Below are 144,179 nucleotides of genomic sequence, written 5' to 3'. Positions count from 1 at the left end.
CATTTAATGTAACTTCTGTATTCCCTTTTAAAGGATTTTAATATTGAAGGCCTATTTTCTTTTTTATGTAGCCAAGTTTTCTTTCCATTCCTTCCAACTTTATTGTCTTCAGAAAAATCTTTTAAATTCTATGACATAGCACCAAGAGGGAAGGGAAAGAGGCAAGAAATTGAGAATATAACATCAGAAGTCAGTTGAAAATTAATGCCTACACCATTGGTTTGGAAATGGGCCCATGTGATCAAATGAGTGGTGACTGATTAGAAAGGAGTTAGGAATCATAGCTCTCCCCTTTCATAAGAAGATGAGAAGGGATTCTCTGTTGAAATTTGCATGTCATGGGGGCAAGAGATGCATTTCCTGGATGCTCAACTGCCCTTATATTCTAGTTGCTTCTGTACAGTTGGCTGTGGATGAGACTAGAAGTGTGGAGCAGGGAAAAGACCATGGGATACCAAATCTGATAGACAGTTCTTAGATTTTATTATGATCGTAGAGGATATAAAATGGAGTGCATAATTTCTTTACTTTATAGTAAATCATGATATGTTTTAGTTAACAACGGTCAAATGTCTACTTTTTAGTGAAGAGTCTATTTCCCTTGTTGCAGTGAAGTGAAATTTTGTTGTTTTATATTTGAGGGATTGGGCCTCATGGTGTTGTAGTGCTTGAGCAACACTTCCACTTTAGGGTTTTTGCTGGTCAATTGGAGATGAGGTTCTAATTGATTTGTCTATACAGGATGGCTTGGATCTGAGCCTCTTGAATAGCTAGGATTACAGGTGTGAATCACCAGTGTTTAGGAATAGTTTCTTTAAGTCTGGTGATGACTATCCTGTTCATAATCTTTTTGAAAGAATGACTTTTTTTTTTTGCAATAACCACTGTGATCAGGAAATCCAGAACAGCTGACTTACACCTCTCAAGCCCACAGTGTAGTTTATGCCTCTCCACTCTCATACTGTTTTCAGAAAAGGCAGAATAGATTTCCAGTTTGCGAGGAGGGAATTAACATACCATTTATTGGTTAGCCAAACATATACTAAGACTATAATTCTGTCATTTTGTTTAAGCTGGAGTTTTCTACCCTAAACGATTTTGTGAAGCGTTCAGTTTCAGATTGAGTTTCAGGCATTACTTTTGTTATTTTTGTGTCGATACTCAATCTTGAACTCAGGACCTCACAGTCTATTTGGCTTTTTTTTCTAAATGATGGCATTTTAATACATGAACCACACTGCCCGGAGTCAGCTGGAAGATGAGGTAGCTATTATATTTACTTACTAAAAAGTGTCCCATTATCATTCTGCACATTGTGTGTCAAATTTACCCTCAATTCCCAACTAACACTGAAACAACTGGAATTTATGACAGGAAAGTGTTACTCGAATAGTTTATTTTCTGCAGGCTACCATTTTCAATGAAACAATGTTACCTAATAGTGGGAGATTATTTAGTTCTTCACCGGTGTGCGACTTCATCCCAGCGTAGAGTAGTCATCATAACACATATGAAATCATAGCTTTGAACACCAGTCAAAGGTATTAATTTCATTCTTTCAACTCTCCACATGGGTTCTATTTTCATATGAGAATGATAGATTTAGAGATGGGAAGATCCAGAAAAGGGGAGACTCCTTAGATGCTTCCCCTCTCCTTCTCTCCTAACTGCTTTCCTTAAGAGATGAAACAAGCAAGTACAATGGGTGAAAGAAAGCAATTATCCCCAAGACTGAAACAACTTTAACCCAGGTCATGCTTGAGAAATTCAGCCACGAGAGGTTGGCAGTAAGAATCTTTCCTGAACTGCTCCCTGGGTGGGAAACTTCAAGTCAGTTCAGAACAAGTTTGAAGGGAATAAAAGAGTCATGTTTTTCTAACATTCTCAAAGAATGAAGTTGGTGAAAGGTGCTGGATTTAAAGCTATTAGAAGTAATTTTCTTTCTTTTGGAGATACATATAGATCCAAGGATGGCAAAAAAGAGGAGCTCTTCCAGGTTTAAATTGTTAGCCATTAGAGAAAAGACTTCTCAGGCTGCGATGGCATGTTGCCAATCACTGTCTGGTTTCTGTTGAAACCACAAATTATAACAGTCAGCTCCGCAGATGAATTTTAAAAGTCATTTTAACAAATGATGTTATCCTTATTTGATTTCATGTCTTCTTTCTATTAGACCATAATGACTTTTTTATGTGATGACTCCTTTTTGAATATTTTTATTGTTTTCTAATAGTTGTACAAAGGAGTTGCCACTCAAAGCAGATTATGAATAGGGAGTCTTAATTAATGTCACCTCTTTCAACATTCTCTTATAATTACTAAAAATGATACATAAAAAATATTCCTAGGTATGGCACCATATTCTTAATTTGTTTTCATGTCTGTGATATTCTACAAAGTGAAGTCAAAACACAATAGAAACAAGTTTGTGTAGTAAGTTGTTCCTAGTCCTTTGGGGTTCTCAATTATTTTGACTGTTGTCATTAGCTATTGGCTATGGAAAAACTTTCTTTGAACTCTTTAGTATGCAGGATAGGAGTTTGATCACTCAAATTCAATGATTAGTGAACAGTATTGTAGGCCATTATCTGTGTTGACAACATGATTTCTTTAAAAAATGTTTATATATATACATATATATATATACATGGCAACTTTGAAATACTATATAAGAATATTAATAGATCCTGAGTACAATTTTGATACATTTATAATATTATGGGAAAGGGTAGATTATTTACTGATTTTATATATACGTATAGACATGTACACTTGCGTGCACTCACACACACACACAAACACACATGCACAAAGAGTACAGGGCATTCTGCTGGAATAGGGACCACATGTGGAAACTGGAAATGAGAGAGTTAGGACTCTGGCTTAGGCTCTCATTAGAACTTATTACCACACTGATATCAAGTTTCTAGCATATGATACACTTCTGACCCAAATCATCTTCACATATAATACACATACTGTATAAGAAGGAGAGTTTATGTTTGATCACATTTTCAGAAATCTGACTTAATTTCAGTAGTGATACTTCAAAACCATTAAAATTTCCATCCTCAAACTTATTCCATCCTCCAAACTTATTCCATTTTACATATTTCATTCCTATAGTGACCATAATATCGTAAAAATGTTTCTCTGTAGCAAGTGAAACCTTATATATGGCAGTTCTAAAGAATTTCTTGAAATTTCTGTCCTTGGAATTTATTCAAGGGTACAGTTAATTCAGATGTAATTCAGATAAAGTGTAGTTGTATTTTTAAAAGTGTTTACAACAGTGAAATCTATTGTTTCTCTCTGCATGTTGAAGGAAATACACCAAAATTTATATATAGAAGTGTAGAGTCATGTCCAAGAAAAAAAAAAGCTTTCAGTTTTCTATTACTATAACAAACATGTGAGATCTTAGCATATAAAAAGAAAATGTGATACCCTTTCACATGTCTTAGTCCCCATTTCCCTCCCCCCCCTTCATCTTGTTTTCCTCAATTCCCTATCCAATTTCAAATAAACAAATACAAATATATCTGATATATCAGGTAACAAAGTGAGATACTGTAACAATATGAGATAACCAAAGGACAGCAAAAGAGATGAGGGATAACATAGTACCTTAAGAACAACAATCATTCATTATATGGCTTATGTTTCTATATCCTAGAGATCCTTTCATTTAGCGTCCTACTATGTGGCCTTTTGTATCAAGCATTTCTTCATGTATCTATAGGCCATTTTTGTTTCTTCTTCAGAGAAGACTCTCTTTAAGTCTTTGGCCCATCTTTTAATGGGATGGTTGTTACTTTGGAGATTAGTTTTGGATTGATTCAATTTTTTGAGCTGTTGATATATTTTATATATGAGGCCCTTGTCTGTTGTATGGTTGGTGAAGATCTTCTCCTACTCTGTAGGCTTCCTACTTAGTTTACTAGCTATGTCCTTTGCCATACAAAAGCTCTGCAGTTTAATGCAGTCCCACTTATCCAGCCTTTCTGATTTGTATGGGAATTAATGCACCATCTACTGGCAAATATCATGTAACCCTTCTATTAATTACAATAAAAATATATGAAAAAAAGAAAATGTTATTTGCGCTCATACCTTTGGAAGTGTCAGTCAATGCTTGATTTGTCTTAATGTTTTGAGCCTCTGTGTATGTGTGTGGGGGCAATACATTTTGGTTGAATCTACGACAGAACTATTTTCCTTCAGACCATGATGAGAAAGTGATAGGAAGAGGCCCCTCAGGGTTCTTTCCTATTTGTTAGAGACCTCTTTGTAGACCTCTCTCTAGACCTATCTTAGCTGCTTCTAATCATACTAAGCTGAGAAACAATGATTTAATATGTGCAACTATGGAGGCAATTTAAGATCCAAACTATTTAGTCATAGGGAGATTATATGACTCCTGCTTTGTAACCAAATTTATGGGGCTATCTCTTTATTGAAATGTAATAACTGATTTAAATAAAAGCTATGCACAGCATTGGTTATGATCCAAATGCTTTTGAGGAGATATATCTAAACTGTAAGAAAGCTGTGACTTCAATGGATTCGTCCATTGAAGAATTCTTAATTCAACATCACCCTTAGCAGGTGGTAAGAAATAGGAAGTGAGTCTTGGCTGGAGGGAGTAGGTCACTGGTGACATACTTTTGAAGGATGCACCTTGTCCCCTAGTTCTTTCCTGTTGACCTTCACTGCTTCCTAGTTCTGATGAGGTAAGCAGCCTCTGCCAAGATATGCTGCCTTATCTCAGCACCAACAGCAATAGATCTAGGCAACCAAGCACTGAAATCCCTTAAGCCATGAGATGAAATAAATTCATCTCCTTTGGGTTGTTTTGGCATAACAAAGTAAGGTATGATTAGTTCTGATTTTGCCATTATGTCTATTAGGAAACAAGTTTGAAGTCAGGGATTGGGCACTGCCCCTAACCATCAGTTTTGCTGAAGGCTAGTGCTCTATAACTTGAACCTCCAATCCACTTCTGTTTTGGGGGATTGGGGAGGAGGCTTGTGAAGATGAGTCTTACAGACTTTTCTCCTTGGGCTGGCTTTGAACTGTGATTTCAGATTTCTGCCACCTAAGTACCTATGATTACAGGCATGAGCCACTAGTTCCTGAATATATTTTCTATATTTTAAAATATATTAGAATGACAGATAAATGATGATGGAAATACAAACATATTTACAAGGAAGCACAACTAGCTGATTGAATACACTTGTTCTTTAGACTATGGGACACTGGCATCTAGACAGAGGCCTTTTATCTTTCTAACATTCCTCCTCTAAATAAATAGCTTTCTTACTTTGTCAGTAAGGAAGAGAGATATGATGGGAACCCAGCTTACTCATTTCAGGGAAAAAAAAAAAACCTACCCAGATTCCTGGAGCTTCCTTTAAAGAATTCTTCATGCATACAAATACTTCAGTCCACCGCCTGAATACACACACAGTACATTCACACAAATTTTACATATGGAGGAAAAAATGGTAATAAATCACCTTTACAACATACTTCTTACAAGTGAAAATAGGAAAACTTCAACTTCATTGAGTTTCTTCACCTACATATAGAAAGTACAAATACTTACTCATTTTTTATTTCTTTTTTAAAGGAAGTTTAGTAGAAAGAGATTAAAAAACTTCTAGAGGGGATAAGGAACATTTTGCCATGGATACTTTTTGAGAGATATTGGTGTGATCTTTTGATACTATCCACCAGAAATGGATTGAAATTGATTAGAAAGAATCAAATTTATGAAGATACTTGTTCTAAAAATACATAGAGGTTAGTAAATACCCATGGATATACAATTACTTTTTGATGAGCAAGATGCATCTTTGAGCACAGGTAACACCTTGTCACTTTATCCTAATTTAGCAAAATCACAGTTACTATACCAAATCATGTTGCCATAACACTTTTGAAGCAAAAATAAATGTGTAAAAAATAACGTAAAATAAAATCTGCTACCATCTTCCTGTGAAAATGTGCTCATAGTATAGAAACCTGACATTTTGTGCTCTGAAAAGTAGGTAAAACTCATTCCCATACACAGTAAGTTCAAAAGTTATTTCAGCTCCACTAGGGTGCATTGAATAACCAAAGAGATTATCTTGAGTTGGAAAGGAATGGAGCTACCTAGACTTAATTCTGGCCATAGAATGTCCCTGGAGGTAGAGGTTTATGTGCTTTGGTTGTAAGTCTTTTGAAGTCTGAAAAAACATAACTTGGTTATGGCCCTAGGAAGGAAAAATCCCAAAGTCTTCCAGAGTGGAGACTGAAGAATCCTTTGCACGTTAATCTTTTTTTTTTCCTTCTGGTAAGATTAATGTTTTAGTGCTCTTGTATAAGGTAAGTGCTGATGTTATGAAAATATTCTTGGCCAGGAGTTTGGCCTAGTGGTAGAGTGCTTGCCTAGCATGCATGAAGACTCAGGTTCAATTCCTCCATACCACATACATAGAAAAAGCCGGTAGTGCTATGGTTCAAGTAATAGAACTTTAACCTTGAGAAAGCCCAAGGATGGTGCCCAGACCCTGAGTTCAAGCCCCTGAACTGGCAAAAAAAACTTTCTCATCCAGCATGGGAAGTCCACTGGGAACCATGCTGGTGAAAGCCTGTGAGATGGCAATGTCAGATGGCGCCTTGTGCAGAAAGATGGTTTTAAAGACCAAGTCCAGCTAATGTCAGTGGGACCAGAAAAAAAGAGGTTAACTGTGGAAACAGATATTCAGAAACCATAGTGCAACAACCACTGACGTGAAGCCATTGTGGAAGAGAATCTACATTTTATACTTGGTAGACAGGGAAAGTAAAAAGCATATAAAATTAGGAAGAAGCCAGTTGTGTGGCCTTTGAGGTCGTTTCCAGTTCTGTTTTGTGATTTCTAAGCAAAATTTATGGGGGATGTAACAAAATCATGTTTCCACTATCCAAAATGAGAGATTTTTATGCTTGAACTCTTTTGTTTTTTCATTACACATTCCTCCCCCCTCTCCCCGCTTCTGCGTTTTGTTTTAATTGGTCAAGAAGCATGAAGTGGAAGGAAGCCTGGCTCTCCAACCTTCTATCATTTCCTGCAGCTCTTCCTCTGGGAAAGGCATATCAGATGGGCAAACCCAAGAACAGAGTCTTATTACCATATTTCTGCCAGTTCAGAGACTAGTCTGCCTTGTAGCAACAAATTTCAGTAAAACAGTAGAGCACATGAACTGCAGAGATTTTTTTCCTGGCTTACGGAAGCATGACAATGGGTTAGAAACAGAGACTGGAAACTTGCATGTTTAAATTTTAATTAAGGCCTTTTTCTAGGGATACATTGCTAGATATCTTTAAAAAAAATTCTATTACATGTAGGAGCCTAACTTCAGGATAAAAGTCAGATAAGAATTTTCTGATACTATCAGTGATGGTTTTCACATGGGGGTTCTGAACTAAATACAACCATGTCAACCCCAGTGAAATCAGGGGAAAAACGCAGAAGGAAAAATCCTCCTAAACAAATAATTTTCATTATGTTTCTTTTTATATTAATTGCTTCTTCCGATTCTTTAACAATAATGCTGTCTTATGAGCCCAAATTCTCAGGAGATTAAATATAAGAAAAATCACAATTTGTAATTTGACTGAAGCCTACAGATAAAGCAAGGTCTGTGCTATTCAAGAGTAGCTTCAAAACAAGGATTTAATATCTCTTTTCAACTCAAGGGCTGCTTCAAATTCTCTCGTAAATAGAAAGTAGGGGTTGGTTGTAAACACTCTCATCATATCTACTGGTGCTTTCATAATTGATAATTTTGTAGTTGCAGTCATGAAAAATAAGTGTAACAGTTGATCCCTGGATTGAGGTCCAGAATACTGTTACTCCCCAAGACGGATGGCCAGTTCTTTCAGAACACCCACTCATGCACCTGGCATGCTGGTGATACTCAAAAGTTTAGGCTGGGATTGGCAGGTTAGCAATGAAACTTCCGTGTTTTCTCTCAACTGTCTGTGACTTAGCTCACATTACTTCGACTGAGGCAATAGTTCAGAACTAGAGTCATGTTTTAAACCCTAATAGATAATAACGAAGTCTAGCCAAATAATTAGAAATCACAGTGATGAAAAAAATTCTTTTGACTTTATGTAATGCATCTATTTTCAAATTGAAATGTCTGAGAGCAAGTGGCAATGTTTGGTTCATGTTGTTTGAATACTTAAAAACTTAGAGAAACATATAAAGGTCTAATATTTGAAAATTCCTTGTAGCCTCTCAAAGGGAAAGTGATTTACTTTTCTTCTTCCTTAAGGATTTTTTTTTGCAGGTTCTAAGGGTTGCACCAGTTAATAAAAGAGTCATTGCAGAGGAAAACTGAGAGAGGCAGAATAAATCTTTAGTCATGCGTGCCTCTAAAGTTTGTTCAAGTTCTTAAAAAAATTGTCTTCTAGATTTCTGTTTGTGCTTCCAGGGACCGCCCCCCTCAGCCTCAATTTTCTTTCTTTCCTACATACTACCCTCTTCCACTTCTGCAATACCCTACTGGTTGGCTTCAGAAATTTTTAAAAATATTTTTATTGTAATTAATAAAAGGGTTACATGATATTTACTAGAGAGAAGGTACATTAATTCACGTACATTGATTCCCTTTCACATGTCTTGGTCCCCATTACCCTCCCCCACCCCCCATCTTGGTTTTCCCCCCTTCCCTCTCCAATTTCAAATAACCAAATATTCAGAAATTTTTAGAATTCATTTCTTCAACTATTATTCTTGAGAAAAGTTTTAAAAAAGGAATTTCTGCTAGACACAAGATGGCAGTAGCATGCCATCTAAATGTTATGACTTGCTCAGCGGGATCATAGTTATATAAACCAAACTAGACATGTTTTCTGGTAATTTTTATTTTCTTTTTGAAGAGTTAGGCAATGGAGGTCTTGTCTCTCTGTCTCTGTCTCTGTCTCTGTGTCTCTCTCTCTGTGTCTCTCTGTCTCTCTCTCTCTCTTTCTCTCTCTCTCTCTCTCTCTCTCTCTCTCTCTCTCTCTCTCTCTCTCTCTCTCTCTCTCTCTCTCGTTCTCTCCCCCCCTCTTCTTTCTCTCCTTCTTCTTCCTCTATCTAATCTACCATATATGGGAATTTCTGATGCAGTCTTTCAATGAATGTTCAAGGTTACAATAAGTTTGGACCTGTGAAGACTAACTTGTAATATTCATTTGAAAATCAGTACACAAAGAAAACAGTGATACAAAAATGTTCAGCGATTCACTGTAACAGAAGAAAAGACTAGGAAATGGAGTCCAAGCTCAGTAGAATCCCATCCTTAGTTTCTCTTTCTAGGGAAATATGCTACCTTAAAAATCTTGAAACAATGAATTATACCTTCTTACCTCCTTAAAGAGAAGGTTTATTAATGCTTATTAATGTATAACCAGGTCAATTATTGTTTCTTTGTTTTTACTGGATTTTTACCTTTTGGATTTCATGAATGATAATGTTACAGAAGTTTGAAACTTCGTGCCTGTTGTCTGAGTTCAAAAGATATTCACAATTTCTTTAGCATCTAAAAGTTACAATGGAAAAAATACACATAAGCTTATATACTTTCACTGTTCTTATATTTAAAGATATAGTCTAATGTATTAAGTATAGACTATGGTAATAATTTGCTTCTGAATAATAAACATGTCTGAAATTTAAAAATTAAATAAGATAAAGTTTCTAACAGAGTAACAGATGGTTTCAATTGAAGTTTTGTTATTTAGCTTTACAAATCTTAGCAAAAATGAGTCTAACTCTGGCATAGGTACAGATTAAGTTACAAACTTTCAGTATTGGTTCATGCACACTTGGAGAATAAATCCAAGAGGAGGAGCCTAGGCACAGCAGAGTATTCTAGAATTCTGATTCAAAGTTATAACTTCCAAGTTGGCAAGAATTTAGTGGCCATTTCCAAGAAGCAAGCAGCTCCAGGGGTTTTACAGAACACAAGGTGGCAGGACGACTCTTTTTCAGTCATTGACTTTTAATGTGACTAGAAATGCAGATAATTTTCAAAGGAGCAATCAGAGTTATGGCAACTTTTGAAATATTCTCTAAGGTGATATTGCACTCTTAAAGCTGCTATTACAGGGACTGGGAGTTTAGCCTAGTGGTAGAATGCTTGATTATTATTCACGAAGACCAGGGTTTGATTCCTTGGTACCACATACATAGAAAAAAGCCAGAAATGGGGCTGTGGCTCAAGTGGTAAAGCCCAAGAACAGTGCCTGGGCCCTGAGTTCAAGGCCCAGGATTGGCAAAAAAGAAGAGGCAGTATTGCAAAATATACATTATAAAAATTCCTTTTTGGGATTCTTTTGGAGTTTACAGGGCAAAAGAAATACAAAAGTAATGATTTCTTGATATTAAAAATGTCTTTTTTTGAGTTAAACTACTAGATGATCGATCATTTAGTAAATCTTTCTTAGCAATTCATACATTTTGCTTTTTAACAGTTTTCAATAGTAGCTTAAACATGCAGACTTAGAATGATACACTCAACAGGTAGCATTGTAGTATAATATTTTAGTTGAAATTTTAGCTAGAGTCTGAAATGTCTGCTGATATCAAATTTTCTCACTTGATTTATAATGCAAATCTGTCAAGATACCTTATGATCATGGAAAAGATGACAATAAATATAATGTGGAGTCCATGTAGTTTCAAAAAATCAGCATTTAAAAATTAAGTAATCTGTGACCCATGTGCTTTGTTTGAGTAAATACATAGCAGAAAAGTGCTACTAAAGTGAAACTATGAAGTCTGACCATGCCCAAACAAAAGTTTTATATTGTTTCAGTGATGGCTAGAAGCCTTCTATGAACATGGCATTGGTTAAATGATTCTCATTACTGAAGCAGGGTTGTATTTCCGAGAACTAAGAAATGTCCTTAATTCTGACGTATGGAGAACTGGCATCCTATAGGCATAGAAACCCCATTAGGTGGAAAATTCATGAGTCCCAGGATTCTGAGGTAGAAATCAGTTTTGGTGGAAGTGATCAACAGCTACATATGTAAGAGCTACTCCTTTTACTTCTGATCCCTTCAGGGTCAAAGATAGCAGTGAACAACTCCCAATCTCTTAGCTTTAGGCATCATAGGAGAAACCTGTTACACAGAACAGCGTTAACAAAAAAGCATCACATATGTCTTTCTCCATTCTGCAGCATGGCCAGTGAGTCGAGAGTGGTGAATGACACCACTCTCTCTCTCTATTTAGCATTCTATTTATTCTATACCATTTCTGTTCTGATAGCTTTAATATGATGCAGAAGTCTCCCCATGGAATCCAAAAGTTTGCCTTATAAAAATAAGAATTCAGGGGCTGGGAGTTTGGCCTAGTGGTAGAGTGCTTGCCCAGTATGCACGAAGACTGGGGTTCGATTCCTGGGTACCACATACATAGAAAAAGCTGGAAGTGGTACTGTGGCTCAAGTGATAGAACTCTGGCCTTGAGAAAACCCAAGGACAGTGCTCAGGCCCCTGAGTTCAAGCCCCAGGACTGGCAAAAAATAAATGAATAAGGATTCAGCCAGGCTCAAAACCTGTAATGTTAGCCATTTGCAGGCTGTGATCTGAGTAGCACAGTTAGAAGCCAGCCTAAGCAGAAAGGTCCATGAAAGTCTTATATTCAATTAACCACCAAAAAGCCAGAAGTGGAGATATGTCTCAAGTGGTAGAACACTAGCTTTGAAGGGAAAATAAACTCAGGGACAGCATTCATTCCCTGATTTCAGTCCTAGGATCAAAAAAAAAAAGTAAGATTTCAGTTTCAACCATTGATTTTCTTTTTTCTTCTCCTAAGAACTGCTGCCTAAAATATTGTTCTTGAGAGTGTTCACTATTACCATTAGATTATAGAAACTAGGATCTCTTCCAAGTATGATGAGTTGTACACAAAATAAAATGTCTTTCTTGGCAGAATTGTTTACATGTTTTTTTAACAAAATGATTATTATCTTGAAGTAGTGGTACAGAGGAGTTGCCATTTCATCAACCAGTTTGTGAATACAATTTATCTTACCAACATTATTTTCTTTTTTCTTTATTTTTATTTTGTTTTAATTTGTATTGTATTTTATTGTCAGGATAATGTTTAGAAGGGTTACAGGTTACAGTTACATTTGTCAGGTAATGGGTGTATTACTTTTTGAACCTTGATACTCCTTTCATATTTTTGTCTCTCTTTCCATCCCCCAACCCTTGTTTTCCCCCTTGCCTTCCTTATTTCAAATAAACAAATAAGCAGATTCAGTAACCATGAGAGATTAACCATGAGGGGCGGAGGAAGAAAAGAAATAACTTACATAGTATCTTAAGAACAACAATCATAAAGCTAAACCTCTTGTTTCTATAAATTAGAGTTCATTTTGTTGAGTCTTGAGACTAAACATGCCATTCTTATACTGGCAGGTTTCACACATTTTTCTCTCATATGTAGAATTCAGGTTGGAAAAATGACATATAAGTATTGAGAGATGAGTATGGACACAGAAATAGAGGAGGAGAAGTAGGGGCTGAGAAATGTTAGTAGACCAGGTGAACATGATTGACAGCACATTAGGTGTCTATGGAACGGCATAGTAAAATTCATTATGTCATAGCAAAATTCCTTTGTGCTAATGAAGGTGACAAATGGAGCAGAGAGGCCTATTGTCACATTTAAGGATGTAGTTTAGTCTCAGCAATCCAGTCACTGGGTGTCTGAAAGGAATTATTTCAAGGATTAAGGCATGGGATACATTGGACAGCTATATCCGATAAGTAGCATTGAACAGCTGTATCTGATAAGTAGCATTGAACAAATAATTATAGCTACAATCTGGTGGAATTGTATTTCCCGTGCTGTTCTGTAAGAGGAAGGTAAGACACAGGACCCTAAGGAAGGTTAGATTAGCAGGCTGATGTTCTGATGGCCAAAACTTTGAAACCTCTTCCATTCCAATTGGATATAATAGCAGTAGATAATAAAGAGCCACTGTTCCAATTCACGCCCTAGCTGTCTTTCAGCCCACAAAGCCTAAGTGATTCCCCAGGATCCATTAATTGAAGACCTCAAGTGCCAACTCCTTGTGTTGTGTAAGCAGTGGCATATCAATTACCCTCTCATATTAATATTGTCCCACTAGAGGAACTCAAGGTCCAATGACATTATATTTTTGCTCTCTTTCTTTAAGAAGAGAGGTGTGGCTCTTTACACAATCAAGGGAAGGGCTGGATAAAGATGTCTATGTGAAATCAAGAGGAGAGGAGGTAGATATTTGGGTTGGGAAGACTAGCCATGTCTAGGGAATAAATGGTAAATGAACATAGACCAGTATACATGTTGGTGGGTGGAAAAATGACAAATATCCTAGTGAGGGTATTTAGTTTGTTTTTTTTTTATGAATTAGGAGACACAGGCAACACTATGTAGAATGGCCCTGGGTTAGGAAGGTTGGAAGAAATCGATATTTTCTGTACATAATATGAGCTAGATGCTCCAGGGATATCCTGCAATTGAATAGATTTGGGATGAGTGATAAAATTCTGGTTTATGTTACATCCTTTCATTTAAAAATATGTATCTCATGAAAGAACTATAATGCTTATGTTGTTTTTGCCAACATTATTTTCAACTATAGGTATAGAGTAGGACAACCATGCCCCCATGTTAAGGGTTGAATTCATTCTCTAATATCTAAATCATTCCCTAATATCTAAAATCATTAGTATGATTTTGTTTATTCTAGTATATATTTGAAAGCAAAAGATCTTATTTTTTTCCTTTTGTGGCAATATTTACTCATCAATCCCTGAACTATGACTAAGTCATTGAGGAATTCCCTTACATGCTAATTATGCACCTCAAAACTTCTCAACTTCTCACTGTATTTGTGAGAGAACATAACAATGGCTGCTGTACAAAATACCAACTAAGCTTTAACAGAGCACAGAAACTTAGTAGATAAAAGAGGCAGGCTACTTGTTTTATGAGTGCTTTGTTTTGATTTATAATACTGAAAGCTCTAAAGAGGTAGAAAGGTACTTAACAAATTTAATGTTGTTTAAAGTGATAATATCTCCTTTGAAGACGTAACATCTCCATAAATTATGTTTGCCAGATTTTAATAGTTCTAGAAGAAAAAAAACAAGTTACCAACATTTCTTGGTAAACACTATTTAAATCACTTGGATATAACTTACTTCTTGACATAGTGCCAGAAGTTTTCTCCAAAACAAGCATGTATTTCAGAACCAAAGAGGTACACTTAAATGATGAATAAAAGTAAAAACATTTGAAGGAAATGTCCTGGGGCTTGAACTCAAATGTACTAATTAGTCTTTTATCAGTTCAATATGTTATGCCAAAACAGTCTTCTTCTTGATTTTAGTCTTGTTTTTCAGTGTTAATCAGTTTTTGGAGATCTTTCATGAAGATGTAGAAAGCAAAACAAGAAAAACAAAATAGAATGAGGAATGGCTTGTACATAAGATGAGGCTTTTCTATTAAATCTCAGAACTTGCAATGCACAGAGCTTTCTGAACAGCCTTTGATGGAGAAAAATTCTATACATCCATTTCTGCTTAGATTTCCTCAAATCCATTTTTATAATGCCACTACAGCACCTGAATTCCTTGGATTTAATGTGGCTTATCACATTTATAATATTACCAAGTATTTACAGACAAGACCAGAATTAACCACACACAATCTAGGAAAAAATCACGAAAAATAAGTCTAAAGAAAAAGCATAGGACAGTCATGCTCAGTAAAATATCATTCTAGTCTATAGAGACATTTTTTTCTTTCTGAAATATATAGTATTAAAGCAAATGGTATATTTATATGTCTGTGTTTGTGTGTATACAGGTATATATGTGTGTGTTTGTGTACACTGAACTAAAGCTTGAACTCAGGGCGTTAGTGCTGTCCCTGAACTTTTTCTTGGTTCAAGGCTAGCACTCTACCACTTGAACCACAGCCAAATTTCCAGCTTCTTGATAGTTTCTTGCAGATAAGTGTCACAGATTCCTGCCTGGGCTGGCTTTGAACCATGATCATCAGATCTTGGCCTCCTGAGTACCTAGGATTAAAGTAAAATATACCTCGGCTGTCCAGAGGTACATTTATCCTTTTTTTTTTTTTTTTGGTCGTGGCCCTTGAACTGTGGGCCTGGGCACTGTCCGTGAACTCCTCACCTCAAGGAGGCTATCGCCCTACCACGTGAACCATTATTCCACTTCTGGTTTTCTTAATTTCCTTAATGTTAGTTCTGATTGATTCTTGCCCTTTGTCAGTACTACAGCTTTTTTTTTTCCTTTTCCCTTTTTTTTTTTTTTTTGCCAGTCCTGAGCCTTGAACTCAGGACCTGGGTACTGTCTTTGGACACTTTTTGCTCATGGCCAATGCTCTACCACTTGAGCCACATCACCACTTCTGGCTTTTTCTGAGTATGTGGTATTGACGAATCAAACCCAAAACTTCGTGCATGGTAAGTGAGTACTCAACCTAGCACTAGGCTACACTCCCAGCTCCAATTTAGGCTTTTAATTATAAAAGTTAGCATTTCTGACTGATGGCCTCTTCCCTTCATTTCAGGGTTGATCATATCCTTGATCAGACTCTTCTCCAGAATCCTGTTTCAGAGATGCTTTTTCTGATGTAAGCATCTTTCTGATGTAGCCTGTGGATTGCTTCTTGGTTCCATACCCATCACTCTGGGCTAACATTTTTCGAGTCCTAGGTTGTTAATCCTAGCACTTGTTTCCTTTACTTTCTACTTTTTAAAGTTAGCATCAGTTTGTTGTTAATGGAAATTTCATCTTGACCTGCCCATACACCATGCCTTGGTCCTTTCTTGCTCCCTCACTCTCCCTCCTTCCCTTCTTCTGAAATCCATCTCCATCAGCCTCCTTGTTCCATCTTTACAGATGGACATAAAGTGTACATAGTCACGTTTTCCTCCTCACTAGTATCCATACTGGGGTACAGACCTGGTTTGCATTTTCTTAGATAGTTCTTTTAGCATATGCTAATTGCTTAAAGGGTTTCAGTGATACAGTTTGCATGTTCACACACAGTATTTTAATTAAATTGACCCACCCTCTGCTTACTCTTCCCTTTCCTGTGTGCACAACCCCTATTATCCAATAGCTTTATGCCACTTACAGTCAAATGTATTTATAGTCAAAGCATTTATACCTTCCAAATTCCTGGTAGCCACTTTCTTAATACTATTTTATTATTCAGAAACACGCCACAATTAGGTGGTTTGCTTCAACTGTTTCTAGTAATTTGGTACCTGAGCCTCTTACTCTGCTTCTGGATGTTCAAGTAGGGAAATAATAATAACTATTATTATTATTTCTGTAATTATGGAACTCCTGGAATATATGAAGCCATCAATGTAGAAACTCTCTCCTCTAAAGAGGATTGAAATCTAAAGCCAGCACAGGCAGAAAAATTCATAAAATTCTGTCTCCAAGATAACTAACAAAATATCAGACTGAAGGTGTGGCTTCAGTGGTAAAGGGCCACTGTGAACAAGCAAGCTGAGTGAATGAAAGTCTTAAATTATTTTCTTCTAAGCATTATTTCCAAATATGATAACTTTCTTTGTTAGGGTTTGAATATATGAGTCTTAGGATGCAATATTCATTCAATAACTATTCTATAAACAGAATTTTAAAAAAAAGAGCTAAGAAGGAAGCTGCAGACAAATCCAAGAAATTCTTATCTCTAATTCACCATAACAACCTCCCAGAAGTAGAAGTCTGGGAGTAGAAAAGCTGAGCAAAGAAGGAAAAGGAGAAGAGAAAGACATGCCATAATAAGTCAAAGGCTTAGACACAACAAAAAAGGCAATGGAATGGAACACACTTTTTCTAATGAAGAAGTACAAATGACCAAACAAATACATGGAAAAATGTTCAACATCTTTACCCATCAGGGAAATGCAAATAAAAACTAAATTGGGTCCCTCTTGACTCATTCAGAGTGGTGGCTATCAGAAAAACAACAACAAATACTAGTTAGAAAATGCAAGAAAAAAAGGAATGCTGGGGGGAATGTAAATTAAGCCAGCCACTGTGATTATTAGTCATGATTTCTCAAAAAAATAAAAATGGAAGTTACACTTAATCCAGCTATATGTCTTCTGAGTATGTACTCAAATGAATCAAAGTTGCCTTTTAGTAAGGAATTGCCTGCATGTCCACACTTAGTGTGGCACAACTCATAATAAGCAGTTAGAAAATTGGCCTAACCTCTCACCAATAAACAAATGGGTAAAGAAAATATGCTATCTATAGACAATGGAGTTAAACTCAGCCTAAATAAAATAGAATGCTAAATGAAAGAAGAATGCCTCAGCTGGGTGCCAGTGGCTCATTCCTTTAATCCTAGCATCTCTCCAGAGATCTGAGGATTGTGGTACAAAGCCAAACTGGGCAGGAAAATTAGTGAGACTCATGTCCAACTAAGGACCAAAAGCTGAAAGTGGAGCTGTGGCTGAAGAGATAGAATGCTGGACTTGAGCAAAAAGCTCAGGGAAAACACCGAAGCCTTCAATTGAAGCCCCAGGACTAGCACATCCATGCACACACACAATGCACACACACACACACACACACACACACACACACACACACACACACACACCACATTTTCTCCTACTTTGTAACAAAAGTTGAAATGAAAGGAAATGAAAAGAATAGGGACTTAAGTGGATGTTGTCGAGAAAGGAAAAGGGAAAGTGTCAGTGGAGGAAGGGATTAGGAAGAGAACAAGATATAAAATTAACAGGGATAGCATGATCAAAGTATTGTATATCTATGTATGGAAATGTTATAATAAATAACTTACTGTATATAGTTAATAGACTAACAAAACCATATAATCAGGTATGCAAATAAGCAGATAACATAGTTTAAAAAAGCAAAAAAAATGCAAAGTTAAGACTGTAAGATTGGAATGAGGAGAAAAAAAACAAGGTTGAGTTAATGTACATTTTATCATTATAACAAATATTCAAGATAATAAACTTAGGAAGAGAAAAGGTGTATTGTGTTGCCAGTTTTGGAGGGTCCAGCCTGTGAGCTGCTGGAACCACTGGTTGTAGGCTTTCGGTATAGTTTGGAGTCATGCAGGGCAGAATCACAATCGGGAGGCAAAAGTAGAGGGTCGCCAAGGGACATCAGTCCTCCAATCCGCCTTCAAGGATTTGCTTCTGTGACCTGAGTTTTCCCAGTAGTTTGCACTCTCTGAAAGAGCAAACCTTTAACTCATGGGATCTTGGCTGTCCCATGTGCTAAACTAAGCTGTAGCATAGACTAACATAAAAAAACAACAAAAAAAAACTAAGGAAGCGGCAAGAGTAAATCTTCCCCTATCAGAAACTGCTTTAAATTTAAATGGATTGAAACCCACAGTCAAAAGATGTGAGTGAGTGGCTAATGGGATATAGTGGAGGAAAGAAGAGCAAAAAGAACAAGAGGAAAAGGAAATAGAGGAAGAAAATGAGGAGAAGGAAATAGGACCAGAACCACAGTATGCTTTCTGACAAAAAGAGAACAGCTTTAGATTTAATGGTGTGCAGGAGCTGAAGGAAACAGAATGGAAAAGTGATTTCAGGCAAATCACAGCCAAAAGAGAGGGCCACTATACTTACATTTGAGAAAAATACATTTAAAAAAACAAAACTGTTACAAAAGACAAACATGGATATTTTAATGGCTGATATTTTAATGGCTGATATTTTAATGGCTAAGCTTGTCATATATATATATGTAACAATTACAAGTGTACATATAAATCTAGCATCAGAGCACCTAAAATATAAAATAAAATATCAAGACTAAAGAAGAAATACAGAGCTGGACAATAAGAGGAGGGGACTTTCAATAAGGAATAGAACAAAATATCAGTAAGGAAATAGAATGCTTGAGAAATACTATTTGTCAATGGAATGTCTAACCCAACAGTAGAACACACATTTTCTCAAGTACACACAGATGTCTTCAGAGCAAATCACATGCTAGGTCATAAAACAAATCTTAAGAAATTTGAAATGATTTAAATCATATAAACTCTCAATTTTATTTTGGCCACAATGGAATAACTGGAGGAAAAACTGGGGGTTTCCTTTTAGAATGTGGAAATTAAACCACCCACTTTACAAAAGCATTAAAGAAGGTACAAAAAAGAAAATTAGAAAATACTTTGAGAGACACAAATATGAAAACAAAACACTAAATGATTTGGAATACATGGAAAAACAATACCGAGTGAAGTTTGTAACAATAAACATTTACAATAAAAAATAAGAGATTCAAATAAGTGATATAACTATACCTTAATGAACAATAAAAGTAAACAATGCCTATAGCAAATAAAATATTGAATAGAAATGGGTAAAACAGACAGTAAAAGAGTAAGATAAAATCAATACATGTGAGTTAATTGCTTTGAAAAAGTGATGAAACTTGAGAAAATTTAAGTAGTATAACAAATAGATAAGTACATATAGATAAGTAGATAGAATCAGAAATGAATGAGATGTTTCAACTGAGACCACAAAAATACAAAGATGAAAGTATCTTGATTATGAACTATCTCATGCCATCAATCTGCATAGACTAGATGGATAAAAATGAATTGACTGCCAGAAACACGGTATTTCTAGAATTTTTCATGAGAAAAGTCTGAAATGATCTATAAATAGCATACATCTGAAATGGTAACAGAAATAGTAAAAACTTCCAACAGCTAAAAAAAAAGAGCAGATGTTTTCACTGATGTATCTACAAAACATTCAAATAGTTACAATTAATCTTTTTAAAGCTCTTCCAAAAATTACAGAGAAGGGATACTTCCTAACTCATTTCAGGAAGCTAGCATAGCCGTACAGCAGTCAAACAAATACACCCAAGCCAAGGAAGTTACTAGCCACATTCCCTAGGAATATAGGTTCAAGCATCCTTAATAAAAATATCAACAAATAAAATCCCACTTCCAACTACATGAATCACATCTCATGACTAAATGATGAGCATTTCTATGATGAAAGGATATGTCAACATGTGAAAATCAATTACTATGGTTCATATTATCATTAAACAATCTAATAAACATCTAAATGGATACAAAATTATTTTTACCTTTTTAGGATAAAAACTCAACCAACTTAGAAGCAAAAAGAAAATGTTGTAATACAAGAAAAGCCCAAATTTAAAAGGCTATAGCTATCAGTAGTCAAAAAATTTTTTAAAAGATGATTTTTTTTCTATCATCAAAAGCAAGGCAAAGGTCCAATGTTGCCACCTCTATTTAACATAATATTCAAAGTTGTAGCCCAAGCAGTTAGGTAAGAAAAATACAAGAAACATAACTTTTCAAACTATATATTAGAATAAATATATAAAGAACACACACGTACATATCCACAGGTTGATAGTAAAATCAACAACACAACAGACAAACCAATAAAAATATACCATCCTGAATTATTAATTGAATAAGAGGAAAAGCCTCCAACAACAGTACCCAAAAGGCCAAAAGGAATATTAAAAACATTCTTATCCTCAGGAATTAAGAATAAAATTCAAAATCAAAATGAGATATCATCTCTCCTTTGACAGGACAGAATAGATACTATAAAAACTAAAGACCAGCTGGGGCAAGGATGAGGAAATAAACTAGAAAACACTCATATTGTTGTTGGGGATGAGAAATGGCTTACCTACCAAGCATGGAAACCTGCATGGAGGTGAAAATACTATTGTTAAAAATCGAAGTGCAGGGCTGGGAGTTTGGCCTAGTGGTAGAGTACTTGCCTAGCATACATGAAGACCTGGGTTCGATTTCTCAGTACCACAAGAAACAAGCCAGATGTGGTGCTGTGGCTCAAGTGGTAGAACATTAGCCTTGAGGAAAAGTTCAAGGACAGTGTTCAAGGCCCTGAGTTCAAGGCCCAGGACTGGCAAGCAATACACAAATAAATGAATAAATAAATATAATTTTTTAAAAATATATGTTCAATATAAGTTTACCATCCTACCACTGAACTTTTATATGAAGCGCTGAAAGATTCTTGAAGCGATGCTAGCACTCCCATATTTTCTGCTTCAATATTCCACAATAGAATGTCAAGACTACCTAAATATATATCAACATGTATATGTTTCTGAAGTTATATTCTTTTCGCATATGGAAGCAAAGGACAGTTCAGCTAGCTGACCTAAGATCCATATAGATACCATAGCCAAGATACAGAATCAACCCACATGCCCCTCAATGCATTAATAGATCAAGAATATGTGGTAGATGTACACAGTGGAATTTTATTCATTCAATTAGAAAACAATGATATTGTTTCATTCATACACAAATGCAAAGACTTGAAAACAATTATATGAAGGAAGCCCAGAAAAATAAGTATGTAATTTGTGGTAGATAGGATGTGCCTATAAATCTATAAGTAAATTCACTGGGAGGTATGCAAAAAGTTACGAATAAGTTTATTGATGAATCAATCTATAGACTCAATGGAGAGCTCAAATAGAATAAATCTTTAGAAACACTAAATCAAAGTCCAGTAAATTGGGTACTTGACAGAGGTGGGGTAGGGCCAAAGGATAAGGATAGAAAAATGAAAAGGAAAGAGGAAGTACACAGTCACATGCATTGTATAGACTACAAAGTTAAGAAAAATAAGGGAAGGATGGAGAGAAGGAGAAGTGAGGATGTTGATGGGGGTGATGCAGATCAAGATGCAGTGAATACATAAATGGCTTTTGTTGAATAGCAACAACAATACAATGCGTATCCTACAAAATTAAGAAAAGTGAGGGAAGAGATGGGTTGGTAGGGTTGAGTAAGGATATTAAAATGAGTGACACTGAATAGGATGTACTGTATTCGTAAACTGCTTTGTTGAATACCACATCCATTTTATAACTACTGAAAGATAATGAAAGTATTAATAAATAAATTTATTTTTCATCTTGTGTGCTGGTGGCTCACACCTGTAGTTCTTGCTATTCAGGAAGCTGAGATCCGAGGATTGCAGTTCAAAGCTAGCCTGGGCAGAAAAGTCCATGAAACTCTTAACTCCAATAAACTTAATTAGAAAAGGTTGTAAGTGGCACTGTGGCTCAAGTTGTAGAGTGCTAGTCTTGAGCACAAAGTCTTGGGGACAGCACCCATGTCCTGAGTTCAAGTTTCATGACTGGAAAAAAAAACAAACCAAACCAATGAAAGCACATTTATGTCTTATGCAATAAAGATGTACATATAGTAGATCATTCTTGGTTTCTACCAGAAATAGTAAATCTTCCTGTAAATTCAGATTCAATGTCCCTCTTTTTAAATACAGATAAAATTCTGGGTTGTTTACTTTCAGAAGTTGTATTGGTTACTGGTATGAGTTTTGCTTGCTTGGCTTTCACATCCTATTTACTCTTCCTTCTATCTAATGTTTAGCATGAAAATAAAATATGGACTATTTTAAACATCCAGGGAGGAACAGAAAACCTTCCAACAAGGAACAAAATACATTTTTTCAGAACATATTTTCAGAACATATGTTAAAAATCCATTTTGTTCTTTGCTTTTAAGTCTTCTGTCTTTGGGCTTGCCAACTGTGAAGCCATGAGTCATGGCCTTGCAAACTCTGATATTCTAGGAGGTACTTGTGTTGTCTGCTTTATTTCTTTACTCATTTTGTTCTGCTTTCAGACATCCAGATCTTTTCCAGACATTTCTTATTTACTTGTACACCTCTCCCATTGTTTTAACTTTTCTAGCATGACTCTTTAAATTTTATTTTAAAACTAACTTTTCCTTTTATTCGTGTTTCAAAAGGACATATGCATTTCCTTTCAATAAATAAAATTATCCACTCACAAGTTGACAAGTTGAACTAAGATCCCTTTGCACAACTACTTCAAGATTATACTAATAATACTACAATGTGCAAGTGGACACAGTACCTATAAAATCAATTCTCAACAGAGCTAAAAGGAAACAATCAAGGTGGGCATGGTGGGTCATGCCTGTAATCCTAGCTACTCAGCAGGCTGAGATCTGAGAATCAAACTTCAAAGCCAGCCTGGGCACTAAAGTCTATGAGATTCTTAGCTCCAATTAACCACTAGAAAACCAGAAGTGGCACTGTGGCTCCAGGGATAGGGCCATAGCCTTGAGCTGAAGAGCTCAGGAACAACACCCTAGCCCATAGTTGAAGTTCCACAACTGACAAAAAAAAAAAAAAGGAAAGGAAAGAAAAATTGATACCTTGAAGTGAATTGCTGCTATTGCGAAAAACCGAATATGCAGTGTAGATGTAGCACTAAGGCACATCTAAAAACTATAAAATAAAATGAAAAAAATGACAAATGTATATGACTGCAATAAATTTTTGAAATATCCTTTTTTTTTGCCAGTCCTGGTGCTTTGAACTCAGGGCCTGAGCATTGTTCTTGGGCTTTCTCAAGGCTAGAGCTCTGCCACTTGAGCCACAGCACCACTTCTAGCTTGTTCTATGCATGTGGTACCAAGGAATTGAACCCAGGTCATTGTGCATGCTAGGCAAGCACTCTGCCACTAGGTCAAACTCCTAGCCCTAAAATATCCTTTTTGAAGAGTGATTTGGTCAGCCATGGGGCTTGAACTCTGGACCTGGGTGCTATCTTTGAGCTTTTCAGCTCAAGTCTACCCTAGCTGGCTTTGAACCCTGATCTTCAGATCTCAGCTTCCCGAGTAGCTAGGATTACAGGCGTGAGCCACTGGGCCTGGCTTCAGTTTTTATTTTCTTAGTATGATTAGGCTGAGCTGTCATAGTATACACATATATTTGTGATATATATGTATATGCATTTTTGTATGTGTAACAACTCAACACAAAGAATATTTTTTATCTTCATCAAAGGTCATGACACAAATCTCAGATACTCACTATGGTACCATTCCTTAGCCATTTGTGAATTAAATTCTATTAGTCAAAATAATGCGGTGACACATCTTTTTCCTTACTTTAAAATTGACCAAAAATCTTTTTCAGTTACAACTCTTGCTGTCTTGTATACATATCTATCTATCTATCTATCTATCTATCTATCTATCTATCTATCTATCTATCTATCTATCTGTCTATCTATCTATCTATCTATCTGAAGTGCCAGTCCTGGGACTTGAACTCAAGGCCAAGGCATTGTCCCTGAGCTTTGTTCTCAATACTAGTTCTTTACCATTTGGGTCCCAGATCCATTCTGGATCTTGGGTGGTTCATTAGAGTTAAGCATCTCACAGACTGCAGATTGAGCTGGCTTTGAACAGCAGTCTCCAGAACTGAGTCTCCTGAGTGTGAGTCTTCAGATCCTTATATGAAATACTTGTTATTTTTAGTGGAGGGGAATTTACAGTACATTCCAGCAATCGGTATATTCAATTTTTCTAATATGCATCACATAAATGGAAATAGAGACTCTATTTGTTACTTATCCCTCTCTGAATTTTCAAAGGGAAATGAGAAATGCTGCTTGGAATGAGATTTTATACCAACTGTTCTAGTGCTAAAAGGCATTAAATAAAACCAAAATGAGGACAAATTTTCCTTGTATATGCTTTTTGGGAATACAAGCAAATATAGTCAATATTGTGGAGAAAATGTTAACTTTTTTTTCCTTTTTCTGCTTGGCTATTGCTTCAAATCAAGTAGACTCTTATAAAACTTAAGTTTAAAAGGATCTTTGAGATAATTTCACTCAATCTCTTATTGAATGCTGGTTTGCATCGAGCTTTGAATAGTGTAAATAAAACAAAGGTTTTTCTTTCTATCAGAGATTATACTACATGAATTTATTTCCTTGGCAAATTGTTGGAATAATGTTTTTTCTTTGCAAAGCCAGAAAAATCCCAACAGCCCCTCCTCACTATTGAAGAATATTATTCGAACTGACTATTCTGGGGAGTTACATCCTAGTAATTCTGTGAAACTTCTTAGTTTCTAATTTTACAAATAATATGGATATATCTATTAATGGTACAGAAATGTAGTTTCTAATTTATTACAAATAAGATGCATAATTCTTGGAAATACTGAGATTTGAACTCAAGGCTCTGCACGAGCACTCTTATCAATTAAGCCAGTTCCCTATGCCTTTCTCTTTTGGTTAGTTTTTTGGATGAATTCTTGTGCTGTGCCACTATGCCTGGCAGAAAAAATGTATTTAACAATTTAAATCAGGTAATTGTTATTATTATGTCTCAGTGATTAAACGTTGCCTGAAAAAATATAGATGAAAAATTTAGCAATTCCTTGCAAGCCTTTTTTTTAAACATTTACAATTCCCATAGCAAATGGTTCATTTTATACTACGATTTGCTACCTTTTTGTAAAGATTAGAATTCTTTAAGAAATAAATACAACTGTTCTTACCATATAATTTAAAGCATGTCTAATTGAACATTCTAGACTTGAGAGATAGTTCAGGGAATGCTTTGTAATAATGCCTTCATTATCTGGATTGTTTTTTATGCGTAGTAGCTTTCTTTGATTTTTTTAAAAAGTTTTTTATTAAAGGATTTATTAACATTGATTTTTATATCATATTTCAAATGACAAGTTTAACAAACACATGTTCAAGAAGGGAATCTATGTACAATCACTGGGACTTAGTTTTTAGAACTTAAAGTTAGGCTAAGGGTTTGTATGTCATAGAAACATATTAATTTATGAAATAAAACATTATGTCTATAGAGGCATAGGTTTTTCTGTCTATATAGTTATGTTTACATTTCCATTACCATGTCCATAGCATTGTCTTTGATTTTTAATATTAAGCCTGCTTGCTGCTGGTCATCTCTTACAATATATGATCATGTTACGTTTGATATGATGAGTTCTGACTTTACTAGAGATTTATTGTTCTAGTATTTTTCTTGAATGATTTTAAGGAAAGAAATGGATTCAAGCTACGCAACCACATAAAAGTCTCTAAATTGGAATTTGTGGCTCACTGTCTGAAGTATGGTCTAGACAATAGCAAATTCCTCAATTCTGAACAGGCTGCATGTAATAAATTGCCAACTTGAACATGGCTTTAGCTGAAACATTGCATTTCATATTTCAATGTTGCATTCCATTTGATTATACTAAACGTTGGACACAGAAGTAGAATTTTGGTGTTTTGATTTCATGATCTAGGTATGTGGTTGTGCTGCTTGGATACAACCCAGAGAACTCAGCATCCTATCCAGAAAACGAAATATCAGCTCCTTGATGTCAAGCACTATGGGTAGGCTTCTTTCTTGTTCATTCGGTGTTAAATTCTAAGAATAGAATGAACTCAGATTTCTAGTGTATTGATTTACATTGTGAAGGCTAGCGTGGCCATGTTGAAAATCAAATTAATGGTTACAAGTCACAAAGAATAATACAGGGGTCATTCACTGGAAGATGTAGTTTCCAAAGTTATATACTTTCTTTGAAAATTGTATCAAAGTGTGCCAGTGCAACTGCTGTCTTTTGAATTTGAATTTGTTATTCATTGCCTCATTGAACGATGTCTGTGACACCCATGGCATTATTTTGAACATTATTAAGACTGTACAGAAAAGTAAGGTGTGATGGCTCATATCTTGTCATTATAATCCGATAAATCTAACAAGACTGGCATCTATTTAGGTGACATTGTATCAGAGTAGTTTTGTCAGAGAAAGGAAAGAATATTATCAAGTAGCAAATCTGGAATCCATAGGAATTAAGTAAAATGGAAAAGTTGGTGGAGCTTGAGTACTGAATATAGGTTTTTGGAACAGATGGGGTTTAATGACATTCAAAAAGAATAAAAAGTAAATTGGGGGAGAAAAGAGAATTAATTATTGTTGGGGTAACATATAGAGGGGGTTACATTCGTCAGGTAGTGGATACTTCTTGAACATTGATACCCCTTTTGACATCGCTTTTCTAAGGAATTATACTATTTGACCTCTCCCTTGACTCTACTATATTTCAGTAAATACCATTTGTACCCTTGCAATTTTAAATTCACAACAATTAAGTAACTTGTTTGAATGAAAACTTTTGTCTTTCATGATGCACAATTTAAGAAAAATAAATTTTAACAGGTACATCTTTATTTAATAATAGTTTTAGATAGGAAAATATCACTATTGTCCAGTAAATTAGAGCAAAGAGTGTGACATACTTAAGAAAAAGAATAAAGTTGCTTCTTGGCTTGCGTGATTTCATTATATTTAATCATGAACCTTCATCATGTTTATTTTCTGCATAAAATGGCTGTTATGAAATTGATACCAAAACTTGAAAACAGTATCACAAAGCAATACATTTTCTCTTGTCAGCCATGAAGTCTAGACAGGGTTTGTATGCATTGTCCTTTGGAATGGGTCTGTCATGACATCTCTATGGTTTAATGGTGAGGCGCGTGGGTGTTGGCAAGACGCGCTTTCTCTTGGGCTGCCGAACTGAAAAACAACTCTCTTTGCTATATAATTCTCTCCTTTTATTTCTTCATCTCCTTTTATTTCTTCATCTTTTCTTTCCATGTGGGCCCTCTTCTACAAATTGCCTCTCTGGTTCTCCATACTCTTTGTATCCAGTCAAGACTCTTAATATCCAGGTTTTTTGAGTCTGTTCCCCAGTACTGAGAACTTGTCCTTTTGTGTGTTTCCAAGCAAGAGTTGTTTCTGCAAAGACTGCAGGGTTGCCTTTCTGTAGCAAGTGCTTTTTGATCTTCCTTGCTGGGCATCATGATTCTATCTCTGAACAGAGGCAGCCATCTTTACCTCTGTTGCCTATCTTCAATCCACATAGCTGCCCCGCCCTTCTGTCTCAAGGGCAGACATTACTTTAAATTCTCAATAGAGAGTCTGAGGACGCTGAAAGGCTGTCACAGCTTTGTCTAATTAATGTAATCTTAGACACTGAGCAGAAGAAACATTCTCCATATTCCTATCTTCTCTCTGCTTTGTGATTCATCAACTTTTACCTTCATTTTTATTCTTGAGCCTATATTTTGACTATGAATGGACTTGCTTAATATCTTTAGTTTTTCTGACAATGGTCTTTTTTTTAGGTTACTTGTAAGACAAGTAACTGCATATATATTAGAGACTGTGATATTTCAATATATTTACATATATGTAACGATCAGGTCAGGGAAGTTATCACATCTTGCTTCAATAATTCATATTTTTGTCAATAAGAAGATGATCAATCAGATTGTTTTATGGTTTAATAAATCATTATTTTCCCCTGTTTGACCTGTTGTGCAAAGAACTTAACAGGTAATATGTATATGCGTATGCATATAGATGTACATGTTACAGTTGAAAAAATATTTCTTGGGAAGTTCTGCTTTAATGAAGAATGAACAGCTAAAAAAAGCCAAAACAAGAAGAGACACTGGCTCAAATAATGACAGTAAATAGCACAGCCAGAAGAAAGACAAATTTTAACATAGGTGATATTCTATTGTCTACTGAATTCAAGACAATTTGCTTTCTAAGGGGCTTTGTCTTCTATGAAAAATATAGAAGAAAATATTATTTGCTAGAAAAAGGGAAGACCCCATGATCTTCACTTCCAAGATTGCTTTTTATGAATTTATATAGAGCTGGTAGTGTTGTCAGCATGCATAAAGTCCTAGGTTCAACCAATATCTCCAAAAAGTTAAAAAATATATATAGCATCAAGCTGAATTTCTATGGCTAAGCTGAGTAACAAAGAGCAGTGATTTGATTTGATCAAAGACCCATAGCTACCTGTCTTAGTTCTACCAATTATTGACTACACAATATTTCTTGAAAGTATTTCAGACATTCTCAGTTTCTCCATTTGTCACGTAGTGCATCTTTATGTGAGAGCTTAACATCATTATAAGCAAGGTAAGTTTTTGAATTGAGCTTTCTCAAGGCTAGCACTCTACCACTTGATCCACAGCATCACTTTCGGAGTTTTCTGTGTTTGTGGTATTGAGGAATTGAACCTATGGCTTTTTGCACGCTAGGCAAGCATTCTACTATTAAGCCAACCTCCTGGTCCTAGAAAACATTTTATAAACATGCTATAAAGGTATGAATTCTATTAGTACTCACACATGGCTTCCTAAAGGATGCGATCTACATATGGCCAGAAATTTAAATTTATGGTTCATTCTAGTCATTTAGAAAAAAAATCTTGTTTTATAACTGTACAAACTTAAAGCAAAATTACTCATCAATTCCATACCTCCCTTCCTTCCTTCCTTCCTTCCTTCCTTCCTTCCTTCCTTCCTTCCTTCCTTCCTTCCTTCCTTCCTCCCTTCTTTTCCCTCCCTTCCTCTCCTCTCCATCCCTCTCTCCTTTTCTTCTTTCCTTCCCTCTTTCCTTCCTTTCTCTCTCCCTCTCTTTTGGTCTGAGACAAGGAACTTGAACTTGATACTTTCTACTCATTGGCCAGCACTCTACCAACAGAGCCATGCCTGCAACATACCCCCCTATTTTTCTAATAAGCATAATCTGCTTATGGCTAAATAAAATAGTTGTTTTTATTGCAGTATATTAGTACGTACTTGTAAATGACAGAGCATATTATTATAAATTGATATCAATTAAGAATAGAAAAGTTCATCTTCAATAAGAATATTCTGAAATACCTTTTAATAAAAATGATTTGGGTATCATTTTAATTTCTCCTTACATCATCCTATGAGAAATTCAAATTCTTTTGGAAAAGGAAAGTGAGTAAACATATTTCTCATATCTAATGTTTCCTGGCCCAAACTGACAAATGTTTTTTAATATCAGTTCAAAAGCATATGACTGCCAGTTATTGGCAATCACATTATGAAATGAGTTTAGTGGTCAGAAAGAAGAGTCCAAGTTTCACAGTTGTTGAACTAAAAGTCAGACTATATCTGTGAAGCAAAACAAACACTGCCTTGGAATAACAAGCTGTCTGGTATTTCTCACCATCTAAAATACACTTTGGAATATGTCAAAATATTTAATCTGGTATCAATCGTGTTGATTGAACTGGCCTCCAATTCAATATTAAATGGAAATGCTCATTGGGTGATTCTGTGGTCATTGCTGGAAAAGTACATATCCATGCATATCAAACCTGCTGACTTTTCTAGTGTGGTCACAATGAATGCTGTGATTGCATAAAGCAAGTGTCTTCAAGGAATGTACTGCCCTCCTATCATCTCCAAACAGGATACAGAAAAGGAGAAATGGGAAATAATCACACAGTTCTGCATGGCATTACACATCCCAGATTTCTTCATTATTTTACTTAAATATTGTTTTTGTAAAGGTGAGCTACAGAGGGGTTGCAGTTGCCATCAGTCAGATAAAGAGTACATTTCTTCTTGAACAATATCAATCCTGCCCTCACTCTCTCCCAGTTTTTCCACTGTTACTCACTAGACAATATGCTGAAAATGAACTATGCTTCACAAATTTCTTAATTCTGTGCTATACCAGAGAAGGCTGTCAGACTCAGTTCAGATTACATTGAGAACGAATACTATCTACAATTCAATTAATTAGTAAGTGGATTTATAGAGCTATCATAGAATTCTATAGTAAACAGTATCATGTAATTTTTTGATGTCTGAGTTATATGTTTGTAGAAAAATCACACATGAGGTTCAAATGATAAGACTGTAACACAGTTTCTGGTTTATGTAATCACTGCACTAGAAACATGTGGGTTCCCATAATCTGGAAGCATAAAACCGAATGACTCACCAAGAGGGAAGATAAATATTTTCTATGCATCCTGCCAGAATTCATGATTTTTCTCCATTTTCCTTGCTTAGTGTCTATTTAAAATTAACCCCCTTATCTCTAGGATCTCTTTTTATCTTTCTACCTGAAATCCAGCTTCAGCTTCCACAGCCAACCTTTGTACTATGCCTAATATTTATCATTTTGGCATGGTTCTGAACACGTCTACCACATGGTGCACATATCTCTAACTTAGGTAAATGTTATGTCTGTTTTGCCTTCTACAATTTTTACATTTTTCTCACTAAAGATTATGTTGTTATGATCCAAATCTTGAGTATGCAACTTCAAGGAAAAAAGGGTAAAAATAGGCTGGAAAAACAGCACAGCAGTGGAACTCCTAGATGCTAATGAGTGCACTTGTGAGTGGAGGCAAAAGAGAGGGACCAGGACAGAGTAAGGGGACAGAGGAAATGTGCCCATCACCTGATTCATGTCAGCTAGAAAATTATTCACCCAGGGTGTTTTGAGGAATCTGTTGATTATAATCACTGGATGATACCATGTGCAAGCTATTTGTTGTGTTTTTTTCTTCTGATCATTCTCCAGGTGGAAAACTCCCTAATTATTCCTTTCTATCCTTCATACTAGGAAAGAGCTAGATCTCATCTGAATGGCTTCTTCTCCATTAGTACCACAGCCTCTGTATCAGTACATTCTCATTAACACATGGCATCTCCCAACTTGCTAGTTTGCTTTAAGCCATGCCAAGTGACATCTTTTTTAAAGTTACTTTTAGCATTATAAATGACTCATTTATTTTCATGGAGGTATGTCTGGGTAGGCATTACCTAGTTTTTTTGTATTCTTTTTAATGGTTTGTACTTCACCCTACACTTCAAGAACATTGTGGTTCAGTCACTGATTCATGAAATATGGGAAATATTTATTGGTAGAAAAGGCCAACCTGCCTTTTTCTTCCAGTTTATACACCATGATCTATTGTCTAAAATTCTGTGTTTGCATGGCATAAAGGTAATAATACTTTTATCCTTATACTTTTAAGTTTTGTAATTTAGATTTAAGATAGGTTTAGATGATACTATTGCAAAGGGATTCCATTAAATTCTCTCTATAAGTTTCAATGCTTACTTTATCCATGTAAGCTTGAATTTTAGTAACCCTATCCAGCCCCCCCACATACACACCATGTTAATGTGAAATTATGTAGGGATCCAGGCTTACTCAGAATACTGGACAAACTGGAACTATGGGTGATTTTGTTTCATTCCTGAAATCTTAGTCACTTAAGAAGCTCAGAGTAATGTGGTTTCCATTCAGGGCCAATATGAGCAGAAAAAAACTCTACCAGCTCTCTTGTCAGTGGCGTTGGTGACACATGACTGTTATCTCAGCTGTTGGGAAGCTTAGATAAGTGAATCATACCCAGACACCCTTGCTTCTAGCAAGAAGCAAGAACCTATCTGAAAAATTACTAGCAAAAATCAGGACTGGAAGCATGGCACAATGGTAAGATTAATCAAGAATTAAAATCAAGAAGAGTGAGGGAAGGGGTAGGTAGCAGAGGGGCGTATGAGAATGTTGAAAGGGTTGATGGGTCAATATACATTATATTCATGAACTGCTTTGTTAAATGGAAACTCCTGTGCATAACTAATTTAGGATAATTTTTAAATGTCAAAAAAAACAGAAAAGGAAAGAAAAAGAGTACACAGTGCAGTAATATGGATGAAGAGATTTGGATATGGTATGATTTTTCAAACAGCTTTTCAACTTATCCCCTTTTAATGTAGGCTTCTTGTACCATTCCTAATGCTGAGGATTCCCTAGTAAATTTCATATTATATGAGAAAATGTCATTGGTTCTAAGTTGTTCCTTTGTGTATTTCTGTTGTAGTTAGTTCTACTCATCTAAATGTTTCAAATCTTTACCGTTGGAAAAAAAATTTAAAAAAGAGTAGCTATTCAGAAGTATGAAGTCTTGACTTTAAACCTTAGTATACTACTGGGGGTGGGAGGAGGGTGATGAGAGAAAGACAATAACAAAGCTAACATGTGGCATTCTCAATTTAAAAAAAAAAATCCTGTAAATCTAAATAGGTACAGACCAAAGGAAAAAAAGTTATTGGAAGATCCAAGCAAACTTAAGCCTTTGTCAAAATACCATGATCTCACATCATTGTTTTCTATCTGATAGTGCCTGAAAAATAGTTTATCAGAAAAAAAACTCAGACCTAGCAAACAAGATACCAGTGGCAGGAATGAGATTTTTCTTAAATCATAGTTTTCGTGTGAAAATTGACTGATAGAAGAAGGAAAGCCTTTTCTTGATAAGGTACATGCGATTGTTTTGAACACTCTGACTTTACATTGACCCAGTTCCCAGTGATTTATTCTGTCACATAAATAGCTGACAGGGTCTTCATTTTGACAACCTTTCACTCCTGGCCTCCTGGCCTTAATTTTCTTTCCTATTTATATCTTTAGAGGCTGGCACCACATTTTCACATCACGATTCAACAATGACTTCTAAATCTAGATCCTTTTCATCTTCTGCCCAACCTTAGAAAAATGCTGAGTCTCAGAATGTTGTACAGTAGACAGACAATCCATCAAGTCAAATGTGCTGGCAGACAGGCTGACTTCTACTTTTATGGAATTCTTAGCTTTGCCAAGTAAATAAATAGAGCAAAAGAAAAAAATCATAGACATATCCTTAAATAAGTTATTATGAGGAATTTGCCAAGTCCTTTTATTATCCCCTCCATCCCTGTCTCCCAGAGGGCCAGTGTTGAAGGTCAAAAGGTCACAAGACATTATGCCTAGGGGAGTCTGGCATCAGGTTGTTCTGTATTGAATAAGCTTTCATGCTTATCAAAGCCAGCTTGGGGAGTCAGTCTGAATTTGCTGAAGGATTGCCCAGCAACCCAACCAGAGCTCCCAGCCTGTGGTTCACAACCACTCCTCTTATCTCATTTCTGAGTCCAGAGTTTAGCTTATCCTTCTTCAGAAAAACATAACAAAGCACTTAAGGGACTGTCCCTCCTTCCCCTCCCGGTCTCTCTCCCTCCAGCCAAAGGTGAAAACATCAAAACCTAGAGCCAAGTCAGAGGAAGAGCTATCCTGCAACATTACCTTTAAGTCAATCTGATATCTAAATAGTTCCTGCTTTTGTTAAAGAAATATCCTTCTGTGAAATAAACAGTAAAGGTAAAAGAATAGGGAAACTCTATGGATGGGGAAGAAACTGGGTTGGAAATAACTGACCATAAAATTCCTTCCTTTAAAAATTGTATAAAATGACAACGTTTGCTTTTGTAATACTGAGCCAGTTCCCATTACAGTTGCTATGTTTGCTTTTGGAGTGATGGTATTGTTTCATTCAAAGATAAATAAATGTACCCCCCCACACACACCATCTACACACTTAAAAATGAAATATTTCAGCTGAGATTCTAATAAAGTCTAGAGGCCTCTGCTTAAGAAGGGATTTTGAATGTGTTTGCCTGACAAGAGAGTAATGTACTAACATTCCATTTTTCTAGTTTTTTTCCTTTCTCCCTGAGCATTGACTGCCAGAACTTTGAGCTGAGGCATAGAAGGAACTGAATTAATTTTAATTTTACAAAAAGTTAATATTACAAAGCTAATGTAAACCTTATTAGTGCATCTCTTACATAGTTGATTATCTCAGCTGTAAAAAGTCTTTACACCATTTCCATGGAGGAAGACAAGTGTAGAGAGCAGGCCTGCTGTTGCAATTGCCTTATAGACATGGAAGCCTGGTCTTCCATGTCCATATGTGGCTAAGCATATTGCTCATATTCAGACATCAAGTACTATGGTTTTTCAGAAAATATGCATGTAGCTGAGTAATAAAGGTGAGTTCTGATAATACCAGTGATCAGAAGCTTCCTTCTCAGAGTGCAAGGTGGATGCACAGAAATCTCTTTTGTAGGCTAAGATCAGTACACAGGAGGGTTGACTTTGTGTCCTTTCTCTGTCATCTTTGTCTGTTAGCCTTAGTGAACCTCAATGTTTCACCAGCTTGTGATAAGCTATGGAACTATATCTGACAAAGGCCACCAAAATAGGGACATTATAGCAGGGGCGGGGAAGAGAGCCGGACTGGAGAAATGATTAGGAAACAATATTTGAGATTGACCAAAGGCAAGATCTATTCTTTCTGGGACTCAATTCCATTCCTCTTTGGGAAATATACTGTAAGAAAACAACAACAACAAAAACCCACTAAACATATTGACTAAGAGTTACACATAAATTTGAGCCAATAGACAATTTGGAGGATAATAAGGATTAACTATGAACCGATGACTTTCTAAGCACAAGAGGCTCAGTTGTGCAAGCATGTATTTGTTCACATGGTAAAATCAGACGCCCTCCTGCAAAGCCTCATCTTTCTGGCAGTCATCCTTCTTCCTTGTTTGAGAGCTAACCATGCTTCCTCAACAGTTTATATCCTTTCCAGAACAGAAAAACACAGCTAATACCTGTCACAACTTGGTTATTATTATGCATTGTTTGCATTGTCTTTAGAAGAATGATTTGAAGAGCAGTCTGTACTCTGTGGGTTGGGATTTGTTAGATTCAGTGATACACATCTCAGTTATTTCATAAATCCATTCTGATGTCCTATACTAACTCTCGGAAGAGCGATAAAGATCAGATTATTCCAATGAGTCCTTAAAAAATCAGGGTCACACTTTATACATGTTTAAACATGCATTTGTAGGATATTTAGTATCTAGTAAAATACTATATATTTTGGTATTAGTATATTAGAAAGTCAAGTCCCAGGCAATATAGTACACACCTGTAATCACAGTTAAGAGGAGATAGGTAATTCAATATCAAGTCTGGGAAGAAGTTAGTTAGGCCTTACCTTTGAAAACAAGCTGGATATGGCAGTATTGTTTTGGCATTCTAGGTTAGAGCAGAAGGAAAGGTAGGAAGAGCATGATCAGAGACCTACAAAATGAGAGACACCACCTAAAAAGCAAACTAAATCATGAAGGTCTGGGGTTCTGTACAGGTGGTAGAGCAAGTTCACAGCCTTGTGTTCAAACTCCAGAAAGAATATAGAAGTCAAATAATAGTGAATATGATATCTTCATTAATAAAAATATGCTTATAAATATGTCTTATTAAAATTTTATCCTTGCAAATATAGAATTTATAGAAATAAATGATGAATTTAATATGTATCTATAACTAGAATTTAATAAAAATAAACAATGATTACTCAATAAAAGTAGAAAAAGTTCCTTTAAAAAGGCAATACAATATTTGGGCCAGGAATGTAGCCTATTGGTGGAGTGCTCACCAAGCATGCATGAAACCCTAGGTTCAATTACCCTATACCATGTACTCAGAAAAAGCCAGAAGTGGTGTTGTGGCTCAAGTGGCACTAGGGAAAATAAAGAAAATATTCTTTCAAGAAAATGTCAAAGAATCCTATGAGGTACCTAGGGGAGTCTATTATACCAATGAACTCATTTTTAATTTACTTTTTATTGGCATATATTAATTGTACAAGAATTTCATTGTCATATTTCCATATATATGTACAATATATTTTAGTCACATTTACTACATTACTTCCATTCTTTAAAACAATTTCAAATAACCAAATACAAATATATCCAAGATATCAGATAACAAAGTGAGATATGTAACAATATGAGATAACCAAGGGACAGCAAAAGAGATGAGAGATAACATAGTACCTTAAGGACAACATTCATTCATTATATGGCTTTTGTTTCAATATCCTAGAGATCCTTTCAATTAGCTTCATACTATATGGCCTTATGTATCAAGGGTTTGCTCTATTGCAAATCTCTGCTAGGAGAGCCCAAGGTTTTTACTGATTATGACAAATGAGGGAAACCATTGAGCCTAATGGGGACCAAGACATGTGAAAGGGTATCAATGTATGTGAATTAATGCACATTGTATCTGGCAAATATCATGTAACCCTTTTATTAATTACAATAAAAAATATCAAAAAAATAAAACAATTTCAATGTGTTTCATTATGACATTGATAAACAAGTAATTATTCACTACAATCTTTTTCAGACCATCATAAATTAATTCTTACCTTCGTGTAAGCCTGAAACTCTAACAAGAGTGAGTAATCTTTCAGCTTTTGTGTGTGTGTGTAAATACAAAAAGATACGTTTTGTATCGTCATGCAGAGTTGAAAAGCAAATTTTTTCATCTGCTTTGGGAAGAATCCAGTTCTGAGAGAAGATAGTGAAAAACTTGGACAGTAATCAAATCTGAGTCCAAAACATAAGGCCTGTACATCTGGCCCAAATTTAAGCACAATAAAATTGATGAACAGTTTTCCTATCTGCACTTAGGAACAGGTAGCAGTTTATCATCGCTGTTTATTTGGCTATGTTTTTTAACCTTATCTTGCATGTTGTAAATGCATAATTCTAGTTGACTATATTGAGGCATTTCCTTTTTAGAAATGAATTGTTCTCCCTTAATGTAACTTTCTCACTTGTAAAGTGAGAGGTGTGGTGAAACTTGATGTCATAGACAGCTATGTTCCAACTGTCACCTCACTGGAAAGTGAGGTCACTGATTTCATAATTTTATATTACTTTTCTACTGTTGCTGCACCAAATTTCATCAAGTTTAGTTAACAATTCAGCTTTGTCCCCAAGTTAAGTTTTTGGTTCCAAGGGAGAAATTACTCTTTGCTTTGTCCATGTTAAGCCACCATCATTCTTGTTTTGTAGTCTCAATCTCCATGTTTAAGACCAGCAGTGTAAATCTCAAACTTCATTCTCTTTCTTTGTCTCTGTGCTCTCTGTGTGTCTCTCTCTTCCCCCTTATTCTCATTCTCTTTTTCTCTTTCCTCTGCTTCTGTGATTACACATTCTTCCTTCATTTCTTTGTGTATACAGGGATGATTGTGATTACTTTGATGCTAGAAAATTATTATATTTAATATTAACCCTTCTAGGTTTCAGTTTTATCAGGTCTAAGCTGGGGACCATTAACAGTGTTTTACCCTAGTGATGAAGTAAACTAACCAGGCAAGAGCTTAAAGAGAGCATTCCATTCCAGGTAATTACTGTGTAAGAGTATGATCAGTGATGCTTTTATTGTGTATTATCTCAGAATAAAATATTCCTCAGATTTTTTTCTTTGTACCATATATATATTTTTTTTTGGTGGGTCATGGGGCTTGAACTCTGGGACTGGGCACTGTCCCTGAGCTCTTCAGCTCAAGGCTATAACCCTACCCTTGAGCCACAACCCCACTTCCCATTTTCTTGAGATTAATTGGAGATAAGAGTCTCATGGCACTGTAGTGCCAGGGCTGGCTTTGAATCTTGATTCTCAGATCTCAGCCTCCTGAGTAGCCAGGATTACAGGTGTGAACCACCTCTCCCGGCTATAGCCAATATTTTATACTTCAACCTCGTAATGTTACTTATTTCTTACAAAGTTTGAAAAAGGAAAATGTTCTCGCCTGTATTATAAAAACCATCATATATAATGCATGACATTATAAGAGAAAACAGAGCTCCAATAAGCATGGGTGAGCATTATCTCAGGGCTGAAACTTCAGCGGAAGAATCCTTTGTGTTTAGTTTCTCTGAATCTGTTTCTATAGTTATGAGATAGTGAAAGTAGCCCTTATTTCTTCAGATGATGACCAACAATTAGCAAAAGGTAAAATAATGTATATATACACACCAAAATGCTGTTCATTCATCAGAAAGGAAGCTTTTATACCATTCGTAAGGAAACAGAAAAAAATTAAGTGAAGTTAGCCAGAACCCGAGAAACATAGACTGCATTGTTTCTCTCATTGGTAGTACTAGAATGTGCCTATAAATCAGCAAGTAAACACACTGGATAGTAAAAATATGTATATACTAGGACACAATCACTGTACATGTCTCTAGGCATTCACACAGTGAGAGTAAAGGTGGATATTCTTAGAAGAAGAACACGAAGTTGCAATACTTCTATGCATCCGATCATATAAAATAAAATTTTTGGAATGAACGCCAGTAAAAGGAAAACAAGAGGTTGTTTTCTTTATACTGGTTGTATTTTTTGTCTAGCTTGTTCATTTACCTGTCTCTGGGAGGGTGAAGGGATCACAGAAACAGTGGGACAAAAGGTGAACAAATGCAGCAGTACTCAGTAGACATTATGCTGAAAATGACCTATACAACTTGTGGGTGAGATGAAAGAGAGAAACTGGGAGAGAATAAGGCAAGGGGTAACATGGTTCAAAAAGAAATACACTTCCTATCTGACTTATGTAATTGTAGCTCCTCTCTACATCATCTTTATAATAACAACAAAAATGCATGGAAAGGGGGACAAAAGAGAAAGCAAAAGGTAAAATAAAATACCCGATTTCATTTTTTATGCTTCATGAAACAGATTACCACATTTTAGAGAGGAAAGTCACATTTATTTATTATCTATTTATCATCTATCTAAATAGATACCTGCCTAAATAGCCATTAAAGTAAATGGTGTATCTTCTTGGTTTGTAATAAAATGATCATTTTCTAACTTCTCATCCACCCAACCTTCTCTACGTATCCCTGCCTTTGCGTTTAGGCCCTATTCTAAAATTAGAATGACTTTATTCTGAAACCCTCAATGATTACATTGAGAAAACTTTACTTTCAACTAAATTCTAAATTACAGATGAAGTTTAACTGGAAATTTAAAGCAATTCCTTGTTGAGAAATTTCCAATTTATGTCTGCTTGGAAGCCAGGTGCAGAAATTAGTCAGCACCCTTGAGGACCACTGCTGGAAGACAGAGAGACATTTTTCTGCTCATCCCACAAAGTAGGTCAAGGTGTACCTTGAATCCACTGCAGTACACAAACATGAGGTTTCTAAATTCCAGGTAAATACGAATTTTACAGGAACATTTTTCAACCTTCTATAATACCCACATTCTGCATAAGACAGATCAATATCACTTTGTTTCCTGATTATCACTGAAAGGTGATTATCTTTAAAAATGGCACTTCAGAATTTCATTCACTTCAGTAATGTAAGCCAAATGCATTGTAAAGAATTTGTCTCCCTGACGTGTATTTGAAGCCCTGATCCCAATGTGATAGTAATAAGAAGTAGTATGTCTGGGTTATGCAATTGGAACCCTCATAAATGGTACTTGTGCCCTTAAGAAAATAGGCTAGAGTTCTAGTTCACTGCCTTTATGCCATGTAAGAACATAAGATGACATCTTGCATTATAGAAGAGACCCTAGTCAGAACCCAACCACACTGACACCTTGGTCTTATATTTGATCTGTGAAATTTTCTGTTGTTTATAAGCAGATTTGGTTGATGGTAACCCAATTTAAAGCAGTCTATGTGCCAATACTTGAGTAAGCATTACAAGTCCAGTGCTCAGTGTCTCTTATTTTTTCCAAAGCTAAATCATGGTATCACATTTGTCATGAGCTTCCAATGTTCACAATCTTCAGTTTCAAAGAGTTTCACTCCTTTGTGTAGGCTCTGGCAGCTTTAGGTGTAAGCTTTAATAATAGCATTTGGGAATTTGCCTTTTGTCCTCATCCGGCATTCATCAGTAGGTCTGGGGATGGAAATCTGTTCTGTTGCCTGTGAGGAGCTGGGAAAGAGAGTCTGGTGACGTAGAATCCATGGAGAGGATGGATTTATTCAGCAACAAACAAATTCGTTATCTAACAGAGAGAATAGAGTTATCTGCTGAGACCAGTGCTGCTTTTGCTGTCATAACATCAGGTGGGTGAAAACAGGAAGCTTGCTCATGGCATTCCCTAGGGAGCCTCATGTTTGTGAACAGCAGTGGACTTCCGCTGCACCTTCACCTGCTTTGTGGGACCTGCTTTGTGGTTCCCTCTCAGCAGCAGTCCTCAAGGGTGTTGACTAATTTCTGCACCTGGATTCCAAGCTGATGTAAACTGGACATTTCCCAACAAGAAATTGCTCCAAAAGAAAGATGACCAGATTTCTCTTGCTGTAAAAGGATATTCATTCATTCCTACTGGTTAGGGATGAAATGAAAAAGATTAAATAAAGTCAATGGAATAGCCCAGAGGAATAGATCTCTCCGGCTCTTTCTCTCATTCTCTCTCTCTACCTATCTATCCATCCATTCATCCACCTTTCTTTCATCTATTTACCTAATTTCCTAATTATATTGGTCTGCAGCAGGAAAAAGTGTTAATCAATAGTTACTTACATATCAACTCAATTATTTTTTAAATGCTTACTTTTTTTTTTAGGATTACATGGGCCACTGTTGGTCTGCTCTTCATTAGTTGTCCATGATTTCTGAACTTAAGTATCAAAATTCCAGAATGTAGGACAGCAATCTTCCAGAAATAAATTTGAGCCCACTCTTAAGACAAACTAGCCTATTGACACTAATAAATACTAGCATGAGGAAAAAATACAGCTTTCAATTATTCTCACCTGAGAAGTATTTTCAATTATTTGGCTTCTAAGAGACAATGAACATGTTTTAGAAATATTTTGTTAAATGTCTTTGTTCTTTGGGATATTATGTAAAACTAGATAAAACTAAAGAGATCAGTATTAAAAACTCTAAGAAATATAAACACAAATGCAATAACTAGAAATATTTTAATTGAATATTGTATCTCAAGATCAGTAGATTCAGATTCAGTCAAGTGATGAGAATGATGATAGTTGTCCTGATTATGCCTCCCATGGAAATAAGTATGGAAGAGAAGAAAAGTCTAAAAGAGAAAATTTTGCTTCTGTGGGAAGAGATCTCCTGAATTTAATGCTTGTTACCATGATATTAAAGGTAAAGCTTCAAAGATAATCAAGAGATCACCAAGTGAAGGAGAGGTGATTGCAGGTAGAGAAAATATTCCATGTAGAGACTGTAAGAAAGCAGGTCTGTGCTCATGATTGAGAATGGCCCATTTAATCTGGAGATGAGGTGGGCAAGATAGGATAGCCAGTGGCCTTTCTCCAGGTTAATGGATTTTGTACTTCATAACATGAGATGGTTGAGAATCCCTGGAAAGCTTAGGCACTGTTTGGATAGGAATTGTTTCTGTTTATGTACTCTCTGTATTTACAATGTGAAGAAAACTTAGAAAAGAATGATGTTCCAGGCTGGGAGTTTGGCTTAGTGGTAGAGTGCTTGCCTAGCATGCATGAAGACCGGGTTCAATTCCTCGGTACCACATACATAGAAAAAAGCCAGGAGTGGTGCTGTGGCTCACATGGCCTGGACTGAGCCCAAGCCCAAGACTGGCAAAAAAAAAGAATGATTTTCCATTCTGGGAGAGATCAAGAAAACCTTGAGGTGAAATATGATTTAGAATTCAAGTTTAAAAACCATCATGTGACACTTCTAGCAAACTGAGACTGTATCTCAAGATCTAATCCAAGATATTGGTAAATCAAAAATGTATTTTACACTACTAATTTGAATTGCTTGTCATAAGTTTATATCAGGTCATAGGATTATAGCCAAAAGAATCTGAAGGAAGTCATGATTTTCAAGCCATTTGGGATTTTGTAATCATAGAGAAAGTTTTGAGATTTTATATCTGCCTCTTCCCCCATCTCTTTATCTTTAGCAACCTGCATATGACTGAGTAACCAGGCCTGCTTGAGCCAGTTTTAAACATAGGATGAACTGGTTTCATTGTAAATTAGTCATCACGGTGCTCCAATGGGGCTCTTGAATTTGCCTGGCAAATTCTTGCATCAATTTCCAAACAAATTGGTTTTTTTTATTCTTTTTTCTTTTTTTTTTTGCCAGTCCTGGGCCTTAAGCTCAGGGCCTGAGCACTGTCCTTGGGCTTTCTCAAGGCTAGAGCTCTACCACTTGAGCCACAGCACCACTTCTAGCTTTTTTTTTCTATGTATGTGCTATTGAGAAATTGAACCTGGGTCTTCATGCATGCTAGGTAAGCACTCTATCACTAGGCCAAACTCCCAGCCTTCTTTATTCCTTCAGTATCGTGATTTACAATGCAATAAAACCATCATGACTTCTCTGCTAGAATAAATTTCTGATTGAGGACAATTGTAATATACATTTGAGGTCCAATCCCCTTCTTTCTCTGGCACCTTCCACTTTCTATTCTTTCATATATTAATCAGAATAACTCTTATTTTTTCTGTTTTTTTTTTTGTTCCTTTATGGAACTATCAGTCTAGGTAGCATTAGCACATTGGGAAGTAATAAAAAATAATAGTGAGCTATCTATCTGACATTTTCAACAGATGTCTGAGTAGATAGAATTCAGAAGTTATTTGTGAATGGTATTAGTGCAACATCAGCCATGAGAACAACAGATCACAAATAGAGCAACTATGAGGTGAAAAGGGAAGAGGGGCTTGTGTTAATCAGTTTATGTCACGACGTCAAACATGTGTGGTAGCCAGCTTACGAAAGTTAAATGATTTCAGTTATCGTCAGTTGGTGCTATTGCATCTGGGAGATGGTAAAGGAATGTATCATGGGGAAAGCATATGACAAAATTGCTTAATAGCAAGGAAGTGACAATCCATAATTCACCTCTAGAACATTTCCCTGCCATCACAGGCCACCACACTGCCTTACCTTTTAAAGCTTTAACCACAATTCAATATAGTATGTTGGGAAAAAATCATTTAACACATGAACCAGTGAGGTCCATTTAAGATACAAGGAATAGAAGACTTAGAGCATGCCATTATTTTTAACAAGGAAGAGAGAATAGTTTCAAAGGAGACAGGAAAATGTAATTGTCATAGAAAAGGAAAGCCAAGAGACCATACACTATATAATTGCTACAGAGAAATCTTTTCAAAAGTCTTTCTGGGTGAGGAAATTAAACTATAGAATTACAACTGGAGAGAAAGGAGGGAAATATGTAGGGACTTTTTTCTTAGAAGTATACTGTGTCACTGGAAAATGAGATAAGAATGTATCTTTAATTATGGTTTCTTATTATGTCTATAAACTCTTTGAGACCTCAGTTCTCTGTTAGGCTTGGAAACTTACAGGTTAAGTGGAGTATATTGGGTCTTGGAAGAGACATTGGAAGAATTAGCCAGACAGAGATCTTGTCACAGAGGTCTAGCATGACAGAAAATGTGTAGGGAGTGATATACAATAAAGCTACTGTGTCCACATTGGTTGTTTCATCTGCAAATAGACTGCAAGAGTCCCTCTCTGCTTCTAAATCCTGCTCTTCTAGGGTATGTTCTTAACATATTATGTTTTGACAAACAGTGGGCCCAACCCTAAAGGTTTTTTTTTTGCCATTTCCATCATTAAAATCACATTTTGAGATAAAGTAGCATGTTACTATCATAGGAACTTACTCTAAAAGTACTTCTTGTAAGCCATGTGTTCTGACTCAGTGCATGTGGGAGATGGTTCAAATATCTTGTAAAAATTACATTATTTACATTCTCTAACCTCATGCTTGTTGAATTCAATTCTTAGTTGAACGGACATTATTTACCTTTAGAATTTTAAACCTTGTGGAGTGTGCACAACAAGAAGTAGATTTTTCTGTTATCTATAAAGAAGGATAATTAACATGTAATATATGACGTGTTTATGGTGTCTGTGGATGTTATCTACGTAAGAAGTGAGTGAGCACCATGAAGGGAAGCAGATGTTCAAGTGTCTGGTTTATATCACAGGGCTACACAGTTTCAGAGTATGGGCCACTGATTAGTTGCATGAACACTCCACAGAAAGAGTTTTAAGCCTGAAATAATTATCAGACATTGAAAGAGAACAGAATAAAAGTGTTACATTTCTTGCATATTTCCTTGAATTATTTTCCGTCATATAAACACATGTAAAGAGTTAACAAAACTGCAGAAATTTTACAATGATGTGATTACATCAGCTTCAAAATATAGGATATTAAAAAAATAAAATGAAATATAGCATATTTTAACTTTACTTGCTCACAATTGAACGTTTTAGAGAAACGAAGTTTTGCTTTTCCTTTTGATATGAGTTATACATTGTGGTTGCATTTTTAAGTTCATTGAGACTATCTATATTATTGACCCATTTTCAAAACTGCAGTCTATGTTTGTGTGTCTATCTTCTCAGTGAATCTTGAGCATTTAATTTCTTCCATATTGTATTTTGTGTGCTTCACTACACACTAAATTTGTAAAGAAAGTTTTCAATACAAGATAGTTATTTTTCTTTTTGCCAATCCTGGGAATTGAACTCAGGGCCTGAGCACTGTCCTTGGGCTTTCCTCAAGGCTAGAGCTCTACCACTTGAGCCACACGCCACTACTGCATTTTCTAAATATGTGGAACTGAGGAATTGAGCCTGGTCTCTGTGCATGCTAGGCAAGCACTCTTAACCATTAGGCAAAACTCCTGGCCCACAAGATAGTTATTTTGATAATTCTTGTAAATAAAACATAAGACTGAATAAGGGCTTACATTCTCCTGTACATTAAGTATTTAATCTTTCATAGTACTTGGAATAAAAACATATTTTATTCATCTCCTGTATTTTAGTCATCATTTTTAATCCATTTTATATCAAATTCTAAAATTAAGTTATTCATTTTTTCAAATTAAATTAACTACAAGTACAGGTCTGCATGTGTCTGCAAGTCAATGGATGTTTATGTAACTCAACTCATTAATAAGTGTACTTACATTTTCATTTTCAGTTACAATGAATTATTAAGAACTTTTGTTAGAACATTTCTAAATCAAATGATCATAAGATGAGCCTCAGAATTTCATATTTAAAATGATTTATCTTAATTATTGCTGCAAAAGGAGTGTAGAAAAGGAGGTATCTTCATTGTTTATGTCGTCAACTAGAGATATTAGTGAATTCAAAATGTGGAGTTTGCTAATCAACATCTAACCAAAATAATTGTGTTCTTTCTCAGACTGCTTTACCAGACTGTAGGATCTGAAATATATCCCAAGGTATTTTATGAATTGAGACATAGATGTATTTTAAATGCATAAGTAATTACATATATTTTAGTGTGAAAGTAATTAATGAACTGCCTGATTATTTTTTTATATATGGATAGACCCATGTGTTTGCCACTGAGATCTAGACCAGGATACATTAATATGGACTAGCAGGCAACTTCACATGGATGAGTTTGTCTGAATTTGGATTTCCTGTGTATGCAGTTATACAGCTACTGTCTTAGTTATACTTAATATTGCGCCTATAGGAATCCATACTATTGTATTCGGTTTTTGGTCATTGTTTATTGGTCATGTCTTGTCTCAAATGGTGAAGATTCTTTTAATAATGGATATTTTCTTTTTATCACATTCATTTAGGAATTCTCCATGTATAAGATGCAATTCTTTGTTGAATTCCTATGTTAGATATAACTTCTCTCAGTCTAATGCTTTTCTGTTAAGTACTCTTTCAGTAGTGACTTAATGAACATTAATTAAGACCATTTACTGTAAATTTTAATGAAATCTAAATTTCTAATATTTTCTATAAATGTTATGTGTGTTATGCTTAGATAAAAATTTCCATATAGTTCAATTCCTCAGTACCACATACATAGAAAAAAACCAACATGGTGCCCAGGCTCAAGTGGTAGAGCTCTAGCCTTGAGAAAGTCCAAGGACGGTGCTCAGGCCCTGAGCTCAAGCCCAGGACTGGCAAAAATAAAAATTAAAAAAAAATCCATATAAATATAAATCTAAGACTACAGTGATACTCAACTGGCCTAGTACAGTTTTTGCATATTTATTAAAAATAAAATAGTGCATGCAACAACATATATGAGTATTAAAAGAATTAGTCTATGTAATGAATGATCCTCCTTGTACAATATTCTGGAAAATGGAAAGTTAGAACTTTAGAAATCAGAGACCAGTGTATTTCTGCAAATATAATCTACAGGGAGTACTGATGAAAGGTTTGTATGAGAACTTTCAAGCTGAGTGAAGCTATTCTGGATCCTTGTACGGGAGCATTTTCAATATGATTGTACACATTAGACAGAGCTAAACTAGTCATGCAAAGTATTTTTAATCATAAATCAGTTTTAAAATATTAGATCACAAAAATATATGCTCAAGATTAGTCCGGAATAACATTCTTTCATGAGTACTGGTTTCAGCATTTTTTGCATATTATTAAAAGCAGAGAAATAATTTCATGTAGAACAAACATCACTGTTACACAAAAAAACCCTAAGCAATAAGAAAGATTGTTCATAATGTTATGAGTAATATGTGACAAGATATGAATTTGAAGCCCAATCTGACAGAAATAATTCATATCACTATATCACATGGATTGCTGGATGATTTTTACAAGCAGGATGCTTTATACTTTGATGGATAGACTTTTCTGTCATTCTGTTACAAAAAAATCAATTGGTAAGTGAAATGAATTTCAGGATATGGAAACAAGAGGTTTATCTTTGTGATTGTTGTTCTTAAGGTACTACGTGAACTTATTTCTTTTGTCTCTTTTTCCTCCTTGTGGTTAATCTCATGTTGTTACTATATCTGACTTTGGGAGCCAGTATAAGGAAAATGGACGAGAATGGAAAAGGAATAGGTCCACTCCATTGGCAACAGGCCGGGACTATTTATTGGGTATCAGGGAGGGGCACAGACCTTCCCGTGGGATTGGAGGTTGTGTTAGGGACTGGATTTGGGAGCAGGATTATATAGGGCTTAACAGAGAAGCGAATTTTTTTTTAAAAAAATGGGTTATGGTCTCTTGGTCACTCAGGGCAGATGTCTTTGGCCAGGCCCACAGGGGAATTCTCCATGTAGGGTGTGGGAGCTAATATCCCCTGGGGATCAAGGTCAGAATGACCTGCCTGCAGACAAGCATCTGAGCATGCAGCTGGTGTTTTGCTTGAGCCCCAGGAATAAGACAGCAATCGACCCTTCATATTTCATCTTTAGACACATAAAAGGATTGAGCCTAGATGGAAGAGGCAGATCCTTCACCTAGTATATTGTACATACGTTTATTTGTTTATTTGAAATAGGCAAGGGAAGGAGAAAAACAAGATAATTGGGAGGGGGTCCGGGAAGGGAAAGTGGGAGAAAAACATGGGAAGGGGTAATAATGTTCGAGAGGTATTGTACCCACTACCTGAGGAATGTAACTGTAATCCTTCTATACATCAATCCAACAATAAAATACAATTTTAAAAATCAATTGGTAAGCATTATAGCATAAAAAACTCAGGGTCCTTTGTATGGCAATACGGTTAGATTTAGCTCAACTACTAAAGCCTGATAATATTAGTAAAACATGATAGGTTACATAGTTTTGTTTAAAAAAATAATTGACTGAACCGGGCGCGATGGCTCACACCTGTAATCCTAGCTATTCAGGAGGCTGAGATCTGAGGATCACAGTTCAAAGCCAGTCTGGGCACTAAAGTCCATGAGAATCTTACCTTCAATTAACCACTAGAAAATCGGAAGTGGTGCTATGGCTCAAAGTGTAGAGCAGTAGCGTTAAGCTGAAGAGCTGAGAGACAACTCCCAAGCCCAGAGTTCAAGTCACATGACTGACAAAAAACAAACACAACAAAACAAAAAAACACAAAGAAAAACCATAAGTAATTGATGGAAAGGTGTGGAGGATGAGAAAAGGGGTATCAAGTAATGCACCCACTACCTGATAAATGTATCTGTAACCCCTCTATACATTATCCCGACAATAAAATACAATTAAAAATAATTCAGAGAGATAATTCATGAAATAGTTATCAACACTGGCCTACCTCCCTATGAAGATGAGTGAGGAATGAACACTGAAGGTAGAGAAAGATGTGATTGGAAAGAGCATGTACAACATAAGAGCTGATTTCCTCAGAATTTTATGATAATAGAAAAGCATTTTCAATCAATGGATCCACTGATAAATCATATTGTGATAGCCACTGGAACAATGGTGGCTTTAATTCTTCCCCAAACAGACGGACCAGGTGTGAGTGTGTGGCATCTCACAGGTGTTATCTGAGAAGAATCATGAGACAGATTGGTGGCAGAATGCAATAGAGAACACAGGAATCTAATCTGAAAGTTCATGCTCTTAACGATCACAAAAATGTTTATATGTAACTGGCCTAGTAGAGTTTTTACATAGTAGAAAAGATAAACACTGTTTCATTGATCTGATACGAATCTAGTGTGAAGTGTGCAGGTAAGAAAAATCCTGACTTAAATGCGGAACTATATATTTTGTTTCCTTATCTCTGGTGAAAATGTATGACCTTAGATTTCTAGATGAAATCAGATTAGTGGGAGTAGTAAAAATCAGTTGTGTGCCAAGAATTTACATGGATGTTCTCATTTGTTATTTTAATGAAAATTTTTATAAAAATGATTTAAAGTTACTAGAAGTCTAATGAGGTGATAATTAAATGAGAAAATAGTAGAGGTTTTGGCATCTAATCTACAGTCTCTAAGTTCTTTAAAAGATGCCTATAAATTACTAGTTCCATTCTCCTATTCCTTCAATTCATTAAAGCTATCTTGAAAATATTTTCACAGCTATCCAAATCATCTATCATTTTATCAAGCACTGTTCCCTGGGATAACAGCAGGACTGATTTACCTATAGCTTCCTGCAAGTGATAATGAATAAGCAATAGTTCTAGACATGTATGATCCTGATTCGGAATTCTATTATTTTTAGCTTCCTTTTTAGAGAGCTCTGAAAATGTATCATAACTAGAACAAAATCTCTTCATAAAGTCTTAATAAAAATAAGGAAAAAACAAAGCCAATGAATATTTTTTTCCAGCTATCAGTACCTCCCTGTAAGAACTTAGACTGTTGAGAGAATTAGATGGAAGAAATGGTATTCAGTTAGCCATTGACGTCTATGAAATGAGGTGTTACCACTTGTGTGATGCTGAATGAAAATGAAGAAGGCTTAGTGATTCAAAAAGCTATATTTCTAGTTCTCTTGGGCTGCATCTGAACGACCCATGGATTGTGTGGTATCCCCCTAGAGACTCCCACATTCAAAGGGGATGCTGTTAAAGGGGAACATTCACCCACGTCTATCTCTTTCCTAAAGAAAGGGATCAGGAGGTTCAACTTTTCCACCACTATTCATCCTCATTCATCTGATCTTCAAGTAATGCTCTGTGATGTGCTTGATTGACGGCTACAGAGGTGATGGTTTAGAGAAAGTAGAGACTGAGCTTCCTGCTGCGAAAAAAAAAGCTGTCATAAGTGGTTATGAAATCTCTTTTAGGATTTTGTTAGATGGAAAGATGATGGAACATTTTAAACCATTCTTTTTTAAGCTAATTTATTATTATTATTTTTAAAAATGGGAAAATAAATCTTACATTTCAATGAAATCCTTAAGGCAGAGAACTTGCCTCACCTTGGCCCCCCATTCTTAATGGGGGAATAGGACGGGACAAATTAGAAGAGGTTACTAGTGATAGTTTGGACTAACTGTGCTTGCTAAAATGAAAACGTATTTTTTTTTCTTTGTGTCTCTTTAGGTGATTTTTTTTTTAATAAGGAAAAAATACAAAGATTATTCTTAATGACCTGGCTTATGCAAAGTCTTAAAGGGTCATATGATACCCAGCTCAATAATACTCTGGAGTCTCAAGACCATCCCATATTGGCCCAGGCCACATAAATTCACCTGAATGTCCTTCATTCTCTTTAGAACCTACAGCGGAGATGAGTGGAGAGTCATAGCAACATCTAAAATATATGCTCATTATCAGAAATAAGCAATTAATTAACCCTCTTACACTATTCTTAATGTTAAATTTGATATCACAAATGTCATATTTTGTCCCTATAAGCCTGCAATTTTGAGAGTTCTCACAGAAATGCATTACTTATCTATTTTCCAAATTCACACACACACACACACACACGAAGTCTTCACTACAAATCTAAGTTCTCTGGTAAGTATTCTGTTAAAAAAATCAAACAAACCCAACTCAAGTCTGTCCCTGGATTTCTTATAATCGACATTATTAGCTCTCTCTCTCTCTCTCTTTTTTTAATAGTGGGCTGCTGTCATTCCTTTTCACTTTGAGATGGTTAGCCTTACTTTTATTCTTTTGCAGATGCCAATATTGCCTGTCATCTCTGGATCACAATTGTGACAATATATAATGTCATTACATATGTCCACAGGTCCCCTGTGGAACAGTATTGACTATTCATCTCAATGATCTCTGTCTCTGTCTTTCTGTCTGTCTGTCTGTCTGTCATAGACAGTGATAAACAAGAATCAGCATATGGAGCCAGTTTTTACCCCCTTAGAAAGAAATCTGAACCTCTTTAAAAATTGTTTAGCATATAGCTCCCACAGAATCATCTGCTTAATTTTATTTATTTTGGCCAAACACTGTCTCAGTTGTTCACTGTTACAGAATAGGAAGTACAGTGGAGGGTTCAAAGTGGACAGAACAATGTGTGAAGCAAACATGTACTAGTGAACTCCATAAGCCAATTTGTCTGTGAACTGTTCATGGGTTAGTAAATGCATATTAGCCCCTATTAAGAGTCTGGTGTCCTGTAAGAACACTGAGGCAAGGTCACTTAACCCTAAGAAACTGGTGAGACAATTGAGCACTTCTTAATGGAAAGAGGATGGAATTGTACCGAGGCAAGAAAGCCTTCAAAAAATATTTTTGGGAGGAGGATCTAGGGAAGATAGAATGGCACAGCTGCTCTTTATCATTTTCTCATGCCACGGTACCTTCAATGTAACCTGGAGAATTTGAACTTTGAGGTTATAATCTGTCTTCACACCAGAATCATGCACGACCTTGTCAACTGTGAGAGCAGTATGATAAACAGCACAGAGCTCTTAGGAATGGCTGTGTTTAAAAAGTCCTATAAATAGACCCTTTGGTTAATTATTAAAGCCCTCAGGTCTGTCTAGTAAGAAACAAAGAACCTACCAGTCTCAAAGCAAATTTCAACATAGTGGCAAAGCATGTAAAGTTTTAGATTGATGTCTTGCCTCACATTTAAGTGAGCCTCTTGGTTCTTATCCTGTCGTACTGAGAATACATGCTTTCTTTCATACTACTTACGTTGATAATGAATCTCTTTCATATGATTTAATCCCTTATACATAAAGATAATTTTCATTGAATACCCTAAATCAAGCATTTTTGTATAGGCTCTCAGTATTTTTAAAAATTGCTTAATTCTAAAGTCCATTTTCTAGATTACAGTTTCAGTGTGACATATATATTTAGCTCTTATTCCTAAGAGGAAATTGTTTGTACAGTCTGGGATTCTTAGACCTTCATTTTCTTCAATCCTCAGCTCCCTCAGTGTGAATTCAATAGCTTGAGAAGTCTATAATATTAAAAATGTAAGAATAGCTTAGATCATATGTAAATACAAAATAGCCAAAAATACAGAAATAGTTAAATTGAAATAACAGTGACTTTGTTTTAGACACCCCATTTTCCTCCAATGCAAGACTAAAAGTATTTTGTTAGACAGAACTTTCTTTTTGACTTTGCCACTCCTGGGGCTTGAACTTAGGGCCTGGGCACTATCCTTTGGCTTTCTCAAGGCCAGCACTCTACCACTTGAGCCATAGCACATCTTCCAGTTTTTGTTTTTGTTTTTTTTCTGTATATGTGGTACTGAGGAATTGAACCAGGACTTTATGCATTCTAGGCAGCCACTCTACCACTAGTACATACTCCTGGCCCCTAAAGAGAATGCTTTATTTCATGAAGTACGTAGTAACTGGATTAGGCTGCCTGCCAGGGCATGCTGCATTTGTTATATGGAACTGGCCATTACAATGGTTTTTATTTAAATGAGGTCTTCTTTAGGGTCCAACAAGACATTTAGGATAAGAGCAGTCCCTGTTATTTCTGTATGAATAAATTCTTTTCTCAATTCTCACTCTCTTTTTATCATTTCTATTGTCATTTCTTTACATTTATCCTCAGTCCAAAATTGTGTCGTACTCTCACATATATAATTATGAACTGCTAACTTATTTTCATAGAATTATCTTACTAGGCGGGTTGATTGCTACTGAGGGAATTGTACTGTTATCACATTATATAAAACAATATATTCATATTTTAGGCCGTGGGTTTAACTGCTAGAATCATAATTAATTAAAAATTAGTAAAAATATTGATATGCTCCCCTTGTTTGTTTCACTCTTGCACACAGAATTTATTGTCTAATATTCTCAAAGGAAAAATACCTACATGTATGTCTGAATCTGTGGATATATGTGTGTATCTATCTGTCTACCTATCTACATATCTATGTATCTGTTTATCTAGATAGATAGATATGTAGACATATATAATATATTGCATTATATATGTAATTTAAAAATGAAGGAGCTCCTCATGAATGTGAATAGCAGATATTTTTAAACTCTTGGCCAAACTGCTCATGAATGAACAATTTTTTAGTTAACCACTCTGTGACTTCTTTTTCAGATTAATAAGACTTACGATATTAAATTGTCTTTTAGTATCAATTTTCTGTATTTAAGTAATTAAACAAGAAGAAAATATAGAAAGTAGATAAAATGTGGATGTTTGCATGTGTACTATTGACTTATAAAATATTTCTTAATTTTTTAAGGTTAATCTATTCTCATAGAGCCTTCCTTTGTTTTCATTTGCCTTTCTGGTGATGGAGGAAAAGATCCAGTTTTCAGTGGTCCAGTGCCAGAATTTGGCTACCATTTTGGGAATGTACACACATAGGTAGTAGCGAGAACTTAAGTTTTTTTTTAATCAGAAATTCCTATCTTCTTTGTTCAATAACAATGAACAAAACATTTTTCATATTGAGAAAGGAAGCATGAACCTGTGTAATTAAGCACTGAATATATGAGTACTAAGCAAATGCTTGTTGAATGATAGAATCTATACCTATACTTACAATCAAATCACACGTAAATTTAATTTACAGAATATATACATATTAGCCAGGCATAGTGGCTCACACCTTTTATCTTAGCTACTCAGGAGGCTGAGATCTGAGGATTGCGGTTCAAAATCCAGCCCTGCACTAAAGTCCACGAGACTCTTATCTCCAATTAATCACTATAAAATGGGAAATGGGGCTGTTGCTCAAGGGGTAGGGTGGTAACCTTGAGCTGAAGAGCTCAAGGGCAACACCCAGACACAGGGGTAGGTGGTAGCCTTGAGCTGAAGGACTCAGTAATAGCACCTAGGCCCAGAGTTCAAGCCCCATGACCTACAAAAAATATATATACATATATCCTAGGGGGTCTATATGCTATAATATTTTATTTATTGCACCTGTTATTGTGTTTATCCTGAGGGCAATGTGGGTGGCATCTATTTAGGAAGAGTGCCTTGATGAAGGAATGTGGTTTATTTGGCTTACTTGGACTTTTAAAATGCTTCCATGTTTTTAAATGCTTTCAATGCTTTTTGGTTCCATGACTTGAACATTGCACATCTAAATACTTAGGTGGGATTTAGGCTTCTTGTTATTTTAGCATCAAAACCAGTGTAACTATGCCCCTGATTTTCCAAGTTCAAGACCAAAAGTAGACTTGAGAATAAAGCATACAATGCCACCAGCTGGGCCTCTGAATGGGAGGGGGCAGCAGAGCCTACACATATGTAGCACACTGGTGTCTACAGCATAAAACAACGTTCAGCAAAAACATGGCAGAAGACAATTATTCTCTCCCATGCCTATCATCAGGATGGAGCAAGCATGAAAGGGAAAGGGAAATGTAGGGTACATGGCCCCTTTCCTCTCTCTTCTTTGCTTGGAAAATGGAAACCTAAACTGACTGGGGGAAAAAGTCACAGTCATATTAGTGAGTCACTGTGTAATTTAAAAAAAAAAAGTTTGTATGCATACTAATTATAGAACACTGATTCTAGCATTTGCATCACCTTTAAGGAGTAGAAGCCAAGGGCAGGATGAATTAGAGAAGCTGAAAAATAAAACTCAAAGTTAGAAAAATACTCATCATGATCACTTTTCTAAGAATAGAAACTTAAATCTCCCGAGGTATTTGGGAAATTCCTGCAGCTCAAAAACTGTAAGTGTCGACCACTAAAACTCTTAAATAGTATCTGAATGAGAATTTTTTTGGCTGTATGCTTTGTTTCACAAATATTCTGTGCTGTTGGAGGGATGGCTCAAATGGTAGAGAATTTGCCTAGCAACAGGGGCCTGGAGTTCAACTCCCAAGTACAGCAAAGCTACAACATGCTGTTGGCCAAGTTGCTCGTGAATGACCACGTTTTCAGTTAACCACTCTCCAGAATCTTCTGAAGGTTTGAAAAGTACCATTAATTCTGTAACTACTGAATTAATCCTTTGTCGAAAGTATTTGAGGTCTACTCCCATCTGTCCTTTCCCACATAGGTAGTTTTTTTCCAGCTGATCTCAACATCAAAATATATTGTTTATTCCAACCTAATAAAAATTTCATACATTTGTCATTTCTAACCCACACTAAGGTGACTTGACAGCAAAATAGAGACATTACGAAATCCATTATGATTATTTGACAGCAAAATTTAGACCACATTATATAATCTACTTGTTTAGTTTTACATTAATATTGTTTAAGAAAATGAAGTATACAAGCATGTTTCTAGTAAGTGAGAAGCTGGAACAAGTCATACCACTCCACCAACCAGACTTGTTTCATTTGAACACCAAGTTTATAAATGTTTCATATTTCTGTCAATCTTAGGGAATTTATATGCCTGGCTGGAATAATGACCTAAATAGCATTAGCAAAACCTGCCAATCAATCAGCAAATAAAAATAGAGGATGCCCAGTTAAATTTAAACTCCCGACTGATGGCAAGCTTTTACTAAGAGCAACTCTTATGTATTGCATGGTATCCTGAGTATTGCTGGAAAGGTGATGTATTGTTTAGCTGATACTCAAAGTTAGCTTAGTAAAAGTTGTTTTCAACAATATGGATACAATGAACTCTGCAACGGGAGATGGAGAGAGTACCACACATGAGATAGTTGATATAGGTCATTGAGATGAATCTGTGCTCCCCGGGGCTTACATAGTATGTATAGTTTGCTTCTAGAATGGAAGTCTGCATATAGTATATATAGTGCAGCATAGCATCATACGCTGATAAAAATTTGTTTCATTCAACAAATGTATGGCATGCCTACCTTTGTCAAACACCTTAAAAACAGCCAGTAGTTTCGCATATGAAACAAACAAAATGGATTTAGAACTGAAATGCACATATAGCTTCTGTCAGTACAAAATGATGCTGTTAGGAAACAAACACTGTTCTCTTTCCCCTCTACTCATTACTCATTTTGATTTGCAGAATTCACTTCTCATCTTCAGGATAATGGGTATGCAGTCAACATCTATAGTTTTCCTCTCTCTCTCTCTCTCTCTCTCTCTCTCTCTCTCTCTCTCTCTCTCTCTCTCTCTCTCTCTCTCTCTCTCTCTCTCTCTCCCTCTCGACAGTTCTAGGGTTTGAACTAAGGACCTAGGCACTATTCCTGAGATTCTTTTGCTTAAGGTTAGCACTCTACCACTTGAGCCACAGCACCACTTCTGGCCTTTTCTATTTATGTGTACTGAGGAATTGAACCCAGGGTTTCATGCATGCTAGGCAAGTATTCTTCCACTAAGCCACCTTCCTAACCCTTCATTCTCTGACTTTCTAGAGCTCTGAAAGCTCGCCTTTCATTGAGAATTTCTTAATTATCATCTATCTCTGATAATTTTGAACTGATCTTTTTACACATTCTGGCATTTTCATTGTATTTAGAAAGTAAGAACAATACTCAAATTTCAACTTTTATAATTACTTTTCCTTTTTAAAAACAATCTGTATTTTCTAATAAGTGAGTAACATTCCCTAGAAAACTACTCAGAACTTTTTGAATTGATAACTCACTTCATATCCACATAATGTATTACTAGAAGAATGAAACTCATCATTGATAACCATGGTGAAATTTTATCATGTTAACTTGGGTAGCACAAAACATATTCCTATAACTGACTTTCTAGACTAGCCTAGAACCAGCAAACAGATACAAATTATATCCATTAAATAATGTTGATTAATTTTAATTTTAATTGCCTAAAAATGGTTTACCTTCTCAATAGGAACTCAGTTTTACCTACATGTAGAATTATCCAGAAATCACTATATTCAGAATAAGCTATATAAAAAGTCTTCACTCAAAACATGTTATATTAATGATTTTCCCAAAAGATTTGACAAGTGCCCATGGATTATTTTCTCCTTTGACCCTTCATTTCTTTATTTTGCCACACTTCTAATAAAGTATAAAATGCTCTTTAAAAGGTAGCTTTCTTTTTATACTTTCTCAAAGCCAAATCTCATTTTATGCATTGTCTTTTTGGCCATTGCCTTTAATGATAGTCATCAACAGATTTCAGTAATTTTATATTTCATAAATCATTAATTTATTTTTCCTGATACTGAAGAGTCCCATATGTTGATTAAGATCAAATAAAACAGAAAGGAGCTTAAAATGGAGCAAAGCATTTTGGGAAAGATTTGGCTCTAAAACAATTTGCAAAGTCATACATCTCTGCTGTGTGGTGCCTAAACAACATGATACGTGTGGTGACATTTACAGAGGCCCCAATTAGAGCCAAGATATCTTAATGCACTCGTTGGCTTCTCAGCACACAAACACACTATGCAAAGACTCTGGGATTTATGCTGCAATACTGCCTGCCATATGGATCACAGCTCCTTCCTTCAGCATCTGCACAGATGTGCTCTACTGTTTATATCATTCAATCCTCTCTTTATTATTGAAGATTGTTTATTCTTTTCCCAGAAGTCTTTCTTCTCACTCAAGTCATCCAATATCCACTTGAAATAGAACAGAAAATGTAATTTTTCCCAATCACCAGTCACAATAGGATTCTTGTAGGAAACAAACAGATTCTACTATTTCTCTTGGGTATAGTCACCCCGACTAATTTATTTTCACAGAGGAGTTGGTCATGTACTAGAAAAGGTATATTCATTTTTCTGAATTTTGATCACATTTAGAGTATTTTTCACTTATAGAAGTATTACTTCCAGAAGAATGATTTTTGAGTTATATCTAGTCAATAACTTTTGGAAATCATTAAGTTATATCTCAAAAGATATTTATAAAGAATGATTGAAAAAGTTGGAGATTGCTTATGAATTAGATCTCTTTAGATTGTTTTTGTCTTAGTTATGGAATATGTCAATCACTATTGAACAACTTTCCATGTTACAAATGTTATTAATTAGGAAAGCCAATTATAGTAGATGTGTTTTAAGCATTTTTGAAAACTTTTGTAAAATGAGTAATCTCATCAAATGCTAGTTACTTTTTCTTATAACTATACATTATACATTCATATACTTTGAAATCCAATTGTTCAGGGTTAATTAAAACTTAACTCAAGGGGCCAGGAGTTTGGCCTAATGGTAAGAGTGCTTACCTAGCATGATGAAGACTGGGGTTTGATTCCTTGGTACCATATACAAAGGAAAAAGCCAGAAGTGGTGCTTAGGCCCAAGTGGGAGAGAAAGTGCAAGGACAGTGCACAGGCCCTGAGCTCAAGCCCAGGACTGACCAAAAAACTGAAGTTAGTTTGAAAAAGCACTTAGGTTCACAAGTATTCCTGTCATGACATTTTCTGACTTCCCAAAGTTAAATTTATGATTTCTGCATTAGAGTTTATTTTTCAGTGTGTATTAAGTTGCTAAATGCCATCTTTGGAAGCAAGTGAAATACGAACCCAAATTCATGATACAGATGTAGTAATAGTAGAGGGGTGAGGTCAAGGGGAGTGAGTAGAGGAATGAGAATGAGACAGTGGTAGAATGCAGTTAAGAATCCAATGTGTATTCTACTAAATTAAGAAGCACAGGGAAGGTTTGGGTAGAGAAGGGATGGGTAAAAATTTGAAAGAGTAATATTGACTAAGAAATATTCATAAACTGCTTTGTTAAATGACAGATTCTTTGTACAAGTACTTAAAGAAAATTATAAAATGAGAAAAGCAAGATGTAGTCATATTCCCAAATAATGAAATCTTATTTTGGTAGCCTCAAATTCTGTTCATTTCTACTGCATTCATACATATAATAGTGGTTCAATATTCAGTTTTACTATCATTACTTGTTTCATGACAATAATATTTACTTTATGAAATAATTGGAGCAGTGTTTAATATTTTATTTCTGAAATGATAGATGTAAATGAATTTTTGAAATAGTTTTATATAGATTACCAAGTTTTCCTGATATGAAACATTATTTAATTTTGCTTGATATTTATTGCATTTATTCAGTGAGCAGTAGGATAAATACTTTATATTATTTAAATCTTCTTCTTCAGGAATGCCTTTAGTAATTCCTTCCATAGAATATGCACAAAACTTGGATTTTTATAGTCTAGGGAGTGATTTCCAGGTCAGAGTATTTCTCAAAACTCTCATGTCTCTTTAAAAAAGGTAAAAGGTGATTAGATTCGTTAGAACAAAGACAAAATCTGTTTGTTTACACTTGAAATCATACATTGACAGCATTGTAAGGGTACATCCAAAGTTTATTACTGTTACTAAAATTGTAAGGAAAGACTGATAATGTTTCCCACCTGACATAATTTTTTTGTTTCTTTTTCTATTTTTTTTTGTTGTTGTTGTTGGTTGTGGGTCTTAAACTCTGGGCCTGGGCACTATCCCTGAGCTCTCAGTTCAAGGCTATCACCCTACTCCTTGAGCCACAGCCCTACTTCTGATTTTCTGGTGGTTAATTGGAGATAAGACTCTCATGAACTTTAGTGCCTGGGCTGGCTTTGAATCACCACCTTCAGATCTCAGCCTCCTGAGTAACTAGGATTATAGGTATGAGCCACCGTGTCTGGCAAACCTGCCATAGTTTTAAGATACTAAACATTTTTCATAAAGTAGAAAATGCACAGAAAAGTATAAGTAAATAACAGAAAATAATTTCACTATTCAGATTTAATAGTTATTATTTACATTTTACCCTTATTCCTTTGTGGGATCACATGCAAGTCTGTGTATGCATATGTTAGTATATTTTTAATATAAAATGAGACCATTTTATCTACACAGTTTCTTCTATTTTTTTTTGCTGGTCGTGGGGCTTGAACTCAGGGCCTGAGCACTGTACTTGGGCTTTTCTCAAGGCTAGCACTCTGCCACTTGAACCACTTTACCACTTCCAGCTTTTTCTGTGTCACTGAGGATTCAAACCCGGGTCTTTGTGCATGTGAGGCAAGCACTCTACCACTAGGCTAACCTCCGGCCTGAGAGCTTCTTAATAGTGTAGACTTTTTGGTGTGGTATGAGATTATATCTCAACATTGCTTGGTATTCAAAAGCTCAAGTTTTGGATTCTAATAGCTCAGAATTGCGTGAGATTTGTTATATTTACTGTGTATACAAAGATATATTCTGCTTTTGTTACACATGAGATTGTATCATAGTTGTAATTTGAATTTCCAGAATGCAATCAAGTTTTTCAACTAGTTACTAAACAAGTGCTGACAGAAAATTTAACAGATTTATGAGGCATGAAACATTGTTTAAAATTGTCAATTCTCCTTTAACACAGTGGTTAATATTTTACCAACTTACATGTTTTTCCTGTTCATACATAGTGAATCCCTTAAATGTTATGATTCAAAGAAATTAATTAACTCAGTTACTATTTGTTAGCATGTCACTTCTGGGAATTAATGTGACTCCAGTAAATTCTATGCCACTTGTTGCATTGACTAATATTACTGTGACAAGGTTGAGTTGTATCATTTAGTTAATTTTTAAACATCTCAGCCATGTATTTATTATAGAATCAGGAACTTCAAGTCTTCTCAAAGGTCCGTTGGTAGACGGTAGATTATAGATTGTATTGACCGGTCTGAAAAGTGTCTTTTAATTTTTCTATTGTAAAATCACAGTTGCAACTGTACTTTCTCTTTCCATCTCCATATTCATTTGAATTTCTTTAATCTTGTGGGCACATGACCTCTCTCAGACTTATTTTACCACCAATGTTATATAGAATAAGAAAGAGGTGGAAGCACCATGATAAAGTATTGAACGCTTTGATTATCTCAATCACATTGACTTGTGTAAAAAGATTCAAATGTGCAATGTTATTTTGTTTCTTAAAAAGTAGTTTTGATTATTAGTATTCTTATGGAAGCTTCAAGATGAATAATGTGGAATTAATATAATCAAAAGATTAATAAAGAATATCTAGGCACTGGTATAGCTCAGTGGCAAAGTATTTGCCTAGCAAATACAATGTCCTGGATTTGATCACCAGTGCCAATATATATCTGAAGCAGAGAACTCAGTAAGAGAACTAATTCTCAGCATGCCTCTGAAAATCACTAAGTTTTATGCTTCTTGATTGCTGAGATATTTTGTTTTTTTTGAATTCTGAATATTTTGCCTAACATATAACATGCAAAATATTCATTGACTAAACAATTGAGAAAATACTTTAATTTTCTCATTTAACATTTCCCTTCAATAAAAACATTTTGACACACTGATAAATATATGTGTATATATGTATACATGCATATATACATATATGTATCCATGTATATGCATCTATGTATAGGCATATGTATATGTGTATATATAAATTTGGTGCTAGGAATCTCACCATTACATAATCTCCCCATTGTTTTTAGGGACGCTAGGTTCTGCTTTATAATTTTCTGGAAGTTTTGAGGAAGGACATTAATTTTCTTTGCTAGTCAACTCCGTTATCTGTATTATTATCATTATATAATTGTTAAACATACTGTCATGAAAGTTAAAAGATGTAATATGTAGGGAACATTCTACTGTAGCTTTGGTCTTAAAGTTTGTGTGCCCATTTTATTGTAATGCAGTAACATGAATTATTTTTCATTTACTCAATCAGTTGTTCATAAATAAAGTTCTTTATATTTGAGACATCATTCTTGAACACTTTATTATTTTCCTGGTCTTTTATTGGACTTTATTTTTACAAGAAGAGATAGATATTTTAAACTATTCATTAAAATTAGCAGCTGACTTAGTCACCTGTGGCAATTTTAAATAGTGAGAGCCATTTTCTTTCTGAAGGATTATTTTTTAGTGCCATATTATTTCCTGTTAAACAGTCCTGGGAAAAAGTTTCCACATCTCTCCTAATTTGATACATCCTCTTAGATGCATGACTCCTTTCTTGCTTCATTTCCTGTCTGTGTGGGTGATAGATTTCTCTCCTCCTTTTTCCAAGTAATGTTAGGCACTGAGTTTCATCCCAACTCCTCCTGCATTTCCACCAATGTCATTTTTGCATTAGAGAGAGAAATGAGAAGCCACCACCACACTCAATCTGCTCATCTTCTTCCACATGTGCTAACAAAACACAAACCTAGATCAGAGCTTCATGGTTGAATGAAAGCCTCACACAGGCACATTAGCCAGAAGCCACTAATCCCCAAATTTCTACTGATGTGAGGTCTGGAAGCCTGTTTTATGAAACAGGAATGTGAGATTTCCACAAAGTAGACTGGTGATCCCAAAATGATATGCAATTTTGATGTGAGAAGGTCCACTGCCGAAATCCTGCTACAGTTTGTCACTACTGAGGCTAAGTCATTGGAAGTCATTCTGCCAGACATATATGGGGAAATATGTGGCCTTACTGGCTGTTGGCAGCCAGGTTGCAAATGTATCATGCAATATTAACAGAAAAATCTCATGGTACATTCCTGAAAGTCCTACTGAGATGATACTATATACCAACTGTTCATACTACACTCCCCCCTCCAATTATGTGTTCTGAAGTTTGGGTGCCCAGTCTAGTGGATTTTTGAGGTAGGAATTTTGGTCATGAAACGAATACTATGAGAGCAGGATCAGTGTTCCTGTGAGAAAGCAGAGGAGGGATATTATCTGTTTCCATCAGGAGAGGAGGGATGTAACTGTAGGTAGTTTTCTTTGTAACCTAGGAAGATGTTCCTCTTCACAAATGATCTAAACCAACACCTGATCTTAAAGCTTCTTCATTTTCAGAACTGAGGGATGTAAATGTCAGTCTCTGATATTTTCATCATAGCAGCTCAAATGGACTGATACAAGTAGTTCATGTTTGACTTTAGTTTTTTTTTTAATTTTGAGTGTATGCTTTCTTTTGAAAAGAGAACTTACATGATTTCATGTTGAAATCTTGGAGGGAGAGCTAAATGAACGTATGAATGCAAATCCTAACAGGTACATAAACATCTTAAAGAAGACTGAGATTATCAAACTGAAACTTCAAATCCCATACCAGATGAAAAACACTGGCCACACAAACTCATGATGAGGACAGAGGTAGACTAAGGACAATTTATTTGTGCAAGGCCAGTTGCGTGTAGTTGATTGCAAACTGTGTATGAATCAATATTATGAAATGGTTGCCAAAACGGAGAAGTTGTTTTCGCTTTAATTGTAATGTTTCAGCAACAACAATAAGTATAAAAATGACCATGTCATCAACATTACATAATTCTAATTGTTGCATGCTCCCTTCTAGGCCTTGACTATATACATGGATAATTTAAACATCTTAATCAGAGTGTCTATAATATTGCTTGAGAGTCATCTTTCTATGTGTTTTCTTGTAAACTGAATGTGACATTAAGAGCAAAGCAGACAGAGGGGGAAAACCGTGGCATGGCACTGGCACACAGGAACACATCTGGAGATGAGCTACAAACAACATGGAGTTGGAAACATGAGGACAAATGTTCTGCCAGAAAAGGGAGATCTTAGGAAACCATGCAAGCTGTTTTCATGTTCACGAGGATTCATTTTGTTGAAGTGGAATTCCCAAGTACCTTTCTTCATTTTCCACTATTTATTTCTAGAGAGCACAATGAGTTCAGCTCACTCAGCAGCTTTTCTCAGTCCTTCATATTGTTCCAAAATGAGGCCAAAGTTTAGAACTAATGGATAAGAAGTATGGACAAAGAGAACGTATGGACTGGCAAAGAGACAGATATCAAACTCTTACTAAATCTTCCTTTTTTTAAAACTAAATCTTTCTAAAGCTCCCAAGATGAATTTCAAACAATTCAGTTTCTTTCTTGCTATACTAATATTCTATTTAATACATTGTATCTGAAGTATATATGAGTATACAATTAATTTTATTGGTAGATGATAATCCTTTCAAAATTTTCACATTCCTTCAGAGTACAAAAATGTTTCAGAGACAAAGGGAATAAAGGACGAAATAATTAACAATAAAATTAACATTAGTATGAATTATAAGATTTGCTAAAGGATGTCTATCAGTTGATGAGTGGATCAACAAGTTGTGGTATTTGTACACAATGGAATTCTATGCTGCTGTCAGAAAAAAAGACATCGACCCATTTGTTAGGAATTGGAAAGACTTAGAAAAAAATCGTATTAAGTGAAGTAAGCCAGACTCAAAGGAACTTAGGCTCAATGGTTTCCCTCATTTATCATAATCAGTAGAAACCTTGGGCTCTACTAGCAAAGATCTGCAATAGAGCAAAACCTTGATACATAAGGCCATATAGTATGAAACTAATTGAAAGGACCTCCAGGATATTGAAACAAAAGCCATATAACAAATGGCTGTTGTCCTTAATGTACTATGTTATCTCTCATCTCCTTTGCTGTCCTTGGTTATCTCATATTGTTACAGTATCTCACTTTGTTATCTGATATATTGAATTTATTTGTATTTGGTTATTTGAAATTTGATAGGGAAGGGGGGAAAACCAAGACAGGGGGTGGGGGAGGGTAATGGGTACCAAGACATGTGAAAGGGTATCAATGTATGTGAATTAATGCACCTTCTATCTGGCAAATATCATATAACCCTTTTATTAATTACAATAAAAATATTAAAAAAAAGATTTGCTAAAGGACTAATTGGTAAACAGGAAAATGAAATTGGGCAATGTGGCTCTTAGTAAAAAATATATTTCTACCAAGAATAATAACTCAGTTTAGAATCCATTCCTGTTTAGAAATAGTTACATTTCATTTTGTAAGAGATATTACTTTGTAATAATTTTAAGACTCAGAGTTGCATGTTAGCTCTAATCCTTAGCTTTCAATGAAGTGTGATTTAATAACAAAACTTGCATTCTACATTGCCCAGTCTTTACCTGGCTTGAAATTCAGTCCTCTATTATTACCAGTTAGAAGCTCAAAATACAAATGTTCTATATCCATTAAATACAGATATTTATAAAAATAAATTATATTGTTTTAAGTCATCCTCAAAAATATAATCCTATCACTTGGGTGTTTATCTCTCATTTATGAAGCTTATGTTCTCAATGATGGATCTTAATTTCATGTCTATCTCATATTTTTTAAGAAAAACTGTAAAAGTTTTATGTAAGAATTATTTAGTTACATCCTTGTCATACTTCTGCAAGCACAAGTAGCCTAGAATTGCAATGTCTCATACAATTTTAATCTCTCATTAAATTGATAGGCATGTTTTAGAAATTAGATAGTACCAACCTATTTGTTTTTGTGGTACAAGCTCAGTTAGTAAGCTAAAATAATAGAGTACTGTTTATTGTTAACAACACAAAATCTCTAGAAAGATGAACTTTGGTTTCTCTATTTTCTTAAGGGAAACTACCTAAATCTATTTCTATAAGCTGGTTGCACAGGGCCTCGTATTGACCAGGCAGATGTTCTATCACGTTAGCCACTTTGCCAGTCTAGTTTTAAGTTAGTATCAATATAGTTTTTCACATTATGTTAGTCTAGCCTACTTTATGATCCTCTAATTTGTGCTCTTTTGTGTTGCTGACAGGTAGGCATTATGTTTTCTTCCAATTCCCACACTAAAATGTACCATATGACTTAAACTGGTTACTGGGTCTTAGGGTCTTCATTGTAAAATGAAAATCATATTATCAGTACTGATTTTTACAGAGTTCATGTAGGAATTATGAGAATAATGTATAGGAAATAAAAAGGTTTCAGATACATCTAAAAAACTAAGACTGATATCTCTAAAACTACTACTTAGGCTATTTTGTAAGAATTGGGATGATAAGTTATTCAAATCCTCTCAATATCTAAAAATGATTTTTCGATGGAGCGGAAGAAAACAGTAGAGAATCTTTCTTGTTGGAGTAATAGCTAGAGGGGTTATAGTTATGTTCTTCAGGTAGTAGGTGTATTACTTTTCACACATTGATACTCCTTCTCATGTTTTTTGTCCCCATTTCCCTCCCCAACCCCCTTCAAATAATCTTCTAATCATATTGATATCCCCCCTTCTCTTCCCTATTTCTAATAAACAAATAAACATATAAACATATATACACTATACCAAGTAACAAAGTTAGACATAATAACCACATGAAATTAACCATTAGGGGAAAATGAGAAAAGATATAACATAGTACATTAAGGACAATAATCACAAAGGTAAATCTCTTGTTTCCATATCCTAGAGTTTATTTCATTTCTTCTCATCCTATACAGTAGAGAATTTTTTGAACATCTTCTACAAAATAACATTTTAGTGAATTAAGAATAAACAAAATGACAATGCTATAAAAATGTGTAAAACAATACACAACAGCTTTGAAGTTAACTTCTTCCTTTTTCTTTTTGGTTAAAGTTCTCAGTAAGGAATGATGAAGAGAGTGCATGTTTTCTACTCAGATTAAGCCTTGTTCTACTGTTTCACAGTTCCTGCTCATTGGAGTGAACCAATGTCTATTCAGGTAGAAAACTTTTTTCTATTAAGGAGTAGTAAATATTATAGAATCATTTCCACTGGTTCAAATTGGCTTTTAATAATAAAGTGTTTAACAATTAGATTTCAAAGAGACAATCTACTTTGCTCACACTTGATCTCATTCCTAAGCATTCTCAGAAAATATAGGCTTCTTGCCTTTCTTTGGTTGTCCTACAGCTCTATATTTTTAATTGACAGAAGGATCTGTAATTCTCCAAGTCTCATTGGACACAAGCTTTTGTGTCAGCTGGTCATGGGAAAAATAGTCTTACCATAGACCAAGTTAAATACTTGATGGAAGGAAAGTTAAACTCGTCTCATTTCCCTGTCTTTGACCTTCATGATATTTATTGAGTAATGAAATGATGTAACAGGTTGAAAACATTGATTCCTCTTATTAATTGCCTAGGATATTAAGGGTAAATTCATGGGCAAAACCAAACAAAGTACAATAAAATTTCTGATTTATGTTCTATTTCTTCAGAACAGGCAGTAAGAGCATCCAAATAACTATTACTGCTGAATTGCTAGCATTTTTTCAAGCTGTCTTTTTGGCTCAGAACATCGCATTTTAAGTACTTGAGTCACAGTGCTCAGCTCATATGAAGAGAGAATGAGATAATTAAAAAGATGCCCTTTAGAGCTCTGTGGTGCTTCTTTGAATTTTTTCGCTCCTCACTCAACTTCTTCATAATATTTGAGTCATTACTCCACAATCACTGTATAAATGAGTCAGTTTAATACTACATCCTGGTTTCCTATCTATTCTACTTTTCATAAGAAAATTTCATTAGGTATTCATGCCAATGTTGAATTTTAGAAAAGAAGTTTTTTGTTACAGTGGACAGTCACCATTACATATTAAATAGCATGAAAATTTTTGTAAATTGTATGTTTGATATATGGTGATTTATTTCAGCTTGAACTAATTCTGTTGAGGCTATTATAATACAATAGAAGAAAAAACTCACGTTGTGAGATAGAATTACAGAAAGTAACATTAGGACTTGCTCTCCAAATTCATGTAAGTGCTAGTTATAATTCAGAATATTTGAAAGAAGCAAGTGTACATCTTCTGCCTAGATGCAAGGGAAATTTGATAAGCAAGGGCTGAAATGGAAAAAGATGCATATTTCACACATGCCAAAAGCTTGGACGTGGAACATTTAAGATGAGTTTGACAACCTATCAGTACTGGAAGATAACACATTTTCAGCTTCCATTTAGCCATCTTTCATATATTAACTTTTCTCTTTAGCTTCTGTGTGTTAGTAGGTATTGAATTATTCTAAGAAAAGAGAGTGAAGCCAAGTGTAAGAGCTGGCATGGAAATGTTAGATGAGCTTATATTTCTCAGGGTATTTACAGAAAACCACACAGAATGAGAGCCTCTTAGATATCATTGGCTAGATGTATGACATGAGGTCATACTGCACCTCACCTCTAAGCAAATGTTTCCATTGATCAGGCAGAGTGTGACCTCTTGGACAAATATGTCTACTTATTTATTTTTCTTGCTTATCATATGATTTTCCATCTTCTAGCAAGTGCAAAGCAAGTGCATTTTAAATTATCTTTGAGGAGTTGAGAGTATGGCCCAGTGGTAGCGTGCTTGCCTACCATACAGGGGCCCTGGGTGTGATTCCTTGGTACTATATATACAGAAAAAAAGCTAGAAATGGTGTTTTGGCTCAAATGGTAGAGCACTGGCCTCAAAAAAGCTCAATGACAGTGAGAAGGCCCTGAGTTCAAGTGCCAGGACTGGCGAAAAGAAAAAAGAAAAAGAAAATTATCTTTTATATTCTTTTCATGTTCTGCACTGAAACTATGAATGGTGGTTGTGTGCCTGTGACTTATCTCTAATTATCCTAGCTTATGCTCTGGAAGTAGAGATTGAGAGGATCACTGAACTGCAAAAATAGCTAGTCTGCTCCTGTCATCCTAGCTACACAGGAGGCTGCCATCTGAGGATCACAGTTCAAAGCCAGCCCAGGCACTGCCAAGCTGCCATGAGACTCTTATCTCCAATTAATCACTAGAAAATGGGAAGTGGGGCTGTGGCTGAAGAGCTCAGGGCCTAGGTCCAGAGTTCAAGCCCCATGACCCGCTCCCCCTCAAAAAATCCAGTCTAATGTTAGAATCATTTATTTGAAAATCAAATGCATCTTTATGTAGTACAGCTCATATAAAATTCTTCAAGTTTTGTATCTGTATTCCTGATAAAAAATTTTAAACCCCAAAGTACAATGCAGAATAATCATAAATTATGACAGCATTGAGTCCATCCTATTCGGAGAAAGGTACTTTAGCTTCTTTCCCCTATTTACCATCTACTTATAGCAGTAGATTTTCCCCACAACCCTCTCATTATTCTCATGCATGGCCAATGGAAAACATGCATTTGATTATGCAAATGAAGATACTTCTGCCACAAAATTACTCCTAGGCCTTATCCTTGTTCACAGTGACTGGCTGTAATTCAATTTGAGGAGCTCAGATCCAGATCCAGATCTTTTCTCAATGGCACCCCGTGTTTTATGGTACATTATGGAATTGATAAGTAAAGTTAGAGATTCCTCTTAAATTTCAGTGACTTTCCTCTTTCTTGTGTTGTAATAAAAGGACCCCAAGAGTGCATTTTTTCTCTTGTGCAGATGTACCTGAGTTTCTGGGTCTTAGACTTTGAAATATGAAGTTCTTCATGTGAGGAGGAATGCTTAAGAGATCCCTTTCAGACTCAAGGCTTAAGCTGGAAGCTTTAATTTACGTGTCATCTAGAGTGGTAGCTGGAGGACACGATTGCTTTGTGCTTTGTTTCTTCCTGTACATTCTCTGTAGGGGCCACATATGAGGGATTCTTGCTATTCACAGGGGACTTAAGCTTTCTTGACTTCTTAACTGCGAAGTGATCATAACATCTCTAAAATACCTTAGCATATTTGAGAAGATATTGTAGTACGCGGATTGAACTTGGGGTCTCATCCATGCCATTGTATTGAGGAATTGCAACATCATGAATAAGAGTAAGGTTTGACATGTACAATCTTCTCTTTTCCTCATGTACAAGAAAATTGGGAAGTATTTTGCTCATGCTGATATTTAAAGTTATATTCATATATTTTAGCATTTCTCAGTTATAATTTAACTTATCTGTAACCTAACAAAAACAGTCGTTACCTAAGTAACATTTAAGTATCAGAACAATCACGCATATATCAAAAAGAAGAATTTTGAGTAAATCATATTAATGGAAGGAAAGAGAACACATCAAATGCTAATTATAATTAATATAAGGAAATTATTCCTCTTTTGGGAAGATTGTTTAATTTATATGCATATTTTTATAGACTGATTAATTTCAACTAATATAAATCTGATTATTTTCAGGTATGGTAAGGAATCTTTTGATAGGACTCTAATTGTACAGACACCCTAGAAATTCTATCTCATTAGACATGTACATTCTAGCACTACTGTTTATGAGCTCATTTATCCTATACCCTTGTGAGGTTATAACTCTCTCCCATGATTCTGTACCCACAGTATACATCTCAACAGAAAGGGTAGTACACAGAAATGGGCTTACAGCCTGAGGCTATGTGAAATGAGGCCTTCTCCAGATTAAATTGTTATGCTCAGAAAAATAAGAATGAGTCAGACCGTGCCTAATTCCACAGGAAAGAGATTCGTTGCAGCAGAAAGCATGTGGAGCTAATTTGGTTAGAAAGGAAATGTGAACATCTTGAATTCCACACAGAGACTCCTGCTTCTTGGAGTTTGTTGGAAAGATTTCAGATCCTTGTTACAGTTCTGCATAAATGAAGAAGTTCCATTACAAAAGGGTAAGTCCAGGATAGCTCTGACTGCAATGTATGTTTTATATGGAGTCTTTACTGCTTCCCCCATGAGGTCTCTTCTGATAGGAGGCTCAGGGATTTGGAAGAAATCGAAAGAAGAAGTGATTTTTGCATAAAGTTCTCCCAAGTTCCATTTGAAACATGATTTTAGAATAATGTGAACTTCGATGGGTTGGAAAAATATGCTGATTTCAGCAATATGATAGGCAGCTGTAGTGGGACTTAAATGAATTGTGCATTAATTTGATGTCTTTTTTTTTTGTGGATCATCGGGCTTGAATTTGACCTGGGCACTGTCCTTGAGGTCTTCAGCTACCCTTGAGCCAAGCCCCATTTCCCATTTTCTAGAGGTTAATTGGAGATAAGAGTCTTTGGTCATTTTGTGCTTGGGCTAGCTTTGAACCTTGATCCTCAAATCTCAGCCTCCTGAGCAGCTGGGATTACAGGTGTGAGCCACCGTGCCTGGATAATTTGATGTCTTTCTTGATTACTAATTTTTGTACATTGAGAACTTGGTGTGTGTGTGTGTGTGTGTGTGTGTGTGTGTGTGTGTGTGTGTGTGTTTTGTTTAATATTTCATCTGTTCTGTGGTTTTAACTTTCTTTTCCTTGATGGTGTTTTTTTATCATTTTAAAACACAAAGTTTAAATCTGGATGAATTACTAGTTACAGTTTGTTTACCAGTTTATAGGGATTAACTTAATGGTGGACAGCCTACATATTCTTCAAATTTCCAAATATAGTTAGCATTTATAAGTCCTGTTCTCTTTAGAAATACTCTAGACCTTTGCATTTACTGAACTTTAGTTCAGGAATTTTTCCATCACAAGTTCTTCAGGCACTGTCTCCAAACTTGTTTTCCTGTTTTTTCTTTTTCATAGTTCAGTCATATGAAGGCCAATTTTTAATTATAAATTTAAAGAACTACTTTTCACTGTCTAAAGCCTTTGTTTACAAGCCAGCAACTTATGATTGTATTACATTGATAATTTTTAAAATATTTACAATTTTTTCACACTATTTTTTATTTTAATTTTTATTGTGGGGATAATGTATAGAGGGGTGACAGTTACATTTTCCAGATGGTAGGTGCATTACTTCTCACACATTGATACCCCTTCTCATATTTTTGTCCTCATTTCCCTTCCCTCACACATCCCAATCATCTTGTTTTTATTTTCACAATTATTTGAAGAGTTTTTATACTAATTTAATTTTGATTCTCATTAGAAACTTACAGAAATTCAATTTGTTTTGTTTTTTGATCTTAAATCTGGCACTTTGAAGAATTCATTTTTTGATAATGTTTATAGTAAGTACTTGAATGAAAACATTTTTGAAGAACTCGTTATGAGGTAGAGGCTGGTGTAAAACAAAATCTATTATCCTTTTTCTTTTATTTTTAAATTTTGCTAGACTACACATAGATACTGGATTTCTCAGGGTTTTTCTCATGAAACTTTTCCAGAAGACTAAATTCTAAGATAGTGGAACATGGGAAGAAGTGGTATGCATTACCACTATAGACCCATCTAACTATCCTTTAGGATTTCACCTTTTTTGTCTATAGCCAGTGATAAGGTTTTGGAGTAAGGATTCTGAGGTTTTAGAACCATATAGATGACTCAGAAATCATGGAGCTAGGTACCAGGAGTTTGGCCAAATGGCAGAATGCTTGCCTACTATGTATGAAGACCTGAGTTTGATTCCATAGTACCACATACACAGAAAAAGCCAGAAGTGGTGCTGTGACTCAAGTGGTAGAGCACTAGCTGGAGGAAAACCCAAGGACAGTTCTCAGGCTCTGAGTTCATGCCCTAAGACTGGATTGGCTATCTAGATTGACTAAGTAGAGTGGATGCTTAAGAACTGAATTGTACCCCCATTTAGACACTGAAGACAAAATCTCCAATGTGACTATATTTTAGTAAAGACAACAAGTCTGAGTGTAAGGTTCTAATTTGAAATATTAATCTCATTATTAGAAAAAAGATAAAAAATACTCTTTTCCTTCTTTCAAGCATTGAAGACCTAGAAACAGCAGCCATCCATAATTCAGGAAAAGTCTTCATCAGTATCTCAGTTCAGCTTAGCCTTCTGAAACTTGATCTTAGATTACTAATATCCCACACTGTGAGGAAGTAAATTTCTATTGTTTAAGCTACCCTGTCTATGTAATTATTACAGTTGTCTGCACTCATTAGCACTCTCCCACAGGGCTAATTGCTCCAGACCATGACATGAGTGAGCAGTGGAACTAACTTTTATGCAGCCAATGTGACAAAGGAGTTTGTTAGAGCCATCAACCTGCTGTAACATAGAAACAGAACAAAACATGCCACAATATACCAAAAACAAGGACATGTGATAACTGCCGCAATTTTAGTATTTTAACAATCGAAAGAATTCAGAGACACAAGTGATTTACCATGACGAACGTTACTTCTCAAGGCTTTTTTTATAAAGTTTTTTTAATTTAGAAATTTTTTTGACAAAAATATCTACATAGTGCAAAAGGCTGAATTAGCTTAGCAATTTTGGATATGGAAAAAGCACAGCTGTTTGTTCAGCAGTTGTCAAGACAAGAACCTTGGTTATAAATTATGAACAGCAGGCTATATCCTTACAAGGTCATGCACGACAAACAAATGTAGGAAACTGAAAATAGGGGGAGATATTATACACAAACTTGTAAATTTGAAGACCAGGTCAGCTAAGTCATGTCTGTTTAAGCTATGGCTATGGTTTTGAATTAATAACCTTCTTCATTTAGCAAATAAGCCATACATTGTCAGTAGTTTTTTTTTTTTTATAAGAGCAGGAACATTTCTGACATAGTTCAGCCATTACATATCTATACAGGTTTTCAGGTGAACATTTTGGCAGAGAAAACTTAGTTTATTAGATAAAATAGAAATATGATCCCTTATCTTAGTACTTATGAGAATCTAAGCTTGGAAAGCAGAATAATGACCCCACCCCTCTAATTTAAATACATCATATATATCATAATCATGTATATATGATGAATATAATGGCAGTTCCCTATTTATATATGATTGGAATATGTTACTATGGCCTATTGGAATTTGCAGATGTAAGTCAGAAATCTTGATTTAGCACATATGGTTAGATTTGGTGTTATTGTAAGGGCCCTCAGAAGAGGGAGACAAGAGAGTAGAGTCAAGTGAGATAATTGATGGCGGAAACAATGGTAGAAGTGATGTGTCCCGGGATTGGTAATGTTGACAGCATTTAAAAGCTGAAGGATGTACACAGATGGGCCCCATATTTGATGCTATGCTCATAAGAATAGGTTGTATTTCTGGTCTCCAGAAATATTTGTTACTAATTTTTTTGTTTAAACAGTGAGATTGATAATTTTTTTTTATAGAAATGAGGATAAACACACAAGAAGGCCACTTTTACTAACAGCACAAAAGAAATGACAGAATGGTTATTTTTTTCATTCCCCTTCTTTCGTTATCCTTTATACTTTGATATCACAACTATATTTTCTAAACATTATGAAATATTTCCTCGTGTTGATTATCAAAATTATTTAAGTCTATTTTTGTCTATAGCATTAGTTATACAAATAATAAAAATCCAAATTGGGAGTATTGGCACATATCTGAAGTGGTATAGCTACCCAAGGTGTGAAGAGATAGAAGATTGTGGTTTGAGTTTAAGTCCTGGTGAAAGTGTGAGACTCATCTCAACAAAAGGGCTTAGCATGGCCAGGAATAGCTAAAAATCACAGTTATATGAGAGGAGGTATGGACAGGAGGATTGTGGCCTGATACTGTACTTGGGGGGGAAAAGTGAGAAACTATGAGATTCCCTCTCCATTAGTGGTTGGGCATGGTGGCACAAGCCTTTCATCCCCGCTGGAGGTGAAAGCACAAACAGGAAGATGCAGTTCAGTGCAGATCCTGTTTTGAACCTCATTAAATTAAAAAGGGTTGGTAGCAAAGTTCACGTTAGCAAACTTGCCTAGAATACACATGGTCCTGACTTTAATTCCAGTTCTACAACAAAATATGTTTGAGAGATCTTCAAATAAATAAGAAGACAAAATAAAGTGTTCTATGTAAAGGACAGAGAACAGAACCTGCATCCAACAAAATTGGATGTTGTATACTCAAATTCTTTGTGTCTGGACTTACTGTAATAATTGAAATTTTTTCTAAAAATAAGAATTTAAAGACGATACACCCTTCCTTTCCTTGAAATGCAGAGCTAACGTTTGGAGAAGTGCTCATTTTAACAGCGAGATCTAGAGCATATGTGTTAGAATTTGAAAATGAATTTCTTGGGACCAGGAGTTCGGCCTAGTGGTAGAGTGCTTGCCTAGCATGTTTGAAGACCTGAGTTTGATTCCTCAGTATCACATACATAGAAAAAAAGCTAGAAGTGGTGCTATGGCTCAAGTGGTAGAGCTCTAGCCTTGCGAAAGCCCACGAACAGTACTCAGGTCTTGAGTTCAAGCCCTATGACTGGCAAAAAAAAAAAAAAAAAAACTCACAAAAACACAAATTTCTCATTTTTTTTTCTCTCTCTCCCTCTCCTTTCTTTTTTTAATGATATATCCAACCTCAAATGACAACAAGAGACAGGAGGTTGGCATGGTGGTAAGAGTGTTTGCCTAGCATGCACGAAGACCCGGGTTCAATTCATTGGTACCACATACATAGCAAAAACTGGAAGTGGTACTGTGCTTCAAGTGGTAGAGTTCTAGTCTTGAGGAAAGCCCAAGGATAGTACTCAGGCCCTGAGCACAAGTCCCAGGACTGGTAAAAAAAAAAGTCAACAAGAGTCATCTTGATTTATAATACTATGATAAATAAGATCTGGCCTTCTAAAATCTCCATGCTGAGGATTTTATTCCCCCAAATGAGTACCTGAAATGAAGCAAACAGTTTCCATTTGAGTAAAAATTAACCTGCAACCTTTATTTTACTTCAGTCTCCAAGTTTGTTTTTCAACATTTATGGCTCTTTTTATAAAACACTAAAACCTTTATTTTAAATAATTATGCTTGAATATAGCTAGCAAAGTAGACAGTTTAGTTCAGCATATCTGAAGTTAGGTGACTGTCATGATTTTCATGGTCGGTACCTTTTTTTCCTCTTGAAATCAGTCAGAAAAATATTAAAGCATGACTTAAAAAGCCATCTAGCAATAAATAACGTGTTTAGAAGACTTTTTGTTTTGACATGTCTTGTCTCACATATAAAAAAATTCTGTCATAGAGCAGCTCTACTGTCAGATGCTTGTGGCTTATGCTTTTAATCCTAGCTACTCAGGAGGCTGAGGTCTGAAAATCAAGGTTCAAAGCCAGCCAGGGTAGAAAAGTCTGTGAGTCTTATCTCTAAACCATCAGTATTGTAAAACTAAGAATCAATAATGGGAAGAAAACTAGAAAAATTGCAGATTTGTATAAATTAAATAATGTATTCCTAAATAACTAAAATGTCAAAGAAAAAGTGGAACAAATTAAATTTACCTTCAAGTAAACAAAAATATAAAACCAACACATTAAAATTTATAGCAGAAGCAATGTTCTAAGAGTGAAACATATTATTAAATACATAAAGGGAAAGGAATGTCCCAAAATAAGTAATCATGTTACTATCTCAAGGAATTATACAAGAAAGGGTGAAGTTATCAGAAAGCGATTTTAGAATAAAAAGTCAAATGTAAAAGAAAAATAGGAGATAATTAAAATAAGAGATTAGAAAAAGAATGAGAAAGATACATGAAATAGTCATTTTTTTCAAAACATTAAACAAACCTTTAGCTAGACTAAGTGAAAAAAATCAAGAAATAAAATCAGAAATAAAAAGGAGACATGAATACCACAGACATGCAAAGTACCGTAAATCTTGATGGACAGTTGAAAACAATTGTTAAGATAACGAATTGAAAAACCTAGAAGAAATGGAAAGCATCCTAGAAATATATAACTTGCCAAGAAGGAATCATGAAAAAAATCTGAGCATATCAACAATGAGTAAGCAGAGTAAATTAACCATGAAAAACAATCTCTCAATAAAGGAAAGCCCAGTAGAAGGTTTCTCTGGTGAATTCTACCAAACACATAAGCCAAATTAGTATCAGTCTTTCGCAGAATACTCTGGAACTCATTTTTCCCAGACACTATTACCATGGTATGAAAGCTAGACAAGGATGCTTCCAGAAAGCAAAGTTACAGGCAAATGTCCTTGAAGATTATAAATGCAAACAAACTCAACCATGTGCTAGCATGTTACAAGAATCTCATGCATGAAAATTAAGGGATGTTTACCCCTAGGATGTGAGGGTATAAGTAAATGTGACATATTATAGAATAAAGAAAGGTGTAAAAGTTGAATTATTTACATAAGATCTCCAAAAGGTTTTGGCACAATTCATCATTTTATGATTAAAGAAAACAATGAAGGAAATCTGGGAGAAATTTATCTCGACATAAGAAAGGGTATCTGACCAAAGCTAAATTCACACTTGAGAAGTAAAACACAGAAGGTATTAACGTTGATAGAAATAACGTCTATAGCTCACTAATTCTATTAAATATAGTACATAGCACTAGATGTTTTAGGCAGAGCAATTAGGAAATAAATATGTAAATTAGTATGCCAGAGGTGATGACTCACTCCTGTAATCCTAGATACTCAGGAGGTTGAGATCTGAGGATCCCAGTTTAAGCTAGCCTAAGAAAAAAGTCCCTATGAGATTCCTCTCCAATCAACTACTCGAAAGCTAGAGGTGGTCAACAAGATGTGGTATTTATGCACAATGGAATTCTATGCTGCTGTCAGAGAGAACGACATCGCTCTATTTGTAAGGAAATGGAACGACTTGGAAAAAATCATATTAAGTGAAGTAAGCCAGACTCAAAGGAACGTAGGCCCAATAGTCTCCATCATTCATCATAATCAGTAGAAACTTTGGGCTCTCCTAGCAGAGATTTACAATAGAGCAAAACCTAGACACATGAGGCCATACAGTATGACGCTAATGAAAGGACCTCCAGGATATTGAAACAAAAGCCATATAATGAGTGATTGTTGTCCTTAATGTGCTGTGTTATCTCTCATCTCTTTTGCTGTGCCTTAGTTATCTCATATTGTTACAGTATTTTACCTTGTTATCTGATATATTGTATATATGCATATTTGGTTATTTGAAATAGGCTAGGGAAGGGGGGAAAACAAGGTGAGGGGCAGGGGTTGGGGAGAGAAATGGGGACCAAGACATGAGAAAGGCTATCAATGTTTGTGAAGTAATGCACCTTCTATCTGGTGAATATAATGTAACCATTCTATTAATTACAATAAGAAATATATGAAAAAATCATTTCAAAAAAAATCCAAAACCAGAAGTGGACAAGAGCCTCAGAGTGGTAGAGGACTAGAAGAGCTCGGGAACAAAGCCTAGGCCCTGAGTTCAAACCTTAAGACTGACATTAAACAAATAAATATAGTAATTGAGAAAGAAGTTAATAGTACTTGCTTGCAGACCCCTCAAACTCTTTAGGCTCCACAAAAATCAATTGTAATAGTGGTAGAGTGGTCACCTCTCATGCACAAAGCGCTGGATTCCTCTGTTCCACATACACAGAAAAAGCTGGAAGTAGTGCTGTGGTTCAAGTGGCAGAGAGTCAGACTTGAGCAAAAAGTGTCCAAGGACAGTGCCCAAGTCCCAAGTTCAAGCCCCAGTTCTGGCAAAAAAAAAATTAACAAGCAAAAATCTTTTGCATTTCTCTTCATTGTCAGCAATATATTTGAAAAATGTATGAAGACCATTATGTCATCAAGTCATTTACAATAGCATCATAGATAATAATATAATTAGAAGTAAATTGAACCATGGAAGTAAAAAATACTTTTACTCTGAAAACGGTAAATTAGTATACCTTTTAGGAGATAACACATTGAAGGGCACTATCCTATGTTCTTATACTAGCAGTATTAATGATGCAACTTCTTATCAAAATCCTATTCCCATTTTCATAGAAACATAGAAAACAGCCCAGTGTGTGGAACTCCAGAGATTATACAGTTACAGAGTTCTGATAAAGAACAAAACAAGAGGGACAATGCATCCTGATTTCAAATTACATTACAAAATTATAGTAATCAAACATGCGCAAAGAATGCACAGTAGAGAAAAAAGGATTTGCTCAATAAATTATCAGAAAAATTATTGTCTACATATAAAGGAATTGGACGTATTCCTTGCACTATACTCAAACATGAACTCAAAATGGGTTCAAATGGGTCAAAATTTGAAACCATTAAATTCATCAAATAAAGCATAGGAAGAAAACCTCCTTGAAATTAGTCTTAACAATGATGTGTGTGTGTGTGTGTGTGTGTGTGAGTGTGTGCGCAGGCATGTGTGCGCATGTGTTGTGTGTGTGTGTGTGTGGGTGTGTGTGCATGTAGCACATCCTGAAAATGTAAGTAAACAAGTGGGACCATAACTGCCAGGAAAGTTTCTAATCTGGTTAGTGAAGCCATCAACAAAATAAGAAACACTTATAATGGGGAAATGTATTTGGAAATCATCTTTTCTTTCTCTTCCATTTTGTTTGCTTTCTTTTCTTCTTTTCATTTCTTGCTGCCACTTTTTTCCCTCCCCTCTCTTCTCCTCTTCTCTTCCTTCTGCTCCCTCCTCTCCTATCGTTTCCCTTCTTCTCTCTCTGCATTTCCCTCCTCTTCTTCCTTTCTCCTTTCCCCTAGCCTTGCCTCCATACCTCTCCTCTTTGCTCTTCTGTCCTCCCCATTCTGTCCTCCTGTCTTCTCATCTTCCCTTCTGTTATGTCCACCCAGGAGAAATGGTCCCTTCGCCATTGTTCTTCCTGGGTGTACATGTGGTGCCCCCTTCCTTAGAATCCCCCTCCCAGAATTCTTTCTTTTGGGGGGTGTGGTCGTGGGACTTGAACTCTGGGCCCCCCCCCAGCATTCATAACCCAGGTAACTGGTGCACCTGGGCGCAGTGGGAGGTCCTCCAGGTCTTTGTGCAGCCATACTCCGCAGCCCTGCCCTCTCCCTCTGCATCAGTCTCCATCCTTAGTTCCATCCCCCTTTGTCCCTGGCCCCGTCCTTCCTCACCTCTCTCCTCCCCTTTGCATCCCCTACATAACTCCTACTCCATCTCTTTTCTACCTGAACCATATCGCTGTCTGAAACTGAAGAGCTCAGTGACAACGCCCAGGCTCAGAGATCAAGTCTCACGACTAACAACAACAAGAAAAGAAAAAAGAGAGCTTGTTGTATATATTGTCCTGAAATTAACAAATAGAAATATGTCTTAGAACTTGATAATGTCCTTCAAATTGTCATCTATTCAATAGTCTTGGAAATAAGTCTTTTAAATTCTTTTAAGGTTTTGTAATATTCTTCATAAAATGAGTCTTACTTTATTGTGGGGGTAATGTATGGAGGGGTTACAGTTACATTCATCAGGTAGTGGATGTATTACTTCTTGCACATTGATACCCCTTCCCTCCCCCACTACCTCCCAATCATCTTGTTTCCCTCCCTTCACTTCCCTATAAAATGAATTTTTTAAAAAATAATTTCAGAAAGGGGTTGAGAGGATGGAGAAGAACGATGTAAAGGATGTAAAGGATGATACTGATTAGGATGCATTGTATTTTTTTTTTTTTTTTGCCAGTCCTGGGCTTGAGCTCAGGGCCTGAGCACTGTGCTTGGACTTTCTCAAGGCTAGAGCTCTACCACTTGAGCCTCAGCACCACTTCCGGCTTTTTCTATATATATGTGGTACCAAAGAATCGAACCCGGGTCTTCGTGCATGCTAGACAAGCACTTTAACCACTAGGCCAAACTCCCGGCCCAGGAGGCATTGGATCTAATGTGTGATAATTCCCTTGGACAACCATTAACGACAATACAAATATAATTTATAAATCATTCACATTTTTTGTTACTTACATCTTCTAAAAATGTATTCTTTATGCATTTGTAAAACTGTATTTAAAGGACCAGAAAGGATACCCCACAAATTATTTTCTACACAAAGATTTAATTTTTACCTAAAGCAAAGACTGAATAAAATCTGTAAAAATTAATAATTTTTTAAATTTTATTTTCAGGTTACTTGAAAAGAAATATTGTGGTAGAATTATGCACCATTTAATGTTCACTTGTTAGCATCTGTCAGCTTTTCCATTTTACTTTTAAATTCCATATTTTTATGATGTTCATATTTTAAAGTAAGAGAAAACTTCCTAAGTGGAAAAGGTTCTACAAGCATTATACGTGTGATTTGAGAAAATCTTTTACTCTGCAATTTGTGAATGTCATTTGTAGTTTCTAATTATTCCTGTCAGATTAAGAGATAAAAATATTAACAGATAAAAAGACACATTTTATACTTTCCAAACACTTGAAGCAGTTTATTTTTTCATTAGCAAAATGCCAATGTGCTTCATCTATGCCAACTTCCCATCCCTGGAAATATTTTTGTTAGGCCAACTTCACCTCACAAAACTTTAACAAGAAGTTGCTGAATTTGGCTGCCTTTGAATATTTTAGTGCTTATGATGTCTTCTGACTTTCTGCTGTTGAAAATTTTCTTGAAGACAGAACATAGCTGTAAGAGATTCAATTTCAAAGAATTATTAACAAATGTTAGTATATTACTGGTTCGATTTAAAAGGTAATTATATCTTACTACCAAGTAATACAATAAAATACAAGGAAAAATGCAAATCAGTACCTCATTCTTTACAAGTGACAAATTTGATATTATGTATCAGTTAGCTGCCTGATATTCTTGTATGCAAGAATTCATGGGATAAGTTTTCTTTACTGACAATAATATAATAACATAAGCCTTCATCTAGTGGAAATTCTTCTATAGTATAGGTATCACTTTCTCATTATAACTTGAAATCTCATCTTGATACATTCAGAATAGTTCTGTTGAGTTGGCCTTTCTACTTTAGTGTCTTTGGCATACTGATTTGAGCTAAGTGACAATACTTGCATTTCAGAAAGGAATAAATTATTCATTCACTTTCTATTCTTGCTGGAGCCTGGTTCTCAGATTTATTTCAACTATATGACAATAGTAAGAATCATTCCTATTGCTCAAGTCCTTCAAGGCTGATCTTTAAATGAAAAATAAAAGTGTGCTTTGGAGGGGCTGGGGTGAAATATTACATAGGCATCAGTCTTCTTGTTTTTTTAAAACCTTCCATCCCAGCGACATAAATCTATTTTCTCTTCTTCTGTGATATTTTTTATCTAACCATTTTCTTGCCACTGTTGGGCCTTTCACTTACCCCACAGCTACTCTGTTCATTGAACTGCTCCTGAAGCTTTTTGCTGGTTACTTTAGAGACAAGAGCCTCACAGACTTTTCTGTCTAATCTGCCTTCCAAGTATAAACCAGAAAAATCTCTGAGGAAGACAAGTCCATGAAATTCCATCTCTAAAATAAGCCAAAAAAGAAAGGGTTGGGAGTGTGATTCAAATGGTATAGTACTATCCTAGTAAGCAAACCCCAAGTGCAAGGCCCTGAGTTCAAATCCTTGTAATACTAAAAGAAAACAAAACATAAAATCACTTGGTGGCACATGGATAATCATTTTTTCCACCTTTAATCTATCTACCTAGCCAAGATGAACCCTATTACATTGCTTATAAAGATTATATCTGGTAACAGAGAAAAGGATCTCATCACTTTTTCGTAATTTATGAACTATTTCACAGGTAGGAAAAGATTCTTTTATATACCATAATGTGATGTAATGAGTTAGAAGTACAAACACCCTTGGGATTAATTTACTCTTGTCTAATTCTGCCTGTGTTCCCTGGCAGTTTACTTATCTTCACTCATCTTTACTTACTTACAAAGATTCCCGCATTATCTTTCACAAAGACTCATTGTAATAAACAACAAAGAGTAAGTACATCCTAAGTTCAATGTAAGTGTTATACAAGCTGTTCTCTACATAATTATGCTTAACCCGATTAACACTACTTTCACATTTTTTGGCACAGATTTAATGGGCATACATTACTGCAGATAATATACTCTTTATCACTTGCTACATAATTTCTTGCTCCTGGTGTTAGTGATTTCAAACCATCTACACTTATTATCTCACAGTTTTTGTGGTTTAGGAATTTGGGAGTAGCTGAGTGGGTTTTGGCTTGAAATCTCTGACAGTTACAGCCAGAGCTGTCGTCATCAGAAATTCCTTGAGGCCTAGGAATTATGTTTCACCACTGTAGCTCTGAGAGGCAGTACCAGGTCCTCAACACATCCCCCAGGGAGCAGGTACATGTATATCTCCACAGGTCTTTTGACTTCCTCTTCATGCCAGTGATGTTAAAGGAAGAAGATAAAAACAAGCAATGTCTTTCATGTTCTGCCTCTCTGCCACACCTGTCACCTGTTGTTTCCACACTTTTGATATTAGAATTACCAAGTAGAGCATGTCTATGATTTAAACCATTTGGTTACTTATGGCACATGAAGATTTGCCTTTGAGGATCAGCCATTTGGCTCTTTCACCTTCAGTAATCAATATCACAAATTATGTCCAGTATATGTTCCTTAGTTATATCTGTGCAGCTTTTATTGAGTTTTATTGCTTCTCTTTATCTCATTACTATTATTATTTTTAAATCATTTGTATCTGCTAGCGGTTTATAAAGTAGCATACTATTTGACTCACAAAATAGAACAAGAAAGTACAAGTGTCAGATTTTTGGGGGGGACAGGTTTCCTTTCAAATTTCTCTAGATTAAAGGAAATCATTAATATGATTTTGAAAATACTGGACATCAAGCTCTTACAAAATAACATTTTTGTCACTTAATTGTAAATGAATGAGAAACATATGGATTAAGTTTTCATCAAAACACACAGATTAAAAAAAATTGGCCAAAATTTGTCTGGCAAAAGTCTTCGTGTGGTTTTCCAATTTCAAAATATTTGAAAATAATTTGAGCGTTTTTATAACATAAAATGTCATAAGATAGTCATTTTTTATAAATTCAAAAAAGATAAAAATATCCATGAAATAAATTTTACAGAAGTAGTTATCAAGAAAAATAATATTGTCCTCATAGATCATTTTGAGTCTAATAATTACCTGAGGAAAAGAACATCATGTTCTGAAAATTAGTAACCTATTGTGAAAAATAAGCAAGTTTCTTGAACAGAAAAATGGAACTACACTTCTCATTTTGAAATGTATTTAAAAAACGCTTCAACCTTACTTAAAATATATTTTATATTACTAACACCAGCAATGATTTTCAACTGTATCCCTAGCTTGCTTCATTAATGTTCCAGTGAACCTAGGCACAGATGCTTCTATTACCTCTTGACTTACACTCCTGCAGATAAATGCCCAAGAGTGATACTGCTCAATTATAAGGTATTTTTCCTTCCATGTTTTGTGAAACCTGTAGACTGATGTACACATAGCCTCACTATAAATATATTTACAGTTCCAGTATCAATGTATTAGGGTTCCCTCCAACCCCCATTTTTCATCTACACTTAGTGTTATGTTCATGTGGTCACTTGAACTAGAGTGAGGTAGAATTTCAGTATCGTTTGCTTTGTATTTCCTTTATGACTAGAGATGTTGAACACTTAAAAGTGTGTTAATAGCTATTTGTACTTCAGAGGAATATTTGTTGATTTGTCCATTATGAATTGGCTTTTATTTCTTTTGAAATTTAATTTCTTTAGCTCCTTATATATTCTGGCTATCAGTACTTTGTCAGATGTCTAGCTGGCAAAGACCTACTTTCTGTAAGCTGTCCTCTCAGCTATGCAACTGAGTCTATCACTATGCAGAACCTTGTTAGATCGATGTGCGTTAACCTCTCTATAAATTGCTGAGCTAGCAGTTCTAAATTGCTGAACTAGCCATTCTATTAGAAAGAATTGTCCTGTAGCAAGGGTCATCTCCTTCCTGTTGACCTTACCAAGGTTTTAGGGACTAAATTGAGATTGGTAATCCATTTTGAATTGATATCATTAGTGGTTAAGAGATACAAATTCTGCATGTGAATATCAAGTTTTTCTAGTACCATTTGTTGAAGAGGCTATCTTTCCCCCCCCAACAACTTGTTTTGTTGTTATGACTCTGAAGTATATTGTGAAGTCTGGAATTGTGATGTCTTTAACAGGGCTTTTGGTTTAGGGTTTGGAGGCTATTCTGTTGGGAGCCAGAGTGGAATCAAACTGTACCTTGACTTGCATCAGACGATGTCTTATTGTTTTCTGGCCCTATTCTATGTAAATGACCTGAGAATTACCATATGAATGTAACACCTGGAGGTTCCCTGGGTCTGGAGGAGGGAAGAAGCGGGAGTGAGAAATAAACGGGCAGTCTTTACCTGGACTGCGGACATCCCGGACCCGGTGTGTCTGTCTCTCTTCTATTTCTTCCTAGTCCTTGCCCCCGATTTCAGGAACCCCAATCTGCGAACCCTGGTTTGCTGCCGGTTGGCCCCGGCACTATTCAAGGTCTTTTATGTTTCTATATCAATTATACAAAAATGATATTGACATTTTGATGGGTATTGAATGCATTTGTATATGTATTGGCATTATGGCCATTTTAATATAATTTCTATCATTCTATGAATGCAGGAAACCTTTTCACCTCCTAGCAAAAATAAGGCAATGGTTTATTGTAATTATTTATGTAACAAAGTAATATTAAATTCATCATTCCAATTAAAATTTTTTATAAATAAAATAACCATATTCATCTAAATGTTCATACAAAGCTTTAAGTTATAGCAAATTGATTACCTCAATGGAAGTATGCAATTACTTCAATAAAATTAAAGGGATTTATTTTAATAGAGGTCTTAATACAACATATTGGACTGTGTAAAGTATCATGTTGACATGGCTATTCTTTGCCATTAGCTCTTGCAGTTGCAAAATTCAAATTTTCTTTCTGCAGTTCTAGGGTAAGTATAAAATATAATTGAAATACAAAATACAGAAAATGGCTTTGTTTTTTATTTTACATTGATTTAAAATATAATTTTGGAAACTGTCAAAAGAACATTTTTCAAAGTTCCCTCTGTAGGTGAAGTGAATTATTATTCCCTGTCAGATGTGCAGAGTCAGCACATTGTGAGGTTCTTCTCCCTCCCAGGTGTTAAGAATCTCACTCCTTACACCCAATAGCCCCCGGATACGAATGGTGTCAGAGATTGGAAGGCAAATAAATATCCAGGCTCTGGTGCCTTCTGTCAGTAACAGAGCCTAGGTTGGATCCCTGACTCAATTACCTTTCTATCTCTAAATGTTTATAATCTTGCTTAGCATCATCATTGAAGTGATACTTTGTGGTCATTGTGCAACTATTTCCATAGTTTGGAATGAGTGATTATTTTTCTTACTGTAAAATGCTTTCTGTTCTATTTTAATCTTTTTTTTTATTTTTTGGTACCGGGGATGGAACCCAGGACATTGCTAGACAAGCACTTTGCCACCGAGCTACATTCCAACCCTCACTCCAACTTTCTGAGGTTACATTTTACTAATTTAAATTTAACCTCAAATTTAATTTTCTGGAATTATGTTGTATGAAACAAAAGAAGACAGTTTCCACCTTCCTACAGAGATCACAATGAAAAAAAATGAGAGATTAAGCCAGCTTTTGAAATATTTTATTATTGGACAGAAAGTAATCTACTGAAAATGTATGAGACTAGAATTTACAGTGATTAACCTACACACTATCTTTGGAATGTCTTGTTTTGGGATAACACAACTTTTTTTTTTTTTTTGTCAGTCATGGGACTTGAACTCTGGGCCTGGGCACTGACCCTGCGCTTTTCAGCTCAAATCTATTGCCCTACCACTGGAGCCACAGCGGTCACTTCCAGTTTTCTAGTGGTTAATTGGAGATAAGAATCTCACAGACTTTTATGCCTGGGCTGGCTTTGAACTGTGACCCTCAGATTTCAGTCTCCTGAATAGCTAAGATTATAGGTGTGATCCACCAAGCCCAGCCACTTCAGCTTTTCCTGTGCATGTGGTACCAAGGGACTCGAACCCAGGACTTTGTACATACTAGGCACGCAGTCTACTACTAGGTCACACTCCCTGCTCCTGAAAGAAGTCCTAAAAAGCACGTGGATCTTCTGCTGCGTTCTCAGTGACAAGTTGCCATCTATGAACCAAGGATTTGGGCTCTCAAGAAACGGAATATGCTGGTGCTTTGGTCTTGGATTTCTCTGCTTCCACAAGGCCAGAAATAAAATTTTTCTTATTTAAAAGCTCCCAGTTAGCCAGCCATGTTGGGTCAAGTGTGTAATTCTAGCTACTTGGGAATTGGAGCTTGGAGGATTACAATTCAAGGGCTGCACTTTGGGAGACTTCATCTTAACCAATGGCTGGGCGCTGTAGTGCGCTTATTATCCAAGTTCCAAAGAAAGCACAAAGGCTGGGCACAGTGTCAGAGAGATAGAGACAGAGTGAGCGAGCTCGAGAGATCATATATATATATATATGATCATATGGATATTAAAATTGATGTTAAGGGCCGGGAATGTTGCCTAGTGGTAGAGTGCTTGCCCAGCATGCACCAAGACCCAGGTTCGATTCCTCAGTACCACATACATAGAAAAAGTTGGAAGTGGTGCTATGGATCAAATGGTAGGGCTCTAGCCTTGAGAAAGCTCAAGGACAGTGCCCAGGACCTGAGCTCTAAAACCAGGACTGGCAAAAAAAAATCAACGTTTACTCTAATTCACATTAATATTTTAAAAAGCAAAAAATTACTATGAGTGGATTATTAAAAATCCATTTCTACACTCTAGTACATGTTTAAAAATAGATTTTCTGGTAAATATTTTCTCTGAAAAAATGATTAAATGATTAATAATTTGTATCAGTTCCTGTTTACAGCCCAACCCTTACAAAAACTTGATGACAAATTACATATCGGGCCAAAGAAATGGCTCGTCTAACAAAGTGCTCAGTTTTGGAATAACACCAAAGGACACTTAATTAAGATGGTAACAAAACTGGCATCGTACCTTCCCTTGGGGAATTCCTACTGTTTATACTTTCTCATTCAAGAACGATTTCTCTTTTTAGTTTACTTGCTTGTATGCCAGTTCTCTAAGTATGTCGCAATCATTCTCCTAATCTTGTGATTTTGCTGCACATGTAACACATATACTCCTTTACTGCATATTTTATCCTCTTCAAAGATACAGACCTTATGAGTTTTCCATCCTTATTCTGTAATTTATATTTGTTTAAGTCTTTTTTTTTTCACGTTAAAATGGAACTGCTGAGTTAGAGCTGGAAAACAATTTACCAGAAATTTCCACTGATTGAAAAAGGAAGCTGAAAGAAAACTGATGCAATTTCATGGAACTCAAAGCATGTTCAAGAAAGTAGAGTATAGGTATGAGTAGTTTGAATGGATTAGAATGTGCATTTTGGACACATAGGATAGTGGTAGTCATGTAAAATACATGTCTTTTCTTAAAATTAAGAATTTCATGATGGAATTAAATTTTAGTATAACTCTAGGTTTATATATATATATATATATATATATATATATATATATATAGAAAGCTATATTTTGTCTGTAAAGCCAGACAATTCTTGCTTATGGCTCTGAAAGACACAATTTCCAATTTGCTAGATTTTGTCTCATTAACCAATCCCCAACAGTTGGTAAAATTCCAATAACCAATGTCTACTAAGTATCAGTAACTGGAAGATAGTTAAGTGTCACTAACAGGTATTTTCTTCACGAATCTCTGCATCATACCAAGAGAGAATGGTGCTTTGTTCAAAACTTATCTGTGATTTGTCAGTGCAGATATGTTCTAGTTTACGTATATTATAGGCAACGCATTTAGTGGTGAATGATAAAGAAATGATGAAGCATGATGTCAGATTACAACCAAAATAAGTTAAATAAATAAGTTGTTCCCAACAAATCAAGAAGCAGCAAGAAAGATAAACTGACAGAAGTTTTAATATATTTTACATAGTAGATAACCAGCCCATGATTAATACATAATTACTATTGCATATTTAGTATTTATTATTGTTTACCAGGATCAGATTATGATTTTTTTTTGTTGTTTCGATCTAAGGACCTTGTCTTTTTTCTGTTTCTTTTCCTGATTTTGATAATTACATAGTCATATATAGAGGAATATTTCCTTATAAGGTGAAACTACAGGATGAGTGTACTAATAAAGAGCAGTAGAAATTTAGGTTCAGGTTGGAGGGCATTGGATTAGTGGGGACTATAGAATATTAGAGAGTGCATTCTTTTCTTCTTGGAGGGCTTCTCTATAGATATACCAGTTGCTCCATATGGGAATGTTAAGCCCATTTTTTTGCCAGATCTTTTTATTTCATTTTGTTTTATTTTTTTAAAGCATGAGCCAGCAATTTGGATTTTTTTATGTGAATTTTCCCAGTTTTTAAAAGTTGGTAACATTTTCTTAAGTGGTATTGGAGCCAACTAAAACATATGGTAGGCCAGGTTCAGCTTGCAAGTTGCCAGTTTGCAACCTGTGATCTAGAGATAGAGCCGGAGCCCAAGCCCAAGAGTCAGGCAAGTAATTATTGCTCCTTGAGGACCGGTGGCTTCTAACAGAAGTAGTACTTTTATCGATTGTCTTACAGCCTAGTCCTCTTTTGATTCCAACAGTAGTTTAACTATTGTTTTCTAGGTCAGGCCATATATTCTCAGACAAGGGAAATTTCTGTTTTCACAAGCAAATTGCCAAGCAAGTGAACTATGTCCACTTTTCTGGCTGAGCCGCAGTCTACTAAACCTTTCATTTTGTCAGCGTTATGTCTGTAAGTAATGTTAATAAACATTCCTTTCCCTGCGATCTAGCAGATCATGTCACTTTGTATTGATTTACTGGGCTTGACTTATGTTTGTTTGTATACCTTTGGCTGCATCTTGAGAACCTGTATGAGCTAGGCAAGTGTTCTCTCCTTATTCAACATCCTTTAGTATAACCGGCATTTTTCATTACAAAAAGGGAAAGCTATATTTTGCTCTTTGGCTATTAAAGGGTAAATAAAGGATAAATAAAGAGATAGCATGGAAGAACACAAGTTGATAAGTGACTTGAAGGTCAGTAAAGAGTCATTGAACTCATACTGTTATGGTACATGATGCAGAAATCAGCATGCATGTCTGCTCCTGAAGCCATCACAAGTGTCTATCAAAATGGGGTTAAGGTCTCACCACACAGAAGTCAGTTCCTGATTACCTTGAGTAGAAACTGCACTCATACCTTGTTATATGAAACCATTTTGGCTCAGGCCAGAGGCCACTGAGGTTTTTGGTTGTTTTTTTTTTTTTTTAATCACAGAGGAACGGTACCTTCTGCATCTTTGCTAATGATACCCACAGAAAACTCTGTGCCTGCCTTACTGCCATTCTATCTTCTAGTCTTTATTTCTACTGCTTTTGTGAATTCACTAGGGACCTAAGATCATTTACGCTTATTTCAGAATAACATTGAAAGGCGTATATAATGAATAGGTAACACAGACAAAGTGATTGTGCATACAAAACGGACATCTAGGTCCTTGATAGGAACATACAATTCTGCACTGTTGGCGTATTAGGAAAGCAATGTTGAACTTTTCTTTGGGAGTACTGGACTTTGAATTTAGGACTTTGCAACTGCTAGGCAGGTGCTTTATCACTTGTGTCATGTCCCCACATAGTTTTAGACTTAATATGCTAAGAATACGTATCAGTGGAAGAGTGGAGACTATGTTAGATGCTAATCATATATTTCTCTGTTTAATCACAAAAATTATCAATAAAGATTATATTTGTATCAGTTTAGGTGATTATTTAATATTGTGTGTCATGTAAAATTATCCCAATGAATAAATTATACTTTACAGTGTGGTAAAAAAAGGTACTTGCTAGATGTTTGATATCTGTAAGCATTTATTTATATACAGTTAATAGCAAAATAAAATATTGAGAGAGGTCTTATTTACTTGCTATTGGAGAAAAATTAAACTTCCAGAGGCTTACATATTTTCCTTAAATTTACTCAGCTGATTAAGGCACTAAGGTTGCATTTAAACTTAATCCTCAGAAAAGATGTTTGCTTTTTTTAAAAATCATGTTGCAATCTTTCTTTCTCTTTGGAGTTTTTTTCAACAATTGCAATAACCTGTTGTCCAGTTGGCTCCTATACTAAAAAAAAAAAGAAGAAATGGATAATAATTGTGGTCACTGATACAGCAATTCACATAACCCCTGGCTTTATTTCCTACAGTGTTACATACCTATGTTCAATTATGGTCCAAAATATTAAATAGACATTTGCAGAAAAAAAGCAAGCTGTATGTGTCAAATTGCTTACTGCATCAGAGACATGAATCTTCTCACTGTCCAGTGTTTCCACACTCTAAATGTTACCCACCTGCTCATCACTTCAGAGTTCCATCATAGATCAATTGTGGTGAGCCACTGCTGGTGTTTATTCAATCATTTCATTTACTTACACTTCCAAAGCACAAGAATCATGAAACTGGCAATCCACATCCAGCACAGTCAGTATATTTCTACTTTGTAAAGTAAAATTGAGTGACAGGTTTTGCTTTAGCAGTGAAAACGGGAAATAGTATGCCAAAGTTGACTTCAGACATGGCTTGACATTATATATTTTCATCCTTCATATTCTTTGTGGGTGTAGTACAGAAGTCTTAGCTCAGGGCTTTGTGCTTGCTACACAGGTGCTTTACCACTGGAACCATACTTTCAGTTCATTTTGCTTTTGCTAGTTTAAAAATGAAAATCCCATTATTTTACTGCTCACACTTGGTGGAATGTTGATCTTTCTTTTTCCATTTCTTTTATACCTGGGATGAAGGGGTATGCCACCACACGTGGCTCTAGGTTTTCATTGGATGTGATGAGGTCATCCATTTTTTCTAGCTTAAGTTTGGACTGCGATGCTCCTTATCTCCAACTCACAAGTGGCTAGGGTTATTGGCTGAAACTACTGTACACAGACTATCGTATTCAGACTACTTTTTTTGAGGCTGAAAATCTTGTTTCCCCAAAAAATTAACATAAAAGGAGAAGCAGGAGTAAACCTATTGGAAACCAACAAGCAAGATTTGTTGCAGTTTATTTTATTTTGACCTTGTAAACACCTTGACCATGAAAAAAATCACATGTACTTGGGCATGTGAGAAGAGAGAATTTAAGATTTATATAAAAAATATCATTACCCTTACACCAATAGTTAACCCTTTGAGTCTGGCTGGTGAAAATTAAATGATGAAGGGAAAGAGAAGAGAGTTAATACTAAATACTAAGTCCCAGTGATTGTAAATAGAGATTCCCTCCTTGAACACTTGTTTGTTAAAGTTGTCATTTAAAATATGATGTAAAAATCAACATTAATAAATTCTTTAAAAAATATCATTACCCTTACACCAATAGTTAACCCTTTGAGTCTGGCTGGTGAAAATTAAATGATGAAGGGAAAGAGAAGAGAGTTAACACACTGAGTGTAGGTAGACAAGCCAATCTATGCGTAATAGTCAAGGAAAAGAAAGACTGACGATGTCCATTTCTCCACAATGGGAATTACACTGTACTTTCCCTCATATCAATCTCCGCACCAACAAAAATAGTTACCTTCTTAATGACCATTTCTCAGCCTTTATAGTTATTGGCATTTATACTTAGTATATCTGCAATGAATTAACTTCACTTAGAGAGGCCTGAAAAATTGGGTCATAGAATCCTTGAAATTTAGGGTTGGATGAAATTTGTAAGTTATTTAAGGCACGCTCATTATTTTATATATGGAAGAGATAGTCTCCCAAAATACAGATAGGAACTTTAAAAAAAACTCATTTTTTCCTTATGTTTTTCTAGCAATCTATAGTTTTGCATTTTACTGCTCTTGGACTTCTGTTTGCACATATTTAGGCTGACTATAACCATGATTACACCCCCAAAATTTGAAAAGACTAATTTGTATTCAGGGAAAAGGAATACAGATAGCTTAAGCAGTTTTCCTAAGATTGAAGACAAGATTACCTTTTGAGCCAAAAGCATCAAACCTTAAAAAAATAAAAAAAACCTCTTGACAAAGAAAAAAAATAACATTTTAAAATAATACTTAATGTTATTTAATTCATAGAGCAATTAACATGTTTCTGAATCAGCAAAATAAAACATACTTCAGCAAACATCTATTTAACTTGGTGATGTCCCAATGGCTCAAATTTAAACATAGGTTTCAATGGCTAAAGTTTGTTTAATGAGAAATCCTATCTGAAGAGAAACATTTATTTCATCTGTGGTGAGGAAATATCCATCTGCTATTAGGTTGATACGGAAAGCCAAAAGTTTTACAAAAATTTCCACTGGCTGGTTGTTTCTTATGAGTCAAGTGAAGAAAATATTTGACAAAAAAAATGGAGTTGGGTCAGTCACTTTAAAAATGCTGCTTTGGCAAAGATTTCTGTTGGGGATGAGTTGTTCAACAATTCAATAACCTTTTCCTGTTAATGGATGTATTTCATCCGGTAGTATGGAGTTTCAACATAACTGATCTGGTAAAGATGTATGGTGTAGTCTAAACAGAAGATTTCTTTGCAATAGTGACTTTAATTATCTTCCAGTCTATGCAATTCCCTTTAAGTTATTTTTTAGCTTCATTTAGTAAACTTTCCAAATCGATACTTTTTCCTGTATTTTTCATTTTGATTTACATTTACATTACAAAATTTTATGTGTAGAAGGAAGAGATTGTCATTTAAAATCACTCAGTTTACAATAAAAATAATAATGGCAAAACAGAGAAAATGACTTCAGGAAGTGATGTGGGCAACAGTGCTTCAGGTTCTTTTATTCTATTACAGCAGTGTGTAAAGAATTATAGGAGGTATTCTCAGTCTTCATAATACAAGCAACAAAACGGACAATTAGTATTTGTTTTCAGAACAGGACAAGCTATGAAGTATAGTCCTAGAGATGGTTATGTTGATTTGGCAGCTAAAAGGAAATAAAAATAAAAAGGACTACAAAAAATCAGTCGAAACCTTGGGCTCTCCTAACAGAGATTTGCAATAGAGCAAAACCTAGATACATAAGGCCATACAGTATTACACTAAGTGAAAGGACCTCTAGGATATAGAAACAAAAGCCATATAATGAGTGATTGTTGTCCTTAATGTACTATGTTATCTCTCATCTCTTTTGCTGTCCCTTGCTTATCTCATATGGTTACACTATCTCACTTTTTATCTGATATATTGGATATATTTGTATTTGGTTATTTGAAATTGGATAGGGAAGGGGGAAAACAAGATGGGTAGGGGTGGGGGGGAGGGAAATGGGGACCAAGACATGAGAAAGGGTATCAATGTATGTGAATTAATGCACCTTCTATCTGGCGAATATAATGTAACCCTTCTATTAATTACAATAAAAATATATGAAAAAATAAATAAATAAAAAGGAATGTTCTAATTATCCAAACAGAATATAGCCCTGTTCACTTTCTGTCCCTGTGACAAAATACCTGACAGATATGAAGGAAGAAAGCTTTATTTTGGATTATTGTTGTTTCACAGTTTAAATCCATGTTTAACCAGCTCCATTTTAGGACTGTGTTGAGGGAGAAAAACAGCAGGGCGAATATGTGGCAGAAGAGGAAAGTAACAAAGGAGAGTCTGTAACAAGGTGTCAAGGCCTACCCAGGGACCTACAACCTTTGATAAGGCTCTACTGCTGTGGACCCATTCAACTATAAACTCATCAATGGAGTAATGGGTGGATGCCTTTTTGACCCAAACTCCTTTTGACTCTGATGAGAACTCACCTTCAGCATGGGAAACTTTGGGGATATTTTATACCTAATCCATCAGAGCAACTTCGTTTTTCAGAAGACCTTGAGCATAACTGTGCAATCACATATTCAGTGGCTCTTAGAGTTTTGAATTTCCAGAATTTCAGTACATTTGTACCAGATAGCAGGTATGATTAAAGAAAGAAAAACTATTAGGATATAATTTAAAATTTGGATAGGACTATTTATCCATTTACTCTCTAGGAATCAGAGAAAGTGTATGACTAAGTGATAGTCAATAGGATTCTGATAGAAATTATATACTGACACAGCTAATTCCAGCACTATGTATACCATATTGTTCACTGTATTTTACTTAAGTAATTCTAGAATCTGGCTCATAGGACAATTTATCACCTCACTGATATAATCTAGTGGCGTTTTATAAATGATTGTAACTACTAGCTCAACTGAACTATTTCCTATTATAAATTATAATTAAAAATTTGGTTTTAGGGGCTGGGAGTTTGGTCTAGTGGTAGAGTGCTTGCCTAACATGCACAAAGACCCGGGTTCGATTCCTTGGTACCACATACATAGAAAAAAGCCAGAAATGGTGCTGAGACTCAAGTGGTAGAGCTCTAACCTTGAGAAAATCCAAGGACAGTGCTCAGGACCTGATCTCAAGCCCACGACTGGCAAAAATAATAAAAAATGGTTTTAGTTAGAGAGTCATGGTGTAGAGGTCTATTTTTTTATTTAATACCAGGATACATAGGATACATGCTGATGACCAATTATTAGTTGGTAATAGGCACTTACCAAATTTGTAAAGTAAGAATTATGGGGAAGATGGAGGGAGAGGGAAAATGGGACAAAAATAACAAGGGTTATCAATGTTCATCAAGTGGTGTACCCACCACTTGATGAATATAACTATAACCCTCTCTATGTTATCCTGGCAATAAAATACAATTAAAAAAGAATTATAGTCATCAGAAGTAAAGTATCAAATTTAATAAATAATTAATATGCTAAGAAGATACTGATTACAATAAAGAATTGATGCTCCAATCAACAGAAACTTTCAGAAAGTTTCATTTGTTCTCATTTTCTTTTTCCAATCTCTTCACTTAAGTTTGACAGTTCTTGGCATGATCTCATTTTTTCCCTAAAAAATGGAATCTGGTACTCTTTTACTCATTTTTAATACCATAATTCCAAAACATAAACTTTTAAACTTTGAAAATAATTTTTGAGGTTTTTATCAGTGTTTTCAAAGATTCATTACACTGACCATGATTATGGTGAGCTATGAGTTAGTGTCACTGTTGTGGGCTCATAGACAATTAATATTGTTGGACAAAGTTGCTTTTATTTTTTCTTTTCAGTCCTGGGCTTAAATTCTAGGCCTGAGTGCTTAAGGATAGCACAACAATTTGAGTCATAGGCCATTATTGGCTTTTTGGTGTTTAATTGGAGATAACAGTCTCATGAGCTTTCTCCCCAGCTGACTTTGAACTATGATCTTAAGATATCAGCCTCCTGAGTAGCGAGCCACTAGTTCCCATTTAGAGTTTCCTTTGTAATTTGACATTGTCAGCTGAGGAGATCAAAACATTCTGGCATCCTCTTGTGCCATCGTCTATCTAGTCTTTTCTTTTGATCATTTGTTTCATAGTTATACAAAGTGCCATAATAGAGGCTGTTATTTATTCCCTATGTTCTTTATGACTACCCTTTACTATCAGTCGGATAAGACACAGACACCTAAAATAATCCCCTCTCTTGACATCAAAGTAGATCCTTTTATGTGAAAAATGTTCCAGGTTATTATAGTTAAAACCTTGAGATTACTTGAGTCAAGGGTTGGTCATGGGAACTGATATTGCAGAAGACTCAATAGTCCACGAACAATCTAAATATGAGACAAAACCTGTGCCAACATCAAAGCAGGACAAATGATAGTGATGTCTGGAAAAGCTTCCATATTACCCAGTCAAAGAAGAGGAAGAAAAAGGCAATGACACAGAAAGCTGAATGTACATTTTAGTGTAGTCTGTATTCCATCAGCAATTCATATAAAAGAGCTAGTTTGGGAAGTTTTAAGATTGAGTCTTCAAAATTGCCACGTGTTTATTATTATAATAATTTTCTTGCTTACGTATTTTCCATTCAGGCAAATAGAAATTTTTGATCTTTCAATATTTAGCTTGAGAATTACTATATTTTAAATCTCCTGAAGAGATAAAGAAATATGGAAGTCCCTTCATGCTTTCAAGATCTCTTCATGGAATAAAAGTGATAGAAAAGATTGATTTATTGTCAGAAAGCTTTCTTTTAAAAATTCTGGAATTAAACTAGTTTCACATCTATCATTCTAGCGACTTGGGAGAGAGCAATCAGAAGAATCACAGTTTGTAGACAGTCAACCCAGAAAAGTTTGCTAGAGGGCTGGGAGTTTGGCCTAGTGCTAGAGTGCTTGCCTAGCATGCACGAAGACCTGGGTTCAATTCCTTAATACCACATATATAGAAAAAGGCGGAAATGGTGATGTGGCTCAAGAGGTAGGGCTATAGCCTTGAGTAAGCCCAGGGACAGAGCTCAGGCCCTGAGTCCAGTCCCCAGGACTGCCAAAAAAGAAAGTTTGCTTGACCCCATCTCAATCTGTAACTAGACAGGGTGGTACGCATTTGTAATCTGAAAGTACATGAAATGCTGATTTCTAGTGAGGGAAATTGGATGTGGTGCATAATGTCTACAATTCTAGCAACTAAAAAAAACCTAAGGGAGCAGAGTTGAGGCTGAGATGTGGACATAGGAAGGAAAAGAGAACTTATCCTAAAATAACCAGTGAAAGACGTGGCTCAGTGGCAGGGCATCAACCTAGCAAATGTTAAAAACAAATGAACCATCACTGGACTCAAACTTGGATATTTGGAATAACAAATGAAGTACCCTGGTATATTGGTGTCCTATATTTTATGTCTTTGTAATTTTGTTCGATTTCAGAAAATTTCAAAAGTTACTGATGTGTTAATGTGGTTATGTTAAAAATTCAACCTTCATTGCAACACAACAATCAAATTAAGTGTCTTTTTATTAATAGAACTTTATATGTAAAAACTGTGGAGTAATAGCTCAATTGGGTAGAGTGCCAGCCATAAGGAAAAAGAGCATGAGGCATAGTAGCAATAAAAGCAAAATAAATAACTTCAAGGAACATTTAGTTTATTATTTTTTTTTGCTCTTTTTTTTTTTCAATTTTTTTGGTTGTGTGGCTTGAATTCTGGGCCTCGGTGATGTCCAGGATAGGCTACTGCCCTAACCCTGGAGCCACAGTGCCACTTCCAATTTTTTAGTGGTTAATTGGAAAAAGAGTCATAAGGACTTTTATGCTTGGGCTGTCTTTGAACTGCTGATCCTCAGATCTCAGCCTCTTGAGTAGGTAAGGATTACAGGTGCCCATTTATTGCTCTTATCTATATTTTAATCTACATTCTCTCTTTTTAAAAAAATCTCAGTGGATCTTGATCAGTGTGATCCTTTAAACATCTTCATCCCACGTCAACCCATCCTCTTTCCCTTATTTTTCTCAGTTCTGTGGCATACACAATGCATTCTTGTCTGGATTCTACTCATTTCTCCCATTCATTCTTCTTCTCCTCTCCCTTCCCCTCCCACTCTTGCAAGTACCCATTTCTTGGTACTTATATTGTTGGGCTTTAATTCAGTTTTTCTAAAATAATTATATTATGTTGCCCCCTCCATAGAGTTTATTATACTGCAGCTACTTCATTTATAAGCATTTGGGGACAACAAAGTGTGCTTACTTCTAGATGTATTGAATACATAAATTGCTTTGTTAATTGACAAAAACTTCAATATATAGTCTAAAAATGAAGAAAAGAGAGAGAAGGGTTTGTTTGGGAGTAGTGGGTGAGAGTGTTAAAAGGGGTAACACTGATCAAGAATGCATAAACTACACTGTTAGATGGCATCTCCTTTGTATAATTATTTAAAGAAAGTAAAATATATTAAGAGAAACTCAGTAGGAAAAAAATAAAAAATCATATCACATAGATCTTAAAAGCTTCTTCACAGTGAAAGAAAGCCTGTGGTATAGGAGATCTTTGCCAGCTATTTGTCTAACATGTCTAACCAGAATGTATAAGGAACTCAAAAACTAAACCCCCATAGAGTCAACAACCAAATTCAGGAACAGACAAAGGAGTTACACATACAGTTCTTTTTTCAATATAATTTAAATATCAATCAGTAGTTGTACAGAGGCATTTGTTATTCAACAAAATCAGTTTACAATTTCAATGCATCTTTTTTTTCTTAATGAATTTAAATTTTATTGTGAAGGTGATCGTGAAGAAGGATCACAGATATGTAAGTCAGGTATTGAGTATATGTCTTTTTGAAGAGTATTAGCCCATCCTTAATTTCTCCCATGTTTCCCCTGCTGAGCCCCTTGGCAAAGTTGTACAGTTTATTTCCACCATAATATCTAGCAAATATCACTGCTGAATTGGTTAGCCCTTTGTCCCACCATTTCTTTTTTTGTAGTTATAAATATGCATATTACTTGTACATTTGTATTTGTAAATTTAAAATATATATTTTTCTTTGCGGAACTTACTTGTACCGGGCACTGTGTTAAGTCCTTTTATGTGTCACCTCTTTTTTCATATATTTTATTGTAATTAATAGAAGGGTTACGTTATATTCACCAAATAGAAGGTGCATTACTTCACAAACATTGATACCTTTTCTCATGTTTTGGTCCCTATTTCCCTCTCCCTCACTCCAGCCCCTCATTTTGTTTTCTCCCCTTCCTTATCCTATTTCAATTAACCAGATAAACACATATACAATATATCAGATCACAAGGTAAAATGCTGTAACAATATGAGATAACTAAGGGACAGCAAAAGAGATGAGAAATCACATAGTACATTAAGGACAACCATCATTCATTATATGGCTTTTGTTTCTAAATCCTGGAGGTCCTTTCATTTAGCGTCATACTATATAGCCTTATGTATCTAGGTTTTGCTCTACTGTAAATCTCTCCTAGGAGAGCCCAAGGATTCAACTGAGTATGACAAATGAGGAAAACCATTGAGCCTATGTTCCTTTGAGTCTGGCTTACTTCATTTAGTATGATTTTTTCTAAGTCTTTTTATTTCCTTACAAATGGGGCTATGTCATTCTATCTGATAGCAGCATAGAATTCCATTGTGTCTAAATACCACATCTTGTTGATCCACTCATCAACTAAGGGACATCTGGGTTGGTTCCATAGCTTTGCTATGGTAAATAGTGCTGCAATGAAAATTGTTGTGCTAGTGGACTTAGTATGTCCTTGTTTCTGGAGGATTGGGGAAATGCCAAGTAGTGGAATTGCTGGGTCATAGGGAAGCTCCATGTTTAGTCTTTTGAGGAACTGCCATTCTGCTTTCCATAGTGGTTGAATGAGTTTTAATTCCTACCAACAGTGTAGTAGTGATCCCTCCTGGCCACATCCCCACCAGCATCTGTTGTTATTAGATTTCTTGATCATGGCCATTGTAACCTTAGAGTGGTTTGGATTTGCATTTCTTTTATGGCCAGAGATGTCGAGCAATTCTTCATGTATCTATAGGCCATTCTTATTTCTTCTTCAGAGAAGACTCTCTTTAAGTCTTTGTCCCATCTTTTAATGGGATGGTTGTTTCTATAGAGATTAGTTTTGGAGTGATTCAATTTTTTGAGCTGTTGATATATTTTAGATACAAGGCCTTTGTCTGTTGTATGGTTAGTGAAGATCTTCTTCTACTCTGTAGGCCTTCTAGTTGATTGGCTAGTTATGTCTTTAGCCATACAGAAGTTCTGCAGTTTAATGCAGTCCCATTTATCCAGACTTCCTTTGATTTGTTGTGTCCCACCATTTCTGTGATCTCCCTTCCCCTTCCCAAATCAGGTAAGTATAGTACATCTTGTTTGATGTAACCCCATCCATTCCTCTCAATCCCAACCCAAACAGACAATTTTCAAAGAAGTACATATGGCCAATAAATATATAAAGACATTATCAATATTCCAGCTTTGAAGACAATGCCAATCAAAAGAACATTAAGATTCCATTTCCCTTGAAACAGAATTGCAATTACGAAGATAGAACAACAGCAAATGCTCGTGAGGATTCCTGAAAGAAAGGACCCTAATATGGTGCTGGTGGAATATAAATTAGTGCAACCACTATGGAAAAGTGTATGTAAATTGCCCCAAAACCTTAACGTAGCACTCTCCTGTGCTCCAGTGATACCACCCCTGGTTATTTCTCTCCAGGCCTATCTGACAGGACACAGCAAAGCCTCCTCTATACTCATGTTCATTGACTTCTTGTTCAAAATGGCAAGTATGCAAACAGTCCAAATACTTTACAAAGGGAGCAAATTATTTTTTTAAATGTGGATTTTAGACCTTAAATGTATGTAAACACACAGAGGCATAAGCAAATGCATACTACATGTAAATACACACAGAGGTATGACATCCATCCAACCAACTTTACTAAAGAACAGTATTTAGAGCAGTAAAACAACTGCAGGAACAACTAAAATTTAACAAATGATCATCAGAAAAAAAAGCAATGTGGTTGAATGGAAGGGACATAGTAGGAAGGAGGTGGAAGAATGGAGAAAGGAATGAGGAATGAAAGCAGTCACAATACTCAGTGTACAAAGGTTTAAAAAAGCATTTTGAAACTAGAAATAACTTGGGGATGAAGGGTGAGTCAGAAATGAGGGAGGATGCACGTGTGACTGATCAATGTGCACAGGATGTATAAGTGTAACTGTCAAACTGTAGACTCTTGAACCACCATTTGATGATGAAAATACAAATACAAACAAAACCCTCACATGTAATTAAACTACAAAACCCTCAAGTAGAAGGGAAAATAACACACGGAGTATAAATCCCAAGCATTATATTGTGAAACCACTGAGAGCTTAAATGTATGACAACAAATAACCATGGCAAATTCGGTGATGAATAGCAAAACACCTCCCTGATGACGTCCTGGGTGTTGAACAGAATTCTCTGGAGAAAGCAGACAGCAGTGCTTCCCTTCAGTCTGCACCAGGTCTAGCAAGAGTTCCTGGGGAAAGACCCCTGACCAAAAGCCTGGCTTCTTGGACACATGACTACCAGAAAAAACTATGTTCTTTACTAGCCATTTTTTTCTGAGAGATCTTTTTCTCCAGCTATTTGCTCATTCTCTGGAAAGATTAAGATGGCAGATTTAGTTGGCTGGGGCTAGCGGGCCTTTATGGGATGGTAACTTTTGTCCTGGACAGTCTTTGGGAAATGCTCTATATTGAGCAAGCAAAATTATACCTATAAAACACAAATTGTAATTATTCTTCCTGAATAGGTAGATATCAATCATACGTGGATATAATAAATACATAGTATACATACATAGTCTATCCCTTTTGTGCCATCACACAAACATGCTTTTATTTTGCCAGATGATCAGATGAACAAATCATCATTCTAATCAGCTTACCTAAGATGCTTTATGGTTAATAAAATTTTGCACTGTAGCAAATTGACTTAACGTTGACGGTCTTTTTGAAAGGGATGTTTTGTCTACATGAACAAATCGCCTTTCTTCTATGCTCAGAGTGTCTGTTCTATCTTGCCTCTTATAAAGTTGGGTATGGCCCAGCTTAGTTAATTCTGGCCATTTGAGTGAGTTAATCCAAAAGAATGTAGGCAAGAGTGAGGGTTCTCTCCTGCACCTTGATTCATAGTCAAATTTCAGTACTCAGGCAGTAGTAATGATTTGAAGGTTTTTGCAATCTTTGGGGAAAATGAAAGCTTCTAGAACTTTGTTCTCCCCTCTACCTCTTTAGGTCTTTCTCAAGATGATCCTTCCATTTATTCTTTCTTTCTCTAGGCATATAATGATGGAAAGAATCCCCTAGCTATCCACTAATGTCTCCCTGAAGAGACTGGTCTGGAATCAGTTCTCTTTTTCTTGCTTTGGCAGCCTCTAAGATCACTCACTTTCTAGGAATAATGTCTTAGAACATTACTTCTTGGTTAAATTTGTATTGAGATCTTCTCATTAATTTTTTAACCCATTAGCATTTGATACCAAACTTTGCATTTTAGTGTCTTCTGTATATCATACAGTGACAACATATTTTAAGACTATTTTTAAGACTAAATGCAAATATTCTGCAATGAAAAGATAAAATGCATGTCAGCATTTACTTATCAGCTCATGTATTGTGCCACATGGATCTATGCCCATTGTACTAAATGTTTTTGAAATATTAAAATAATTGCATTAGTAGTTCTTTTATTGTTAGGATAATATATAGAAGGGTTATAGTTACATTCATCAGGTAGTAGGTGCATTACTTCTCTCACATTGATACCCCTTCTTATATTTTTGTCCCTGATTCCCTACCCCCACCCGGAATTAGTAGTTCTTAAAAATTCAGTATCAACTCTGATGATTACATTAATTTTCAAGTTGAGCTAGACAGTTTACATAGCACCTCTATTCTTAGTTTAATCATGCTCTCATTTAGAGACTATGCTTATCTTTACACATTTAAAGAGATATAGTAATAACAATAATAACAATGATTATTATTTTATAGGTTTTTATATTAGAACTCAAGGTCTTGACATTTTCAAATAAACACAGTTCTTCTTTAGCTACAACTCCAACTGTCTTGGTGTTAGATTACTTTTCAGATGGAGTCTTGTATTTTTTTGCCTCAGATCAACACCCTGAGTAAAATCCTTTTCTCTGTTGACTCTTATGTGTCTGGAAATGCAAGGGTGAACCATAACGTGAGGGACCATCAAGACCAGATTTTTGCTAACAAATTTTTCCTGAGCTAACTTTGAATAATCATCAATCTCTGATTTTCGTTTGGTGGGGATTATAGACATGAACCTATAATGTGCTCAACTATGAAGGGAGATACCCTAAAGGAGAACATGAGTGAACTGGGCTTCTTGACTTTGAGCACCAGTTTAGAGAGTTTATATCCTTGCTTGACAAGATAGGCCCCAGGCCTGTGTCCATCATTCCTGTCTCCCAGCAGGGAGAAGGAAGTGAATGAAGAAGGGACATCACCTGGTCAGTCAGATCAGTCCTGGTAAGCAGGAAGTTCACAGATGCTACAACTAGTTGCTCTAAACTTTTTCAGTGATCAGTGGTCAATGTTTGAAGGCATTATTAAGCATTATTTTCCCACAATCTTTGTACACTTTTGGCTATGTTGAACTTTAAGTCAACAAAGCCATTTGAACTGTGGATAAAGTTTTTTCCTGGGATGGGAGGGGTTATATGAACAGATAAATTATTGTGACAGATGAAAATGCTTGCTATGGAATGTACTTTAAATAATTTTAACAGTAAATAAGGAAAAGAAGTAAAGATATTATTAACAATAAAATTTTCTTTTAAAAACTCAAATAGTAGAGGCCTAGCTTTGAGGCAAAAAGCTCAGGGAAAATGCCTAGGCCCTGAGCCCTGAGTGAAAGCCCTAGGACCATGCACATGTACTGCGCGTGTATACACACACACACACACACACACACACACACACACACACAATATCTCAATATCTGTATATATATATATATATACATTGTATGTGTATAATTAGAGCTATGGAATCATTAAAGACGTACTGTTATAACTTGATGATTCTTGTAGCAACTAATAAGTACTGAAAAGAAAAATCTTGTAAATGCACCACAAACCTAAAATGACTATATTTCCTTAACCACTGGATACATAATGAGAAATACCTCATAAAAATAATACTTAGTTCACATGAATAACATTATTGAATGCAGTCTTCTTTTTCTGTACAGGACTTAAAAAGGGTGGAAAATGCAGCACTGGAGCTCACTGGACACTACTTTGAAAGTCAGCTTTACAACTCGTTGATGGAGATAAAAGGAAAGGACTGGGAAAGATCTTGGGAACAGAAGAAGCTATATGCAAGGAAATGTACTCATTACCTGACTTGTGATTGTAGAGCCTATCAAAATCTTCCTGTGTAAATACATGTGTGTTGTGTGTGTGTGTACACATGAGCATGCATGTGCACACACACATGACTGTGTGTGGTTTGTTTTGACCAGACTTTTAAAATATTGCTTTTGCTGTGGGTGTTTAGATTTGCATTAAATAATATATTTAAAAAATATTCATTTTATTATATCCTAGACTAAGTTGGAGAGAAAGGAATCTTCAAACTGCCTGGTACTTTTTGTACTCTTTATTTTTCTGCACTTCTCAGAGCATTTTGGCTTTTCCATGGATCTTATTTTTCTTTATAATGGACAGACAATGGTGGACAGGTAAGCTATAAGTTGCATTGTTGCACACTTACCTACTTTAAAAAAGCATAGTAGAAACTAACTTTTGCAAGAACTAGCATTAATCCTAATTGATTCCAGCTGAGCCTGGAATGGAGCCCGGCCTGAGTGCCTTCAAAGCTTTGCCAAAAGGCTGTCAGATTTGATAACTCACACTGCTCTGAACTTGGCTCAGAGAGGTCAGTTATAGACTGAACAATAAGCTCTCTCCGATATCCAAGCCTGCTTAAAAATGCAGAAACCGTGCCAGCTGACTTGCAAGCCACTAGATTTTCGACTTCGTTTTAAGAGGCTCGTGTTTTCTTGGAACTGGAGCTGGGCAGTACGAAGACCTTCCCATGAGAAGTGAGGGAGTAGCTGTAACTGTCCTGTGTGCTGGGAACCAGCTGTTTTTGATAATACATGGATTCGTCATTGGCCTAAAGATTTAGAATGAACAAGAGGTGTAACAAAACCTCAAACTGGGTTTATATGATTGAATAATGGAATATATCCATGTTTTATTTGATTATTTTATAGTATACTCATCTTCTCATATAATTCCATAATTGTAGACTGGTGCTCCTCATGATCAAAACTCAGGTTGGATCATTTTACAGTGAGAGTTATTTGTAATACTAAGCTGTAAGACCATGAAGTAAAACAAAATTTGTCACTTAGTTGTTAGTCTCTTGTCTTAATAAAAAAAAAAACTTATCCTGAAAATGGGACATCAAGAAATATTTGTTGGATGAATGGATAAACGAAGAACTAACCTCATGAATGAAGAAATTGGAAGGTCCATTTAAGGTTTGACATTTTCTCTTCATTTTAGAACTTTCTTTACTATTGCAATCCTTCCCTTTTAAGCCATTTTAATAGAAATACATTATTAAATATCATATACTAGTGTTTTAGGATTTGCAGTTTTCTTATACTATTCATGAATATATTTCAAATAGGTTAGAAATGCAGAAAATAATTTTAGATATTACTCGAATTTCTGAATTTCTGAATATGTACGTACAGTTCATTTATTTGCCTTCTTGTTTATGTCTAGTGATAGATGAAAGACAACCACAGGTTATTTGTGTCTCTTCATTGAGAGGAGAGTTCTTTCTCTTTACCCTGGATTCTGGGCAGTCACTGTTACCAACTCTCGTGACTATTACACAGCAGAAGTCTGACAGTCACCTCTGACTAAGTAGCCTCAAGAGCCTCTGTCTTCTTCCTTGCTCATCTCTGTTGCTCCCTCTTGGAACTCTGCTGCCATTTTAGGAATCCAGACGACTACCATTTTGTAAGAAAGCCCAGTCTTCATGAATAGAGACTAAAACATGTGAAGGAGTTTGTGGTCTGGTAAATGTCCTGTACCTTCCGGTGGTGAAAGGTAAGGGAAGAATATTAATGAGGCAGCAGAGGTGGCCCACCAACTGTCACCAGCTGAGTGGAGGTGCTTGGAGACAGGCAGGATTGGAAAGAGGACCAGATCTCTCTCTCTCTCTCTCTCTCTCTCTCTCTCTCTCTCTCTCTCTCTCTCTCTCTCTCTCTCTCTCTCTCTCTCTCTCTCTCTCTCTGTTTCTCCTCTCTCTCCCTCTCTCTCTCTCCTCCCTCCCTCCCTCCCTCCCTCCCTCCCTCTCTCTCTTTCTTTCTCTCTCTCTCTCCCCCTCATTCCTCTCTCTCGTTCTCTATCCCTCCCTCCCTCCCTCCTTTTCCTCTCCAGCTTTTATCTCTCTCTCCCTCTCTCCCTCTCCCTCTTTTTTCCCCCTTCTTTCTCTTCCCCCCCACCTTTCTTCCTACTCACCCTTCCAACCTCTCTTTTGAGATTGGTTGAGAGAAGGGACCTGAATTCTAGATGGTAACCATACTTACATGATATGAACTACTCAACTGATTCTTCCTCAAATTCCTAGTCAGTAAAAATAGGAGGAGACATGATCCCTGTAACCTGGAGATACTCTGTAGTCACAGCACAAAACATGTCTTTTCATGAATTTGGAACATACACAATGTACTGAGAATATATATACTTTGAGAAAAGTTAAAAATGTCTATGTATGGTATATTTTTTTCAGTATGATACATCTGGAGATATGTAATTCAGCTCAAGAATGTATAGGTAATGTTAATTGTTTACAATTAGTTAAATATTAAATTGATCAAAATGATATCATACCACCAGAACATTGAATAGTGTAACCCTAGCTGCTCCAGAAGCTGGGACCAGGAAGATTATAGCTCTGAGCCAGCCCAAGAATTGGTGAAAATCCATCTCCAATACAATCAGCAAGAAGAGGTTCTAATGTGGGTATGTCAGCCAAGAAAGCCAAGCTCAAGCACAGGTATCAACACAAACCAACAGACAGACAACAAAACCCTCCAAATTTAGAGATATGATGCTGCCATTTAGCTTTCAGTGAAGGCTTTTCAAATATAAAAAAGCATGAATATGATTATCTTAGATATGAATTTATTTCATTCTCTGTACCATAAACAGATCCCTAAAGCCACATGTAGTTTCATCTTCAGTTCTATGTGACATCAGATACAATTGTGAGTCTATTCACTTATTCAACAGAACTTAGGTTTCATGTAAATTAAAGCAGATTTTGGAGTTTTTCTTAGAATAAACAATTTACTTGAGATAGTGACGGGCTTTTGTGCATAATCCTAGGATTATTATCCAGTTTTTGAGAGATTGTCCTTTCTATTAATTCACACATACTTAGCCATTTTTTTCCTTTTTCTTTTTTATTTACATTTTATTTATTTATTTATTTATTTTGCCAGTCCTGGGCTGGAGCTCAGGTTCCTGAGCACTGTCCTTAGATTTTCTAAGGCTAGAATCTTATCTCTTTTTTTGTTTCCTTGGCCATTCCTGGGCTTGAGCTCAGGGCCTAAGCAGTGTCCTTGGACTTTTCCCGAGGATAAAGCTCTACCACTTGAACCTCAGCACCACTTCCGGCTTTTTTCTATGTATGTGGTACCGAGGAATTGAACTCCGGTCTTTGTGCATGCTAGGCCAAACTCCTGGCCCCTAGAATCTTATCTCTTAATCCACAGCACCACTTCCGGTTTTTTCAATGTATATGATATGGAGGAATCAAACCTGGGTCTTGTGGTGCATGCTAGCATGTCACCCCTAGGCCAAATTTCTGGCCCCAGACTTAGCCATTATTTCAAACGTAGAATGTCATTATATGGTCATCAGAAGAAGAAGAAAATAATCTTAATGTGGTGTACTTCAATATTCAAGTATATGGTTGGAGAGAATTTGATTGAGGTAGAGGCTACAGATGGAGTTTAGTGATAGATCATTTGCTTAATGTGTGCAACATTAGGTTTGATCTTAGCACCTCAAAAAACAGTCTTTTGCATCTTTCCTGTTCCCTATACTGGTGGCAGTCAAAACCTACTCAACTCCCAAAGTCTTACTGAGGAAATCAGGTTTTGACATATGGACTTGGGTGAGACACAAACCTTCTGCCTATGGTAATGCTCAATCTTAGGCAAAATGAAAAAAATAAAACTGAGTAAGACTAACATCTGTCTTTGGTAAACTCCTCTGTATGACATTTGTGCTTTTGAGATGATTTATGTCTACTCAGATTTCTCTGTCTTCATCCACACACCACACAAATGTAGCACATTAATAATTCTCGGATAATACTCCAAGACTCCATTTCCTCTGTTTCCATCCTAGTTAAATTCAAATAATCATATACTTGAAAGCTTAATTTATCCTTGTTACCAAAAGATGTTATACTCTGATAGATGACATAGAGGAGAAACAGGTTAATTTTATTTAGAACATACTTACTTTGAACATCTTAGTGATACTCATGATACAAGTGTGGTCATTTTCATTACAAACGTAAAAACATGCCTGACAGAATTAGTAATAAAGTTATTCATTGCAGAATAAACAATAAAATTATACATTATAGAAGTAGCCACAAAAGTATTACAGAGGTAAAAAAGGTCTTTCATCAAGTCCATTTTTCATTACAAACTATTTGCCTTTTATTAATTATAACATGTCATATTTGCATAAAGTTGGTCCTGCTTATTACTTTCTTCTTACATTTTTAGATTATTTAATTATCTATCTATCTGTCTGTCTGCCTGCCTGCCATTTTTCCATTCCATCCATCCATCTATAATGATCATCATTATCATCATCAATCTAACTACCCAACCAGCTATCTTTAGTCAAAGTTCCAGGGAAAAATACAAGCCAATAGAGTAATAAGCTTAAATTTTACTTGTTTTTGAGAAGAACACCAAGATCTACTTTAACATGGACAATGGGAGTAGAACTTTATCCTCTATGATCTTGCTATAGCATGGAGGCTGTGGGAAGGCAGAACTCTTATTCTTCCCATAGTCCACGGAAATGAGGCAACATTCTTTCCACACAAGAACTGGGATAATTTACACTTTCAACCTTCTGCTATGGGCAAAGAGGTCTCTCTCTGCAAGAGCCTCTGATTTCCAACCTCCTTAACAATGAGAATGAACTGCCAATGGGGATTGTACTCCAAGATATTTTAATTAAAAAGTTAAGCTGGGGGGCCGGGAGTTTGGCCTAGTGGTAGAGTGCTTGCCTAGCATGCATGAAGACCCGGGTTCAATTCCTTGGTACCACATGCATAGAGAAAAGCTGGAAGTGGTGCTGAGGCTCAAGTGGTAGAGCTCTAGCCTTGAGAAAGTCCAAGGACAGTGCTCAGGCCCTTAGCTCAAGCCCAAGACTGGCAAACAAACAAACACAAAAAAAGTTAAGCTGGATCTGAATTATGTAATGGCAACCCCTCTGTATATGCTCTGTACAACAAAAATATTTTTAAAACAAAAAAAATTATGCCAGGTGCTGGTGACTCACACCTGTAATTGTAGCTACACAGAAGATTGAGATCTGAAGATTGCAGTTCAAAGCCAGCCTGGGCACAAAAAGTCTGTGAGACTCTTATCTCCAATTAGCCATCAGAAAACCAGAAGTGGTGCTGTGGATCAAAGGGTAGAGCACTAACCCTGAGCTGAAGAGCTCAGGGACAGCACCCAGGCCCAGAGTTCAAGCCCCACAACTAAAAAAATAAAAAAAAAATAAAAGAATTGGGTAGATTGAAGGTGTATGAATATAAATTATCTAATAGCATAGATGAGAGAGAGTGAGAAAGAAAAAGAGATAGAGAGACTGAATCTCAGAGATTTTGGGGCCAATAACAGTATATCTAATATTTGTGTCTTTGGAGTCCTAGAATAACAGGGAGAAAATCTGTGGGTCTTGAAATATTTAAAGATACAAGAACTGAAAACTTTTTAAATGTGGGATAAGGAAGGTATATAAATAAAAATGAAGTAAAATTTAAATAGGGTGTGCACAAATACTTTCACTTTTAGCTATAATCAAATAATGAAAATTAAAATAATTATCTTATTAGTCAGTAGCCTAATTTGGTCAGAAATAACACTAGGAAAGGTTATCACATACAATGCTTAGTGTATTGGAATTTCAGCAAAAAAAAAATATCCAAACTGGAGTGTGTAGGCTAATTCTAAACTTCTAATAAAAATGGAAACAAAAGCAATTTAACAAAATATAGTCAATATGGTTAAGTAAGAATCACTTGTTATATGATTTCAATTTTGCTGAAGATTGATGGTATATAGTCCTTTCTCTACATATTTGTCCTCAACCTTGGCACATTAGACGCTTCCCCAATATAATTCTACCACCATTCAATGCCCTTTTTGTCCCTAAAATTAAAATCCAAACAATCCAAATGTTGGCTAAGTTATGGAACAAGAACTCTCATGCAAGAGTATAAAGTAGTATGATTGCTTCTAAAAGACACATTGCTCATACCCAGGGCCTTGGCAAACTCAAGGGCCTTTGCAAAAAAAAGTTTCAATGACTGAATCTTCATAAATGGATCTCATTAGCATTATTCTAAGAGATAACTACAAGAGATTATGCATGGTGAGATTCTATTTGTGTGGCATCTAAAAATAAATTAATGGTTTCCTGGTTCTGCAAATGATAAAGTAAGTAGTAAATAGTTTTCATATATCTGTCAAAATACGTAAGTGTCCATGTTTACAATGTGTCCATTTTATTGTAAGTGAATTATTCCTAATATTCGCTTGATACTTACAATAACATAATAACATATAATAACATAATAATTCTAAAGGAAAAACCCATATGATTACTTAAATACACACCAATGAAATTTATACACAAATCAAATGCAAAAATAAGGAAATGTACAAGACATGGAAAAGATATTTACAGATATTTGTATGAATTATGGGTGTGTGTTTTATTGAAAGCATTGAAAATGTTTCATTTAAGCTCTGAATTGAAAGTGAAAATAGTATCAAAGTATCTCATTTTCCTCTAGATTAATTTACACTTCAATGGGGGATAGCCAGCAAGGAGTCAAGATTTTAGCATGACAGTTTCAGTAATCTGATATTGCCAAGAACAGTGTAAGAGATATTTAGAAAATCTATAGAAAACTTTTATTTTTCTAAATTAGTGTATGATTTTTAAAAGCCTTAAAGCCTACAGGCAGATGTTTCTCATTAAACAAACTGTATTTGAAAAATTACTTAGGAAATAAAGTAATATTATGTCTGAACTACATCTTAACAAGATAAATTACAGTTGGAATATGTTGGATTATGCTTTTAAAGCAATTTAAACTACATTTGCATGAATTTCTACATAGAAAATAACATGAAAATAATAGACCTCCTGCATTGCAAAACATAAAACTTAAAAGATAAATAAAAATGGCAAATATTTGTAAGAAATATGAACTTAATATGAAAAGAACTCTAATAAATCAAGAGGAAAATAGGAAAAAATATTGGAGGAAGTGACTAGAGTTCTTTGAACAGTAGCAAAAAAATAGATTAAGCATATAAATAGAATAAATAAATTACTATTTTTCTTACATGAATTCGGTTAGCAGTTTTTAAAGTTAACACTATTGAGATATTTAGGATGAATTTGACTCAAGGGTGTAAGTTATTCATAAGCTTGGCCAAAGTAATTCAAGTTCTAGGAAATTTTCAAGAAAATAATCACTTGGGAAAAATATTTATATATATTATGTATACAATTAAGAGGGGAAAAATCTATATATTTTATAATAGGGAAATTGAACAAATGTGATAACTAAAGGGTAGTGGATGTCTTAATGTATTTCAGGTACATGGAGAGAAAATATCTATAACTTGGGAAGTAACGAAGTGAAAACTCAGTTGAAGCTGGAAAACAAAATGATTAGATGGGGACAAAAATATGAGAAGGGATATCAATGTGTGAGAAGTAATGCACCTACTATTATCTGGCCAATGTAACTGTAACCCCTCTATATATTACCCCGACAATAAAATATGTTAAAAATACTAGAAAGTGAATGTATGTATAGGAACAATTATTGAAGAATTCAAATACTAAATGAATTTCAGAGAATTTAATGTTTTTTTACCAGTCCTGGGGCTTGAACTCAGGGCCTGAGCACTGTCCTTGGGTTTATCTCAAAGCTAGAGCTCTACCACTTGAGCTACAGTATCATTTCTTGCTTTTTGTGTGTATGTGGTACTGAGGAATTGAACCCAATGCTTCAAGGGTTCTACTACTAGGTCACACTGCCTGTTCCTCAGAGAATTTTAGAATCTACATTTTTTTTCTTTCCCATTCTAGGATTTCATGACAATACACTTGGCTTTAAATTCAAAATGTGATTACACAAATTATTATCCTAGATGCTGCTTGCAACACTAAAGTCATTTGTAGTTTGGTAGAAATCTAAAATCTATGTGGGAAAAAAAATGTTGAGATATCTGAGTGTCCTCAGAGATTGTACTAAAATTCCTCCAGGTTCAAGGAAGCAGTATGCCCTTCCTTGCTTTCTACTATTTTTTCCAAATTATATTTTGTTGTCTGGGTGATGTAAAAAGAGGGGTTACAGTTGCATTTGTCAGGTAGTGGGTACATTCCTTCTTGAGCATACCCCTTCCTATGTTTTTCTCCCACTTTCCCTCCCCTTTCCCAATCATCTTGTTTTTTAAGATAAATAAGAGAGATTCTCTGAAGAGGAAATTAGAATGGCCAATAGACTCATGAAGAAATAGTCAACACCTCTAGACATTCAAGAAATGCAAATCAAAACAACACTGAGATTCTGCCTCACTCCAGTTAGAATGGCCATGATCAAGAAATCTAACAATAACAGTTGCTGGTGGGAACTGGGCAAATGGGAATTCTAATACACTGTTGGTGGGACTGTAAATTATATATAGTTAAGCCACTCTGGAAAGCAGTATTGCAATTCCTCAAAATGCTAAACATACATGTCCCTTACGTCCCAGCAATCCCACTCCTGGGCATTTACCCAAATGTCCAGAAACAAGGACATAATAAAGTCACTAGCACAACAATGTTCATTGAAGTACTATTTACCATAGCAAAGATATGGTACCAATCCAGATGCCCCTCCATAGATGAATGGATCAAAAAGATGTGGAATTATACACAAAGGAATTCTATGCTGCCATCAGAATGACATTGCCCCATTGATAAGGAAATGGAAAGACTTGGAAAAATCATATTAAGTGAAGTAAGCCAGACCCAAAGAAACATAGGCTCCATGGTTTCCCTCATTTGCAGTAAGTAGTACACATTTACAATTTTCCTAGCAGAGTACCACAATAGCTCAATAGCTATGTGGATTTGGCCATACAGGATAAGGACAAGCAAAATGAATTCCAGAATATGGAAACAATAGCTTGATTTTTGTGTTTGTTGCTCTCAACCTACTGTGTGAGGTTATTTCTTTTTCTTCTTCTTCCTCTTCTTCCTCCTCCTCCTCCTCCTCCTCTCCTTCTCCTCCTCCTCCTCCTCCTCCTCCTCCTCCTCCTCCTCCTCCTCCTCCTCCTCCTCCTCCTCCTCCTCCTCCTTCTTCCTTCTTCTTCTTCTTCTTCTTCTTCTTCTTCTTCTTCTTCTTCTTCTTCTTCTTCTTCTTCTTCTTCTTCTTCTTCTTCTTCTTCTCCTTCTCCTCCTTCTCCTTCTCCTTCTCCTTCTCCTTCTCCTCCTTCTTCTCCTCCTTCTTCTCCTCCTCCTTCTTCTTCTTCTTCTTCTTCTTCTTCTTCTTCTTCTTCTTCTTCTTCTTCTTCTTCTTCTTCTCTCTCTCTCTCTCTCTCTCTCTCTCTCTCTCTCTCTCTCTCTCTCTCTCTCTCTCTCTCTCTCTCTCTCTCTCTCTCTCCTTTTTTTGTTTGATTTGGTTTCTCTCCTTATGGTTTGTGTCATGTTGTCCTGTTGTCATTCTTGCCTCGTGTTTTTCCTTATTATCTTTGTGTGTTAAGTATTTACAAGGCTGTGTAAAGCACTTTTTTAAAGGACTGTCTTTTGCAATTCTTTCTTTAAAAATAATACTGATGTTGAAATTATTACAAGCATAATATTTAATATGATGCTGCTTTCAGTGGAGACATAAAACATTATCTTAGCATTGTACATAATTTAATTAGCAGGTAATTAAATGAAAGTTACATTATACCAACCTAATTTTCTTAATTGAAAACTATAAAATGTTTCCAAAGGTTCTGGTAATTATCTATTATTCAAGAATAAATCAGTATAAAAAATTATGCTTTTTCCAATGACATGGTGCACCATTAGTTTTTGTAGAATGATGTTTAAATGAATTACTCTGATGGCATTGAGCATGTTATGTAATTTACTACCAATATATTCCAAGAAAAATATCTTGCCCAGAATAAGATGCAATTTCCTTGATTTCCTTTTTCTCAAATTAAGTCAAAACATGTTATGTATTAAAACTGACTTCATTTTGTTGCCCCTGAACACATGGATAATGTGAACTACTAAAATTCCAATGATTTGTTCATCTCAAATACCCTGTATACATAATCTGTTTCTTGTGGCTTTTGTATTAACTTATGCAGATTATATAAATTAGTATCAATGTATATGATGTCTTATAAAAATTAAAGGAGATAAACTGTTCCTCAACATCTTCACAGGCTGTCAGATGCATGGTGATATTGTGTGAATTTGAGCTTACAGTTAGAACACATGTTTTTAAAATATAACACATTGAAAATGATAGTAATATAAAATAATTGTTTTTATAAAAATTCCTTTAGAGGGGCCGGGAGTTTGGCCTAGTGGTAGAGTGCTTGCCTAGCATGCACGAAGACCCGGGTTCAATTCCTCGGTAACACATACATAGAAAAAAGCCAGAAATGGTGCTGCGGTTCAAGTGGTAGAGCTCTAGCCTTGAGAAAGTCCAAGGACAGTGCTCAAGCCCTGAGCTCAAGCCCATGACTGGCAAAAAAAAAATTCCTTTAGAAACGTCTTTAAATTTTCCTTCTATATATTCAAATACATTTTCAGTAATGTGTAGGATTGTGATACATTAAACACTTTTGAAAGATGCATATTGGCTTTCTGACTAGGAATCTTACCTGAAAGTTCTCAAAACACTTGGGTTTACAATTCATGCCTTTAAGTGATCTTAAAGGCATGAATTGTACAAAGTAGTGGGCTTCATTATCATATTTCCATACATGCATATAATATGCATAAATTATATTTATCTTCTTTATTACTCTTCCTTATTTCCCCTTGCTCATGGGAAACATTCCAGATCCTCCTTTGAGTTTTATGTCTCCATTTCCTCACAATGCATACATAGGAGAGAAAACATGTGACACTTCTGTTTGTGGAGTTCATTTATTTTACTTAACACTAACTTCAATTTTTTTCTACAAATAAGATCATTTTGTTTTCTCCTTGCCTTGTGTGCCACAGTTAATTTTATTCATCCTTCCACTGATAGTTACCTAGATTGATTTCATTATTTGGCCATTTTAAATCAGGGTGCAAAAAACATGGATACACTTATATCATTATAGTGTAGTATAATGTGGAGGCACTTCTATATTGATCTCTATAATAGATGGATTAATTTACATCTTCTGCCATAAGAGATCCTTTCCCCCTCCACATTCTTAACATTTGTGTTTTGTTTTCTTGATGATTGTCATTGTGAGATGGAATTCCAGAGTAATTTTGATTTTCATTTACTTGATGGCTAACAATGTTGAACATTTCTATATTTATATTTCATACATTTATTACTAATTTGTAATTCTTCATTTCAAAAGTATATATTTATTTCATTTCTTCATTATGATTGGAGTACTTTCACGTTTAGTAGAATTTATTTATTTATTTTGCATAGTTTGAATCTTATCAGATGATTACCTATAATTTTTTCTCTTGTTCTATGGAGTGTTTATTCACTCTAGTAATTATTTCTTTTCTTCTGAGGAAGGCTTTTATTTGCTACCATCTCATTACTCGATTCTGGTTATTATTTCTTGAGTTCCTGAAGTCCAGTGTAAGAGAGAAATCATATGCCATTGGTTTCTTTGTGATTCCAGTTACATAATGATCCAAGAATTAAATAAATCATTTTATTTCTTTGAATCTTATTCCACCATTTCTCCTATGGTAGGATAACCCTAATATCTTGTGAACTTTTTCAAATGCAGCAATTTCATCTATCTATATATAATTTATATGTATAAATGGATAAATTGGACATTGTAAGTCAAATTTGTTCATCTCTATGAAAAGGAAAAGTAATGTAATTCTTTTCAAAAGACTTGATCTGTAAAATGATGTAATGCTTTTCAAATAGATTTATTCTGGAATTTTCTGTCATAATGCATCTTTTATAAAAGGCCAAGCACAAGTATTATAGAAAATGTATGTTAATAAACATTACCATACACAATAGCTTTTAAAGGATAGTAGATTTTTTAAAGGATATGCTAAAGAGGTAGCATCATTATCAATTTAGTGAACAGAAGATATTTCTGAGAATATCCTAAAGCCATAAGTGTATTATACAACTGGGATACGGGAGTCTCTTTCTAATATATTAGTTTCCATTAGAGTTTATAATAGACTTCTTAAACTTAAATAATAAACTGCTGTTATATTTTCCACTATTTTTTAAACCCCACTCACATTGTAAAGAAATAGAGAGAATGCTTTCCAGATATAACTGTAGTTTCAGCAATGCCTTGTGCCAGAAATCACATTATTATATGCAGAAGAGGACTGGATTTTAGAAATTCACATTCACTGCTTCTGTGGCCAAGTGTTTGATTGAATACTGAGGATTCTCTCATATTAATGAAGTTAATTGGGAAGCATAAATAATAAATCCATGTAAATACTGGCAAATTTCTTTTCCTTTTCTTGGCTTTCTTCCTTTCATGATTAATTTCACAGGAGTTTTAGGCATCAATCTGAATGTGAATGTACTACTGGTAGCATTTTTCCTTAGATTATTGCCATACAGAGAGTTATGAAACATGCTTTAGTGATATTATGGTGCATGTATAATAACTGGTAGGCATGTTTTGTGGGAACACAAATTTTGCAAGTGGTTAAAAACTTGGTATGATGGCATAATGGTTATTTTAATTTTTTTCTATATGTTTTTATTGCACTGAACCACCACTATCTTCCGCCGATCTTCCTATTTTACTTTTTTTTTAATTTTTTATTGTAATTACTAAAAGGGTTACATGATATTTGCCAGATAGAAGGTGCATTAATTCACATACATTGATACACTTTCACATGTCTTGGTACCCATTACCCTCCCCCCACTCCCCCACCCGTCTTGGTTTCCCCCCTCCCCTATCAAATTTCAAATAACCAAATACAAATAAATTCAATATATCAGATAACAAAGTGAGCATTTTTATTTATTTGACTTGTGCAATTTAATCAAACAAAAGTGTTTCAATTGTAAAGTCTAGTAGAATAATTTAATCCATACATGTGACTTATTTGATTAAATTCACTTCCTCTATTGGATTCTGATCAGTTTTTAAGGGTTTCACTTTTCTGTGTTCCTCCAGATAAGGCATATTGATCCATTCACATACCTCATCTTCTCCCACTCATCCTATACTCCCTTTTCTTATTCATTTCAATTATTTTTGAGCCTGTGGCTTTGTACTTGCTTGTCAGTAACACTATCACTTCAACCACTCCTGTAGCTTTTTAAAAAAAAAATTTCGATCTTTCACAAGATAGTCTTCATTTTTACCTTGGCTTACATTAAACCACAATCCTTTAATCTGCGCTTCCCAGGGAGGTCACAGTACAGGTCTCAAACTGGATATCTGGCTTTGTTGAAATAGTGCCTCTTAATTTTTGTCCAGGTTGGCTTTGAAGCGGGAGCTTCCGGATATCCACTTCCTGAAGAGCTTCCAGGTCCATTCTCATGATGTTTCAAGGGTGTACCCTTGTCCATCCAAGAGAAAACTTGGTCTGTTTTTCTTTCTGTCTGGGTTGTGTCATGATTTCAATGATCTCCAATTCTATATATCCTTTTCCCACAAATGACCTAATTTCATGGTTGTTTGTAGACAAATAATATTCTATTGTTTATGCATACCATATTCTATTTATTCATTCACTGGTTCATAGATATCTCTGCTGATTCAATTGCTGGGTAGTTTTGACAGTATCTGTGATGTATGCATCTCCATTTTAAGCTGGCTGATACTCCTTTAGATATATGTCCACGAGTGGTATATCGGGATTATATGCTTTTTTACTTTTAGTTTCTGAGCCATTCTTTATTGTGGCTGCACTAATTTATATCATTCCAAGAATTGCAAGGATTATTTTTCCCTTGCATCCTCACCAGAATTTGTTGTTTCCTTGATGATGGTGATTATGACTAGAATAGGAAGACCGAATAGCTTGTCTTTTTTCTTTATTTCTATAGGTCTTTAATGTTTCTTAATTTATTTGGTTACTTCTCTTTCTTAGTCTTGTTAATACCTACTCTTGTTATTTTTTAGAAATCCAAAGCTCCCTGAACTGCAGTATTTAGATGGCCAATAATAAACATTACATTTTTTAGTCAGATGAAATTTACAGAATTTTTTTTCTGAAAAGATTCTCTAATTAGTATAAACTACACTCCCCCAAATCTTAGCACTTGATAAATAATTCTTAAATATTGTATTGTAAATTTATAGTTCCTGAAAATTAACTCCATTTTGCAAAATGTGGTTTAAATTACGAGTACTTATCACTGCTTGAATCATAATTCCGTAGTCTACTTTTCATTGCATATTTTATTTCTCAAATGTATTATGCATAATATATACAAGTGGAATAATGTAAGTAATCATTCAAGATTAAAAGTCATTTTATTATCGTCGACCAATCTAGAATGTCTGGCTCATGATGCCATTTTTTTTCTTGTCCAACAACAGCTACTAGACCAAGCAGAATTTAAGAGAACTAATGAGCTCCAGAATGAATCTATTAAACATTATCAAACTTCTTTCATTCTCCATGTATACATGCCACTTATTTTACATTCTGTTTTGCCAAGAAACATACTCAATATGAATTAATTCATGTGCAATATGTTGAATAAGCCCTTTTAAAAAAGAAGTTAGTTACATAAAACAGACCAGTTAAGCAAGCTTCTACTTAACAACCTGAGCCTGAATGCAGAAACAGTATCAAGTAGTCTGCCTTAAGCAAAAAGAACAATTTGCTGGTTAAACCAAAACCCGTGTTTTTTACTCAGTGCAAAATGAACATTTGAGCAATGCTATCGCTGAACATGTTTGCAAGAACACGTTCCTGGCAAAGTAACAATTTTAAGTAAAATCATTCATTTTTGAAGCCATCTTACTTTTGTTCTCTTAAACCTAATACAGACATAACTGCTTATTCAGATTAAAAAATAGTTGTGGATATCATGTGTTTAAGCACAGAGTACTTGAGTATACATTTAATATATTCAGGCACAAAATACTTGCATTGGAAGAATATAGAAAAATCCATACAAAATGCACAGGTAAATTGCAGTTGAGGAAAGGAACAATTGGAATCAGCAGAAAGCTAAGGAATATGATCTGTGTATGGATATTTGCTTTCCAAGTAAGGATAACAGGTTTCTGCCTCACACTGTAAAGCATATGAAGTTTTAAAACAATGAAATCTGTATATAGCTATTACATTTGTTATTAAGTTTTTATTTTGAGGACCCATTTATTAAAGGGACAGATTACTTCCCTGGACACCTCAGGACATCTCTCTGCTTTGAGGCTGAGTGAACTTGAGCCCTTTTAGTTTCCTGTAAAATGAAGCTTGTAGTAAGATAATATTGCTAAGTCTTGTGAGCCTCACTTGACTATTTGACCTTATATACTTCAAAATCAACAGTTTGCCAAAGAGAAAAATCTCAACACAGAAACTACATGTGGAAATGGAAAACCAGAAAACATCTATGTAGCTGTTGAGAGTGTAAGTGATGAACATAACTGTGCAGCTGTCCTTATCATGTCCTGGATTATGATAGATAATCTGGGCATCAGGATAGATGCCCAGAAGTGGTATGACTGGGCCATAGGGAAGGTCAATGTAAATATAGAAACCTCCAAACTGCTTTCCAGAGTGGTTGTAATAATTTACATTCCCAACAGCAGTGCAGTAATGTTCCTCTTTCTCTACATCCCCGCCAACATTTGTTGTCTGAATTCAGAATATTGGCCATTCTGATAGGGGTAAGGTGGTATTCAGGGTTGCTTCCCTTTTAATTTCCTTTATGACCATGATGAGCATTTTCTCATATGTGTCTTTGCTGTTTTTATCTCTTCCTCTGATAAGTCTCTCTTTAATTCCTTTGCCTATTTAGCAATTGGTTTGTTGGGTTTTTTTTTTGGGGGGGGAGGGATTTGTTTCTTAAGTTTCCTTTGTCTGATGTATGCTTGGTAAATATCTTTTCCAAGTTGATTAGTTGTCTTGGTTAGTAGCTATGCCTCTGTCTGTGCAGAAACTTTTACTTTTAGGTAGTCCCATTGGTTGGAGTCTCTCTCCAATCTGTTGTGACTCTGGGACTCTGTTAAGGAAATTTTTGCATATGTGCATGAGTTCCAGTGTCTCTTCTCTGTCACGGAAGATGTTTCAGAGTTTTAGGTCTGATGTTAAGGTCTTTGATCCATTTTGAGGTAATGTTCGTGCATGCAACAGGCTGGGATCAACTTTTAATTCATGCTGGTTATTTTTAAGGAAAATAATACCTTGTTAAAGAGACAAAATATTGCTCAAGATCTTTCCTGTATTCACCTTCTTAAGTACACACAATAAAAAAAATTAGAAAGGAAAAGCTTAGAAAAATCTAGGCTTTCCATGTCCACTCCAGGGGCAAACCCCTGGCCAGGAGTGTGGCCTATAGGAAGTGCTTGTCTAGCATGCAAGATGCCTTGGGTTCAGTTCCTTGGTACCACATACACAGAAAAAGCCAGAAGTGGCACTGTGGCCCAAGTGCTAGAGTGCTATCCTTATGAAAGCCCAAGCTATCCCACTGAAGCAGATGATCCTTTGATTCCCTCTCCTCCGACCACATTTTCTTCTACTTTAATTTATGTCAACTTCCCATTTAGGTCACTGTAATTTTCTGGTGATATAAGTGTCTGTCTGAATCTGAGAAATTGCATATTTCCAGAGGCTTTGAATTTCACACTGGAGAGCTCTTTGGATGGATAGGAATTGGGTCACAGAACTGTCAATCCCCACATTGGTAAATAGAATGGTATGGCTTTTGAAATAGATGGACCATTTACATCTACACTTTTGTATGTATGTACCCCTTTTTACAATATAATCTGCCCAAGAAACTGGAATATTTGGAAATCATATTAAATCCATGTTTCAAGATCAGTTACATTTTCTTTCTTTCTTTTTTTTTTTTGTGGGTCATAGGGCTTGAACTCGGCCTGGGTGCTGTCCCTGAGCTCTTCAGCTCAAAGCTATCACCCTAAGCCCCAATTACCCATTTTTCTAGAGGTTAATTTTGTGCCTGGGCTGGCTTTGAGCCTCGATCCTCAATCTCAGTCTCCTGAGTAGCTTGGATTACAGGTGTGAGCCACTGTGCCTGGCTTTCAAGATCAATCACATTTTCCTAAAACATCATAACGGTTGATTGGATGTACTGAATTGTAAGAGCTTTTCATTTAGTTAAAAAGTCAGCATATGCTTCTTAATTGTAGCCCTTCTGTAAGGTCTCACTTTGAAAATTTTAACTCATAAACTTAAAATACTTTGCTATGATGGAAAAATAAAAATATCATAAATTGTATCTTGACTCCCTGACAGAACCCTTCCTTGTGGAATTCACTGTTTTCTGGAATGAACTTCATTTTTCCACTCCAGAGTTTTATACCTTTTCTTCTTCTGTCACTCTATTCAAAGTATGGAAATGGACTCATTCATCATGAAATTCTAGCAGTATTTGAAAAAATAATTGTGCTTCTGGGAATTTAGACTTCAGCTTTTAATTAGCTGGAGGTCAGCTAAAGTAAGAACCTATATACATCTGATTCAGCAGACCTGAAGATGACACATGGAGTGATGCAGTAACAGTAAATGCCTGAACCAGCAATATGTTTGAGCCTGTTGTGTTTTCCTTTTCTTTTTAGCTTTTACTTTTAAACATTAGTGGATATTCTTGGTTACGCTCAAGGTTTTTTAGCCCTAGTTAATTACTATTAGCATTATTTTGTTAATTTGCAGAATTTCAAGACTAAGAAGTACCAGTTAGTTGCTAGTATATTGGAGGAGGAATAATATGATTAATTCTTTAAAAAATTTAGACTCTAGTTATAAAAATCAATTTTCGGGGGCCGGGAGTTTGGCCTAGTGGTTGAGTGCTTGCCTAGCATGCACGAAGACCCGGGTTCGATTCCTTAGTACCACATACATAGAAAAAAACCAGAAGTGGTGCTGAGGCTCAAGTGGTAGAGCTCTAGCTTTGAGAAAGTCCAAGGACTGTGCTCAGACCCTGAGCTCAAGCCCAGGACTGGCAAAAAAAAAATCAATTTTGGATTATTTATAATCATATCTTCTCCTACTCCTTCCCTAGCACTTATTTAAGCATTACAAAATTAAAGAAATAAAATTTGTAGCCCACACAATAACTATTATTGAGGAAGTAATATGCCATCATTTCATTCTTTCCAGATTTCAAGACAAAAACAATAATGCAAGAAATGGATTCATTTCAACCGTGACTCAGCTCCCGACTTGCATTACAGTGCAGAACAAATGTGGCTTTTGTGGATATTTAGGTTACATGATTTCTCTACACTATAACCACTGTGACTGTGGATATATTATAGCAGGAAACAATTTTTGAATCAGATTTACTAGTTGGATTTTACACTTCTTCCTTAGAACTTCTTCCTCACCCTCATCATTTCTGTCATCAAAGAGCAATTACCCAGACTCTACAGTCCATGTTACTCAATTTTTCTTTTTATGAGACTTTCTAGTCACCTAGAAAAAAATGATTTTCCTCCCAAGTCTTCTGTTGTAGAACCTTCCCTTTCAGGAAGCATCCATCCGTGGCCCCTATTACAGCGATTAAAATCAGTTTCATGTAGTGCCAACGGGAGGATCATCTCTCTCCCTCAAAGAACTATTGTAAACACTTAATCTCTTTTATTTATATTATTCCTACCGTTGAAGGGCTCTTTTATGATACCTCATCCCAGGGTCACATTGTCATGTCCCTGATTTTTATAGGTACACAGCTTCTTTCATCTTATTCCAATAGGGGCTTCAGGCGCAGAGATGATTCTAATTTTCACTTAGGTTTTCTACACCGCAGCAGCAGCTGACTTATCAGGTTCCAAACTCTCTGTCTTGCCCTCTGTGAGGAGCTGACACTTGTACATTCGACAGAAGATCACATTATGAAGTCTTTGACCACATGGAATCCACGCAAAACCTGAGTTCCTTTCATAGCTTTCCTTATATTAATTAGGAAAAAATGGAAGGAGACACTGCTTTCCTTATCCTTGGTAACCAGCATTAAAACAAACACATAAGGAACATTTTTTTTGTCAGTTTTGGGATTGAGCTCAGGGCCTGAGGACTGTCCTTGAGTTTTCTCAAGGCTAGAGCTCTACCGCTTGAGCCACAGCATCATTTCTGGCTCTTTGTTATGCATGTGGTACCCAGGAGTAGAACTTGGTCTTCATGCATGTTAGGCAAGCACTCTGCCACTAGGCCAAACTCCCCATCCCACAAGGAACATTTTGTAACGTACTTGATTCAACTTTCTATCTTGGACTGAATGGTTTTCACAGTCTCCTGGTACCAAAGTTGGCTAACTTTGTGACAGAAGTTTTCTTAAGCTTCCACCAATGAAATACATTCTTCCAAGGCTAAACTCTTTATCTCTTTACTAGATAGTGATGTCTTCACAATTACATTTAGTTCTACTTTGTAAGTAGCTACAATGTTGTGAAGAATCCTGTTCACAACCTGCCCCTCCCCTTATCCTTAAGATCACATTCCAAACTCCCAAGGAAGGTCTGAAACCCAGAAAGGACCAGATCATGTATACCCAGGCTTCTTGGTTTATGTGGAGGATGGTGTTACACCTCAATAAACAACAATGTCAGAAATCAGAAATAATTTATTTTTTCTCATCTTCCACACTGTGGATTAGTCTACTCTAGAATCCTGTATGAATTTGGTTGTTAAAATCAGCTTAAAATGAAATCTATCTTATAATAAAGCGTGCAATATCTTATGTGCTTTTCTGGATACCTTTATTCATGCCCTGGAAGCTTGAATAAAATACAGCGTAAAATATTGTTTGTCAGACCTAATAAATGAACGGCTGTGGCTCAGAGGGTGTCGTAGTGTGTACTATACCTATAGGAAAAGATCTCAACTCAAAATCAGAATTGTTTCTATTTGATATGTACAGCTTTTGCTACTTTGCAAAGTTAATTGGAAATATTTGTATTTGGTTATTTGAAATTGGATAGGGAAGGGGGGAAAACAAGATGAGGGGTGGGGATGGGGGGAGGGAAATGAGGACCAAGAAATGAGAAAGGGTATTAATGTATGTGAATTAATGCACCTTCTATCTGGCAAATATAATGTAGCCCTTCTATTAATTACAATAAAAATATATGAAAAAATTTTTGTCATGTCATCATACACTGGATATTACTTAGGCTATTTATTACAAATATATCCCTGACTGTGATAAAATTTTGTTTATTAATTAATGTAAGAAATTAACATTAATGAATAATTTTGTAGCACAATTTAATAGGGTAACAAGTTATGTGAATATCATCTCTCTCAAAACATTGTCTCTCAAAATCTCATTGTATTCTTCCACTTAAAGGAAACACTTCACAGGTTCTATTTTTGGCAGATCTGAATTACCAACATCATTTCTTTTGTACTTTGGACCTACTATTAAATCCAGTAAGAATATGTACCATGGCAAATTGAGAATCAATTTGATAACTCAGATGTCGAGGAGGTGACTAATGGGTGGGTAACAAGTAAGACATGGATTCACAGGACAAAGAGATGATTCATATCCTGGGTTGGACCAAGCAAGACACAGAAAGACTGGATCTCACTACTCAAAATACTGTGCAATCAAAAACGTGAATTTTGTATTTTTGGACTATTTTCGTTCGTATTTTTGGACGGTGACTAAGTGTGATTAACTGATACAATGGCATGTGAAACATTCAAAAAGAGAAACTGTTATAGTAGTGTGTTTATTTCATTGAAAATTTAGGGCACATTTGAAAAACTGAGATGTACCTAAAGTATTTCAACAAGCCAAAGATTAGTTAAGATATGAAAAGGAACTAGAACTGAGATTAAGATTTGGAAAGGAACTAGAACTGAGATCATGATTTCTAAGCTGCTGAGAAAACTTTATTGTTTCATCGTCCATATTTAACTTTTGTTACTTTTCATTAAACCTAAAGAAATATTTGACATATTTAAAATATTCAAGAAATCATTATTTTAAGAAGTAAAGCAGGGGCCATGAGCATGGTGTAGTGGTAGAGTGCTTGTGTAGCATACATGAAGCCCTGGGTTTGATTCCTTGGTACCACATATACAAAAAAAAACCTGGAAGTGGTGCTATGGCTCAAGAGGTAAAGTCCTTGTCTTAGGGAAAGCCCAAGGACAGTGTTCAGACTCTGACTTCAAACCCCAAAACAGGCAAACAAACAAGAAATACAGCAGCTGGATACCTGTGGCTCAAACCAGTAATCCTAGTTATTTGGGGGGCAAAGATCTGAGGTTCAGTGTTGGAAGGTAGCTGGGGCTGGAAGATCCATGAGGCTCAAAACTCCAATTGAGCATCTAACATGAGGAAAATGGAACTGTGATTCAACTTGTAGAACACCAAAGCTCAGAGACAGTGCTCAGTGAAATCCCAGAATCAGTAACAAAACAAAAAAGAAAATAAAACATTTATGAGTGTATTAAATTTCTAAGATGCACTTTGGTTTATTTATCTTAAAAGTATCTAAGATATAGGACAGGTCTATTATTTTGTTTCTATAGCTCATTTTGTAAATAGTTAATGAAATACAAGTTTTAACCAATTCTTAATTATTATTAAGTTTGATGTGTGTATAACCCTGTGCATATATATAAAAACACCACACACATATATACAGATATACCCCATACTTCACACTTATTTATGTCTGTAATAGATTTATAGTTAAGTTAATAATTGGAGAGTCTAACTTGGTGCCAGAATTTAACTTTGCTTTTGAATTCTTGTTTTGGTTCACTCTTTTACAATGTCTATCTCTGTATAATATCGAAACCCTCTGGTGTTAAAAATAGTAACTTCTTGGAAAGAATTCAGCTCTTGGGAGTTTTAGTCAGGTTATTATTCATCTTATGGACTGATACATTTAGAATACACTACTTCAAATGCATGTGGCTTTTTAAATCTTTTTTTTTTCAGAATAAAAGAAGCTCATACATCACAGGTTAATATTCTTTTCATGCCTTCCTGCACATTTATAAACTACAGTCTCTGTAGTCAGTAATATTAATCTATTCCTGTGGTTTTGCAGTCAAGAAGAATATAGTTCACTGTGTCTTCCAAGTTAACACAAAAAGGGCTGTGATGTTCTTTGGCTTTATGTGTCCTTTGTTTTCTCCAGAGACCAAAATCCAGAGAGGGGACTTGCGTTGTTTTTCTAATTATCAGCAGCTGGCTGAAATCACATCCAAAAAAGAGAAGAAATACAACACAGAGAGCTTCCAGCCATGCCCTTAGCAGGTGTTCCCAAGGATCAAGTTTTGCTAAACAATGTGCAGCTGCCCGATCATAAAGGACAAAAATCAAGAATTTGTATACAATGGATTGCACTTCCTACCAAGGACATTAATTGGATTTAACATTTTTTCCACAGGTTGTAGGGCTTGAACTCAGGACCTGAACACTGTTCTTGGACTTTCTCAAGACTAGAGCTTTTATCATGTGGACCTCAGCACCACTTCCAGCATTTTTCTATGTAGGTGGTACTGAGGAATCGAATCCAGGCCTTCGTGCATGCTAGGCAGCCACTCTACCCCTAGGCCAAACTCCTGGCCCCTGGATTTAACATTTTTGAGGAGGTAATTTGGGTCAAAGAGAGTGAAGGATGTGCATATATCGAATAACTTATTTTGTGTTGGTTTGTGACACCTATCTCCATCACGTACACTTTTGTGCACACATTTGCACACATGCATGCCTACTTACTGAAAGCTTGACCTCCCTAAGTGATAACTTAAATATAATTTATGAAGAGTACATGAATGCATTGTAGATAGTTCCTTATGTCAATATTGATTCATTGGTTATTAGTTGTATAAAAATGGGTATAAATTTTAATATGGTAACTTTTAGCAAAGAATGCTAGTATAGCTATGTGAAAGTATTTTTTTTTTCTAGTCCCGGGGCTGTACTTGGATTTCCTCAAGATTAGAACTCAATCACCTGAGACACAGCACCACTTCTGGCTTTTTCTATGTATGTGGTACTGTGGAATCGAACCTGGGTCCTGGGTCTTCGTACAAGTACTCTACCACTAGGCCTAACTCCTGGCCTTAATCTTTTTTTTTTCATATTTTTTATTGTAATTAATAGAAGGGTTACATTATATTCACCAGATAGAAGGTGCATTAATTCACATACATTGATACCCTTTCACATGTCTTGGTCCCCATTTCCCTCCCCCCCTACCCCTCATCTTGTTTTCCTCCCTTCCCTATCCAATTTCAAATAACCAAATACAAATATATCCAATATATCTGATAACAAAGTGAGATACTGTAACAATATGAGATAACCAAGGGACAGCAAAAGAGATGAGAGATAACAATCATTCATTATATGGCTTTTGTTTCTATATCCTAGAGGTCCTTTCATTTAGCGTCATACTATATGGCCTTATGTATCTAGGTTTTGCTCTATTGCAAATCTCTACTAGGAGAGCTCAAGGTTTTTACTGATTATGACAAATGAGGGAAACCATTGAGCCTGTTTTCCTTTGAGTCTGGTTTACTTCACTTAATATGATTTTTTTCTAAGTCTTTCCATTTCCTAACAAACGGGGCGACGTCGTTCTTTCTGATAGCAGCATAGAATTCCATTGTGTACAAATACCACAAAGGCCTCATATCTAAAATATATCAATGCCGGAGCCAGCCGGCAGCAAACCAGGGTTCGTGGATTGGGATTCCTGAAATAGGGGCAAGGACTAGGAAAAAATAGAAGACAGACAAACAGATGGAGTTCGGGAGGACTACAGCCCAAGTCAGCGGTCCAAGAAGTCTGTGAGCTCCAGACTGCTGCCTAAGACTGTCTCGTTTATTTTAAGTTCCGACCTTAAATACTCTTCTTAAAACTAGGGAGTTGCCAGAGGCTACATTCATACAAAATAGTAAACAAATCACATATAGGATAAATGAGAAAGGATTAACATTGCTTAAAGTCATCATGATAAGAACTGATTGACATTGCTTAAAGTCATCATGATAAGAACTGATTGACATTGCTTAAAGTCATCATGATAAGAACTGATTGACATTGCTTAAAGTCATCATGATAAGAGTTACTTCCTTGTGTATACAGTTGTGTAGGTCCAAGGTCAGGTCCAAGGTCATTGACCCCACAGTCGGTCCCCAACATATCAACAGCTCAAAAAATTGAATCACTCTAAAACTTATCTCCAAAGTAACAACCATCCCATTAAAAGATGGGCCAAAGACTTAAAGAGAGTCTTCTCTGAAGAAGAAACAAAAATGGCCTATAGACACATGAAGAAATGCTCAATATCTCTGATCATAAAAGAAATGCAAATCAAAACAACTCTAAGATTCCACCTCACTCCAGTTAGAATGGCCAGGATCAAGAAAACTAATAACAGATGCTGGAGGGGATGTGGCCAGGAGGGATCACTACTACACTGTTGGTAGGAGTGCAAACTCAACCACTATGGAAAGCAGTATGGCAGTTCCTCAAAAGACTAAACATAGACCTCCCCTATGACCCAGCAATTCCACTACTTGGCATTTACCCAACCGTCCAGAAACAAGTGCATACTAAATCCACTAGCACAACGATGTTCATTGCAGCACTATTTACCATAGCAAAGATATGGAACCAACCCAGATACCCCTCAGTTGATGAATGGATCAAGGAGAGTATTTAATCTTTATGGAAATGCTGTGGTGTGAACTCCAGACCTTGTACTTACTAGACTTACTAGACTTAGTGCTCTACCATTTGAGCCATACCCTCAGCTCCTTAGTGTTTGCTTTTATTTATTTACCTACGTCTTCTGTTTTGAGTCACACTGTTCTTGGATTGTGATCTTTGGACCTAGAGCCTTTGTCTATCTGGGATTTCACATATATTCCATCACACTGGCCTTACTGATAGAGACAGAATTTGCTTAACTGTGCCTGTGAGTTGGCATTGGACATCAGCCTTCTTGAGGAACTAGGGGTATAGGAGCCAGTGTTCCCAGATTGTTATTTTGTTTTCCACTAATAAGTTATGAAAACAAAATAAATTTTACTGTTCTGGAGATCCTTTCATTTAGCATCCTACTATATGGCCTTTTTTATCAAGGTTTTGCTCTATTGCAAATCTCTGCTAGGAGAGCCCAAGGTTTCTACTGATTATGACAAATGAGGGAAACCATTGAGCCTAAGTTCCTTTGAGTCTGGCTTACTTCACTTAATATGATCTTTTCTAAATGAAAGGACCTCTAGGATATAGAAACATAAGCCATATAATAAATGATTGTTGTTTTTAAGGTACTATGTTATCTCTCATCTCTTTTGCTGTCCCTTGGTTATCTCATATAGTTACAGTATCTCACTTTGTTACCTGATATATCGGATATATTTGTATTTGGTTATTTGAAATTGGATAGGGAAGGGGGAAAACAAGATGAGGGGTGGGGGGGTGAGGGAAGTGGGGACCAAGACATGTGAAAGGGTATCAATGTATGGGACTTAATGCACCATCTATCTGGCAAATATCATGTAACCCTTCTATTAGTTACAATAAAAAATATATGAAAAAAATAAAAAATTTACTATTCTGAAAATGTGCTGTTAGCTTTTATTATTTTCACTATTTTATCTATTTTTCTTCTTAAAATTTTACGTCTTTGCTTGTAGGATTGTGTGACAAAACCTTCGCAGCTCACTTTCAGCTCAAATTTATGCTTATATTAATGTTATTTTCAATAGCCTTCTTTTGCATGTAATCTGAATAATTGATTTTTGCATGTAGATTTCAACAGTAGGTAACAATCATTTCACCAAGTGCCTGCCATTAAGAACATGTCCCTTAGCTGACTTAGAATCCCTTCTTAAGGAAAATGGCTTTCCACATTCTCAAAAAAAAAAAATGGAGGGGGGATGTTCTCACCAATCTTTCTTTACAATGTGACATCTTTTTCTTCCAACTACAGATTTTTCTCTTATCTGGAGAAGAAATCTCCTGGGCTTTCTCAATTCAAATACTACACTCTGCCAGCATTTGAATATATATAAATAGAAGAATATCAGTGTAATGAATTAAGTAACAAGTCATATCACATCATGGACATCCATGTGTGTTTCAAGAAACCTTAGCATTTTGTAGGTGCAATGATTACAGGTATGGTTTCTGCACTGAGAGGATGATGAAGCCAGAAATTTACATTTGTACCCATTTATATGGCCCACAGTAGAATGTCGGCCTTTGACTATTCTTATATGCCCCGCTTTTCCTGTCGTCATTTCTAATTCTTATGTGGTTCCCTCATAATTTGGTCCTTTCTAGCAGCCTCTTTTCAGATGTCATGATTTTTATTTTCTCGTTGTCAGCTATTTCATCTTAGACCTTCCTCTCAGTGTACAGATTTGTTCACTTATTTCATTCCTTATCGTCTGACCTCTGCCGTTTGCATGACTATTATTCTAGCTTTTTGTTCAGTGGTTAGCTAACCACTTATTCCTTTGCCTTTGGGATATTCTTGGTCAGTGAACTAAATGATCACCATGTTTTCTTTACCTCAGCTCTCATGAACTTCACTTGAACTATAGTTCTTATTTCTCTTTTGGCTGCCACTACTGCCCTTGAAAAGCCAACCTTGGCTTGAGAGTTCTGGTTAAAGAAAATGTTACTGTTTAAAAAAAAAAAGCTCAAACATAAATGAATCTGGCACCCAAAAAGAAACATAATTAAACTTCCCATCTGACTTTTATAGCATTAAATAAATAAATAAATAAAAGCTACAGCAATGTTTTTTTTAATTTAGTCAACCAAATCTTTTCCTTTCTCCCTCCAAACAGTCCTGATCTCAATAAAATGCACATGATTCTTGGCCAAACAATTCTTTTTTTTTTAATTTGTATTTTAATTTTTAAGCCCATGGGTATTTCAAAGGAAATTCAACCCACATGTTCCTGATTCATTTACACTTAATTCATTAAAATGTTGTTTTGTAAGAGTTATTTGATGTCCCAGAGCCTTATGATTCTTTTTATATGAATTTTTATGCCATTTTTCCTCTCAAAAACAGGAAGTGGCATTATGAAAAAAAACTCAAAACTTCAAAATGCTTGAATGGCACATGAATCACATGAGGCACATTGAGACAATTTCATTTCTCTGGTGCCATCTTTTCTATAAGAGAATATAAAAAGGTTATCTAAGTAAGACTTCATATTGTTAATGACATTTCCTGTTTCTCTAACATAAGCTCAAAAATCCCTCAAGAGGGAAAAACTTACAAAATGTTTTCAAATTACCTGAAAAAATGAATCCACCTAATTAGTATTTATACAAATCTTACATTGTCAAGTAAGAAAGATAAGTACCCTAACATTGGATATATGACAACCAGTTGAATCTGTTTATTTAAAACCATTCTTTCCATCTTTCTCTAAAGATGAGAAAACTATATTAAAAAATAAAAAGGAACAGGAAAGAGAGAAACAGTATCAGATTAAAGCAAATAGAATGTAGGTGTTCAATGATAAGACATGTTTTTTGAATTGAAGAAAAGTTTTTTTTGAATCCTGAGAGGGCTTAAGTAGTATGTGTATAGGTGTGTGATACATTGTTCTTGATAAAGAAATGTTGGAAGGCTTGTACAATGCCTGCTCTTCCTTAGTTATGTTTGTTCAACCACAGGCCACAGGCAGGTATGCTGTAGACCTTTGAGTTCATGAAATCCATCTTTATTGTGACACTAGTGTTCTAATGGCTTTAATTTTCAGGGCACATACAAAGAGATCTAAATTCTATTGAGGATAACCTATAGTAGTATTTGGGTTAGGTCTTTCACAGCCAAAACTACAACTATTAGGAGTATAAAAACCACTGAACACTCACTTGTAATCAGATAGTTTATTCAAGAGTACACCCTAAGCCCAGAGCAGTGGCTCCCATCTGTAATCCTAGCTTCTCAGGAGGCTGAGATCTGAGGATCAAGGTTCAAAGCCAGCCCAGGCACAAAAGGACCTGAGACTCCTGTTTCCAGTTAACCTCTAGAAAATAGGAAGTGAGGCTTGGCTCAAGGTTAGGGTGGTAGCCTTGAGCTGAAGAACTCAGGGACAGCACCCAGACCGATTTCAAGCCCTATGACCCAAGGAAAAAAAAAAATACACCCTAGCTAAGATATTATATATGAGAACCTTGTAGACTCAGTATTTTCATTTGCTCATAATTGAAATCTGCATTTAGAATAATAATTAGAAATATATTTAGAAATATTTAGCCAAAATATTTTGAATACTGCAGTCAAAATAGACTGTTCGATAAATTTCTCAATATTATAAAGTCTGTTCGCATACTCTGTCACATGAAAATACTGAAAAAAGAACAGCTCTACTACTAAATTATGCTATTGCTAATATTTTGTATCAATTTCTAAGTATGTGAAATACATTAGCATACATGCTAAATATGATAAATCTTTTAATTCATTAAATCTATGAACACCACCACCATATAATTGATTTCCGGGTGACAATGCCTCAGTATATGTGGAAGATGGTAGCATGGAGATTCCTACATACAACATACAACAAATTGATAGCAAAATATGTTCTTCCTGTCTCAAACATGAATTTGGAAATTTCCTGAGATTTCTTGATCTAGGGCAGTGTCAGGGTTTGGAATTGAGGCAGGATGAAGGGAGAATAAAGTTATTCTGGCAGCCAGTTCATAAATTTGACAGAGAAAAGCTCTCATATGAACTGTTTCTCTGCAGCATGACTATTATAAATGCTTTTGGTGATACTAGAATGTGATGCATAATGCTTGGCTATGCAAGTGACCTACCATTTGAGCTTTACTATAGCACCATTTTTCCTTTGGTTATTTTCCAAGGAAGGTCTCATACTTTTTCTCAGTGTCCTTGGATTGTGATCATCCTATTTATGCCTCTTGTATTTTCTTTTAAACAATTACAGAATTACAGAAACAAGTTACCATGCCCAGCTGACTACTATAAACTGTTTTTTTTTTCTATTTTTTTGTGAGTCATGAAGCTTGTACTTGGCCTGGGTGCTGTCCCTGAGCTTTTCAGCTCAAGGCTACCACCCTACCCCTGGACCTCAGCATTGTCTCTGAGCTCTTCAGCTCAAGGCTACCATTCTATCTCGAGCCAAGCCCCACTTCCCATTTTCTAGAGGTTCATTGGAGATAAGAGTCCCAGGTCCTTTTGTGCCTGGGCTGGCTCTGAATCTTGATCCTCAGATCTCAGCCTCCTGAGTAGCGAGGATTACAGGCGTGAGCCACCAAGCCTGGCTTAAACTGTTTTCTTTTTATTATTATAAACTTTTAAAGTGCAATGTTCTTAAATCATAACTTGCATACTGTATAATTTGCATTTTTAATTTGCACAATTCATTGAGTTTTAGTATATCCACAGAACTGTAAAATCATGATTGTAACCAATTATAGAATATCTTTATCACCCTTACAGAATCATTTTATCCCAATCCCCTAACCACCCATATGTTTTCAGCCACCTTGAACACTTCATACAAAGGAATCATACACTATGTGATCTTTTGCAAGTGATTTCTTTACTTGACAATTTCAAAGCATGTATGTTAGTATGTTTCAGAGCTCTTAGCACTTCTTTTTGTTCATAAGTGTTGCATTATACAGATAAACTACATGCTATTTATGAATTTATTCCCAGTTTGGTTAGCTATGAATAATGATAGCATGGTTGTCTGTGTGCAACTATTTGTGTAGACATGTATTTTTACTTGTCTATCCCTTGGGTTTAGTAAGTGTGGAATTTCGAAGTCATCTGGTAACTTGGCTTGCTAAATTGACTGAACTATTTTAAATTTGATTTGAATCTTCCCAACATTTGTTTTCTTTTCATTATCATAAACATGCTAACAGGAGTAAATTTGCATCACATTGTCATTTTAATTTGCATTACTGATGACTAATTGCATTGCATCATTTTCAATCTGACGTATTTGTTTCTGTCATTGTGTTGTATGCGTTATTATAAATTAGTATATGTTGGATGTAAACTAATCAAGTGATAAAAATTTGTGTGTATATATGTGTGTGTGTATGTGTGGTTTGGGGTGTAATCTTTGGAAAACAAGCAGAAGGTACAATGAAACAATATACATCACACATATATTGTATTAGCATCACTATTTTGAGTTATTTTCTCATGTTGAGCCAAGTAGTAAATATGTTACAACACCATGGGAAAAGCTGCATTTGGCATACTATATGTAAAGCAAATATAAGAATTTGTTTTAGAGTCAAAAACTGTTATTTCAAATTACATATGAGCTTCCCTCTAAATTGACCCAAAAGTGCTAGGTTTAATCAGGTATCAAGGAGCCATCCAGTGTTATACTTCAGTACATTCACACGTATCAATTTCAGAATTGCTGGTGTTGAAATCCAACATAATTTTTAAGGAAAATTGGCTATAGAGTATTTTTCCTTTTACACCATGCTGTGTCTTTAATACAAAGCAGTTATTTTATTAAGATGAGAACAATTTTAAAATAAAAAAACTGAAGTCATTCTAAAGTTGTAACTTGGGAGGAGAATTTTAGATTTTAATAAAAAATGGACTTGTATTTCAGTTGTCTATATTTTCAATTTTCATTCCAAAACTTAACCCTCTTACGGACAAAACACTTGAGAATAAATAGGATTTTACACTTGAAACATATAAATGAAATGATAATCTCCATCCTTTTTAGAAGGAATTATATCTCCTCATGAGATAAATATGGTCACTTGTGCTCAGTATTAGTCCATATAAGAAAGCCAGGTTCTACAGTACTTGTCTGCTTAATGGAACTTACTCTGTTTTCCACTGCTCTGCTTATGGTTATTTTCATTCCCAGTTTCCCATAATTCAGCACACAGAGACGTGTCACTGGCAGCAATTGACTGCACAGAGTCCATATCCTTCTTGCTTTCATCTTTCTAAGCTAAAAGAATGCAAATCACATCATTCACGATCACTTCAGAAAGATTTTTTAAAAATGGGAAATTCTTTTTGTCTGAGAGATAATTGTTCACAGAATTCAGGAAAGCGAAGACATATAAAATCCTTGGGTATACATTTTGTATAATGCTTCCAGGGCCTATGCAAACACATTAAGTTATGTCTACAGATAATAATAAATGCAGATGGTATAATAGTTTCACAAATGGATTTTAAAAATTTAATAGCCTCAGTCCTCATATTACACACAAAAGCATAGTTGGAATAATCCCTCTCATTCATACCATTATCAAAACAGTCATTTTTAACTGACCAAGAAGTCATGTAAAATCATCTAAAATCCATTCTGCTGATATTTAGCTGATATTCATCATACACAAAAATGATCTCAGTGAGCAGAGAGAGGTGTATTTTTGATAATTATTTTGATGATCACTGTACTCACCTACCTCCATAAGTGGAAAAGAACTAAACATTTCCTTTTGCTTATATCAAGTGAGGAGGGCGATTTCAGGAAAAGACAAACACAACAGAATACGCACATACACATACACATACACACACAAATGTAATTTCTGGGACTTTGATTTGAACCTCAACTTCAGGAGATACTGGGTATAGTGGAGCTACCTCTCACACAGAATACAATAAGCCATAGTACTTATAATGACAGAGGTCAAGTTCCCCAGGAGTAGACTTAATAACACTGGTTTATATTATTTTAAAATAAAAACTTTGCATGCATGTACCGACTCCTCAGCCCTACCACTCAAGATGAAATATAACTGCAAGAGAGACAGATGACCTGAACTGTGACTTCAGAGAGGCCAAGTTCAATTCCAGCAGTCACCAAGTGGAGCGAGCACCTACACTGTCTTGTCATTGCATCCTATCTCAAAGCCTGTGTTCACTCTTCTAATAACAATGCATCTGGAGTTCATCTGGCAATTTACATAGTAGAGGTGAAGTAGGTAAGGATAAGAAAGGAAGCCACTGGACTGGGTTTAGACGGTTATTTTTACTTGGTAGAAATAATGCGGTCACCTCCAGGTGTTTAAAATCATATGAGCCCTATCTCTGTCAATCATAAAATATATGTGTATGTTGCCACAGCACTGATGTGAATCAATTTCTTTTTACCCTCTTCATTATATATTTATTGACATACACATGGTCTACTGCTAGTCAATTTTTCTGTGTCAAAAATGCCCACAGAGGAGTGCTAGCTCTGTATGTCTCAAATATCTAATCTTATTGAAACTCATTTTGAAGAATTAGGAAGCTAAAACTGCTGATGGCATCTCCAGAAGATTATTAAAGAGAAAAAATAAGTCAAATACAAAGGAAGAGATAAATACAAAATGCAGGCAATTCAGAGATAAACTAAGTCTTAAAAAATTATATTGCTGGGGCCAGGAGTTTGGCTTAGTGGTAGAGTACTTGCCTAGCATGCATGAAAACCCAGGTTCGATTCCTCGGTACCACATACATAGAAAAGAGCTGGAACTTGTGTTGGGGCTCAAGTGGTAGAGCTCTAGCCTTGAGAAAGCTGAAGGACAGTGCTCAGGCCCTGAGTTCAAGGCCCAGGACTGTCAAAACAAATTATATTGCTTATTCTTTTAAAATATGTTTGCCCATCACAACGGGCATAGTCCCATTTTCAGGATTATTAGTCTTCAATAATATTTCATGAGAAACTCTTATAAACCCGAGAAAATATAATTTCCCTCATTATTTGAAATAAGGTTTAACCAGAAAGGCTTTATTTACCTGAAGTTAAAAAGTGACTAAGTATTGAAAATGACTCAAACTGAATATGCTTTGTTTGGTTCTGGTCTGTTAAATATCAAGGGCAGACATGCCAACCCGGCCTAAATTCAGCGCCGTAAATTGGTCAGCTATCTCGTTCCGATAAACAGCACAGAGGCAAAGATGACATCTGAAAACTAAACGATCCTGAAAATGAACGTTGAGTTCTTGTCCTCTCAAATCACATCCCAAGCACATCCATATAACTCTATTTCCAAAGCCTAGGAACTCCTACACACACACATACAACCAATTCTCAGGAAGTCATTTGGGGATAAGAGCACAAAGGTAGATAGAGTAGAATCCATTTCAATGGTCGCCAAATAGTAGTTATTCTACTTGGTTGGGAGGAGGGGTAGGAACAAAAAGGAGTTTATCACTAACCTTCTCCAAGCAAAGGACAAAACAACCACTGTGAGATTTCCAGTCTGTCACCAATTGTTCTCCAGGTTCAATCAACGTGGAGTCTCTGGATTTAACAAACATCCACTTCAAAGACCACAGGAAAGCCACCTCTTTAACAAAAGTCTCCTTTGAGCCTATGTGGAGTGATTGCTTTCTTACTCTTCAGCGCAGAGGTTCATTTTGGGACTTGCTAAGAACCTAGTCTTCCACAATAGACTGCAAATCTAAACACTTATTGGCTGACTTTCTCCCACTTATATTACACTGAAAACTTCATTAAGAACGGAATTTTAATTTTTCCATGTCCATTTTTTATAAAAGCTTGTAATAGAGTAGATGAAATATCGAATAATACCTGGTTCATGTTATGGAACAAAGATTATCTCCTAGATACAGAAAATTTAAAAGCAGTGGGTATTTTATTGCCAGATTTCAATTATTTCTGGTCACCTCTTTGACATAGATGCTACGATTATATAATACATATTTTAAATAGATTGGTGTAAAACATCAATAATACAATTTCATGTTCTCTTGGAGATGCCATGATGTCAAGAATATATAAAGTTCATTTTTAATATGCTTGGATCCTCAGCCTATTTTCTAAGGAAAAATTATTTGACTTAAACATTTTTCTTCTTTAGGTATTGTACAAAATGATTGATGATTTGCTACCGGAGAAGCACTTTACCCACACGAAATGAATGATATTCTGTACTCTGTTTACCAAATGGTAACACTGAAATTCCAGCACTAGGAGACAGAGGAAGAAGCAGCAGAAGGAAGGCAAGTGTTGAGATTAGCCTATGCTCCATACCAAGAAACTGTTGACAAAATAAGAGAAAGGAAGAGAGAGAGAGAGAGAGAGAGAGAGAGAGAGAGAGAGAGAGAGAGAGAGAGAGAGAGAGAGAGAGAGAGAGAGGAGGAAGGGAGGGAATAGGAGGGGGAGAAGAGGGACGGAGAAAGAAAGAGGCCAGAACTAAAAAAAAAAAAAAGAAATGAGAACTCACTCTAGAGAATATACAATATACACGAATCACAGGTACCATTTTCTATTGTCAATCTAACTTAGGCTGACTAAAGTTTCTGGGAGGCAATCCCAGAAATCTTATATTATCAAGGACCAAAACCCACAGGCCATTCCTATGACTCAAAACTTAGTGGATGCTTGTTTTATAACCATTTCAGAAGTATCAAAACGGATACATGCAGAAAGATTTCTCAAATAAGAAATAATAGTCATAGACCTGGGATCACCTTAAGTGTTTGTATGTATAGGGAATATTTATAGAGGAACAAAACCAGAAAGTGTACATCCATTTTTACATCTGAAAACCATTTCCAGGTCATTCCCATCAAAAGTAGGCACTGAGGGCAGACAAATAGGGTTTCACAAATCTCAGGGAACACAGATTGCTCAATGCAGAGGCACCCCCACGCCCCATCCCTTTGAAAGGGAAAGATTTCTCTGTCACTTTTCCTTTAGTATTATACATAATATATATATATTTTCTTTTTTCAATTCCCTGGCATGAAGCATGGTAATTTCTTCCATTTTTCCAATTCCAGCCACTAGATGTCACACAGAGATCACGTAGTGGAATATCTTGGACTTTTATCCCATCAACCACCACCAGTTTTGTGCACTTCAATATTTAAGGTGGTTTGGGAAAATAAGAATGAGGCATTCCTGGTGTAGTCAGTGGAGGGTATCTCCATAGCTTAGCATGCATGAGCATACTTTCTCACACATACGGAGAAGAAAGTACCACCTCATCTTCTGCAAAGTGTTGAGGAGCCTGAAAATGCCATGCAAGTAGATTCAAGTTGAATCAAATTTGCATCAAATTTCACCTTCATCATACTAACAATGTTTAACTTTTCAACTTCTCTAATCCATTATTTCCTGTACTCTTGGTCTAAAGGGCATGTGAGTTCAACTCAGGTGCATCGATTGTAAAATATTCAATTGCAGATTTCATGGGAAGCAGATTCCTTTCTGTTTATACAATAAAACATTTCTACAATAAAACATTTACTTTTGTAAGCTATGTGCATCTAGATGGGGAAGGGATTGTTAGGAGGAAAAAAGTGACAGAATTTGGTAACTATAGCAACAGAGATGTTTCAAAAGAAATACGTTCTTTTTCCTTGAAGAAATTAGATATTTTCCTGGACTGGTCTTTACAGATCCAAGTCCTAAGCAAGACTCACTATTTTAGTCTTTGGTTTTTGGAAATTGTTCTCACAGCCACATCTGACAAAATAAAAGATTGTATTTGAAGCTGCAAAAATAAAATTGTGCTGTCATCTGCCAGCACAGCCCATGTGAGAGCAAGCAAAGAGTCCTACTTTTCTAAGATTCAAGCAATAGCAAAATGCTGCAAAATAGAAATTTTCTTTTTTCCTTCCTTACATCCTTTTGTAAAAATCATTTTGTTAAAATGAGTATTCTAGTTGGAGACATGATTTTCCTGTTAATCCTGATATCTATAATTGAGTAATAATTCCTTAATCTTTGAAATGAATTTCATTCTACAAAAGATTCTGATGCATGATGTGACTATCAGTTGTCTAAACTTCACTGGCTCTTTGGCATAGCTCTAGGTTCATTATGCATTATTTATTTAGCATGACACAAGACAAAGTAGACATCCAATCATCATTTACATCTCATGAGCATGGAGCAAGAGGGGGCACACGAAGGGTGCCTGTGAGCAGAGGTAAAGCCACATTGAGAAAGAACTCGAGGAGAACCCCATAGTTCACGAAGCTGGATTCAAAAAGAGATAGGAACAGGATGTGGTATTTATACACAGTGCAATTCTATGCTGCCATCAGAAAGAATGACATCACCCTATTTGGAAGGAAATGGAAAGACTTGGAAAAAATCATATTAAGGAAGTAAGCCAGACTCAAAGGAACACAGGCCCCATGGTTTCCCTCATTTGTAATAATTAGTTCACATCTAGGACTCTTTTAGCGGAGGATCACAATAGCTCAAAATCTAGCTACATAAAGTCATATTGGGGCTGGGAGTTTGGCCTAGTGGTTAAAGTGCTTGCCTAGCATGCATGAAGACCCGGGTTCGATTCCACAGTACCACAAACATAGAAAAAAGCCGGAAGTGGTGCTGAGGCTCTAGTGGTAGAGCTCTAGCCTTGAGAAAGTCCAAGGACAGTGCTCAGGCCCTGAGCTCAAGCCCAGGACTGGCAAAAAAAGATAAAAATAAAATAAAATAAAGTAAAAATTATAAAAAAAGTCATATTGGGTGAGGCTAAATGAAAGGATCTCTAGGATATGGAAACAAAAGCTTTATCTCGTATGATTGTTATTCTTAATTTACTACATTATTTTTCTTCTCTTTTGTTACCCTTTGGTAAATCTCATATTGTTACTGTATCTGACTTTGTTACTTGGTATATTGTATTTACGTTTATTTGAACTAGGAAAGGGAAGGGGGGAAACAAGATGATTGGGAGTGGGTGGAAGAAGGGAAATGGGGACAAAAACATGAGAAGGGGTATCAATGTGTGAGAAGTAATGCACCTACTATCTGGTGAATGTAACTAACCCATCTATACATTACAATAAAAAATAAATAAAAAGGGGGTAGGGTGAAAATATTTTATAAATATGTAATAAAATATTAAATTTAAGCTTGGGAAAGATACAGAGACAGTGAGAATTAGAAATGAGATTAATTCATAATGAAAAAATTAGCAATAAGGCCAATAATTTATATTGGTTTTCTATGCCTTTTTTTTTTTTTACCAGTCCTGGGGCTTGAACTCAGGGCCTGGGCACTGTCCTTGAACACATTTTGCTCAAGGCTAACACTCTACCACTTGAGCCATATCACTGCTTTAAGCTTTTTCTGAGTATGTGGTGGTTCTTACCTATAATCCTAATTCCTTAAGAAGCTTGAGATCTGAAGATTGTGGTTTGAAGCTAACCCACGCAGCAAAGTTTGGCCTAATGTTAGAGTGCTTCCCTAGCATGCATGAAGACTCAGGTTTGATTCCTCAGTACCACATACATAAACAGTCAGAAGTGGTATTGTGGCTCAAGTGGTAGAGCACTGGCCTTGAGAAAAGCCCAAGGACAGTGTACAGTCCCTGAGCTCAGTCCTCAGGACTGGCACCAAAAAAAATCAAAAAGCTAAATGTGCAGGTATGGCTCAACTGGTAGAGTGCTGGATTTGAGCCCAAGAAGCTCAGATATGACCTTAAGGCCCTGAGTTCAAACCCCTGGAAGACATGTATAACAACAACAAAAGATTGAAGACCATAGAAAAATCCATTCTTTCTAAGCTATTAAGCTCTAAAAGCACTTTCTTTTGAAAGTAGGTATATGAACATACACACACACACACACACACACACACACACACACACACACACAGAGGAAAAGAATAAATGGGGAAGAGAAAGAGATAAAGAGAGAAGAGGGAGGGAGGAAAGAGAAAGACAGGGAAAGAGGAAAGAGAGAAAGAGAAAGAGAGAGAGAGAGAATGGGGGTAGAGAGAGAATTATACAGGTATCATTTCTTTCTCCAAGAAAATAAGCAAAGATTAGTCTTTAACTCTCAACAATTTAATTACAGGTGACACACACACACCCAAGATATTTGCTATCAGGTACCTTTTGTGTAATATTTGTTTGCAGTTGGTGAAAAATAGACAAACATTAAACTGTGAAGGCAGTAAACCATTGTCTTCAAGAGGTAAGAGGATATTTGGACATGTGTATTACTACTTTACTCTGAGTCTTCTGCAGTTAATTTACTTTCTCCTGTGCAAAGATATTTAGATGATAGATAGACAGATACATGTATACATATAAACACACAGTAGCTAAATAATAAGTTATAGATTGTCCTTATTGTGTACATCTAATGATGCTACAACAAGCAAGCTATTGTAGATGAGCAGATGATGAAACTTGCCCGTTTTGTATTTTTATACAGGAGAAACTCATCAAATGTTTAAATATATTTACATATATGGGTGGACATACAAGGGATATTAGATGATATTTTCAGAGTTTTATAAGAGTATTTCATTTAAAACTCTGGTATTCCTATATTATCATCATCACCACCAATTTAGAAAGAAAAGAAAACTAGTCTTTGCTATTGCAAAATATACTTTTAAATTTGTTTCTATTTGTTTCTTGACAATCATGATTTTTATAAAAAGAATAATGTTTGTGGGTTTGTCTTGTTTCCTGAGGCCTTGATATATATTCTGATACTTCCTGGGACTGATAGAATTTTTTTGCATATTTTAGATATAAACAATATCATTGAGAACATTTCTTTTTCTGTTTTAAAGTATTGTATATTATACTAGTAAGACTTTCAGTATGATATTTGAAAAGAATGATAAAGGGGGAAATATATTTGCTCTGTTCTCAAACTTTTAGGAAAGTTTCCAATTTCTCTATTTTTCAAATGTTGATATCTGTGGGATTTTGTACATGTCCTTTGTCAAACAGAGAGTGTTTCCTTTTCTCTATGGGTGGTTTTTGGATATTTTTTTTTTCTTTGCCTGTCCTGGGCTTGAGCTCAGGGCCTGAGCACTGTCCTTGGACTTTCTCAAGGCAAGAGCTCTACCACTTGAACATCTGCACCACTTCCAGCTTTTTTCTATGTATGTGGTACCGAGGAATTGGATCCAGGTCTTTGTGCATGCTAGGCCAGCACTCTACCACTAGGCCAAACTCCCAGTCCGGTTTTCGAATATTTTTGAAGTTACACTGCATTCTGTCAAATGTCTCCTCTGTATCAGTTGGTATGATTACATGAACTGCTTCTTTATTAGCCTATAATGTTATAAGTAACATTTACTTTTAAATTCAGAGCAGAATCTTGTTCATGGAGTAAATCCATTTGGGTCATAGTTTAGAATTTTTTAAGCTTATTTGGTAACTTTAGTTGAGACATTTTGTGTCTGCATTGCTGGCACATCATTTTGTATCTCTTTCTACTATCTTAACTGAGTTTGCTATCTTAACTGAGAGGAAATTTTAGCCTTTTTTTTTTTCTGAATTCAATTGTGGATAGTTGATACAATTTCTTCCTTAAATGATTAGTAGAATTTACCCCTGTAAAAATATCTCAATGGTTCTTATTTGTATGGTTATTTATTACTGATGGTGATCATTAATTCTACATGTCCAATCCTCTAAATTACAAAATGCTGGCAGTTTATTCAATAATTCTTGGAGTGTCTGGGAAGGTATGTACTGCAAAGATTGATAGACTGAATAAAGACCTTCCACTATGTGAATAGATAGCAGCTAATCT

The 144,179-nt window shown here is 35.5% G+C and overlaps 1 long non-coding RNA gene across 5 annotated transcripts; it reads left to right on the top strand.

Moving 5' to 3' along the window:
* Positions 1-70,135: 70,135 nt before the first annotated feature.
* Positions 70,136-138,624, top strand: LOC150069601 (uncharacterized). Of its 5 annotated transcripts, XR_016535567.1 has the most exons (5): positions 70,136-70,434; positions 104,217-104,355; positions 104,575-104,708; positions 120,025-120,105; positions 122,821-124,399. It is a non-coding gene; the product is annotated as an uncharacterized LOC150069601 (long non-coding RNA). The 5 variants fall into 5 exon arrangements; XR_016535571.1 differs by lacking the exons at positions 120,025-120,105; positions 122,821-124,399 and adding an exon at positions 138,515-138,624; XR_016535570.1 differs by lacking the exons at positions 120,025-120,105; positions 122,821-124,399 and adding an exon at positions 126,819-126,893.
* The last annotated feature ends 5,555 nt before the right edge of the window (positions 138,625-144,179 follow it).

This window comes from Megascapheus bottae, chromosome 1, assembly GCF_031878675.1.
Source record: "Megascapheus bottae isolate mThoBot1 chromosome 1, mThoBot2.hap1, whole genome shotgun sequence".
NCBI lineage: Eukaryota > Metazoa > Chordata > Mammalia > Rodentia > Geomyidae > Megascapheus > Megascapheus bottae.
Note: the sequence above shows the minus strand (reverse complement) of the source record. Positions and strands in the feature narration are given on the sequence as shown.